At 43.0% G+C, this 129,944-nt stretch overlaps 2 protein-coding genes and 1 long non-coding RNA gene across 7 annotated transcripts; 1 reads left to right on the top strand and 2 right to left on the bottom strand.

Annotated features, from left to right (window-relative positions):
* Window positions 1-13,689: 13,689 nt before the first annotated feature.
* Window positions 13,690-47,462, top strand: Bbs4 (Bardet-Biedl syndrome 4). 4 transcript variants are annotated; one of them, XM_027414895.2, is made up of 16 exons: window positions 13,690-13,799; window positions 23,799-23,841; window positions 25,085-25,164; window positions 26,499-26,562; window positions 27,620-27,731; window positions 29,233-29,305; window positions 34,230-34,283; window positions 36,267-36,394; window positions 38,991-39,045; window positions 40,689-40,757; window positions 42,089-42,241; window positions 42,339-42,510; window positions 44,541-44,610; window positions 45,199-45,340; window positions 45,833-46,034; window positions 46,464-47,462. In XM_027414895.2, the coding sequence occupies exons 1-16, from the start codon at window positions 13,776-13,778 to the stop codon at window positions 46,574-46,576; spliced, it is 1,554 nt and encodes a 517-aa protein (XP_027270696.1). In that variant the 5' UTR covers window positions 13,690-13,775; the 3' UTR covers window positions 46,577-47,462. The 4 variants fall into 4 exon arrangements, with proteins under 4 accessions (XP_027270696.1, XP_027270697.1, XP_027270693.1 ...); XM_027414892.2 differs by lacking the exon at window positions 13,690-13,799 and having other exon boundaries at window positions 23,824-23,840; window positions 25,083-25,164; XM_027414896.2 differs by lacking the exons at window positions 23,799-23,841; window positions 25,085-25,164 and having other exon boundaries at window positions 13,773-13,799.
* A 5,599-nt stretch (window positions 47,463-53,061) lies between these two features.
* Adpgk (ADP dependent glucokinase) lies at window positions 53,062-79,989 on the bottom strand. 2 transcript variants are annotated; one of them, XM_027414897.2, is made up of 7 exons: window positions 79,689-79,989; window positions 73,354-73,579; window positions 67,487-67,549; window positions 59,110-59,230; window positions 56,159-56,355; window positions 55,517-55,615; window positions 53,062-54,544 (listed from the first exon to the last, which is right to left on the bottom strand). In XM_027414897.2, the coding sequence occupies exons 1-7, from the start codon at window positions 79,919-79,921 to the stop codon at window positions 53,993-53,995; spliced, it is 1,491 nt and encodes a 496-aa protein (XP_027270698.1). In that variant the 5' UTR covers window positions 79,922-79,989; the 3' UTR covers window positions 53,062-53,992. The 2 variants fall into 2 exon arrangements, with proteins under 2 accessions (XP_027270698.1, XP_027270699.1); XM_027414898.2 differs by having other exon boundaries at window positions 53,062-54,541.
* Window positions 79,990-103,570: 23,581 nt separating this feature from the next.
* LOC107978238 lies at window positions 103,571-126,774 on the bottom strand. The gene is made up of 4 exons (XR_003485201.2): window positions 126,486-126,774; window positions 121,961-122,059; window positions 111,221-111,458; window positions 103,571-104,584 (listed from the first exon to the last, which is right to left on the bottom strand). It is a non-coding gene; the product is annotated as an uncharacterized LOC107978238 (long non-coding RNA).
* Window positions 126,775-129,944: the final 3,170 nt, after the last annotated feature.

Here is a 129,944-nt window from a genome sequence, read left to right as displayed (position 1 = left end):
ACAGTTAGATGCTCAGTTCCTGAAATGCCATTTTTAAAGGATGTTTCTTAAAATACTTCATCTTACTTTCACTTAGAAGCTGATGGTCCCTGAAAAGCAGTCTCAAAGCTGACGATACTTACAGATATTGTTAGTCCAGACTTGAGGACACTTGAGTCTTATCTATAGTATAGTATGTCACTTTCATCTTCAAAGCACTGACTCTAAAACAAGTGGAGTACAGATTGCTATTTCACAGAAGAGGAAAGTAAGACTTGGTAATTAAATAACTTGCCTAAAATGTCACAATTCAATCTAGGACCAGAGCAATATCTAACTACCTCTGTCTATACAGTTTTCTTGTTCTGGTCTCAAAATGATGTAGTGTCCAGGACCAGAAATGACTTTTCATGCTGTGCTTCTAAACCATACTTAGGCAGCAGTAATGCCTGGCAGTGCTCCTTCTAGAGGGTTACTGTATCATCCACCATTGTGGTACTGATTTTTTTCTAGAAGAGAGTCCTTCCCCACCTGTAGATTTGAAGCTATAGTCTCCAGTTGGAGCCATACTACATATCAGTTGAAAATAAATAGCTTAGTGTAACTTCATAGGATATTTACAGTTGACCTTGAATTTGTATGACCTGCTGGAACTTGTTACAAGATCTCCTTTATATATGATAGCAGAAAATGCAGAGAGCAGTCACAATTTTTTTTGGTTTTTTTTTTGTTGTTGTTGTTGTTTGTTGTTGTTTTTAAGACAAGATCTTACGTGGCCTAAGCGAGTCTTAATCTTACATAGCCAAGGATGACCTTGAGCTGCCAATCATCCTGCCTCTACCTCTCAAAATGCTGGAATGACAGCCATGTGCTACTAAGCCCAGCTTAGCAGGTAACCATTTATCCCTGTAGCAGGAGAGTCTGGTTTTGTTTTTGGGGGGGGTTCAGTGTTTTTGTTTAGTGGGGAGCTGTTTTTATTCCCAGAGTCTCATCACTATAGCTCAAGCTGACCTCCAGTTTAAACTTTATTCCTGCCTCTGCCTCCTAGCTGCTGTGTGTACAGCAGGTAGTACAGGTGTGTACTACCTACACCCATCACCTTGGGATGTTGTTGGGGTTTTTTGTTGTTGTTGTTTTGTTTTTAAGATAATGAGAAAATCTTGGCTCCTTTAGAAATGAAAAATGTGGACTCTTTTTTTTTTTTTTTTTTTTGGTTTTTCGAGACAGGGTTTCTCTGTGACTTTGGAGGCTGTCCTGGAACTAGCTCTTGTAGACCAGGCTGGTCTCAAACTCACAGAAATCCGTCTGCCTCTGCCTCCCGAGTGCTGGCATTAAAGGTATGCGCCACCATCGCCCAGCCAAAAATGTGGACTCTTAAGATTTTTTTCCCCATTTTTTTCTTTGGGGAAGTTAGTATATATTTTAAAGAGCATGTGGCTATTAGTTTTTCAAGGTCAAGTAGCCAGCCTAGAAGCTCTCAATTGGAAGTCACTATTGACTAAGAATAAAAGAAACTTTGGGTTTTGTTTTGGTTTTGTTTTTTGTGGGGTGTGTGTGTGTGTGTGTGTTGGGTGTATGTTCTGTTCATTTTTTCTTGCTCTTGTTTTTAAAGGCACCTGCTAATAATCTTTCTCAAGCATATAATGGGAGAAGTGATTACTGCTTTTTTGGGAAAAAATTGTTTTCAACATATGGATTGGGGGCATTAGGGTGGTTTTTGCTGTAGTAGCCAAGTTATAAACAAATCACTTTGGTATTTAGCATCTAGTTAGGTAAATAGGGATAGATGATTCCCACTAGAGCTGGATTCTAAGAAAATAAAATGTTAAATTTCGAGTTCATAGTGTGTCCATACTTGTCTAGTTCCATATATTGTTTTTTTAATAGGACTAATGTGGGAATCAAACAAAATGAATGGATAAAATGGATAATCATCTCACCCCCCTCTCCCACTAGCAAGGGGTAGAATTAAGTTCCTTCACTATAGTGCTGGGCACTGGAGGTTCAACAGTCAACTAAAGGGGTCTGTCAATTTGTGTGAAACTGTTAACCAAGGCTGTTCATGCAAATGGGTGTTCCTGTAACCCAACCAGTTACCAGCTGGGGCCACATTTGGCCACTTGACACTTCAAACAGCGTTACCAAAGTACCTGTGACTTAAAGACTTTTAACATTATTAGGTTATTGTAGGAACTCAGTGGCAAATAATTTTTACTCTTCTATACAAAACAGGTTGCTTTTGTTGAAAGACTCCAATAAACCAAGCAATTCTCATGTTTAGGAGCCACCCTATTGAGTTAAGAAGTAAAGTAGTAGGGCCTTGTATTTTCAGACCCTTCAAAGTGCCCATTCTAACATGATAGCATTGGCTCTATATGCATAAAGTAATGTTTCCTGAGCACTACTTTGTGCCTTAACTAGCACCTGTAAAGCCCTCCTCACTGACTACATTTGTGTGGAATTTGGATCATTAACTTTGCAAGCTACCTCCTGCTAGCGAAGTCAAGTAGATAAGGTTTCTCTATACAGAATAAAACAGTACTATACAAGTCACTTCATGCGTGGTGGGGGTGGGAGCGGTGGCAGTGGTGAATACCTTTAATCCCAGGCAGAGGCAGGTGGATCTCTGTGAGCTCAAGGCCAGCCTGGTCTACAGAGAGAGTTCCAGGACAGGCTCTAAAGCTACACAGAGAAACCCTGTCTCAAAAAACCAAAAACAAGTCATTTCACACAAATAGCTATTTGAATCTTATGTCATGGGATCCAGCTCCCTGGAAGAGTTGGATCAGACAGGGATTCAGGAACTTAAGTCCTAAAACTTAAAGGGCCCTATCAATAAATGAATATTGTAGCTTGCTCTTAAAGGGAGAATTCTGTTGGTGTCATTTCCTTGGGGTGTAGTATAAAATGATGATCTGCAGTTATAGATGACCTTTTGTGGGCTACTTGGGCAGTAGACATTCTAATGGGATGCTCTGCAGTTGTTCACTACATTCACTCTCAAGTCATTTATCTTAATTGCTGGTGTTCCTGGTATGAATGAAGATGTTTGCTTATTAATAAATTCCTATCACATATCCTGGCTTGTGTTCATTTCTACCTGTATAAAACAAATACTAGAATTTTCTAATAGAATATGACCTAAGTACCTGATTTGGAAAAGATGTACTTGCAAACTTAATGTGAGATAGGATCTTGCTATAATTATATATAGGTCCAGGCTGGCTTCTAAGTTGCAGCCCTTTTGGTGCTGGGATTTTATGTATGGGCCACTTTGCCCTGTCTAGGGAATAGTTTGAAATATTGTAAAGGTTATGACAGTAGACACCGGAGAATATGCCTTGATACCGATGGTGACAGTGTTCTCTATGCCTTCTCCCTCCCAGAATTTGTTTTTATTATTCTGGCTAGCTTGCAGTAAAGTCAACAAAAATGTAGTTGAAAAGAACTCCATGATAAAGTATAAAAATAAAATGAGTAAAGTCAGTGCCTTACAGTGACCAAAAATGTTGGCACATTAACTCTTGGAATCAGACGGCTGGTTCCATGAAATGGCTTCACAAATTGCAAATGCTGTTTCTTTAAAGGACATGTGAGTGTGTGTATCTAAGATAAATTCCATAGTTTAGGGCCTTGCCCTGAACATATGACAGCCCACAAATCACACTGAAGAAAACAGAATTGGAAGTACATCCTCCTGGATTAGGAGTTCCATATTCATCATATTCCAAGTTTAATTGGTTATACCCCACACATCTTACCTTTAGTTGTGTATTTTAAGAAATGTGTACACCTGTGTAATAACCCAAAAATGATGCAGGAGAATGCTGTTAAGCTCTCTTTAAAGTTGTTTTTGAGGCCCCTTTTCAGTGCTCATTTGGTTTTAGTCACTCAAGATCAGTATGCTCACTTTTGAACTTCATATAAATGGGTCATACATACTCTTGAGTGGCTAATTTGTAATGCTTTAAAAATTCTCCATATTATGTGTTAGGTCATTCTGAATGCTGAATACTAGTATATCCTATACATAATACCAGTTTCCTACCAGCAACTCCTGTTTCCTGTTTGGGACAATATGAGCTTTTAATTTTTTTTAAAGTCATGTGTCTGGGTGTCTTTGGAAGGAACTCTTTCCCCTAGAATTGGAGTTACAGATGGTTGTGAGCTGCCATGTGGATACTGGGTCCTCTTTCAAGAACAGCCAGTGCTCTTAACCAAAGAGCCATTTCTCCAGCCTGTCCTATGTTTTTAGATATGTTTTCTTTTCTCCTGGTTAAATACCTAATAATAATAAAAAAAAATTGCTGGGTCAGATGGTTGTCTTATGTTTAAGGTCATAAACTGTCCTATAATAAATGGTGCATCATTTTGTATGCCTATGAATGATATATGCAATCTCTATAGTTTCTCCATATCTAAACATTTCCTGTTGTCAATGGTTGGTTTTTGAGACAGAAGTTGGTATAGCTCAGGCTGGACTTGGATTTAAGATGCTCCTGCCTCAGCCTTCTGAGCACTAGGGTTATAGGTGTGCAGCACCACATATTGCTCTATCAGTGTTTAAATTTGATGCTAGCCATCTTAGCAGGTAGGAAATAACTGATTTTCATTAATGTTATTTTCCCTTGATAAGCTATTTTCCTCCTTTTCATGGTTGGGATGTAGCTCGGTTGAGTGCTTGCCTAGCATGTATGAAATACCTAGGATCTGGCATTTAAGTTGTGACAGTTATTTTGTATTACTGGGAGTTAAACTTTACCTTATGCATGCTAAACCTACTTTTATTTCATTTTATTTACCTCAGTCCCTGATCTTGCTGGGATGGCAGCTTGTAATGTTATATTTTGACTTTCATACATCTTGTTTTTTATGAGTCTATAAGTGAAATTTCATAAGCAGCATGTTTTCTGCTGATAATTTTACTATGATCCATCTCAAGTTAATTGTTTAAACTTTTGTGGCATTTTACATTTAGGTGATTTGATGTCTCAAAGTTGATTTTTGTTAACAGAATTACATTTTATTTCAACATAGATACTCAGTTCCAGCAGCTTATTTTTTTCTATCCCCCATTAGCTCTAAGTTGGCACTTAGGTTGAAATCAGATTGAAAATCTCGACAGGTTACATTGAAGTCAGGTCAGTATAGGAAGAACGAATATTAGGGATGAGTTCATCTCTGTCGATGAATATGGTATATATCTTGCTATTTATGTTTTTTGTTTTTTTTTTTTTTTTTTTTTTTTTTTTTTTTTTTGCTTGTGTCTCAAGTAGCCCATGTTGGCTTTGAATTTCCTATATAAAACTAGGAATGATTTTGAATACATCAAGTGCTAGGATTGCAGGCATGTGCCCCATACTTGGCTATTTAGGGTTTGTTAATTTTTTTCCTAATAGTGTTTTGTAGTTTCCCCTAGTTTTTTCCCTTGGGCATTTGAATGAATATATATATATATATATATATATATATATATATATATATATATATATTTGCTTTTGTTTTGCTTTTTTAGACAGGTCTCATGATTGCAGCACAAAATTGTCCTTGAACTCAGATTTTCCTGAATCAACCAATTAAGTACTGTTGTTATTACAGATATGAGTGACCATTTCAAGCCGATATTTTTTAAAAAAAATATTAATTTTTAAATGCTATTTCTTTCTTTATACATTATCTAACTTTATTTTATATGTATTGGTGTAAAGGTGTCAGATCCCCTGGAACTGGAGTTATAGACAGTTGTTGAGCTGCCATGTGAGTCCTGTGAATTGAACCTGGTCCTCTGTAAAGGTGCTCAACCACTGAGCCATCTCTCCAGCCCTTGAAATGCCATTTCTAGTTTTGCTGTTATAAAGAAATAAAATTGAGCTGGAGGTGGCATATGCCTTTAATTCCCAGCACCTGGGAGGCAGAGGCAGGTGGATCTCTGAATTCGAAGCCAGCCTGGTCTACAGAGCGAGTTCCCGGACAGCCAGAGCTGTTAGACAGAAAAATCCTGTCCCAGTAAATAAACATACAAATAAATAAATAATTGGTCTTGAAGCCATTTACTAAATCTATTCGTTCTAGAAATAGCTCTGTTGGCTCCATATATGTAAAGTCACTTCTGCATATGATGTGTTTACTTGTTTTTTTGGTTTTTAACATTTTTATTTTGTCCGTGTGGTGGGCACACATGCCACAACATGTGTGGAGGTCAAAGGTCAATGTTGTGTTCCGCCTTGCTGAGGTGGCCTCTATTGCTTCCGATGCTGCCTGGCTTACTACATGCTACATAACCCATGCTAACTTTTTCATGGCAACTGAACTCAGGTTGTCAGGTTTGTTCTGCTAGCAGTTATATCTTCTGGACTATCTCCATGTCCCCTTTTTGGATTGTATGCTTGTTTGGTCTTGTCCTTCCATCCTGGTGCCAAAATCTAGTACAGTGACATTCTAGTTCTATTCTCAACATCAGAGGTAATAATTTTATTGTTTTTTTTATTAAGTGTGATATTCAGTGGTAAGCTTTTTTTATATATGTACCTTATAAACCTGTGGGAGATCATTTCTATTTCTACTTAAGTGAGCATTTTTATTAGGAAGCATTGCTAAATTTTATCAGATGCCTTTGCTGATTCTACTAGAAGTGTCATTATTTCTCAGTGTGAAGAGTTAACAGACTATACCATGAGCTAAATTCAGTTCAAGGACTTTGTATATTAGACCCTTGAGCTATTTTTAAAAGGTTAGGCTGCAGGCTTTACTCTAGTTACTGTCCAGCCTGCTGCCTGTCTATCTGCAGCCAAGTATAAATGAATCTATTTAAAGGGGAGGAGCAAAATGGCTCAGCCAGTGAATGTACTTGCTGAATATGATGGCCTGAGTTCCATCCCCAAGACCCACTTAGTAGGAAAGAACCAATTTCTGCAAGTTGCCCCCCCCACACACACACACCATGGTGCAAGCTTTTCCCAACATGTTAAATTCAATTTTTAAAAATGGAAGGGAAGAGGTTTAGGAAGGGGAGAAGTTGAAGAGTCAGATGTATTAGAACACTGTTGCTCCTAAGCCTGACGGTAGTGGGACACACCTTTGATCCCAGCATTCATTTTGAGAGGCAGAGGCAGAGTGAGTTCCAGGATAGTCAAAGCTGCACAGAGAGATCCTGTCTTGAAAAGTAAACAAAAAAAGTCCTCTTGCTCCCTCTCATTCCACAGTAACACTACAATTAACTGTCTATGGTGATAGGAGTATACACTTAATTTAAAAATATGGTAGCTAATTGATGGTTATTGAACACTTAGATGTGACTAGTATAAATGGATCTTTACTTCAGTGAATTTAAATTTAAATAACCTGCTATATTCTATGTGTAGAACTAGAAATCACACATATGTGTGTGCCATATATGGTACTTTTTATAATTTTATGCTTTATTTGCTTTTTACGTATCTGTAAACTTTATAGTACATACTATTATTATTCATATTTTCCAATGAATCTAAGGTTTCATATGATAAAATTTCTCAAGTCTGAATGATAGGGATTAAACCACACCAGACAAGTGCTCTATCACTAAATTATATATGATTTATAGCCTTCCACTGTCATTTCTCTAGAAATGAATTCTCCAACTTTTCATTGGTTGAAGAATGTATTTTGCTCTTTTCTTTGTGAGCGCTGTTTTATTTGAATACAGAATTGCTATGTTTTGTTTGGGACAGGGTCTCCTGTAGTCCAGACTGGCCTCAGATTTGCTGTGTAGCTAACGATAACCTCAAACTTCTGATCCTCCTGTCCTTACCTCCCAAGTGAGTATTGCGTGGGCATAGAATTGTGATTCCATGCTGACCTTTTACTCTTTGAGGGCTTTATAGCAGTCATTTAATTGTACTGTGTTCTTGGGTGTTTTGACATTTCAAGCACTTCCTGCCTCTAATGTCCTTACTCCCATGGTTCAAGCACTCTCTGCCTCTAATGTCCTTCCTCCCATGTTTGCATTTTTGCTGTAGTTGTTTAGCAAATTATCTGTGATACGTCTAGGTAAGTTTTCTTCCTCAAAAAAAAAAAAAGATTTTTACTATTTTAAAATTATGTCTATATGTGTGTGACTGAATATGGGTTTGTGTACATGAGGAAGCCAGAAGCATCAGAAGCTGTAGTTACAGTGGCTGTAAACTGCCTGATATGGGTGGTGAGAACTGACGGTCCTCTGCTAGAACAGTAACCAGTCTTCACTGCTGATCCATATCTCTAGCCCATTTCCTTTTGTACAAACATCATGGAACTTTCCAGATTAGTATTGATGTCTTCATTAAATTCGTTTAATTCACATATTTCTCATGTTCAGTTTGTCTCCTGAGATTACTGCTGTATGTAGACGGCTTTGCTATTACCCTCTAGATTTCAGATGACTCCCTACCTCTTGTTTTCAATGTGCATGCTTTTCATTTAACTGTTTTTTAAGTTCTCTGGTTTTTTATGCTAATCTATTAAAATTATCTGGTGAGCTTTTCTTCATTTCTCTGATTTTGTATCTAGCCTCCTATTATACCTGTATTGTAACCATTTACTGCCAGTATGTCCCACTTCTTTTTTTCCAAGATGGTTTCTCTATGTAGCCCTTTTTGTGCTGGAACTTGCTCTTGTAGACCAGGCTGGCTTCAAACTCAGAGATCCACCCTACGTGTTTCTGCATCCTAAGTGCTAGGATTAAAGACATTTGCCATGTGCCACCACTACCCAGCTTTTCCCCCCTTTCCCCGCTCCTCCCCCCCTCCACAGGATTTCTCTGTGTAGTCCTAGCTGTCCTGGAACTCACTTATAGACTAGGCTGGCCTCCAACTCACAGAGATCCACCTGCCTCTGCCTCCTGAGTGCTGGGATTAAAGGCGTTTGCCACCACCACCCAGCTCCACTTCTTTCTTAAAAGTGTTTTGTTTTGTTTTTGTAATTATTTTGTGTGTCGTGAGTGCTTTGCTTGCCTGTATGTTGGTACACTACATGCATGTCTGGTGCCCAAGGAAGTGGTAAGCCTATATATGGGTTCTGGGAATTGAACCTGTGTCCTTTGCAAGAACAAGTGCTCTTAACTACTGAGCCAACTCTCCAGGCCTAAAATTGTTTTGAGATTTATATATTTTATGTGTTATGAGTATTTTACTTGCACTTATGTGCTTGGTGCTTGTGGTGATCAGAAGAGGATCACCTGGAACAGGAATTATGGGCAGTTTTGAGCCACCATGTGGGTGCTGGGAACCAACCCTGGGTCCTCTGCAAAAATAAATGCATTGGGCCAGGCAGTAGAGGCACATGGCTTTAATCCCAACACTTGGGAGGCAGAACCAGGTGGATTTCTATGATTTCAAGGTGAGCCTGGTCTACAGATGGAGTTCCAGGATAGCCAAGGCTACCAACAAAATCCTGTCTTGACAAATGAAAACTAAAACAAAACAAAAATGAGTGCTCTTCACCACTTCCCAGCATATTCTTTTTATTTTATGTGTTTGTACATGAAGGACTGTTTCTATGTGTACCATAGAAGACAGAAGGTGGGGGAGGGGATCAGATACCATGTAACTGGAGTTACAGGTAGTTGAGTTGCCTGATGGGGGTGCTTGGAACTGAATTCCAATCTTCTGTAAGAACCACAAGTGCTCTTAACTGATGAACCACCTCTCCAGGCCCAGTGATTTTTTTTTTTTTAAATCTACAAATGGAAGCATACCTGTGGTGCCATTTTGTTTATGATCTAACATAAAATTTGCATTTAGATCAAATTGCAAAGGTAGTCACACTAGTTAGCCATAAAGGCCAGGCAATGGTGGTACACACCTTTTAATCCCAGTACTTGGGAGACAAAGGCAAATGGATCTCTGTTAGTTCAAGGCCAACCTGGGCTATATGAAATTGATCCAGTTTAAAAGAAACAGAGCTCACACAAAGATGATCCCAGCAATTGTAGTAACATTCCTTTAATCCCAACACTGAGGAGGGGATTACAGGAAGGGATATGGCTGGGCAGAGAAGAATATAAAGCTAGAGGAGATAGGAGCTTAGTGCAGTTTGAGGAGCTGTGCAATGTAGGCAGACAGTCTGAGGACTCGTGGAGACAGGATTGCCTATTCGATCTGAGGTAGAGGCAAGAGCTAGTGGCTGGCTGCTTTGCTTTTCTGATCTTTCAGCTTCACCCTGATCGCTGACTCCCGAGTTTTTATTATGAAGACTAGAATTCGAGCAACACACGCATATTTTCTTCACCTTTCCCCTGTATAATCTGAACCTGCGTTTTTCTTTAACATCTTCAAGAATTCTTACAAGCATAATACATCTTATAGTAGCATCTTGTCTTGATTCATTTAAACTTTCTTGGTGATGGACATTTGAATGTGTCTATTATTTTTTCTCACAAGCAAAGCACTATTTATGCTTTGCCCACATTCTCCACTGATTACTGTTTGTGCTATCATTAATAAATATTTCATGAAGGATTTTTGAAAAATATGAACACTTTTTTTTTTTTTTTAAGTGGCATTTTCCTACAATGTTGAATGTATTCTTGGGAGTGTGAGTCCTGGGAGGACTGGATACTTTTAAAGAGGCCTGAGATTCTGGAGATTTGCCCAGCAGGTGGCATCAGAACAAAGTTGGCTGGGGATCTTAAATTCCAGAAATTAAAATACTAAAAATGGAGAAATGGAGCTGTAGCTTCTTTAAACTTACACTGAAAAGATGGAAGTTATGCTTTTTAATTTTCTTTTTTTCTTTCTCTTTAAATGCATACAAAATTAAAAACCTGGGTGAGGGTGTTGGGTCCTCTGGAACTAGAGTTACAGAGAGGTTGTAGCTACCATGTGGGTGCTGGGAATTGAACCTGGGTCATCTGGTAGAATAGTCAGTGCTCCTAACTGCTCAGCTATCTCTCCAGCCCCAGAAAGTTATGCTTAATTCCTCTCCTGCCACCATAAAAAAAAAATCAACTACATCATTTGAACAGTCTGATAAGCAGGGCCACATTATTGAGAGTTTGCTAAGGGAAATGAAGATGTGTCTGTGACACACAAAACATGCTCTAAGAAATTTCTAGGATTTTTTTTTTCAGGACATTCTAATTACCTAATTGAAACACACTAAGTTTGATGAATGCAGTTTGAGAAACTAATGCCCTTTTTATGAAAATGGTAGCCCTTGCAATAAAAAAAGTTATACCTTTCTCCTAAGGCCTGGGGTCAAAGGTTTGTGTAACATGGGTCAGTGGGTAACAATGCTTGTTGCCAAGTCCAATGATCTGAATTCCATCCTCAGGACTGATAGTGGAAGGAGAGAACTGACTTCCCTGAATTGTTCTCTAACCTCTACATATGTGACATAGTATATGCACCCCTCCTCATGATAAATAAATGTAAATTTAAAACATATAATAAAGGCTTCTACATGTTAAAAACATTATCATTTATCCTTACAGGGCCCCATCCAAGGAGGGAAATAAGATCATTAACTTTCTACTAATATCATCCTTAAGGCGCTTCTTAGCATCTGGCTGAACAATTCACCTAATTTGTTTTTGCCTTTTATTTTTGTTTTTTGGAGACAAGGTTTCTTTGTATAGCCATGGCTGCACCTAATTTGTTTTTGAGGTTAAAAACCTGGCAATATTTCTTTGACATGAATCTCTTTCCCTCATTCATCAAGATTAATTTCTATGATCATAGGTTTACTCTAGCTACTTCCTACATTTCTTATATAGACTAGACGGCCTTATCTTGGGTAATCCTTTGGGCTCTGCCTCCTAAATGCTGGGATTACTGGCATTTGCTACTGTGACCGGCCTATTTGTTTTGGAGACAAAATCTTACCATATAGCTGAGCCTATCCTGGAACTCACATACAGTCCACAGTAACCTCAAATTCATGAAAATCCTCCTGTTTATCGTCTTCCTGAGTGCTAGGATTGCCAGGCCTCCTTTTTATTTATTTACTTATTTTTTTGAGACAGTGTTTCATGTAGCCAGACAGGCTGACCTGGAACTCGCTATGTTATTAAAGCTGTTCATGAATTTCTGGTCTTTCTGCAGCCTCTCAAGTGCCATGGTTACAGCTGTGTGCCACCATCCACCTGCTTTTTGTGTCGTGTGTGTGTGCCATCTCTTTTGTCCAGGCAAACTAATCTCTCTTATTATCAATTCTTGAAAATTTTTAAAATAGGGTCTCACTATTTAGCCTTGGCTATTCTGGAACTTTGTCTTGTAGACTAGGCTGGCCTCAAACAAAGATCCACTTGCCTCCACCTCCCAAAGTGCTGGGATTAAATGCTTGCTCCTGCACCCTGCTAATTCTTGGCATTCTTATTTCATTCTCCACTGAGAAGTTAACAAGAACTCTTTAACTGTTCATTCTGATCAAGGCCTTCCTTGCTCAAAACTCTGTAGTGCCTTCCCACTACCCTTTCTAACAGATCCCTTCATATGGCCTTGCTGGGTCTACACCATTGGACCGTATAACCTCCTCAACCATAGGAACCAACACTTTCTCAGTGTTTTCTTTTCCAGCAATACTGTCCTCTTTTGTGCTGCAAACTAGCCAAGCTTTTTCCATCCTCAGGGTGTTGACACAATTTCTTCCTCTGCCTTAGAATTCTTCCCTGGGCTGCACATTTCTGAAACCTGTTTCCTCTAGCTAATAATGCTTTATTCTTCATATGTAATTTAAAATCTCTAACCTAGAAAAAGCTTGCCTTGCTAGTTTAGGTTGAAACCCCTGATTATTTTCTCCTACTGTTCTACATTTCTCCTTAGCCGTTATCACAACCTGAATGTGGTACATTTCATTATTTTATCTTTATTACTGGCATGGATATTCTGTCCATATAGTGTAAAATTAAAGTTGTAAAAAGTCTACCTCTGTTCTTTGCATCCCTGCTACCCAGTTCTCCTTTGAGGTAGCCATTTTTAATATCTGAATATCCTTCCAGAAATATTTTCTAATAAAGAACTGTGTATACAAGTCTTTATTTTGCTTTTTCTTTATTAACATAAGTACTATATGCACTTTTGCATGTTGTCATTATCTGTTAGTGTGCCTTGGCAATTCTTATCATGTAAACAATTGCCTCTTTTCATATGCCACATAATATGAACTTTATTTACTTTCTATTGTTGGGAATTTGGGTTGTTTTTCAGGCTTTGGTTTATTCCAAACAATGATGCATTGGATATCTTTGTATGTAAAGCCATGTCTCATGTCTATACATATAGAATAAATTCCTATAATTGAAACAATTGGGTTAAAGGTTATGTGTATTTTTAACTTTGGTAGTTGTTGCTAAGCTGCTCTTATTGAAAGTTTGGCCAATTCATTTCCACTGGTGTGAAGAAAGCATGTTTTCCTCACAAATATGTCAGTGAAAAATTTTGTTGTCAACATTAAGAGGTACATCAAATCTCTTGCATTATTTCTCTTCCTGGCAGTTTTATTTTTGTATGTTTAGGAATAGAGTGAACTGTTTCTTCGTTATCTAATATCTGACTGACATGCTACACTCTAAAGTCGTCCAGACCGGTGCAGCGATCATGTCTGACCTAGGGCTGCGCGTTCCCTCACCTTTTCCTTACGAGTTATGCCATTTGTGGCAGCCTCCACTCTGTGGAGACTGCAGGAGTTTACCAACTCGCCGGACCTACCTTCCACTCAGCACCCTACTTCCTTCCTGGCTCAGGTTCCTCCTCCTCCATTCCTCGGCCTACAACTTCCGGATCTGCTGAGCGTCCGGGAAACGGTTGGCTTCCGGTCGCGCAGCGGTGGGCGGAGCCAAGATGGCTGAGGAGAAGCTTAGGATGGTAAGCTCTGAGATTGTCTGAGGTATCTTGGCCGCCTCGAGGCGGGGCCCGGCAGGGCGGTGAGGCCGGGCGGGGCGCCGAGGCCGGGCAAGTGCGTACGCCGAGCCCCTCGCCATGGTGAAGCGACGCGGCCAGGTCGCGCTCCCTGCCAGGCTGGGCGTCTGGGCGAACGCGAGCCTGTGCAGCGAGCGCTTGGTCTGTACTGGGACTGCTCCTCCGCTTAGGTAGAAGAGCTCCTTTTTCACTGGACTTGGGTGTTTTTCCTACTCTTTAGTATTTTGTGTTTTGGTCGGGGGCGTACTGCACCTTTGCTAGACAGTTTTTGATAACCCATGGGTTAGAAATTTGATAGGACGAAGCCTGGAAGCTCTCATCGCCCCTGCCCTCTCTCCCACTGCTTCCGGCCCATGTTTTCTCTTGTGATTATGCTTTGGAAATGTGCTGTTTCAGAATTCAACTGTTTAATTCTGTGTTAGTCAATTCCACAAAACAGCCGACGTGAATTCAGGCTGACCCGTTAGTAATCGGCTTTTTGCATCACTGTACATCTCTCACGTCCTTGCTTGTTTGTGACGGTCTTGTATATACATAGTATTTGCCATGTAGTCCAGGCTGGCTTCGGATTTGCCTCAATCCTCAACCTTAATCTCCCTAGTGCAGGTATTACAGGAGTGCGTCATCACTCCCAGCTGAATTTTTTTATGAGGTACAGTGTGATGATAATTCAGCACGCCCGTACTGAGTAAAATGGTCAAATCAGTGTAAATTAGCGTTTCTAGTTTAGCATTTATTCTTTGCGGGTTTGGAACCTGTAAATTCCTTTCCCCCCTAGTTCTTTATAGGTTATAACTTGTGAACAGTGGCCGACCTACTGTGCTGCAGGACGTCAACATTTGCTCCTCCTACCTATAGGCATTTGATTACTATTATTGAACCTTTCTCCCACTCCGTCTTCTCTCTTTCCTAACTTCTTGTTCTCCTACTTTCCCAACCTCTTGTTCTACTCTATTTTCCCATAAAACCAACTTTTTTAGCTTCCACATCGGAGCAAGAAGGTGCCTTGGCTTTCTCTGCTTGGTAGATTTTGCTTAGTATAATTTTTCCCACAGTGCTGCAGATTAGACCCCACTCTTTTTCATGACTAAATGATATATGCATACCACAATTTATTTTCCCATTTGTTTTTAATCCATCGTTGGGCTCCTACCTTGATTCTCTACTTTAATACTGTGAACAGTGCTGCAATAGATGCACAGTATCTCTTTGATACAATGGCTATATTTTCTTTGGGTATGTACTCAGTGATAGGATAGCTGGATCATAGGGATATTTTGTTGTTTTGAGATAGGGTCTTCTCACATTTCCCAGGAAAGCATCAAACTGCCATTCTCTTGTCTCAGCACCAAGCTCTTGCCACTGGGCAAGGCCTTATTATTCTATTTTTAGTTTAGTGTGTTTTTGGTGTTGGTTGGTTTTGTTTTTTTTAAGACAGGGTTCCTCTGTGTAACAATCCTAGCTATCCTGGAACTCACTGAGATCTACCTGCCTCCACCTCCGAGTTCGGGGATTAAAGGTGTGCATCACCACTGCCTATCATCTAGTTTTAATGTTTTTTTTTTTTTAAGGAATATGTTCATAATTGGATCAGATTTCTGAGAAATCTCAAATGTGAAACCTTGTCCCTTACTTTATTGCTGCCTTTCAAACCCTGCCTGCACTAATAGAATGATTTTAGGGTTGTTTTTTAATTATATTTGGAAAACACCATGGAAAATAAAGACTAAATTACCTGTCTCTGGTTGACAGTTTTATAATTTAGTGTTTTCTTAGGTAGGGCCCTCTGTTGTTTGCCCTTTTATTTGCAGAGTAATCACAGCAGTCTATAATCAGAAAACTCAATACAGAGAAGGAAGCTCAATGTATAAACTAAAAATTAGAGTATGATTAATGTTACTGGGTTTAAGGTATTGGCACTATTGTTGTGGGTTAGCCACCAGAGAAGACTGCTCAGACATCGATTTAAGCCAATAGAAAGTCTTTATTATATTAACTTGCCATCTGGAGATTACACTAGGTGTTCAGGAACCCAGTGTAGCACCAAGCCTTTCTTAGGGTGAACTTTTAAGCACAAGAACCATACTCTGGGTTGACATTTGGGGGTCTTGTAAAGCAAATACCTCCCCTTAATTTTCTGTTCATTTTTAAGGAGAAAATAAGCCTTAGACTCAGTTTCTTCTATATACACCAATAAGACATATTGCTTCCTATACTAAATGTATATGTGGGGTTTCCCTCGAACACTAAACAAGGAAGCAGTTCTGCAGCAGCAGCAGATACTAGTTGGATGTCCTCTTAAATTTAATTCTGTTCTGACAGTACCACATGTCCAGAGCTCAGCCTCCAGAATTGCCTCCTTCCTGGGCCAGCTGAGCTGCAACTTGTTCATTTGCCTCTGAGAAGGTGGTTGTTTAAATCAAGATGCTTATTTATTGGTTTATTATAAAGGATTCTGATGAAGAGACATATGGGACAAGGTATGGGAGAGAAGGAACTCAGAGTTTCATGCCTCCTTCAGCTTTCTGCCCAGGAACTCCTATGTGTTATCTCTCCAGAAACTAAAATTTGCCCTTTGGAATTTTTATGCCTACTTCACTATATAAGGATGATTGCTGAGTTGGAGAGATGGCTTTGTGGTTAAGAGCGCTTATTCTTGCAGAGGATCCAGGTTCAATTTCCTAGCATCCCTGCGGTGATCAAAGCCATCCATAACTCCGATTTCCAGGGAATCTAACTATTTCTTCTAACTTGAGGGCACCAGGCATGCATGTGGCACACAGACATGCATGCAAGCAAAAACACACATATAAAATTAAAAAATCTTTTTTTAAAAAAAGGATGATTGCTAATAGGCTGAGTGGGGAAACCCAGCAGTGATGGTCTAGTCAGTCTTGGCCTCTGTGCAGCATTCTTAGAATATGATCTGGAATGGGGGGAGGGTATTGATAGTGTATCAGATTGGATAAAGAATCTCTTTACTGGCCAGCAGTACCAAGGCCAAGGGAGATTCAGATTCCTATGACCTGTCTTAGAGAAGAGAAATTCTAGTACCTATGGCATGTCTTGGGAAGAGAACAGATCAAAAGAGGCCTAGGGAAAGGGAGTAGGAGGAAGGGAAGGAGGAATGGGGAGGAAGTAGGAAGAGAGATGCTTTGAAGCCTTTAATAATGTTCCAGTAGTATCCTAACCATTGAGGAAGTAATTGACTACCCTAGTGCATGTGGGTAGTGGAGCTTGCAGGTCCATACAGAGCAGGACTGTTAGCAACAGTCATCTCCCCACCCTCACCTGCCACATATTGCTTTTCCACATGTGAAAAGCCAGCCAGCAAAGCTGGGACTCCCAGGTCAACCCCCACCCTGATATTTCCATGTCCTCCAACTGAAGTGTGTGGTGTTTTAAGCAGTAGAGTCCTCCCTCTATAGTTCATAGTTCTGGCTTGCCTCCGACAGCAGTAGCAGTAGCCTGTATTGTTTTAGAGGTCTTAGGGGCCTCCTTAGCCAGTAACTCATGGGAGGCAGCCAACCCCTTATACTAGGATTTTTACCCAACAACCTTCATGTCTCCTGAGTGCCCTTTCCCGTCCATGCACGCTTTTATTCTGATTCCCTGATTGCTATTGTTATTGCCTTTCCAGATGCTTTTTGAAATCTGTAAGGCTCTCAACACCTAGTATTATATAACAAAAGCTTTTCTTTTGCATATATTTGTGTGCATGCTGTGTGTATGTATGTTTCTATATGTGGTGTGGGCTTACATCTGTGGTGAGTGACTGTGCACATGATGCATGTGGAGGCCCAAAGGTATGATATCTGGTCTTTCCCTGTTGCTCTTTACTTCTGTTAATTGAGGCAGGGTCTCTCATTTGGACTCAGATTGTGCCAGTCAGCTAGTCTAGCTAGCCAGCTTTCTTAGAGGATCTTGTTTCTGCCTGCCACACATACCCAGCTTCTATGTGGGTTCTGGGAATCTATATTCCAATTTTCACACTTGCAGAGCAAGCATTTTCTCCATGAGGCATCTCCCAGCACTAATGAAAATTTTTTATAGAGGGTTGGTAGGATCACTAAAAGCCCATTGTTGTCTGCTGCAAGCAAGTGCCAGATGGTCTTTGGTGGCTAAGGAGATGCTAAAAATGAAATGTTAGTAAGGTTCAATATAGTATGTAAAGATCTCATCACTTGTGTCGATTGTTTGCTCAAAGAGCAATGTTGGATACAACAGTTGCATGGATGGCTAGTCCTCCATAGCCTACAGTCATTTCCATGAGCATCCTGGGTGCTGATGTACACCTTGAGGCTGATTTGTGCTGGTAAGCTTGGCTCATGCCCAACGGGAAGCAGGGCTACAGTTTTGCTTGCTATGCTAATTGTTGGAGCTGCCTCTGAGTCCAGCAGGCTCTGGGCCAGCACTGTGGCACTTACCTTTCCATTACTAGACTGTTGGAAGAATCCTGGCCTGCATGAACTCTACCTGCAGTTTATTTTCTTACAGGGAAGAAATGGACACCACATACTCTGGAGAAATAGCTGTTCACCTCTGGAACAAACTTAATCTTTTTTTTACTTCCACTTTTTTTTTAAGTTATTGATGCATTCTGTAAAATTTTTGCTTGGGCTTTAAAGTTCCCCAGAAGTTTACTGGCACCACATTTTTGTTGTTGTTATTTTTTTCACTGACAACTCTTGTTCAACACAAGTCTTACCACATCTGCTTTGTAATGTCCTGGACAGAATCCATTCTCTGCTTTATTTTTCTGTCATCCCTATTTAGATGCTTTAGCACCTTACAAACTAAACTTATATATATGCCTATTAAATTATATCTTCAAGGACCTCTACTACCTCATAAAGATCACATCCAACAAAACCACTAAAGCCCCATGCCTGTCCTGAGTACCTGCTGAATTAGGTTCCCTTTTTAATGGTTTACAGACTTTGGTCTAAGTAGCTCAGCAATGGCTTGTCTCTGAAAAGAAAGGCCAAGGATCTGGTAGTTGTTCAGTCCATGAGACTGGATGTCTCAGCAGTCCCAATCTGGTTCTGGGGTCCCAGGGAAATCCTAGATTTCCTAAATTCCAGTCTTTAGTTTGCACTGGTATCCCAAAGAAGTAGGTTCTAGCACCAATGAAAGAATGGCTCTAGAACAGGATAGATGAACTTGCCAGTGAGACTGAGAGCAAACAGGCAAAAAGCAAAAGCTTCCTTCTGTAGTCTGTCAACGGAAGGTACGGCCCAGATTTAGTGTGGATCTTCTAACCCCAAATGATCCAGCCCAGAAAAAATCCCTCATAGGTGTGTCCAGCTGCTTAAGTTTGGTCAATTCCAGATGTAATCAATTTGACACCCAATATTAGCCATCAGAGAGAGAGAGAGAGAGAGAGAGAGAGAGAGAGAGAGAGTGTGTGTGTGTGTGTGTGTGTGTGTGTGTGAGTGTAGGTACCCATGTGCTACAGCATGCTTTTGGGATCCAGTTTTCTGTTTCCACTGTGGCTTGCAGTGATTGAACTCAGGTTGTCAGGCTTGTGAGGCCAAAGCTTTCACCTTCTGAGCCATCTCACTGGTCCTTCTTTCTTTAAAACTTTTTGTATTTATTTACATGTGTGTGTGCGTGCGCGTGCGTGTGTGCATGTTGCAGTAACACACATGTGGAGGGCAGAGCACCTCCTACTGTGTGGATCCTGGGGGTTGGACTCAAGTTGTTAGACTTTTTGAGCCATCTTACAGTCCTTTCAGGCCCAGTAGACTGGGCATAAAATCCTGCCTTTCTCATGCCTAATCCCTCAGTAATGTCTGTCCCTCTATTGTCTTCCAGGGGCCTTAGCCTGTAATAACCAAATGTCCCTAATGACTCCTGTGAGCCAGTCAATCAGAGACTTTATTTTCCTTGTATTGCCTTAGGTTATGCAGCCTGTGGCTCAAGGAAGGATGGATAGTTATATTACTGTTTTTCTGCTTGCATGGCATTTGGACTAACACATCCACCTCCATGTCTATAGTCTTAGACTATGAGAAACTCTTTGATTCCCTGTTTAAAAGTCTTCCCCCAGTCTAAGAGTTCTGGTGCAGAATATTTCCTCAGTATCACAGTTTACTATTCAGGGCCATTATTGAGGCCTCTGCACTCTGAATTATGGGCTTTCCCCTTCCTTTGTCTTGAAGGTCAGACTTGAGGGGCATCTTCTCACTTCTGTGTTCTTCTACACTCCAGTTCTACCCATGGGTTCCAAGTTCTTGGGTCCTAAACAGAGTGCTTCAGATCTGACTTGTATTCCTTCCCTTATATCCTGTCAGCTGTAAGACATGGCAAGGTAGCATCTCCATCATACCCTCCTCTTTCCTGCCAGATCAGAGGCTGATGTAGAGGACAGTACCTATGTCTTTTTTTGAATGTAGGCAAGTTCTTTGGGGCAGACAGCTGAGCCTCCGTTATATGTCTTCTTGCCCACAGTAAAGTCTACACAATAGCTACTACAGTCTGTTTAAGGTCTTGTCCCTTAAACATATGCACTATTTCAGAGACTGTAGTGTATTCTTTAGTACATTAGTGGGTTGGAAGCATCCTCATATGTATATGGTGGTCACCCTTTATTAAGGAATTTTGCCACCCCATATTATATACTATACCATACTTTGTAAGGACACTTCAGTCTTAGATGGTGTGGTCTTGATCACCCATTGCAGGATGCATGTAACTGCCACTATAGGAAGGAGGCATAATATGCCATTCTATCTAGGAAAGATAGCCATGTCAGGATTAGCCTTGCTCCACCCTCAGACAAATCAGCCTCAGTTAACATGTCTTCTCACCCATCATCACAGGGACCATGCAACCACTCTTCCCCACGCCTCTTTGGTTCTATTAGTTCCTGTTTGGGTACCAGTTATGTTGTGAAACTTTTCTTGGGGCTATATGAACAAACATTTCCTCACTAAATAGGCGCTAATAACAAACCAAAGAAATGATTCTCCTTGACTAGTTGGTGAACCAGTGAGTTTGTGTAGGGTTACTTTTGGGAACATAGGTGACCTAAAGGCATTTATGTCACAGGAAAGCCCACCTTAGAATTGGTGATGACTCCCCAAACCTGCATTCCTGCATAGCTTCAGTAAGTCTCCCCAGCAATTATTTACTACTTTCATGACCTTGTGTGTGTGAATCTTGAGCTTCATAAGAACAGTAAGTTTCTTGAACTCCTTGAGTCTAGTAAGATTCCCTCCTTCCTCCAAGAGAGAACAGCCACGTAGCAATTTCATTTTGTGAGTATTGAAGACATTTTAGAATGCAGTCTTAATTTCTGCATGCTACAGGAATCATCAGAAACTTTACAGCCCATTGTTACCTGCCCATTTATTCCAGTGTTTTTAGTTTTGTACTTCTGCCTTGTACATACCCACAAGCTACAATTTTCCTTTGTGTAGCAAGGTGCTGAGAATACTCACATGCTTTTACCAATATATTTGCTTATTTCATTCATTCTATGATTGTTCTCTTATTTCCTAATGTAATTTCTTTAAAAGTTTAAGAGTCTATAAACTGAAATTCTGAGTCTTCTATGTTTGCCTAATATTATTATTATTATTATTATTATTATTATTATTATTATTATTATTACTGTTGTTATTTGTGCAACTGAGAAATAAGCCTGGATCTCATACATGCTAGGCCTGTACTTTACCACTGTGTGACATCTCAGCCCTTTAGAGTTTGTTGAGTTAGGGCTGAATTTCAGTGGGAATTACTTAGTATACAGTTTTTATTACCCTTGCTGTACTTCTTTTTTGTTGCTATTATTATTCCATTTTTAGTTTTTTACAAAAGATTACATGTATGGGGGTTTTATCTGAATATGTGTGGGTGCACCTCCTGTGTGCCTGATGCCCACATAGTCACCCCATGAATGCTGGGAATTGAACCTGGGTCCTCTGTAAAAATAGTCAGTGCTCTTAAACGGCTGAGACATCATCTCCAGTTCTATTTTTTTTTAAAAAAAAAAAAAACAGGGTTTGCTTATGTATCTGTGGTTAGCCTCAAACTGGCTAACTGGCTTTCTCAACCTTCCAAGTGATGGGATTATAGGCCTGCATTGCCATGCTTGGCTTGGTACCTTTTTTCATGATATATCAGAGTGTGGAATTTCTTTTGCCAGTTATGGAAATACAACTGGTAGTATATGTTGAAGAGGCAGAGGTAGGAGGATCATGAGTTTTAGGCCAGCCTACGCTATACCTTTTAAAATTTTTTTGTTTTGGGACTGGAGAGATGGCTCAGTGGTTAAGATCTTTTGCTGTTGTTCTTGCATAGGACCCAGATTACATTCTCAGCACCCACATGGTGACTCACAACCATCTGTAACTATTTCCAGGGGATCTAGTGCCTCTTCTGACCTTTGTGGGTAACACATACACACATACACACAGTACACATACATACAGGCAAACATTCATATATATAAAATAAACAATTATTTATTTATTTTTGGTTTTTTTTTGAGACAGGGTGTCTTTTCTCTGTATTCTTTTGGAGGCTGTCCTGGAACTCCCTCTGTAGACCAGGCTAGCCTCTAAGAGATCCACCTGCCTCTGCTTCCCGAGTGCTGGGATTAAAGGCATGTGTCACCGATGCCCAGCAGAATAAACAAATATTTTAAAGTGTCTTTTTATTCTGAAAAAATTACAGCCAATATTCCCCTCCCCCTTATATTAAGGCATCCAAATCTTTTTGCTGTTCTTGTTTTTGTTTTGAGACAGGGTCTCACTATATGGCACTGGCTGTCCTAGATAGATTGCTAGTCTCTAATTCTGAGATCCTACTGGCTCTGCCTTCCTGAAGATTAAAGGTGTATACCACCACAACTGGCCCATATCATGTGTATAATGTATAAAATTAGGGAAGTGATAAAAAAATCCATTTAAAGATTTTTCTAATAAGTTAACAGTGTAGTACATTATCTTCATGTCCAGTGTCTTCCTCTCTTGCTCTCCACCTTATTTTTAAACCTCTCACTGCACCTGGAGTTTTTGATTTGGCTAGGCTGGTTGGCCAGTGAGCTCCAGGGGTCTGCTTGATTCTTTTTTCCCAGTACACACATGCTCCTGCACCAGCTTTTACTTGGGTACTGACCATTGGAACTTGGGTCTTCATGCTTGTGCTAAAGGTACTTTACTGACTGAACTGTCTACCTTCTTTCTGTCAAACAGAGATCATGGGCTGGTGAGATGACTTAGTGGATAAAAGGGCTTGCTACCAAGCCTGACAAGAGTTAGGTCCTTGGAACCTATATGGGTGAAGGGAATTGAAGGATGTCCCCTCTGCACATGCACATGTGTAGACACACACACACACACACACACACACACACACACACACACACACACACACACACACACACACACACACACACACACACACACACCCTGTAAAAAAAATTCAAACATTTTCTGGTTTGGCTGCTGACGAGTAGACGAGTAGAGCACCAAATATACTTTATGAGTTATCTAACAACAATTTAGTATATTAATATGAGTATATGTTGTACATTATAATTTTGGTACAGCTGGGCAGTGGTGGCACACACCTTTAATCCTAGCACTCGGGAGGCAGAGACAGGTGGATCTCTGTGAGTTCGAGGCCAGCCTGATCTCCAGAGTGAGTGCCAGGATAGGCTCCAAACCTACAGAGAAACCCTGTCTCAAAAAACAAAACAAAACAAAAAGACACATTATAAATGCACATATAATATGCATTATACATTATGAGCAAGTTGGATAGCCAAAGACTAATGTGGTAGTTTAAGGCATAATCAGAATGCCCCTTTATACATCTCTTCATTTAATGGATTGAGTACATTTCTGGTGAGTTACTGATCATTCTTGTTATGAATGTGCTTTCAATTAGCAATACATGGGGCTGCTTTAACACAGATAACTTCTTTCATTTCAGAAAACTCAGGTTCCTGAATCTCAAAAACCCAGACCAAAAAAAGGTCTGTATGCAATTTCATTGTATATATATATATATATATACATATATGTACCCGTTTCTTTGATTGTTATATACACTAGAGCTTTGTAAAGTGTTAGGAAAAGCAGTAATGGTTCAACTCTTAACACAATATCTAGCTTTTTATTTTATCCCATTAGATTTATTATTGACCTGTAATGCACTTAAATGTTGTTTGGTTAATATATCAATGTACACTAATTTTTATTTGTGTAATACGCATTCAATTCTTGTACAAATCAGACCTCCACTAATTTTATGTATGCTAAGTAAGTATGACATTTAATTTTACTTTAAAACTTTTTTTTTTTGAGACAGGGCTCTGCTATGTCTATTTCCTGAGGGAAGAATCCATACCCTATTTATCTTTGTTTAAGACTGGCCTGAGCCAGGTGGTGGTGGCACCCACCTTTAATCCCATCACTCTGGAGGCAGAGGCAGGCAGATCTCTGTGAGTTCAAGACCATCCTGGTCTACATAGCTAGTTCTAAAATGGCTAGTGCTACATAGAGAAATGCTGTCTCAAAAACAGGGTAGTGGGGGAGAAAAACCTCTGTCTCAGAAAAACAAACAAGCAAAAGACTGGCACAAACTCACTGCATAGCTCAAGCTAGTCTAGAACTTAAAATACTTGTTTGTCAGCCTTCTGAGTAGCTGAGATTTATGAAATTCAGTTGTAATCATGCAAGTATCTGACATAATTACTAGTATTTTTATACCATTTCTAGATATGAGAATCATCCTGCCATTACCTCATTTAATAACCAAATGACTGAGCTAGGATATGTTGTGATTGTCAATCCAGTATGTATTTTACCCTTTCCTTAGAGTCAGACCCATGGGTCAGTTGGCCACAGGCCTAGAAGAGGACTGTATATCAACCAAGAATTATTCCAAGGGTCAGCAAGATGGCTTAGTGGATTAAAGGACCTGCTGCCAACCTGATGATCCAAATTCAATTTCTAGGACCCACATGGTGGAAGGAGAGAACCACTTTGTCCAATATTGTCCTCTGACTTCTGCATGTTATGTGTACCCACACGTAGAGAGCCACAAAATAAACAAATATAATTCAGAAAACAAGATCTTTACATAAATTTCCAAATTCCATGGAGAATTTAATGTGCTGTTGTAATTACTTACAGTTAGTTTAGACATGAGTACATGCTAAACGAGAAAATCTAACACTGGTTATATTGTTTGTTATGCCAAAATATGATTTCTAGCTTTAGAGTTTCCTATTGTGGAGAGACTGAACTGGCTGATCCATCTCCACTATATCCGGAAGGATTATGAAGCATGCAAGGTGAGAGACTGCAACAGTGGAGGGAATGAGAGGCTGGCTGGGCAGACACTAACAGGATCTGAAGCACACTGTGGCAGTTAATATCTTGAATTTGCAACCCCTACATTCCTGCTTTAAACTTTATGTATAACTTTGACTTTAATCTTGTCTTTCTCAGTGTGTTTCTGTATAGCAAATAGGACCAAGTTCTTTCCTGCTTAAAACTATCACAATTAGTTTTAAAACTAACTTAAAACTAACACCCTTTAGTATGACATTTTTAGTCATCCTCTTTCCAACCCTCTCCTTTGCCTTAGCTTTTCTTCCACCCCTTGCCAACACAGTTTGAAACTTTTTGCTTTGGGAAGACTTCCTTAATTCTCTGAGTTAGAATCAGAGATGCTGTTTTTTTTAGCTCCTAAAGTACCTGAGCTGAGCCCATCACCATATAGAACCCATGGGGTTTGCTCATCAGAGGATCCTAGTGTCTGTAATGGTACTTAGAAGGCTTCTCCTGTTTTTCTAGCTTCATTCATTAGATTTTAAATCGGGGTTGAGAAAATTTTTCTGTCATGAGCCAGATAGTAACTTAATTTGATTTTTTGAGATATGGCCTCACTTTGTATCCCTGGCTAACCTGGAACTTGCTAAGTAGACCAGGCTAGCCTTAAAGTGCTAGAATTAAAGGTGTGTTGGCCTCCATGTTTGGCCAAGACAGTGATTTATAGACTTTAGGGTTACTGTAGTCATCATCTCCTATTTGTCATCATCATTTTATTGTTTTTTGTTTTTGTTTGAAACTGGATTTCATGTAGCCCAGGTTAACCTCAAACTCAATAGGTAGCAGAGGATGACCTTGATTTCTTGATCTTGTTTCCACCTCCTGACTGCTGGGATTGTAGGCATGCACCACAATGCATGGCTCCTTTTTTAGATAACACAAAACAGAAAACTTAAAAACAATTTATGTGTTTGGATATTTGCATACATGTATGTCTGTGCACAACATGCAAGCAGTTCCCAAGGAGGGCAGAGACGGTGTCAAGGGCTGGAGTTATAGTTGTGATGCTGGAAATCCAACCCCAGTTCTTTGGAACAGCAGCAAGTGCTCTAAACTGCTGTGCTGTCTTTCCAGCCTAAAAGTATTCTAAATGAGGGATATACAGAAATATCCCAAGAGCCCTTAGAGTGCTAACCTCTGTCTAAAATAAGTAATCATAAAAAAAAAAAAATCCTGAAGGAAATACCTAATTAGTCATTATTAGTGTCCTCGGTATCTCATACATGCCCCTTGTCTATTTCTACTGTTTTCTTGGTAACGCTTAATCACTAATTCAGGTGTTCTTATTTTTTAGGCTGTGATCAAAGAACAGCTTCAGGAGACTCAGGGGTTATGTGAATATGCTATCTATGTCCAAGGTAAGACATATTGTTTCTTTTCTTACTGGAAAATTATATTTAGCCTAGGTCCTTGAGAAACAAACAACTTGGGGAATACTTAAATTCAAATAATGTCTCACAAAAGTCTTATTCACTATCTTTTGAAATTTGAATACAATTCTCTGTGTGTTGCCCATACACCTGGAAGCCAGTATATGACATTAGGTGAATATCTTTTTTTTTTGTTTTTGTTTTTCAAGACAGGGTTTCTCTGTGTAGTTTTGGAGCCTATCCTGGCACTCGCTCTGGAGACCAGGCTGGCCTCGAACTCACAGAGATCTGCCTGCCTCTGCCTCCTGAGTGCTGGGATTAAAGGTGTGCGCCACCAAAGTCCGGCCAGGTGGTCCGGCCAGGTGAATATCTTTTAAAATATATTTTGAAATTATTGTTTTACATGTTTGAGTGTTTTGTCTGAATATATGTCTGTGTATCATGTTCATGCCTGGTGCTTGTGGAGGCCAGTAGAGAGAGCATTGGAGCCCTTGGAACTGGAGTTAGATGGTTGTGAGCCACCATGTGGATACTGGGAGAGTAGTATACTCTTAACAAATTGAATCACCTTCAACCTTCCAAAATAGTATTCCTATGAAGAATTTCTGTGATCTGCAAAAAGACCAGTTACCTAGTTATAGATGCTGGGGGCAGAGTGGGTAGGTGGAAGTTAGCTTATTACAGATTTTATCTTACTAACCCTTTACTTGCTTTTACCCATTTGGTAATGACTGGTTGGATTAAAAGGCTGGGCAGTGGTGGCACATGCCTTTAATCCCAGCACTCAGGAGGCAGAGGCAGGCGGATCTCTGTGAGTTCGAGGACAGCCTGGTCTCCAGAGCGAGTGCCAAGATAGGCTCCAAAGCTACACAGAGAAACCCTGTCTCGAAAAACCAAAAAAACAAAAACAAAAAAAATAAAAATAAAAGTTATCCAAAGGCTTTCTCTAATGTGTTATCTTATCTCCTCCTCCTCCAGTTTTTCTGATGCCAGCCTTTTCTTCCAAGAATATGGTTTATTTTCTGTATTTTCTTTTGCTTGGCAGCACTGATTTTCCGCCTGGAAGGAAATATCCAAGAATCCCTGGAACTCTTTCAGACATGTGCTGTTCTCAGCCCTCAGTGTGCTGATAATCTCAAGCAGGTGGCCAGATCTTTGTGAGTATTGGAGCAGTCACAGAAGACCACATAAAATCCTTACTCCTAGCTGGGTGGTAGTGGTGCTTACCTTTTATCCCAGCACTAACGAGACAGAGACAGGTGGATCTCTGTGAGTTTCAGGCCAGCCTCTTCTACAGAAATAGTTTTGGGGGGCAGGGAGCGGCACGGGTTTCTCCTGAGCCAGGCAATGGTAGCATACGCTTTAATTCTAGCACTCAGGAGACAGAGGCAGATGGATCTTTGAATTTGAAGCCAGCCTGGTCTACAGAGCAAGTTCCAGGACAGCAGGGCTACACAGAAAAACCCTGTCTTGGGGGAAAAAAAAAAAAAAGGCTGGGTGGTGATATCACAAGCTTTTAATCCTAGCACTTGGGAGGCAGAGGCAGGTGTATCTCTGTTAGTTCAAGGCCAGCCTGGTCTACTAAACTAGTTCCATGGCTACACAAAGAAACCCTGTCTTGAAAACAAAAAAGAAAGAAAGAGAAAAAATAAATGAATAAAAAGGCTTTCTCCTGAAATGCATTCTAGGGAGGGCCTGTTGCTGGCATCCAGATCCCTGATAAGTAGAAGGCTGGTGAATAGTAACTAGAGCAGACTTCAAAAAGAGCATGGATTAATCTGGAAGTCAGATAATATTAAGGAACTCAGATCTTTCTAGTTAGATGAGAACACTGTTTGTCATAGTGTGTTATACCATAATGCCTCTATAATCATATGGGCAACTCATAGCCTATTGTTCTGATATTTAGTAGAATATTTGACATATAATAAGCTTATGGTATTTTGAGTCTATGGCCTGCAAATTTCTAAGTGGAAACACTTCTGAAGTCTTCATCAACTTCTTCTGAGTGGCCTAGTGTCCATGCGGTGCTGTCTCCATGCTCTTCCCTCCATTGCCATTCATACTTGTATCATTTTTACATAAAAACTAGTTCTCTCTCTTTTTTCCTCCAAATTCATGATCAAGGAAAGAAACTTGAATTCAGGAGGAAAAGACATGCCGTTACTGGATGAGGTTGATAAATGATGGCAGTTCATGCTTAATGGCATGTCATTTGACTTTTTTTGTTTATTTTTATAGAATGTTATAGGAAGTAGTTACAGAAGAGTACCACCAACATTGGTATGTATGAGACTAAGGTCTTAGAACAACTGAGGATGCAAACCCTGTCTCCGGAGCTTCTGTTCTTGGGACATAGCACTGTCCCTTGCCTTTCCCATAAAACCAGCTCAAGTTCTTTAAAAAAAATTCAGCATTTTTTAAGACTGTGGAATATGAACTTGTAGAGTTAATCTTAAAGGAGTTTAGGTTTAGCTGGGTATGGCAGTACAAACCTGTAATCCTTGTACTTGAAGATGCTGCCATGAGGATCAGAAGTTCAAAGTCATCCTTGGTTACACAGTGAATTGGAGGCTTGCCTGAGTTACATGAGAACCTGCCTCAAAACAAACCAAAAATAATGAAATATGAATAATTGTAGGCAATATATTTTCACAGATTTCTTCTGGGAAAACATAAAGCCGCCACTGAAGTTTATAATGAAGCAGCCAAACTTAACCAGAAAGATTGGGTAAGAAATGCCATTTCTTTCTTAGCATGTTAATGGTTCCATTTATCAAGTGGCTTTTTCTTTGGAGCCAGGGTTTCATTATGTGTATAACCCTGGCTGGTCTCAGATTCATTATGTAGAGCAGGCTGGCCTCAAACTCAGACAGATCTGCCTGCCTTCTGCCTCCATAGTGACCAGCGCTTGGATAGATTCTTAGATGATCAAACTGTCTTCTTGATTTTTTTTTTCAGCATGGCATTTCTACATAACTTTGCAGGCATTGTTGTATAGCTTCCAGCTGTTAGTGTTGCTGATACTTCCTCACTGGTCTGGTTCTTGCTGTTATCCCATCTCATTTCCAAGAGCTTTAGGAGCTGAGTTGTTTTACCTTTGGAATTTGAAAGCATCAGCAGTAGATGTCTTCACTGCATTTTTTTGTATTTTCCCCCTATCTACCTGGCAATCAGTCAGCTGTTTCTTTTGCCTTTCTTTGGGTCATGATAATTTTAAGTGACTCTTTATTTTCCTTCCATCATCTTCCCTTTCTTATTAGTGTATATTAATTGTAAAAAAACAATGGTTTTCACTGTGACATTTTCATAGTTTGATCATAGTCACCTCCTGTATTTCCTTATTTCCATCATGTATTTATATAAGTTGGGGATTATGTACAATACAAAATCAGACTAAACATTCTCTTTACAAATTAATGGATCCCCCCCCCCACCCATGAAAATCCACATCACTGATTTTGGCATTCATTTGGTAGTCCTAGAATTTCAGGGCTGAGACTTACTCAAGGCTAGTTAAATGGTGACTGCTGTAGCTCAGAAGTATTAATTCTTAGATAAGGAGCTCCAAGAAGCAAGCAAGAGCAATCCCTGATAGAGCCTGTGTTTCAGCCGCAGCCTTTAAAAGGAAAGTACCATTTAAATCTTCAATTCAGCTGGCATAGGACTCCCTAGTAAAGTGTCTGTTGTACACTGATTGTCACTTCCTATCAGACACAGCAGCTCTGTGGCTTTTAACTTGCCTCTCGTTTTCTATTATTTTACTCTTTACACCCATTTTTACATCTTTGCATTTCTCAGTCTTATCTCCCAGATCACTGTTTTTGCTATTAGCTGTATATTTCTAGTAGCCTATCCTTTCTCTTAATTTCAGTAGTTGTATTCTGATTTCTAAGTAGTTTGTCTTCTCTCTCTTCCTCCCTCCCTCTCGTCTCTCCCCGTCCCTCAGTCTGTCCTTCCCTTCCTCCCTCCCTCCCTCTTATTTGTTTGTCTGTTTGAGACAGGGTCTCACTGTATAGTCCTGGCTGTCCTTGCACTTGCTCTGTAGGCCAGGCTGGCCTCAAACTCAAGAGTTCTGCCTGCTTCTGCTTCCTGAGTGCTGGGATTAAAGTTGTGCACCACCATGCCTGGCTTTTCTTTTCTGTCCCCACCCCCCTTCTCTTATAGCACCCTCTCCAAATCTTAGTCTTGAAGTTCTGTATGTTTCCCCAATTATCTTTCCCTTTCTGCTTTCCTTTTAGTTCTTTTTATACTGTTGACTGATTCTTGCAGAGACCTTCCTATCAGAGAAGTAGATTGATTATACTAGAGAGATAGCATGGTTCCCCTTAGAGTCCTTAGGACACTATTTATTAGAAGTTTAATAGTATTTTATTTATTGTGTTCACAGGGTATTTGGGGTGGGGGTGGGGACAATCCATGGGAATTCGTTCTCTTCCTTCACCGTGGGTGGAGGGTTTGAACTCAGCTCTGTGGACTTGGCCACAAGTACCTTTACTTAATGGACCATCTTGGCAGCATTATTATTTTCTAAGTATATTTCAATCTGTTATTTTTTTTCCTCTGGGTGTGATTATTAATTTTTTATCACATCAATGTTTATTTTGTATATGTACTGTATGTATATGTGTATATGTGAGGATACATCTGCTCTGGTAGTGTAGAGGTTAAAGAACAGCTTGCAGGAGTTGGTGCTTTCCTTCAGTAGATTGTCAGGGTTGGTGGCAAGTGCTTTTGCCCACTGAGTCATCTTAGTGTCATCTCCCTTGTCTTTGTAGACAGGGTCCCATTTAGCCCAGGCTGGCCTTGAATTAGCTGTATAGCAGAAGATAGCCTTGAATTCCTGATCCCCCTGTCTTCACCTCCCAACAGCTGAGCTGAGTTGAGTCATTAGTGGCCAATGTGAACCTATATATACAGTTAGATTAGAGCTGGAAGCAGCTCAGGAAGCTCTGGGCCCTGCAGGTGAGCATGAGTAAATACACACTCATTTATTTTCTGATTTTTGTCTTTCAGAAATATTTGCACAAAGTAAGTTGTAGGTTCTGGTACAATATCTAAACTGAGATATGTCCAGTGCATAGTTGGATGTAGAGTCTTAATGTTCTAGATTATATATGAACATTTTGAAGTCAGGAACATAAAGTTAGTAACTGAAACCATGAAACTGGTTGAGATAGTCAGTTGGCAGTGAGTTGAGGATAGAGCTCAGGAAGAACAGAACAGAAAAAAAAAAAAAAAGATGGAAGTGAGTCAGGAGGGCTGGGCAAAAGGGAGGTGAAGCATGTCTGCTGCTCCATGTAGCTGAAAGAGCTCACTTGGTATTATGACTCACTTGGGACAGCAAACAGTCAGGTGTTATCTATATGATACCCAATAAATGTTTGTGGGAAAGCTTTTAGTTCTACTTTCTTGTAGTCATCATGATATTCCATAGTCTGATTCTATCAAGGAGATAATAATCCTGAATACCATTGTCTTGACTTCAGAATCAACTGCTAAGAATTTCCCCTAATGTCAAGAGAGAAATCTGAGGCTTTGGGGGATGCAGTGAATGGCAAAGTGCACACAGTGAGGGGGTGGAAGAACAGAAGGAAGTTGCAGCCTGCAGTCTAGGATTGCTAAATATAGCCTGAGATTTTTCTGCAGTGTCTGCTGCCTTAGCAGAATGTCCCTGGATACTCATAAGAGTTCTGTTTTCCTCTCCACATTTCCTGTGCTGTTCATTGTTTAAGGCATATTGATGCTATCTTCTCAAATATCACCTACAGCAGTGAGTCACAAGGTTAGGGCTCAGTTAGTATGCAGAGCATTAAATGACAAGAAAGGTGTTTCTCTTGTCTGTCCATGTACTTATAATATGATGAAGTGGAATGCATGTAAGTTTTAGAGACAGGCTTGAGTTGAGTTCTTGGTAGTGTAAACATTATTTCAATTTTAGTTTAAGAGAAATTAGAGCACTTGCCTAGCAAGCGCAAGGTCCTGGGTTTGGTCCTCAGCTCCAGAAAAAAAAAAAAAAAATTCTGTGGGGGTGGGGGCATTTGGCTGTTTGCAAGGCCAGAAGAGGATATTGAATCTCCTGAAAGTTAGGTTATATATGGGTGTGAGCCACCATGTGGGTGCCGGGAATGAACCTAGGTCCTATGCAAGAACAGCTAGTGCTTAAGCTATCTTTTCAGCCCTGATTTTTTTTTTTGTTTTTTAAAGACGATGTCATTTGAGAAATGTACTGAAATACTTGTGAGTGGAATGTTACACTGTTTGGTGATTGGTTATAAAATAATAGATAGGGTAAGGATTGGATGGTTGTCAGGCTCATGAGCCTGAGGTTTTGCTATTTACATTTGTACATGGTTAGAATACAAAACTAAAGAAAAGCCGGGCGTTGGTGTGCACGCCTTTAATCTCAGCACTTGGGAGGCAGAGGCAGGCGGATCTCTGTGAGTTGGAGACCAGCCTGGTCTACAAGAGCTAGTTCCAGGGCAGCTTCCAAAGCCACAGAGAAACCCTGTCTCAAAAACAAAAAAACAAAACTAAAGAAAGAAGAAGAAAATCCCAGCACTGTCACTTTCTGTGTTAGGAAAACTATCTAACCTCACTGAGCTTTGGTTTCCTATAAAACTAAAAAAAATATACTGATGTGACAGATTTCTTGGAAAATTAAATATATGAAAACATCTGGCATTGAGCCTACTGTATAATAGGTGATCTACCATTGATTGTTTTGTTGTTCTAGAAAATGTGGAACAAAACACATTAAACTAGTTGTCTGTGTTCCTGAGACAGGGGTGCATCCTTACCACTTGTAGGGTGCTGGGCCATTGCTGCCTTCTATGAACACTTTTCTTAATCCCGGTTTCTTTTCTAAAGCTGCTAATATCAGATTTGTTACAAAGGAATTCCAGAGATTTCACAACATTTATGGTCAGAAGACAGATTAGTCTTACAGTGAACTAGTATCTAAAATTTCATCTTTCTTTTCTGCAGGTCCGAGGCTGGCAAACTCCTTTTTTTGTAAGGAACTATTTAGTATACAGTCATTACATGTATTTATGTAGTATTGCAGCTTTTACACTTACACAGCTACTTAACTCTGTAGCTCTGGTTCTAGTGTAGAAGAGCCATAGGAAGTAAATATTCTGATAAAGTGTAATTTACAAAGGAGAAGAATGGATTTGCCCCCCTGACTTCTGCTATAGATTTCAACAGATTAGCCATAGTTCTGGGAAGACTCTGTCAGCTCTTTTGCATCTTAAAATCTTTCTTTTTAAATTTTATGTGTTTGGGTGTTTTTGTCTGCATGTATGTCTGTGCACCACATATATGCCTGGTGCTTGGAGGCCAGAAGAGGGCATGTAACTTCCTGGAACTGGAGTTACAGATAGGTTGTGAGCTGCCATGTGGGTGTTGGTACTCAGAACTCAGTTCCTCTACAAGAACATTCAATGCTCCTAACTTCTGAGCCATCACTCCAACCATACATTTTATAATTGTAATTATATATATATACACACACACACACACACACACAGACACACACTTAGGATTTTTTTTGTAGAATCACGTGTATTTTCGAACACAAAAAACTCCAACTACAGTGTTTAACTGCTTACTGTAGACTAACTCCTCACCACTCTCCTTTCTTTTGTGTGTAGGAGATCTGCCATAACCTGGGAGTGTGCTATACTTATCTAAAGCAGTTCAGCAAGGTAATTCATAAAAATGGTGATGGTCGTTGACTGGAATTCACTGTGGTTCATTTGTCACAGAAGAGCCACTGTCCACTGTTGGTTCTGTCTGCTTGGGTAGTAAAAATTGCCTTTTATAGTTATTGCCGTGTTAATACTTGTCATTACTCATTTCCCCTACTTTCTGATGATTTATTTATTTTTATTTTATGTGTATTGGTGTTTTGTCTGCTTGTATGCATGTTGTGAGGGTGTCGGATACCTTGGAACTGGAGTTATAGACAGTTGTGAGCTGCCATGTTGGTGCTGAGAATTGAACCTGGATCCTTGGAAGAGCAGTCAGTGCTTTTAACCACTGAGCCATCTCTCCAACCTATTTTTTCCTACTTTTGATTTAAAGGGGGGAGGGAATTCTAGACTATCAGTGGCAGTCCAGTTGCCTTCTCTCTCCTTTCTCTCCACCTCCCATTAAATGTTCTAGTATAGAAACACATGTACAGTTAGACACGTATCAAAAAGTGGACCTTCTCAGGGCTGGAAAGTGAATTTAAATGGGTTGAATTTTGTTTTATGATAAGAATTTTTTCTGATGTGAATTTATATTTCACTCTGACAAACTCTGTGTTCTAAGACTTTGAACAGTTCTCAAATTAAGAAATAGATACCTGGTTTTTTGTTTTGTTTTGAACTAAAACTTGGAAATTTTTTTATTTTACTATGTGTTTGGTCTGAATGTATGACTGTGTACCATGTGTGTACCTTTGGAGGCCAGAACTTCAGATCCTCTGGAACTATAGTTATAGGTGGTTGTGAGCTATCAACTGCATGTTGGGAATTGAACTCTGGGTCATCTGTAAGAGCAGCCAGTGTTCCTAACTACTGATCCATCTCTCTAGCCTTAAATACAAGTCTTAATTGAGGAACAGATGAGTTTTTTAGTGTTCCCGAAGGGTACTGATGGTGATTATAGTTTCCTTCATAACCTGAGGCTTTGTCCTTTTTTTTTTTTTTTTTTTCTTCCACCAAGACTGACTCTCAAATACTAAGGCTTTGCAAGATCACAATATAACCTAGTCTATCTTTCAGGGTTATGACAAATATCTGCATATAGCAATTGGAGTGTAAGAATTATTTTTGTAAGTCATATATAATAAAATATGTATTCAGTGGAACACATAAGTTTTCTTGAGGAATCTATAGTTTTGTATAGCTGATTAAATTTTTCTCTTTGGAGACTTTTTGATCAAGTACATTCCTGTTCATAGTATAGCTAAGTCTTGAGAGGGAGGATTAGTCTTTGTACCTGTACTTCGGTAGAGAGTTATATTTAGATTTATTATAATGCCTAACTGGCTAAACAAACACAACACCTGGCATTTATAGAAGCCTTCATTGAATCAGTGAATGAACAAAAGTCTTTTTTAGCCTACTAAGATGTAGGCTCCTCCAGAGCAAAAAGTTATTTTATATTTGCTCTTTGTTGTATGGTGTTGGAGACTGAATCCAGAGCCTCTACAAGGCAGACACAGCCATAGCATTATTTTCTTGTTAACTCTAGTGTACCAGGCGTCTGGACCAGCAGGCCCACAATGAGTACTTGTTGAATGAATAAATAAGAACAACTTTGGTGTTTATTTGCTTTCACACTATAAAGGCAAACAGTCCAGCTGGAAAGGTTGTGCAGGTAGTCAGGAGTGTAGGTGGGATTGAGTTTGCAGTGGTATTCTATACTGTACTATGATGTCCCTTTGGGGTTTTGAAGTTTAAGTCATTAGGTGTAAATACCAAACAGAAAACATCAGAAACGATCAGAAACTTGATCGTTGCATATGAGCTCAGCGAAGCCAGCTAGGCTATGCTTGTTTTTTAGGTGGTAAAAGCTATTTTCTGAGACATGATGTTCCCACATAAGAATTAAAGCTGTGCTTTCACATTCACCATAGAAGACCATTGTCCTTCAACAGTATTGATTTGGTTCTCTTTACTCCATTAAAATTTAATTAGGCACAAGACCAATTGCACAGTGCCCTCCAGCTTAACAAGCATGACCTGACTTACATAATGCTGGGGAAGATCCACTTACTGGAGGGAGACTTGGACAAAGCCATTGAGATCTACAAGAAAGCAGTAGAGTAAGTGTCTCTTTTTCTCAGACTCTTAACGAGCGCGTCCACCCTTTTAACATTGCAACATGAAATTATCACCTACAAAGTTCACCCTCAAGAACTGCACAATTGAATAACAAAAAAATTATACACACATGCGCAAACACACACCCCTCAGTTTTCTGTAAGTCTGCCATTTTTGTTGGGACACATTCAGAACTGTCATGGAACCCTTGCAGCCCATGGACACACATTGGACACACCTACTGGAAACAATGAGAAAAGCAATGGAACAGATATGTAAACTCTTAGGAGAAGAGATTGTTTCTTTTTTCTGTAAGTGTCTGTTCTAGGCTAGCTGCTTCACAGGCCAACTAGTGATTTAGGTTCCTTAGGTGGTTATTTTCACCTGCATGACTAAAGGTGGGTAACTTAACTGTAACATGTATTCTAGGCCATATTGAAGCTAAATATGGAGTAAGCATCTCTACTCTTAAATAACCCTAAAATTGTGCACTTTTTGAAATTAGGTAGGAGCACACAGCTGCAAAGGTGGGCATGCACTAGGCAAGAATTTGGGGTCAGTTGGTACTGTGATCATCTAGTTTAATACTTTATAGCAGATCCTGTGTTCCTAGAGATGACATTAGGGACAGAAGTCTCCTAGCTCAGTAACAGACATGTGCTTTTATTAGTCTAAGACCATTATGTCTTATATTTTATCTTTTTATGCTGAGGATAGAATCTTGCCCATGCTTAACCAAACACAAGTGCTACAACTCAGCCTCACTCCAGTCACAATATCATGGGTTTTGTTGCTGTTTAAAAAATACCAAGGTAACCTGTTAACCTGTTGATAATGGATGACTGAATTTCTCATGCTACTGTCCCAAGTTTCCTTTCTAGGGACACATGGAATCTTTTCTGTGTAGTATTACCTTGTTTAATTTATTTATTTTGAGATAGGATCTCAGTAGGTAGCCCAGGCTGCCTTGAACTTACTATGTAGACCAGGTTGGCCTGGAACTTACAGAGATCCTCCTGCCTCTGCACCTGGCTTGATTCTTTTAAATAGAACAGCTGTAGTAAAATGCTCAGGTGTTTTGTTTGATCGCAGAATAGAATATGTGTGACTCATGAACTAAAACTGTGAACTGGTGTAGAGTACTGGTCACTTCTTAGCTGCATCTACCACAGGTTGAATTTCCTGGCTATATCAATCATAGCACTGCTTTATGCATTTTATTTAACCACATTTTTTGACAAAATAATCTCTTGTGGGGGCTGGACAGATGGCTCAGAGGTTAAGAGCACTGGCTGTTCTTCCAGAGGTCCTGAGTTCAATTCCCAGCAACCACATGGTGGTTCACAACCATCTGTTATAAGATCTGGTGCCCTCTTTTGGTGTGCAGATATACATGGAAGCAGAATGTTGTATACATAATACATAAATAAAATCTTAAAAAAAAATCTCTTGTGTTTGGTAAGCTACAGCAATTTCTATCATCAAAAAAGGTCAGGCTTATGTAGACAAGTAGGAAGGATCCATTGAATAAGTCAAAGGCTTCTGTAATGCTGGAGAGTAGGCCTGTTCCTGACCCTTGTCCTATACATTTTGACTTAATACACATGAACCCCAGTAAGGGTACTGACAGTAACAACTCAAGAGACTTGAGTCACTTTCCAAGGAGAAAACCAGACAGTTGAGCATTTGAGATGGTAGGTTCAAGACCCAAAGCTCTGCAGAGAACTGTTCTTGGCAGGGGAATACATACTGATTGAATCAGAAGAATGGGAAGCACAAGTTACATATGTGATTTGGGAAGGGACATGATCAAAATGGATCCTTACTACAGAAAGATTAGAGGCAAATTCTCTATTGCACTGAAAAAGCTGTTTGCCAGCTCAGGCATGGGTTGGGCTTTGGAGGTTCTGGACTTCCTACAAGGAATAAGCATCCTCCTTTCTTTCTTACAAGCAGGAGACAGCTCCTTGCTCTTTGATGCTTTAACCATTGAAATTGATGATCCTATATTTAGATGGTCTCACCTCTGTTGCTTTGGCTTTTTGACAAAGACAAGTATCAGTGAGAGACTGAGAAGGCAGATAATACTTAGGTGAGTGTCCAGGGCTGGAATGTGCCCCGCTGATGTGCCTCTGAAGTAGCTGGAATGTGCCTTTCTTCTTTTGCTTAGTTTGGCAGGTTAGTTTCGAGAGCACAGTGTCAGGGGCCTTGAGTCTTAAATAACACAGGAAGTAGGCTGCCTGCCATTATTAAGCACAGGGAAAGTGGCAAAAAGACTTCCCAAGAGAGGGACTAGCATAACTGTGCCCTGACTGACTTGGCTTAAGTTTGGTTATTTTCAGTGTAATGAGTTATTCCACACAGTTCTTCTTTAAGGTTGCTGGGTTCTAAGCCCCATTACATTCTGCTAAGCAGGTCTTCTCTGTTGCTGGGATTGAGATGTTTTGCTTTTGAAGGAGATTGCCAAACTGCCCTCAGAAGTTTACATGGGAACAGAAGAGGTTTAATAAAGGGTTCTGAGTGTTGGCAATGGGACAAATGGCTGTCCAAGTCTGTATCTCATAACCATGGTTTCCTGTGAGCATCTCTATGTTACAGGTTCTCGCCAGAAAATACAGACCTTCTTACAACTTTAGGATTACTCTACTTACAGGTAATGAAAACTGTTTATTCACACACTGGCATTAGAAATGCTTTAGGGTTTGTATCTATGGTGGTTTCCTTCATTTTTCTATTTGGCACATTTTGCTAACAGTCACAGTACACACATGAGCCTTGGTTTGTTTTTATGTACTAAAGAATTAACATTGGCTCAAGTCATAATTCTATTTCAGCCTAGTGTAATTAGGATATATATATATATATATATATATATATATATATATATATATATGAATGAAACAACTGTGTGGTATGGGGGCCGTTATCTTATTTTGGGGGGAAAGGAAGAAAAAACTGATACATTTTTACCACTTTGTGGGGCTTTGAGGCCAAGACTGTTCCTGTTTGTTCATCTTACTATCTAAGGTCCTGCAGGAGACATGAGTAAGGGATAGAATTTTAGAGAGGAAACCTCCCCTTCCCTTCACATTCCTAAGTGTAGATGGGACTCTTTAAGTCTGCCACTTCTGTCCACCTGAGTCCCTGAAGCCCCACATCTCTGACTGTCTTACCCTGCCCACCTACAGGTTCCTGCTCAGCTGATGTGCCTCTGAAGTAGCTTTTATAACTACTGCTTTAAGAAGAACCAAGGGTTTAACTCTGGGTCCTCTGGGCTTTGTTGTGAACATGCCCAAAGGACATGATGCTAACTACCACAGTCCCAGCCAGGAGGCATTAATATTGATCAAAAGGAGTGTTTCTGAAATGGTTTTTGGGCAGAAGATATTTTAACCTTATTAGGAGAAAAATAAGAAAACCACAAACATGGAGATGTATGTTTTATTTGGCATACTGCTTTTTTTTAAATATTTTTTACATTCTCATCCCAGTTCCCCCTCCCTCCTCTCTTCCCACCACTACCACCTCCCATCTGCTTCTTGGAGAGGGTAAGGCCTCCCCTAGGAAGTCTACTAAGTCTGTCCCATCATCTCATTGAGGCAGGACCAAGGTATCTCTCTACCCCCCACACCCCTGTGTCTAGGCTGAGCAAGGTATTTCTCCATATAGAATGGGCTCAGTTTGTGCATTAGAGTTAGATCTTGGAACCACTGCCAGTGGCCTCTCATATATTGTCCCAGCAGCACCATTGTCACCTATATTAAGGGAGTTTAGTTCGGTATTACGCAGGTTCCCCATTTGTCAGACCTGAGTCAGTGATCTCTCACTAGCTCAGGTCAGCTGATTCTGTGGGTTTCCCCCTCATGGTCTTGACTCCTTTGTTCCTATTATTGCTTCTCTCTCACTTCAATTGTACTCCAGGAGCTTGGCCCATTGGTTAGTTGTAGATTTCTGCATCTGCTTCCATCTGTTCCTGGAAGAGGGTTTAGCTTCTCCAGGCTTGTAGGTTGTAGGCTGGGTATCTTGCTATATGACTGGTATCCACTTATAAGTGAGTACATACTATATTTGTCTTTCTGGGTCTGCATTACCTCACTCAGGATGGCTTTTTCTAGTTCTGCCCATTTGTCTGCAAATTTTAGGATGTCATTATTTATTATTATTATTACTATTGGGGGTGGTAGGGTCAAGAGAACTCACAAATGACTACCTGTTTCCATTCAGGGTACAGTTGGCCAGACTCCAGAACTGACATCTGCCCCCTGAGGTAAATCCTGTGGTTTGCTTTCTTTCAAGCTCGGTGTTTACCAGAAGGCATTTGAACATCTTGGGAATGCACTGACTTACGACCCTGCCAACTACAAGGTATTGCAGGCTATGGAACTACAGAGCCTTCCTATAGATGGTCCCATGACTCTATAGATGATCAGACCCTAGGAAATAGGGGATAGGTTTCTCATTTTAAATACCCAAGAAGTTTACTTTGTGTGTATCTGTATGTTGGTGCTGGGGAACAAAGCCAGAGTTTTGTGTGTTCTAGGCACACTAAGGTACATCCCTGTCCCAGAAATCACCTTTTATTTATAATTCGCATTTTTAAAAGTTAGTTTTGGGGCTAGAGAGATGGCTCAATGCTAAAGAACACTGGCTTCTCTTCCTGAGGTCCTGAGTTCAATTCCCAGCAACTACATGTTGGCTCACAGCCATCTATAATGAGATCTGGTACCCTCTTTCAGTGCACAGGCAGAACACTGTACAATAAATAAATAAATAAATAAATCTTTTTTTTTTTTAAGATTAGTTCTTACTGAAACAATAGTAAAGTGTTGATGCTCTCAGTTTCTTTAGAAGGAGCACATTTGTGGGAACAGACTACCACAAAGTTCGAGTGCCATTTGAGTTCATGTGTTGCTTGAGAATTTAGCCAAGCTTCCGCAACAATTGTCTTGATCCTAGTGAATTTCAAATTATAACTTCCAGATGTGACTTGGGGATGAGAATGTCAAGTGAATGAACATTACTGAGGGAGACAGTACTGTTCAACACAAACTTGGTCATCATTTAGGAAGTCAGTAGCCTGGCTCTGTTGGCTCCCCACCTTGATACCTTTCCTTAAAGAAATGATAGGGCTGGACTGATAAAAACTAAAGCTAAACTGGGCATGGTGGCTCATGTCTTTTATCCCAGCACTCAGGACACAGAGGCAAGACAGGTAGATATCTGTGAGTTCCAGGCCAGCTTGGTCCACAAAGGTAGTCCCAGGACAGCCAGAGCTGTTACAGAGAAACCCTTTCTTGAAAAACCAAAACCAAACAAAAACTAAAGCCACTGCATGCTGACCCAGAAAGAGCTGGGTACTAAGTATCCATATACAGGTGTATGTGAGGTATCTGGAGCATTTAGTATACAAAGTAAGGCAGATGAAAGGCAGTCATTAACCATAATACTGGTTTCCCCAGCTAGAAATAGGAGACAAATGGAGCTAGTTAGAGCCAGTGACATTATATGGTTTTTATGCTGTGGGATTCCAAAGACATTTCTTAGGAGTATCTGCCCTAGTAGGTTGGATATACTCATGTACCTAGAAGAAGTTTCTTGGTCATGTCTGTGCTGATGCACTTACTATGTACATCAAGAGACTGTCTCAGGGCCTTCTTGAATGACTGAATGACTAACTGAATGCACTATGTTTTCAGGCCATCTTGGCAGCAGGCAGCATGATGCAGACCCATGGGGACTTTGATGTTGCCCTCACCAAATACAGAGTTGTAGCTTGTGCTATTCCAGAAAGTCCTCCACTTTGGAATAACATTGGAATGTGTTTCTTTGGCAAGAAGAAATACGTGGCAGTGAGTGTTCCTTATAATCCTTGTTGGTACTCATCCATGTGGGTATTGGATCTGCTGAGCTTGTTTTATGCTGTGTTGAGTGCCCCTATTTCTACAGGCTATCAGCTGCCTAAAACGAGCCAATTACTTGGCACCCTTCGATTGGAAGATTCTGTACAATCTGGGCCTTGTCCATTTGACTATGCAGCAGTATGCATCAGCATTCCATTTTCTCAGTGCAGCCATCAACTTCCAGCCAAAGATGGGGGAACTCTACATGCTCTTGGCTGGTAAGGGACATTTATATAAAAACCCCTTCTTGTGAGTTATAATGATGGAAAAGTTAATTAGAATCATAGGTTAGAATTAAATGTCCTAAAACAGACATTCCTTTGGAGGTCCTATAGGAATCAGAATTACTGCCTCAGAGTTTGAAGAAGTTTAAAAGAAAAGGTGTTCCGGTGGTGGCACAGGCCTTTAATCCTAGCACTCAGGAGGCCAGTCTGGTCTACTGAGTGAGGTCCAGGACAGCCTCCAAACTTATAGAGATACTGTCTCGAAAAAAAGACAAAACAAACAAAAAGAAAAGGTGACCAGGTATCTGGTTGCTTGTAACCTTAAGGTTTTGAACTCAGAGTATTAACAGGTTAAATTAAAATCATCCTTTAAAAAAAAAAAAAAAAAAACAGGTTCTTACTATGTGGTCCTTGCTAGTCTGAAACTTACTGTGGTCTTGGTCTTCAACTCAGAGATCCGAATGCCTCTGCTTCTAGAGTGCTGGGATTAAAGGCGTGTACTACACCCTAGCTTTTTAAAAGAAGAATTTAAAATTTATTTTTAAACGTCTGTGTGTGAGTGTATGCACACGTGAGTCCAGAAAAAGGCATTGAGTTCTTTGGAACTAGAGTTACAGATAGTAACTGATGGCTCATAACTTGGGGGTCCTCTTAACCATTGAGTCATCTCTCCAGAACCTCAGAGTTCTCCTCTTAATCTTTTAGCAGTTTTTTCTTTTTCTTTCTTTCTTTTTTTTTTTTTTGTGCTGGAGATTGAATCCTGCATGTAGCTTAGATAAACATTCTACCACTGAGGTGAACTAACAGCCCTCATATATATATTGAACCTAATTGATTTGAGCTCACTTAGGGTTTATCATGGTTACTAAATCATTTGTCCCTTTTCAAAAACAAAACAACAAAAATTTATACCACTGTGCACATATGGAGGTCAGAGGACAACTTGAGGAAAAAGTTTCTTCCTTTCTGTCATGTGGGTTCCAGGGATCCAACTCAAGTCATCAGGCAGCAAGCACCCTCACTCACGAGCCATCCCACTGATCCCATTATTTTTGTTAATACAACTGGTAGTTAAGTGAAATTAGACTATCATTCTAGCCCAAACTTCCATTTATGCCATACAAAATAAATAAAAATTAAGGTGGGCAGAGGTAGATCATGTGTATAATCCTGGCTTTTGAGATAGAGGTAGGAAGATAATGAATTTGAAGCCAGACTGAGCTACATTAGTGAGACCCCTGACACAGCAAAACACAGCAAAAACCATTTTAAAGAAGTAACTAAATAGTCCTTTTAGGGAGTTTTTCCTAGTGTGTATTTTGATCATTACTACGGCATTTTCAATTGATGAGAGAAAATCAAATGCAACTATATGGAGGTTGTTTGGAGAACACCAGAATACAAAGCTAGCTCAAGTTTCAGGAGAGGCGCAGAGCTGTACTGTAAGAGAAGAGTGTCTCATGCTTACATTAGGGCAGAAGCACCAGTTCTAACTTGACAAAGAAAGGCCAGCCTCACACGGCCCTAAGGATAAACTAGACTTGAATGGCCACATAGTTTATGGCTATGGAATGGCTTATGGTCCTTCTGTATTCCTAGGTCTCATAGTTGCCTGATTGACTTCGGGGAAGGTGGAGTTGCTATTTTTAAGTTTATATATTAGGCTTTCAAGAAATCCTGGGTTTGAAAAAAGAGGGGAATTGTCTATGGCTCACTAAGTATTAAAGATCTTGGTTATAGGTGATGGGGAACAAGTGAGGACCCTTAGGTAGACAGTGATGTGGTCAGTTTGTTTCTAAGTCAGCAAGAGGATGGAGGCAGGTATGGACAAATGGAGAACTTGGTTTGGGCTTGAACAAGGACAATATCGGAAGAGCAGTGGCAAAAGTAGGACCCATGACACTGCAGCTGATTGCTGTGGTGAGACGTCTCAGCTGAAGGATGAAAGCGACTTTCTTTTGAGAGTGGTCTAGAGTATAATTTTTGCTGTCTAAGATGAGCTCTCCTGATTTTCTCTGTGGCAGTGGCTCTGACCAATCTGGAAGATACAGAAAATGCCAAGAGAGCTTACGCAGAAGCTGTCCGCCTGGATAAGTGAGCATTCTGTTTTGTGGGGAAGGGCCAGGGAGTGTTATTCTACAAAGTGTGCCATAGGACTAATGCTGCTGGGGTCAGCTTAGCTACTGTGCAGCATAAATTCAGAAGGTTGTGGTTCTTAAGCCAAGCAGAGCATGGCAAGAATTAAAAGTCTGAGAAAACAATTTCTGAGCTTTATAATCAGGAATCCAAAGCAAGTAAAGAGTTGGCAGCACTCTGGTTTGGGTTGCTGATAAGCCGTGAGCTAACCAAATTAGCAGGTGGGACTCTGGGCTCAGCTTAATCAAAGACAAACGAGATTCCTGGGGGAATTTATTCCACCTGCATTTGCTACACAGCAGGTCTGGGACCTCTTGTTCAGCCCTTCCCTGGGTGGCTTTGTTGGTGCCAGACTCGGTTCTTATCCTGCTTGGCTACTTGGGCAGTTAGTTCCTTGACTCTGCTCTATGGGTCACATAGCACTTTGCTGTATAATGGGGACAACCCTAGTTAGCTTTGTTTGGATTTCATATAATGAGAAGGATCTTTAAATGACTAATTTTTGCAGAGCCCTAGTCCCACAGAGTCCCTGTCTCTCTGCCACAGATGTAACCCTTTAGTAAACCTGAACTATGCTGTGCTGCTGTATAACCAGGGTGACAAAAAGGGTGCCCTGGCCCAGTACCAGGAGATGGAGAAGAAGGTCAACTTTCTCAAGGACAATAGTACTCTGGAATTTGACTCTGAGGTATGTCTCTTATTAGCAGTTATCATTATCCTGTCTCTTATTAGCATCAACATTACTACCATGTCTCTTACTAAGCAAGCTGTTAGTAAATGAAAGGCATCAAAAGCATCTTTGGGCTTCATGTTCTTTGCAGCATGAATTTACCAGTTAGTTAGTCTGAGACAAACTTTGCTAGAAGAAAATAACAAAATAATTCAGGTTTACTGAGTTATGTTCTCACTAATACAGCTTATCAGAACAGGCAGTTTGGCCAGTGAAGCATCAAACTTGAATTACTGCATTTTGAGATCCTATAAGGAGTCACCTTGGTATCCAGTAAGCAACCTGTATTCTCCATTAGAGAATGATTTCCTTAGGCCAAGTGCTGTAATCCCCTCACTTGAAAGTGATTTCCTTATTTTAAGTATTTACTCCTTCAACTACTAGTACCAGCAGGCAGCTTGGCTCTGCTGGTCTTGTCAATGACTTATTTTCTTCCTGTGTGGCCACAAGATGGTGGAGATGGCTCAGAAGTTGGGAGCTGCCCTCCAGGTTGGAGAGGCACTGGTCTGGACCAAACCAGTCAAAGATCCAAAGTCAAAGCACCGCACCAATTCAGCCAGCAAATCTGCTGCTCTCCAGCAGCCTTTGGGCTCCAATCAAGCTCTAGGACAGGCGATGTCTTCAGCAGCTGCATACAGGAAGCTCCCTTCAGGTAGGAGGCTACATAGAGCTCTTCGAAGTCTTAGTGGGGATAAACTACTTCTATCAGCAGAGATCCCAGCTTTGAGCGAGGCTTGCACTCTGGGCAAACTAATGGCCAGTTTAGTACTAGCCAGAGGGGAAAAGCCCAGAGTGACCAAACTGGCATTTGTTTCTAAAGGGCAAGCTGTTAGATAACAACATAGGCAGGCTTAGCTGGATTGCCGGTTTTTAGGTTTAGAAATGCATTACTATGTGCATGATGTTGTACATTTTTGCTTTAATTTTCACAAGTTTAATGTTTTATTTCTTCAGTTATGGGCATCCTTCCTAGCTGCAGGATGCACTACAGTCTTGATAGTTTCAGACAATACAGGGTTCTCTCTTAAATGACTTCTTCTGAAATGAGTAACTAAGAATGCAACTTTTGTTTTTTTACAAGGTGCTGTAGGAGCCCAGCTCACAAAGCCACCATCGCTTCCATTGGAGCCAGAGCCAGAGTCCACTGTGGAGGCAAGTCCAACAGAAGCATCAGAACAAAAGAAAGAAAAATAGCAACAAACACAAGAAAAACAGGATGACCCTGGAGTGGGGAGGGTCTCTTAGGTGAGACCATATAGAAAGAAAGTGGTCATATGACCAGGCAGATAGAGGCCAGCCCTGTTCCCTGGGTGGGCACTGTAGAATTAAAACAGAACCCAGGGTGCGCTGTGATGATCAAGAGAAGCCTAAAGCCCATGCAGCTCTTACCTGGCCCCATCATCCAGGAACGAGGGAGAAGAAAGACATGCTAGGATAGGCTTGAAGCCCTGCATGTATAGCTCCAAGAGTCAGCAAGGCAGATGATCAGAGACCATTACTCGATGAAGAACTTTTATCTTGATAAAGGGAAAGGGACTTCTGGTTAGTAGCCTGTGGTGATGAAGCCCCATTCTAACTGGACTGGGGGAACACACCAGTCCCCACTGTAAACACAAACCTTGGATTAAGAACCTAGTTAAATAGCCCCACCCCCCTTTAGATTAAGTTGAGACCCAATCTGGAATGTATCCTAGCTCTGTTTGCTCAAAGAGAATCTAAAACAAGTCCCTATTGTCATTCTTAAAAGAGGTCAGAGTCTGGAGCCAGATCGTGTCAGTATGATTAGTAGGAGTCAAGGCTGGTCTGGATTTGGCACCAAGGATTTAAAGAAAGGGTGTGGGTCGGGTGACTGAAGGCATAGTTCAGTTGTTAGAGCCCTGGGTTCAATCCCCGGTACTTTGAAAACTGACAAACAAACAAACAAAAAACCAGCTCTTAGCCAAAGAGTTTTAACCAAGACAATCAATGATGAATGCTGACAGATGCTCTCATGGCCTTTGTAAAGATTATGGACTACCAAGAGGTCACATTAAAAGCTTTTTTGAAAAAAAAAAAAAAAAAAACAAAAAACAAACAAAAAGCAAAACAAAACCAAACAACTTATGATCACTGTCTATCTTTATCCATTTCCAAGCCTGGTTTGAAGCTGAAACCACCTCAGAGCCAAGTTGGTCTTGGCTATAGTGCAGCCTCACAGCAGCCTAGAAGGTTGGCCTTCTCTGAGGCAGTCCTAGTTTTCACCATAACTGGCAGCTAGAAAACTGACATATTATCAAGCCAGAAGAGTGTGGAGTTTTTTGATATTATGGTTGGGTCTGATTTGACAAACCAACAGAGAACTCTTCAGTTCTCTTACCTCAGAAGGCAAGCACGATACCAGAGGTGATTCCTTTGCCCAGGTAGCAGGTTTGTCAAGAAGCAATCAAGAAAACTCACCTCTACACCATGATGAAGGGTGGGATAGACCAAGTTGATTGACCAAAACTAAAAGGTCTTGATGAGAAATAATAAGGGCACAGGCTTAGAAGGAGGGGAGAAAGAAAAATGTGAAAGAAACTTGGGAGCTAAATCAGCAGGAAGGAGGGTCTGGCTGTTGGTAGCAAATGACAAGAAACTATAAAGGGTAGGTAGGTAGATACTCATTCTGGACTTAAGACTAGGAATATGGGTGACTAGGATCAAGGACTTTTCAAGTCTGATTTTAGACAGGTTTGCCTTTGACATAACCCAATGATACCTTACTAAACATCCAAATAACCTGACTTGAGAAACAAAATCTGTAAAGATTTTGCTAGAGAAGAGGTTCTCAACCTGTGGGTTGCAGCCCCTTTTGGTGTCATACAACCCTTTCACATATAAGATATCCTGCATATCAGATAGTGCATACTATGATTTGTAACACTAGCAAACTTAGTTACCAAGTAGCAACAAAATAATTTTATGGTGGGGGTCACCACAACATGAGGAACTGTATTAAAAGGTCGAATCAATAGGACAGTTGAGAGCTACTGTGCTAGAGAAATCTGGATTTTTGTACTAGCTGAAGAGCTTGGGCTTAGAAAGTCTCTTAAGATGAAGGCAGAGACTGAAAAAGGAAAGCAGCTATTTAAGGAGAAAGGCAGAAATTAAAAGGAGAAAAAGTTAAGAAGGGAGGAGAGTCTCAGCAGTTTGTCTACCACAAAAATCACGTCACGAAGAGCAAGTCTATTGGGGAGGAACCTATAGTTGGGAAAGAAAACCCATTTCAGAAGGTACATGCCAGGCTGCACAGATTAGAACCTGCGACTGGACATAGCCCCTAACTGTTCATCACCAAGCAGTGATGCACTCTTAGGGGAGCAGTGGTGGCAACAGAAGTCCATGCAGAGATTAAGCTACTCATTTTATAAAGCTTCAAAGTAGAGGAGAAAGATCTCTAAGGGTGGAACTGAGTTCCTTACTCTGAGAGAACTTTATTTTTTAAGACAGGGTCTCATGTAACCCAGGCTAGCCTCAAACTTACTATGTAGCTCAGAGAAGAGCCTTTATTCCTGATCTTCCTGCCTCTACCTCCAAATGCTATGTCAAACAGGTGTGCATCACCACCCCTAGCTAAAATCTTAGTATCTGAGGATAGACAAATATATAATGCTGTTCTCTCCAGGTGTAGTTTGGCAGAAACTAAGAGGCCTACTTAGTTTTTCCATCCCTCAGGGGCAGTATGGTACCTGTCTTTCAGGAATAGTCACAAAGCAATGCTTGGATGTGGTTTTCTTAGAAAACAGGCTACACATGTCCAGTCTGCTGGGTGTCTGGATTTAGTTTCTCTTTCATTCTGAAAAGAATAAAAAGTTATTCTATGAAGACAGCTCACAACACAGTTTTAATAGACTTAGAAAAATAAGACCAAAATGATAATCACAGATACAGGTATGGTTTTGACCCTTCTGAAAGACTGAAACCCAAAACATTGACAATACCAAGTGCTAGCAAGGCTTCAGCATAGGTAGTTATCTTGGAACTAAATTTAGCAGATTCTTTAAAAAATTGAAACAAACTAAACATATAATACAAGAGTCACACTTAAAAGTATTTGTCAAAATGAATTGGAAACAATCTCAATCCCCTACATAGATGCCTAAACCTATAAGCAATCAAGATATCCACAAGTAAGTGGGTGAATAAACTTCAAAAGGTAAAGTGCAAAAAGGAGCTTTTATATCAAGCTGAGAAAATATATGGTCAGTGCCCAATACTAAGTGAAAATGCCAGTTTGAAATCATGTACCCACAAAGTACATGATCCCAATGATATGTTCTAGAAATTTAGCCATTCCACAATGTGAGCATATTTCAAAACTACATTATCTACTATATATGTATGTATGTACGTACACACACACACACACACACACACACACACACACACACACACACTATACACCTCCAGTAAAAAATACTAATAAATCTGTCCTCAGGTTAACACTATGCATAGGAATTAAGTTAAACTACATTACAAGACCTAAAACTGTTAACACTGAGGTTATAAAGTGCCAAGAGCCAGCTGGTGGTGGGTGCACACCTTTAATCCCAGCACTTGGGAGGCAGGGGTAGGTGGATCTCTGTGAGCTCAAGGCTAGCCTGGTCACTACACAGAGAAACCCTGTCTCTAAAAACCAAAAAATAAAATAAAATAAAATAAAGAATAAAGTGCCAGGAAACCCCGAGACCATATGGAGTATGTCATTATGTTTCTCAGAGAAGACAACTGTTAGGACAGTAACATGAGCATCAGGCTACAGCTTGGAGAAAATAGACCTGACAAAGACCTTATCATACCTGAAAACATGAAGAAATCTTATAGCTCAATAATAAGGAAAGCAAACATCATACCAACTCAAATACCCAATTAGGACAAAGTATACAACTTTACAAAGGAAAGTCTAGAGTGACTGAAAAGGCCTGGTGTTTGACATGTGGGAAACAAAAACCAGTCAGTACCCACCAAAATGGCTCCAACTGAACACTGGAGATTCCCACTGTTGGCAAGAACAGAACAGATTCAGAACAGTAAGAAGTTGTCAACAGGAGTGTAGAATGGTCTAGCCACTTCCATAAATGTCTTTGTTTGGCCATTCTCATCCTACAGATTCTCACCTGAGAAGTATCTATTCAAGCTATTATTGGGGAAAGCTTATATACACCTGAAAGTGTAAACCTGCATTTAATTAGGGCCATCACATAATACTGAGCTGTAGGAAACATGCATGACTCGCCAAAGTATACTCAATGAGCAGCTTTATACAGGATCAGGCAGTGAATATTTCACTGATAAACCCAGAACAGGCAAGCTACTTGATTTTTTTTTTTTAACTTTTTTTTTACATTCCAATCCCAGTTCCCCCTCCCTCCTCTCCTTGAGTGTCCCCACCACGACCACGTCTCATCTGTTCCTTGGAGAGGGTAAGGCTTCCCTTAGGAACAAGCTACTTGTTTATGGAGGTATAAAATAGTTGACTGGGGGTCAGGGTTAGGGATGGGATGACTTGGAGCAGGCATGCTGGTGATGGACACACATTTGCTGAGACTTACCAAGTGATAAATGTGTGCAGCATCATCACAAATTTTTAACCTAAAACACAACAAAACAAGAAAAATCTGGATTACAACAGCTTTCCAATGACTTAAAGTGCTCTTAGATCCAGAGGATGCCTGTTCAGCTTAGTGAGAATTGGTGATTTACTAAACTTAAAAGTATGTGCTGCACACTGTGCTAAATACGTGCAGGGCATCTGTCTCCCTTATCAACAGCCTGAGGGGAAGGTACCAGGATAGCTCCATTTTACAGCTGAGCTAAATGAAGTTAAGCCAAGGGAACCTGTTAGCATTATCAAGTAACAACCCCAACTCAAATAACCTTCATGAATATGGATTATGCCTACTGATGTTTACCCCTGCCTCAGGCCCCACAGTAAGGGGATGAAATGCATATTGAATGGATAAGGGTTACCTACTTCTAGCTGCCACTTTTGCCTAGTGGTGTTGCTGCAGCTTTTCCCAGGTTAAATCAATTTCAAGCGAGTGCAACAGGGTGTGTACAGTTTCTAGGTAGCCTCTGTTACTGGCCAGGGAATGTTCATACCCTTTGTCTCCTTATAAATACTGTGTGAGAGCCAGGTGCATGCCTTTAATCCCAGCAGAGGCAGAGGCAGAGGCAGGTGGATCTCTACGAGTTTGAGACCAGCCTGGTCTACAGAGTTCCAGGACACACTCTAAAGCTACACAAAGAAACCCTGTCTTGAAAAACCAAAAAAGAAAAAACAACAAAAATAACCCTGTGTGGAAACCTCAGTCAAATGCCAACCACAGCCTATGGGGGAGCACAGACCCATGTTCTGTCTCACCCACCTCCACACCCTCATCCCCCAGTAACAGATTCCAGTCTTATTTTATGGTTTAGCCTCCTTCACAGGAAGGCACTCTGCAGACAGATATATGCACTGTCAAGTCTGTGTGCATTTATTCTATACAATACAGTTAATATCTTCTCACATACATTTTGGTACATTTTACTCTCCCCACAAAATTGACCTATCAACTTTAGACAAACTTATTTTGTGGGTTTGACAGTGTACGTGCTGGATCTGAACTGGGTGGGTCCTCATGACTGCAGTTTGCACTTTCCAGCCTCCTGAATCTAGCATCTGTTAATGCCCAAGGCCCATCTGTTGACAAATACTTGGAGGGGCTGGGGCTGGAGCTTGGTGCCAAAGCTGGCCCCGCTAATTCTCAAGGGGAAGCCAACCTGAAGGCTACTGGCCTAGGTAGGTACTCACTACACTTCTCTCTATAGTCTTTACTGCCATTACCAGCAACACCTATGTTTGAGACTATACTCAGGGCAGAAGATGAACAAATAATTTGAAGACTATGGAAAAGAACACACGAGAGTTTACAAAGTCATGGCTTTAAGAAAGTTATCTCTTCTCACCTCAGCTTGCTTCCTTCCTTCCTTCCTTCCTTCCTTCCTTCCTTCCTTCCTTCGAGACAGGGTCTAACTGTGTAGCCCAGGCTGGCCTCAAATGCAAAGATCTGCTTGTTTCTCCCTCCTTTCTTTCTTTTTTTTTTTTTTTTTTTTTTTGGTTTTACGAGACAGGATTTCTCTGTAGCCTTGACTGTCCTGGAACTCACTCTGTAAACTATGCTGGCCTTGAGTTCACAGAGGGAAAATCATTTTAACTGAGCTTCCTTGGAGGCAGAAGATTAAGCAGCAGCCACCAATGTCCTTAGTGAAACGTTTGCTTCCAATTTCAAGGTTTCAAAATTATGTAGGCTTCACTTTTCTCTAAAAAATAATAAGACTTTCCCTCTTACCCAAATCAGGGAGGAAAGGTTTGTGGTTCCAGGAGCAGCTGCAGGGACTGGTATGAAAGGCCCCTGTCCTGGGCAGACCTACTTCCAACTGCCACACACATCTTGCATTTTGAACTAGAAAGCTTTTGGCTCTTAGGCATGGCTATGCTTCCACTTATTTTCAGGGTAGCTCCACAGCAGTAGCTTCTGAGACCTTAAGCGTGAGAGGCCTACTGCTAGGACTCAGCTTGGGGACTGCCAAAGGCAGGAACAAAGAACAAATGCCTCAGCAGCTAAGTGACATGCAAGTCACTAGATCCTTCCAGAGTGAGGTAAGAACAAAATCGATTAGATTTTTAAAAGCACACAGAAATCTTGATTTATTAAAAAAATATACAACATGACACATTTATTCATGATCTTGGGGCTCTTATGAGGTCAAACTCTTTAATGGTTGTGTCAAAGCAAACACAAAACACATGTGTTCTACACAGAAGCACATTCCAGTTGTAAAGCAGATCTCTTCAAGGCTCAGGAGGAACAAGTACCAGGGTTCTGCAGAGAGTTCTTCCAGGGCTGAGCAATGAGGCTGAGCCTAGCCAGCCCCAGTCTACAGAGCTGGGTGGGGCAGGAGGGCATGGTCCTTCTGAGCAAGTTTAGAGTGATCAGGAGGCTCAGGGCTCGCCAAGCATCTCCAGTCTGTAACCATTAAAACACAGGACTGTTTTGTCCGTTCTTGTAGCTCTGATCTATGTCTGAGAGCAGGAGGCTGAGAAGGTATGCACATCAAATACTGTCACTATTGAACATTGAACAAGACAGCTTGATTCTGCCCAGGAGCGTAAGCTGTCATGACTGCCTTCGCCAGGCTTCATGAGCAGTCGGGCTTGTGGGAAGGGACTGCCCTTCTCTAGAGGGCAAAGAGAGAAGTGCTCTGTGTAGCTGGACAAGCTCTCCAAAGTGTGTCATGTAACACATGGTGGTACATCAACTGGGGACCCAGGAATGGAGGTTTTATCCTTTGTAACACATTAAAAAAAAAAAAATCCAGTCTCATTAGTACATAAATAAATTTCAATTAAACCTGAAGTATTTTTATGTAATTGCCAACAGGCTGGAATGTATCTGTACAGTTTAATCTGCTGTGATTTCTTTGGCTGTCTTCCAATTATATCTAGGAACTGTTCTGACACCAACAGCCTATTTTCCAAGCTATGTTCTTCCTGGAATTCTTAAGATGGGTGATTTTCATTCCTCATAGGAACTGCTTACAGCCTTCCTAATCAGGGTGTGCTTCTGAATAGAAGAGGCCTTCAGCTGAAATGGCATCACCAAGGCCCACAGTTCGAATAGGGTCTTTACACACCAACACGGGTGTGAAGTAGAAGGTTATTCCCTCCCTGTGCCATTCCACCACTGGCTTATTTGGGTTTAGTACAATTTTGGAGCCGGACTCCGAATGGGATGTCATGAACTCTTGAGGTGCCCTTAGAGATACTCGGCTGGCATCTATGGTTTCAGTGGCGCAGGCTTGTGTCCCAGCCACACGAGCTCCTGCAGCTACAGCTGCAAGCTGGTTGGCCCAGTGTCCATCCACGGTTGCCAGGATGTGGTAGACCAGTGTGTGGAAATGGATTCTGGTGAGATCTGAGGATCTGCTTTTACTCCTCCCATGTTCTTTCAAGATCCAGAAGAGAATGTCACTGACCATGCCCACATCAGGAATACCATCCCAGGAGGAGAGAGAAGCATGGGGTCCAGATGCTGACTGGCTGAGAAACAGCAACTCCTGTTCATTCAGCCCCAGAGAAGTCACTGCGGGAAAGACCTGCTAACAAAAATAACGACAGGTCTCTTTTTGGTGGACACAAAAAGCTCCTGGAGTATTAGGATACAGCCAATGACTAAATGTCAGGCAGGCATCATTTTCTTCTTACCATGTCCCCTGTCTCTGAAATCAGTTTCACGTATTAAATCTTTAACTGTTTCCACCTTTATGACCACTTGGGAAACTGTAGAGTTGCCTCAACACCCTCCAGACCTACTCTTGTTATGTGTTACTGTAAAAAGGGCAGAAGACATGCTGTGGAGGCTCTTCCCTGTGCCTTTTGCCTCTGCACACAGATCAGATCTCTTACCACTGAAGGCTCATGGGTGCCAGCAGGCATCCTGCCTGATATACTTCCATGTTTTCTTACCCATGCATAAAATAACACTGTAGCTACAAATGAAACTCATGAGATTCCTGAGGGCAGGTATCTGGGAGGAAGCAGAAGAGTTGGATGAGGGAGCTCTCATCCCATATATTTTCACTTTCTGAGTGTAGGTTCAAATATTTCTTAGTTCATAAAGCTAATGAGCAGCCAAGCTGACATGCCAGCCAAGGTGTGAAAAGCCTGTGTTTAGGCCTATTGTCTAATAGGAAGTAACCTAGCACTAGGGAGTCATGTGTACCTCAAGTTTGTGTTTAATTGAAAACAGCTGAGTTGGGCTTTCAGTTTGCCTCTGGAATTTGAAAAAAACAAAACCCCCAACACTCTTCACTTCAATATCCTTACTCCAAAGGAAGAAACATGTCTCAAGCCCTTCAGTTATTCTGGCACAGTCCTAACCCAGTAGGAGACATTATCCCCAACAGTCCTGGCTCCATTCTGGCTCCCCTGTACTCAGATCCGAGTGATACAGCATTCACATATCAGATAGTAATCCTCACAGAGCCCAGATGTCTGGTCTCATGGGAGAAAGGAACTTGTTTTTTAGCCCGCAGGGCCAGGGGCAGCCTGTGAATGGCCCGTGTGGTTACCTGATGCACAATGCTGCTCATGAGCTCCCTGTTAGTCATGCTGGCCAGCTCTAGGTGAATTGGAATACCAGTGGGGATGTCAGATATGGAGGTCACAACCTGCAGAGAGGACAGCAGTGCCGTTAAGGATAGAAGTCAGGCAGGAGGGAAGGCAAGATTAGGCCCTGAGCAGTCTGGATGTACTCAAAACACCCTTTGCATCCTTAAGTAGCGTGGTTCCCCACCTTCTCTGTGGACAATAGCTACTTTTCCCAATAGAAAAACTCTACTCTGCAGGGAGCAACCAGAGATTTAGAATCAGGACACAGAACTGTGCCCATATGTTAACTGTCTTCTATTCCTGGGACCTAAACTGAGCAGTTGGTCCCAATGTATACAAACCTGCATGAAGGACAGCATAGCTAGTGTGAAGTGAGATGGTACAGAAAACACAGGACATAGCTACAAACCCTGCAGCTTGCAGCCACACTCAGTTAAGCACAGGATGTAGCAGCTTAGGTAAGATGTCTTCAATTGCCTTACTCCTGCTACTGCTTTGACAGAGCAGAGCCTGAGACAAGGCAGCATCATCTAGAGGCTCAGTGGCAGGAGCCTGAAAGAAAATACCAGCTGAGACCTGTAGGTCTGTAATAGAACTATTACCTCCAAGAGTCTCTTCCTCTGGAGCTCCTTGCTTTGTCCCTCCATCATGTGCAATCCAGAGAGGACCACCAGGTCAGGCTGGAACTCCTCCAGGCTAGACACAAACACCTCCAGCATATTCATGGCCCCGTTGGAGAGGTCGTGAGAGAAGATGAACCGGTTGGCATGGGGAGCTTTAAACGGGCCCCACTCCTCCCCTAGAAAATCCCAGTCAACACAGGCTTTCAGTCTCCCAGCTGCAGGACACTTGCAGGTGCCTCACACAGGAGCCTTGGCTCTGAGCAGACCCCTATAGCAGTGTAAGGTCAGCATGGTACTGCATCCAGGACAGGACTGCAGTAGATAAATCAAAACCTAAACCCAAATCTAATAAAGAAACAGAAACAAGATGAGCCCTGTGCCTTTTAAGGTGCACTCTGCAGCTCTCCTTAAGTTCCAAGAAAGCTCTGCTGAACTAAAGCACGGGTCACAACTACAGAGCACATGACTGCCCCGTACAAGCACACAGAACATAATAGCATACATAGCACATCAGCACACCCAACAGGCAGGCAAGGCTGCCCTCCCGAGGGCCACACCCTGAGCACTTTTCACTGAGTTGGAAGCTAAATAGGCTGAAAGCTGGATCCTAGCTGACTAATACCTCTTCCTGCTGCCCCCTGGAGGTTTCTGAGTTGTGGTCTAAGACTATCTAGCTGTTCTAGCCATTTCTATGCAGAATTGCTTTGGAGTAGTGACTGTTCAGTGACAAGAAGTGCTACTTCTTTGCTAAATGTGTCCTCCTGCCCCATCCCCATAAAGATATGGTTACTTCCTTGGCAGGGCCACTAATGTGTCCTATTGTAGGACCTGGCACAGTACTGCACTGACCTGTTCAGATATCCATCTCCTACAGCCCCTGAGCTGAGGGCAGGCCTGTGCTTCCCTCATCACATCCCAACTGCTTCACAATGCCACACAGCCACAAGAATGAATTAGCAAAGAACAAAGGAATTGGAAAGCAGACAGATGAGCTAAATGACCATGAGGACAAAAAACAAAAAACAAAACAAAACAAAAAAAAACCAAAAAACAAAAACTACTTCTGCAATCAAGACTGCACAATGGTAAAAATAACATACTCTCCATAGGACACTGCTACCATCCATCCAGCTTAGCCTAAGGGAAAAGAGCCACACAGGTTTCAAAAACAACTGAGTTCTTCAGGGAATGGCTAGGCAAAAGTAAACAGGCTTCATCAAGAAGACAGGAGAGAATATAGAGAGCTGCTGTTTCCACAAGACACAGGACTGAATGAATGGCCAGAGACTGATGGAGCTTAGCCTGTAATAGCAGCTAATGCTCCTTTCCATACAAAACTCTGTATTAATTTCTACGAGCAATTTCTTCTCTCAATTTATCAACTCAGTGAAACTTCTGGAGTGACTCAATTGATTCCCAGACCAAGCCTGAAAGTGAGATTTTTCTGGGGTGCCTTGGTGAGAGAGAGAAGAAAAAGAAGAAAAGAAATAATAAAATAAAGGTGACAGGTGTTCTTGGAATTTACTAATCTAGGTTACAGAAAAGCCAGGAACTGCTTCTGTTAAGGTTGCCAAGGGCTGCTGCCATCAGGTTCTACCTGCCTATGGCAGTGAAGCTTCACATGAGGTTAAAAGAAGGCCACTGCTTGGTCCAAGAAAATAAACCTAGGCATCTAAAGAACAAAAATGGGAGGCTTATTGGGCCAAGGACAGAGATTCTTCTCAAGGCAGCAGTACTGTGTCTACTCCTGAGTCACTATGAGAAATTGACTGCAAAATATTCGGACAGGCATGGGTGTCTACAGAGTGGCAGGGACAGGGCTCTGACACACACCTCAGCTATCCAGAACCTGAAAGGCAGTGGTCCTGAAGCTCACGAGACTTTAAACCCACTCCCAGATTCATCCTTGCTACCACGTTTAGTGATTAAAAAGTCACACCCATGTTCAATCTGGGGAAACTGAACTTAGCAAGTCAAAGCTTGGGTATGATTAAATGTCATTTCCTACTAAAACATTCTGCTTCTAAGTTTAGAACTGCCCTCCATAAGTCCCTGACTGTTTCTAGTATGTACCAGAGAGAACTGGAAACAACCAATCCCTTCTGTGTATTTGGAGAAAGGGGTACTTCTCAAGAAGCACATTATTTGTATCCCGAGTGACAGTTAATTACTCTAGATGAGGGTCCCTGCTTGACTTGGAACTGAAGAACATTAAGTACTGTTGTAAGACACCCATTAGTCTGTGTGGATGCCCAGTCAGAAACTAAAGAATTCTTGAGCACAGTAAAAGATATAACAGAAAACACACAAAATCAGTTGTGTCCAGGAATTAAAGATTTATCCAGGAATCAGACCTCCATTCTTGTAACATAAAATCCACTGAGATGGGTTACTTTGGGTTCTTAAACATTGGAATATTATGTAACAGAAAGAAACATAATTATCACTACATTTCACCTCCAGGAAAAAAATGAAGTGCTCCAATGAAAGCTTGCCAGAGGCCTGGCACCAATTTCAGGAGCCTGGAAGGGCTGCGCCTGAAAAGTCCTAGGTAAATACAGGAGAGCTGAGCAAATGTTTGTTGCCCGTCTTGGCTCTTGGTAATAAGGGAAAACTTTATTATAAGCATGTGCTGAACACATTCTTAGTTTTAATCAAGACAGATCTTTCCTGCAGCCCTTTTCCCTAGGTTCATACAGTGCACTCTGCAGATGGGAACACTGTCTTCAATACTGTTATACTCTTATCATCCTCTATGGAGACAATAGCTAATGTCAGCTCCTTAGACAACGGGCTGGGAAATCTTTGGTACAGGAGCTTGCTAACTGACAAGGACTTCTGGCACAGTCACACCCTGCACTCCATAGCCCTCTTCCCATCCCTCTGTCAGCACTCATGTACTCTGCCACCCACATCCCTGCATTCCTTACCTGCCAGGTACTCTAAAATGAGGTGGAACTCATCCACTTCCTGCAGTGACTCTGGTGGAACAAACACATTGTCATCAAGAAGTTCATGCAGCTTTGGACCAATTGGACCACAAAGAAGAACCTAGAGATAATAAGGAACATCAAGTTAGTCTCCCAGGAGATCAGTTCCTATCCTGTGGAATCCAAACAGTAACCCAGAAGGAGTGTTTGAGCCAATTCTATTTAATCAGCAAGCTATCAGAATCCAGTTGAATTTCAAAAGCTCCTGCTTTGGAGGTTGTAGCACAGGGACTCTTCATTGTTAAGGCTTAGGCCTCTAAGAGTATGACCACAGTGTACCTACAAAATGGAGAATGACAAAGTCCTAGTTATTCAATATCTATACAACTTCTGTGGCCCATACTCAGTTACAGAATGCATGTGTCTTCTTCAAGTCCAGACATTGAAGGCCTAACCCCAGTGTGATGCTGTTGGAGTTTGAGCCTTTATGAGAATGAAGATTAAGGTAAAATGGAGCTAGGAGAAAAAGATCTGTACACCCTCCCCCAACCCAAGGCTAAACTGGAGTACAGTTGGCCATTCACAAGTCAGTAAAAGGGCCCTTAACACCTCCATGAGACCTTCATTTTGGACTTAGAGCTTCCAAAACTGAGAGAGTAAATTTTTGTTTTAACACAGTTTATACACACACCCTATATTTTCAGGGGTGGGAGAGGTGTGTTACTTTCTTTTCCAGAGATGGTATAGGCTAGCTATGTAGCCCAGACTGGCCTCAAACTCACCCTGTGCCTGCCTTAGCCTCCTGGGTGGCTGGAATGGCATGCATTACTGTGTGATGCTCCTAGTCGTTTAAAACTCCTTTGTATTCTGTGCAGACAGACAGACATGGAATGTTTGCTCAAAGCTGTCAGATAATAAATAAATACTTGTTTGAATTTTTACACAGTATAGGAAGAGGGCTACTTCTTTTCACCAGATTGCAATGACCAGTGACTTAACCTGTGAGATCGTACACTCTCACACAGCCTTTCAAGCTTAGGGAGTATGCTCTGCAACTTTTCCAAACCCTTTTTCTTCACCCTGAACCTGGGCTTCTCCCCTCTTCTGGCTGTTACCTCTAGAAGCCCTTTCCATCTCAGCTAAACCACAAACCACAGTCCGGTGCACAGTTTCTGTCACAGCCCTCAAGGCCAGGCCAACAGACTCAAAACATGAAGGAGGATTTTAGGGGGAAATCCCTAACTTTGGTTCAGATAGATGCACCCTACTCACATACTTCAAAGCCATCCTCACTGGCATGAGCTCCATATCTGTATACTGCTTTGTACACAGACTCTTCAGCTTCTGGGTAAAAACACACCACCCTCCCTGCTCTCTACTTTGACATGAGCCTCTTGTCAGTTCTGAAAATTCTTGGTCCTGCCACTTTATTTCCTTCCCCTAATTCTAGCCTAGAGTTTGACTTTTGAGATAGTAAGAGCCACATACTAAAATAACAACAACAACAAAAATAGGTTAAAAATAGGAAATGATGGTTTCAAAGCACTTGGACATTAGGCAAAGTACAGTGATCCATGTGAAGCACGAATGGACCTATTGAGCCCTACAAATACATCTTACTATGAAAGGGTTTCCAGATGTTCAAAATCTGAAAGAATTTATGATTCCCTAGCAGACCCCCATCAAAGGAAGTCCTTCGGGCAGAAGAGCAGTAAGAGGAGGTAGAAATACGGATAAGAACAGGAACAAAGAACAAAGGAAAATGCTAATTCTAGAGTCATAGCCAATTAAAAGATAAAGATTAAAGACACAAGCAACATAGTGGAAAATTTATAACACATGTAAAACAGGTACAGCAGTAACAATAAATCCTGAGATGGCTCAGTGGGTAAAAGCACTTGCCAGCAAGCCTGATCCCTGGGGCCTATATGGTAGAAGGAGAGGACTGACTTTCAGTTTGTCCCCTGACCTCCATAAGCATACATATGCATGCTGTGGCACATGTACCTCTACACACAAACAGAAGTGAATATATAAAAAAAAAATGGCATGGTGGTCCCTGCCTTTAATTTCAGCATTCCAGAGGTAGAGGCGGAGGCAGGTGAATCTCTTGAGTTCAAGGCTAGCCTGGTCTACATAATGAGTTCCAGGACAGCCAGGGGTATACAGTGAGACCCCATCTCCAAATAAACAGAATATATGTACATATATAAATAAAATAAATAAAATTAAAAAACTATTTTTAAAAAGAGGTAATTACTTTCCTTGAGCCTTACTCCTGTCAGAATGGCTAAAATCAAAAACATCAATGACAGTTTATGCTGGAGAGGATGTGGAGAAAGAGGAACACTCCTCCACTGCTGGTGGGAGTGCCAACTTGTACAGCCACTTTGGAAATCAGTATGGCGACTCCTCAAGAAAATGGGAATGAGTCTACCACAAAATCCAGCAATTCCACTCCTAGGCATATACCTAGGAGTTGAACAAAGACATCTGTTCAACGATGTTCACAGTAGCACTATCTGTAATAGCTAGAAACTGGAAGCAGCCTAGATGCCCCTCAACTGAAGAATGGATGGAGAAAATGTGGTACATTTACACAATGGAGTACTACTCAGCAGAAAAAAACAATGGAATCTTGAAATTTGCAGGAAAATGGATGGAACTCAAACCATTCTGAGCGAGGTAACCCAATCACAAAAAGACAAACATGGTATGTACTCACTCATATATGGATTTTAGACATAGAGTAACGGATTACCATCCTACAATCCACACTGTCAGAGAAACTAGTAAACAAGGAAGACCCTAAAAGAGTCAAACTTTGTCCCCTGGAGAAGGGGAAAAGGTCACCATCCCCTGAGCAAATTGAGAACATGGGAAGAGGGAAGAGGGGGGAGGAAGAGAGTGAGAAGGGAAGAAAAGGAAGGATGCAGAGGTCATGAGGAAGCAGAAATTTTGAGTCAGGTGTAGATTAGAAGAAAGGACATATGATAGGTAGGATTTTAGTTGGGAGGGGTGGTAGAGGAGGAAGGGAGGGAGAAGGGAACTGGGATCATGTAATTCAATCTTGTTTGTAATTCAAATATATAAAAAATAAAAAACTAAAAAAAAGAGGTAATTACTAAAATCTAGTGTATTTAAAATCCTTTGGCAGTCTACAAAACTTAGCACTAAGAGGAGGAAGAAAAGTTGGGCATTTCAAAGTTCTTATGGGACACGTGTGTTAGAGCATGGATGTGCACTTTAAAATGTAGTTACTCTGAGAGAAGAGAGAACTCCCAGTTTGCTCCTGAAACTGATGGAGCACTCAAGTCTCAGTGGAAAGGCATACCCAGCCCTGCAACTGCTCCTGTAACTATAAGAAAGGTTGTGGTCTTACCAAGTACCTGGCTTCTCGGCCAGACTAAGTCACACAGTCTGGAACTCTAGCCACTCCCCAGAAGCTGTGGGGTCAGAGATTCCCCATTGTGGAGAGATCTGAAGGCTCTTCCAGCCCCCTCACCCTCCGCTTCTATCATGCTATGCATGTCAGCTATCTCCTCTATTGTAGCTGACCTCTGCTTCCGGCCCATCTCCTATAAAGGTCTTCTGTAGGTGACCTCATGTCACATTCTTTCCACTTGTCATTCTGTTCTTCTCATTTCTAACAACACATGGCTATAATAAACTGTGAAATGCTATTTTCCAGGCATGACACTGTCATTGTCTTCTTGAACTTTCAGCAACCGTGGTCATCTACACAAACATTCAGCCTATTAAAGACCTTTATTGGGGAAGAGAGATTCATTAAGCTGCAAACCTACAAGGTTCTGTTTTCCCTCTCTCTAAGAAGCAGTTTACTAGGAGATTGTGTGTGTGTATGTGTGTGTGAGCACGTTTCCTCAGTGATGTTCCTCTAATGCCTCATCCATACTCTTAAAAGCAACACTAATTAAACTCACTGGTTCTGCAAGCTAGACTTGAGTAGATGTCTTACTTTGGTCTACTGACGGTGCCCTATTTGGGGTAATCAGACATTTGTTTGTCTCTCTGGGAAAGGTTCACAGAACTGTGATAAAGACATTCAATGTAGGGCTGGAGAAATGGCATGGTAAGTTAAGAGCACTAGCTGCTCCAGAGGACCTAGGTCCAATTCCCAGCACCCACATGGCAGCTATCAACCAACTGCAACTCCAATTTCAGGAGATACGATGCCCCCTTCTGGCTTCCACAGGTACTACACATACTGATGTGCAAGCAAAGCACCCATACATATTTTTAAAAAATGTTCAATATAAACTTTAAAGCAACCACTAAAATGGCAAAACTAAAAATCATAACCAACAAGTCAAAGAAGGTAAAATTAAATGGAACAGAATACTAAATAATTCAGGGAAAAAAGCAAAAGAGGAAGATTAAAAGGTAGGACAAACAGAAACAAATGGCAAGATGTCAGAGTTAACTCTAACCCAATACGCCAAAAAACAGCATTAAATGCAGAAGAAACCATCCTGAGTGAGGTAACCCAGTCACAAAAAGACAAACATGGTATGTACTCACTCATATATGGATTTTAGACATAGAGCAAAGGATCACCAGCCTACAATCCATACCGCCAGAAAAGCTAGGAAACAAGGAGGACCCTAAGAGAGACATAGATGGTCCCCTTGAGAATGGGAAAGGGAAAAGATCTCCTGAGCTAATTGAGAGCATCGGGGAAGGGAGTTAGGAGAAAGAGAAGGAGAGAAGAGGAGGGAAGAGGAGGACATGAGGGAGCAGGAAGAGCGAGTAGGGGAAAAATAGGGGAGAGCAAGAAAAGAGATATCATAATAGAGAGAGCCAATTATAGGTTTAAAGAGAAATCTGGCACTAGGGAAATGTCAAGAGATCTACAAGGATGACCCCAACTAAAAATCTAAACAATAGTCGAGAGGCTACCTTAAATGCCCTTCTCTGATAATGAGATTGATGACTACCTTATAGTCTTCATCCAGTAGCTGATGGAAGCAGAAGCAGACACCCACAGCTAAACACTGGGCTGAACTCCTGGAATCCAGTTGCAGAGAGAGGTCAAGACCAGGCAGGAGAAACCCACAGAAACAGCTGACCTGAACAAGGGGGAGCTCATGGAACCCAGTCTGATAGCTGGGAAACCAGAGCAGGACTGTTTCAGACCCCTGAATGTGGATGTCAGTTTGGAAGTCTGGTTAATCTATGGGACCTCTGGTAGTGGATCAGTATTTATCCCACTCCACACAGAGGGATACTCTCTTAGCCTAGACACACACACACACACACACACACACACACACACACACACACACGGGGGGGGGGGGTCTCTAGGCTCTGCTCCAAATGATATGACAGATTTTGAAGATCTCCCAAGGAAGGCCTCACCCTCCCTGGGGAGCAGAAAGGGGATGGGGTAGGGGGTTAGTAGGGGGCAGAGGAGGGAGAGGGAACTGGGATTGACATGTAAAAGAAGTTTGTTTCTAATTTAAATTTTAAAAAAGGAAAAAAAATTATATATAAGAAAAAAAACAAAGATACTTGTTGCCAAGCCTGATGTCTAATTTGATCCCCAGAACCCATATGGTGGGAGGAAAGACCCAACTCTGAAAACTCATCTTCTAACCTCCAGAAGTGAATCGTGGCAGGGGGAGTATGTGCACCCCCCCAGCAGCCCACTCCCCAAGGGGGAAAAAAAAACTCGCCTGGCAGTAATGGTGCATGCCTTTGATACCAGCACTCAGGAGACAGAGGCAGGCGGATGTCTGTGAGTTTGAGGCCAGTCTGGTTTACAGAGCAAGTTCCAGGACATCCAGAGCTACACACAAAGAAACCTTGTGTCTTGAAGGGAAAAGAAAACCCAAACCAAAAAACCTCAAGGTGGAGGAAATAATCTCAACTCATTCTACTACAGAATGCCATTATTATCCTCATAGCAAAATCAGACATTATGCTTCTCTAGCATGCACAAGGCCCAGCAAGATATATATATATATATTTTTAAAAAGGATGCCAGGCATGGTGGCACACACCTTTAATCTAGCACTTGGGAGGCAGAGGGTATCAGATCTGAGTTCAAGGCCAGCCTAGTCTACCCAAGTTCCAGAACAGGCAGAGCTACAGAGAAACTATGTCTCAAAAATAAACAAACAAATAAATAGAATATCAGTATTTAAGAAAGGACAGTCAATATTTAAAAGGGGGGAGGGTGCCTGGAGCAACGGCTCAGGGGTTAAGAGCTTGGTTGCACACGTGCATATGCATGCACACATGTCTTTTAAAGTCACTGCTCCTCTTCTGTTGTCTGACTTCACTTTCACTGCTGCACTAAACTGGCCTTTACTAGGCCCCCCAGGTCTATGTCTAAGAAACAGTCCTAAAGCTAGACTTAATTGGGTTCAAACTGGGTCTGCTTAACGCTAAGCAATGACCTGTTTTGACTTCTGTGCACCTCACTTTCCTATCTCCAAGGGGGATAATAAAAGGAAGACTTCCCTTAGGCACTGTGAGGATTACATGAGTGAGTATGTCTGTATGTGAGTAGCACTTTGAACAGTGCCTGGGTTATATAGTAAGAACTATGTATGTGTTAGCTCTTATCCCCACCTCTGTAAGACCTAGTTCTTAATTTCTGCTAGTTCTCAGGTAATACCTAGTCCATATTGAAATGCATTTGGACAAGTTAAATTGAATTCCTGAAAGAGCAGTATAGGAAGGTAGACACTCCAAAGTGTAGCATTTGAATTGTAGCTCTGCCATTTTCTGGCTTAGGTAGTAACCTTGGATACCCTACTTAGCCTCTCGGAACTTCTTAATTATGAAAATCATAAAACCACTAGACTGTTGTAAGGACAGAGCAAGTGCCATGTCTTTTCTCCTCTCAATGCCAGGTTTGTTTATTATAATGTCTTCCAATCAGACTGGTCCTAAGCCACCTACTTCAAAGACAGAACAGACATTGGCTTTAGGAGAGTCCATATGAAAGCAGTTTTCTTTGGCAATGAGTGGAATGGGGAGGCCAGTAGGAGCTTATTGCTATTATACTGAAATTATCTTTGTTACTTTGTTTACCATTTTGGTTTTGGATAGATACATTTCTTTTCTCTTTTGGAAGCTCTAATCCAAATTTTGTTTTATAGTATAATAACAAGCACCTCCGTGCCAGTTTCTCCCTTTACATCTTTCCCAATACTTACTCAGATTTTACTTTACACATATCATATGCAAATAATTTATTTCAGAAATTTTTTGAAGCAAGAGTTTAATTATGTACTCCAACCTGGCCCAGAATTTGTGATTTTTCTGCGATTACAGGTGTATATTACCAAACCTGGCTATAGGGGGTCATCTCAAAGTCTACTTACATCAAAAGGTTTAAGACTGGAAGACACATCTCCACTTACTTGCCTCTGTCTCTGGAGTTACCACACCTGACAGCTCCTGTTGTGCCCAAATTCTGAACCTCAAAATCACCAAGAGGCCATTTCAATGCAAAAGCAAAGAGTCTTTTATTGCAGTTGTTTAACGAGCTAACCCCATTAGCTAGGGCCCTTCATCCATCTACAGGTGGATGGTTGGAGAAAAGACCCCGAGATACCACGAGAAAGAGATCTTATAGGGCAACGTAAAGGGAGTGTCTAGGGATATCACAGTCTCAGGATTGGTGCCCCTCCAGGTTTGGATGACCTGCCCTGTGTTGATTGATTAACTGGTTGTTATGGCCCCTAGGCCCTCCCAGGGAGGTTGCTATGCTCTGTACCTCACTGTTGTGCACTTGTCATAAAGCACACCCAGAGCCGTAAAGCACAGCCCCGCCAGCTAACTTCTGATTGGTTCCTTGCCACAAGGAGAGCATCTGACCTCCAAGTGACCAGGACAGGCCCAGCAAAGTCAGATGAGCACATGTTATTCTGTCAAGACTGTCAAAACAAGGGGATTGGTCCCTTTACTCCCATATTTTAGAACTTTGGATCCAGGCTCACTAACACAGCCAATTTTATTTTCTCTTATCACTGTATTAACCCTCAGCCTGTCTCCAGAGTTCACATGTTTTTAGCCTTTACATGTTCATTGGAACATGAGCTTTTAGGTCAGGCTGTCTAGACAGAATCTGAGTCCCCATCTGTATTAGTGTGAATGTTTCTAGGCCACCCACTTTCCATCAACAGCAGAATTAACTAGCCAGGACTGCTGAAGAATCAATCTACACATGGTTAAGTACCCAAACATCATTAGTTACTACTATCATCCCCTAACACAATACTGCTTTCTAACCAAATGCCCAGGTAGACCCACAGACTAAATTAGGAATTAAGACCCATTCTTGCTCTTAATATTGAGGAAACACTAGTTGAAAGACATGTTTTAATTTGGAAATGTGACCTACCTTTAAGTCTGTGTTGGCGGCAAACCTCTGTCCAATTAAAGCTGCATTTCCTCCTACATAGTGCTGTAAGACAGTTCAACATTATCAGCATTCAAATAAGTACAGAAACCAAGCTTAATCATTTCTAAGGTTAAGAATATAGCTCATAGCTGGGACACACACACACACACACACACACACACACACACACACACACACCCTTAATCCTAGCATTTAGGAGGCAGAGGCAGGAGGATCTCTGTGAGTTCGAGGCCAGCCTGGTCTACAAAGCTACACAGATAAACCTATCTCAAAAAACAAACTACAAAAAAGCCCAACACTTTTAACCTTTTTTTGAGATTTGTTTTTATGCTTATGGGTGTCTTGCCTTCGTCTGTGTCTGTGTACCTCATGTTTGCAGTACTTGAGGAAGCCAGAAGAGGACACTGGATCCCCTGGAACTGTGAGCCTCCATGTGATGGTGGGAATTGTACCCTGGTCCTCTGGAAGAGGAGTCAATGGTCATAACCACTGAACTATCTCCCCAGCTCTCACTAACATACTTTGATTTTTCTTTTTTCCTGGCTTTTTGAGACAGAGTTTCATGGAGGCTAGCCTCAAGTTCACTATGTAGCTGAGGCTGGCCCTGAACTTCCGATTCTTCTTTCTTCCCATGGTCTAGGATCACAGGTGTCTACCACCAGGATAGCTGCACCAAGCTTGGAGGTGACTTAACAACCAAGGGTACAAATGAGACTAATAAAACAGAGCTAGATGGTGGTGGTGCACACCTTTGATCCCAGCACTTGGGAAGCAGAGGCAGGCAGATCTCTGTGAGTTCGAGGCCATCCTGGTCTACAAAGCAAGCTCCAAGACAACCAGAGCTACATAGAAAGACCCTGTTTCAAAGAAAAAAAAAAAAAAAACCAAAAACAACAACAACAACAAAAAAACAACCAAACAAAAAACAAACAGGTAAGTAATAATAAGGAAAGGTGTAGAGAATAAATATGAAAATTAGTATGGTTGTTTGAACTAGATCAAATTTGGCCCTGGGCTTCCAGGCAGCTAAAACAGACAATAGAAAATACAAAATGCATGACTTATCCCACACAGGATGATTTCTCAAAGGAACATATGACTATGTCATTCTCCTAAACATTGCTCAATACATATTCTTTTCTCAGTGTTGGACCTAGGGCCTGTAAATGCTAGGCAAGTGCTTTCAGCTGCATTCTCAGTCCTAAAATGCAGCTGGGCATTTTTTTTTTTTTTTTTTTGTCTGTCATTTGTTTGTTTGTTCTTTCCTCTGCCTCTTGAGTGCTGGGATCAGGAGTATGTATCATCACATTGGGCTCTAAAATGTAACTTCTTTTGTGTGGGGTTTGGGAGTGGAGAAGCGGGTGACACAGTGTCTTTCTATGTAGTGTAGGGTAACTCATAGCAATCCTCCTATATCAGCCTCCCAAAGTGCTGAGATTACAAGCATGAACCAACACACCTAGTTTAAAATGTAACTTTAAAAAATATCTTGTATTTTATGTAATTCAATATCCATAATACAAGTAAGCATAAATTCCAGTTATGAGCATTTAATTAACAGTAGTTGCTCCAAACAACACAGCTTAAATTTCAGCTTCTCTGGTAAGCTAACTGCATAGAGTACAAACTTTGCTCCTAAACTTTTCAGTTTATTGTCTACGGCCATACCACCCTGAATGCACCCGATCTTATCTGATCTCAGAAGCTAAGCAGGATCGGGCCTGGTTAGTACTTGGATGGGAGACTTTTCAGTTTACAAATTACCCCATCAAGGAGAGATGTGCATTATGAATAATTAATAATTAATCACACCATCTCCTTGTATTCTATACATCTGTTACTTGCTTTAGGAATAGACAGCAAAGTATGTAGCTGCGCAGCCTCTGTTTCCCAGTGTCAAACCATGTGAGATTGCTACAAGGAAGATCTGAAGATGGAAACGCCGGCAAAGAGGTAAGTGTAATAAAGGACGCAAGTGTGACAAGGACACGGGTGTGACCAGAAGCAGCATCACTGAGGAATGTTGGCATTGACACTGTGTACAGTGGGGTGTACACAGCCTTTCTTGCTTTCAGTTCATGATTTCTCTTCCACCCCTATCTTGCAAGGGTGAAAGGGAGCTCTCCAAGCCAGCCTTCCTCTGGGTCCCTGCCTTTCTATATTATGTATGGCCCTCAGTCCTTTCCAACAATATATGAGACTGTCTCCTTCCCCTTTCCCCACTGAAATCTCAGTCTCCAAAACAGTCCTCCCTAGATGAGGTTAGGGATTTCTCTTTTTCTTTTTCTTTTTTTTTTTTTTTTTTTTGAGACAAGATTTCTCTGTGTGACAGCTCTAGTTGTCTTGGAACTAGCTCTGTAGATCAGGCTGGCCTCGAACTCACAGAGATCTGTCTGCCTCTGCCTCCCAAGTACTGAGATTAAAGGTGTATGCCACCACCACCCAGCTGGGATTATACCTGAATAGCCTCTAATACAGTTCTATGTCTTAGGTGATAAACATCTGGAACACAACTAGGTCCTTCAGGGCAGGGATCACCTTTTTAGAATACTGGCTAAGTAAGTGTCTGTTGTTAAGTTTTGAGAGAGGATGAAAACTGATGTGCTGGGAAATACAATGGCCACCCTGGTAGTAAACGCTCACAGGTAAAGTCTCTCAGATAGCACAACCCCTGTTCCTGCCACACTGCAGCTTTCATCTAGAAAGGAGAAAATTCTAGCTGGTACTCCTTGTTGCGGAGCATGGATCCGGGTGCCTTGGAAACCCAAATAACAGTCAATACACTTGCTGCTCTATTCTGAAGGCTAAGAAGCCTGAAAAGTTCTCCCTGACCAACACTCCACCTTCCTTGTCCCTAAGCCATACAGAGGCAGAGATTAAACTGTGACTGTAGATGCTGGGTGCCATTCTTATCCCATGCTTTGGGTCAATCTGTGTTTGGGCAGGACAGGGATACCTTTCTACATAAAAATTTAGAACTGTCTGTGACATGTAGCTCAAATTTGGTCTACATGTCAGATTTAATGTTTTACTTAACTACAATGGATAAAAGAATTGATTAAGAAATGTTTGGGAAATGTTAAGATATCTACAAAACAGACACAGAGTTTCCATTGGATGGTTTATCTGTTGGTTATCAGGCCACCAGCCTTACAGATGATAGTAATTTGAAAAGGTACCAAATGGAGGTATCAGTAGAAGGTAAAGAAGTCATTTTTATAATGTTTAGGAATAATTTGGACCATCAAAAAGAAAAATCTAGTTCCTATAGGATCCCCCCCACCCCACCCCAAAGCAGAAGAGGACATAAAGCAAACTGGTTTAAATACCGGGATCACAAACACTAGTGAACAGGAGACTTACCATACCACAATTAAGATGCTCTTCTCAGCAACTTCTGCTGCTGAGCTTAGCTGTCAAGATGGATACTGTGGTGATATTTTATTTGTGATCTAACAAATAAAGCTTGCCTGAAGATCAGAGTGCAGAGATAAGCCACTAGTTAGCCATAGAGGCCAGGCAGTGGTTTCATACACCTTTAATCCCAGCACTTGGGAGGCAGAGGCAGCCACATCTGTTAGTTGAAGGCTACCCTAGGCTATACATGAGATTGATCCAATCTAAAGGAGAAACAGAGCTCACACCTTTGATCCCAACACTTGAGATCACATGCCTTTAATCCCAGGACTAAGGAGGCAGAGATAGGAGTGATACCGCTTGGTGCAGAAAGGGATATAAGATGGGAAGAAACAAGAGAGAGACGCAGTCTGAGGAACAGTGCAGTGCAGTCTAAGCAGTCTGAGGATGCAGTCTGAGGATCACCCCTTTGGTCTGAGCATGGGTAGAGGTAAGAACTCTCTAGTGACTGGCCACTTTGCTTCTCTGATCTTCAGCATTAACCCCAAAATCTGACTCTGAGTTTTTATTATTAAGAACAAGTAGAATTTGTGATAGAGGATATGCCAACCTACTGTCTCCTTTAGAAATTTGGCTGGCTTTCAGGAAGTCCCTAAAACTGACCAGCTATGCCAGGTCCTGCCCCCCACCTAAGCATAGTTATAAAGACTTCGAGACACACTTAAACAAGCTAAGCTTTAGATGAGCCAAGCTGCCTGTAAGAAGTGAGACATCTGAACTACCTTGAAGAGGCTCAGACCATCTGAGTTCCCAAAAAGAGATGGACATCAACTCATAAATTGTGTGATGTGGTTGTCTAGTGTCCATAATCTGTCACCTGTGCTGGAGTGAGCTTTTGGTGGGGGAAAAAATTTGGCTGGCTAATACCTGACTCATTTCTAATGTTCAAGATGGCCACTTCGAAAGACAAAAGAGATTTCAGTCTCAAAGGCATCAGAATCAAAGTGGTCCCCAAGGTTTGCCTGTGTTTGGTACCAATTAAAAATGTACTAACAACTTCCCTAGCTAGAATTCAGGCGCATACTTATGTAAGACCTTTCTTTTGCAAAAAAGGAAGGTCCTACAGAAGAAGGAGGAATTACCTGGGGCCTAGGGGTGCTGGGATGAGAAAAATCAGAACCAAAACTCATCCCCAGGGTGCACTGAGGGCAGGCATGCTGGTGAGATGGGAAGAGCCAAGGTCATCTCTTCAACTCTAGTACTGTCTCTTTTACCACACGTGTGTTTCTACCATGCAGAATTAATTACAAGTCAGCTGGGAGACACTAAAGTTCCCCTGCTTCTAGTATGTTCTGCTCTATAAATAAGTTGCTCTCAAGACCAGGTCCCTAACCCTATAGTGTCAACCAAGAAACTTTCTAGAAAAGTAAAGTCCAGGTTTCTGCAGACTGAACAGGAACTCAGAACAACAGTGGCAATTTCTTTTAGCAGCCCTCCACCCCCTACCTCCCCACAGGGATTCAGACATATGCTCCAGCCCAAGAACTACCAATCTAGGCCAGCAGATTTCAAATTGTGACTTTGCCACTCTCCTCTTCCCCATAAGAAACACAGGAGAGTGTCTGAAATATTTTGGCCATCACAAGTGGGGAAGAGAGTTTTGCACTCAGCAGTACGAAGTGGGAGGCTGCTAACAACTCTATAATACATAGGACAGCCCTTCTCACAGAGCATTAGCTTCTCTAAAGTGTCAGCAGCCTCCATCCTCTTGAAACACTCTGATCTGGACAAACAAAACAAAGGTGAAGACACTCCCAGCCCCCTGCCTCATGGGGATTTAGATAGAGATCTCTGTGGGTTTAGCTTTTTTTTTTTTTTTTTCTCTTTCTTGTTGAGGACTCAACCATTTTAAAATTACTACAAACTAAATATAAAAAATTATAACCTGGGGGGACAGAAAGGACAGGGGGGGAAACTGGCCAGGATATAAAATAATTAAGTTTATTTAAGAAAAATAAAATGTGCCATGAACACCTTTAATCCCAGCACTTGGGAGGCAAAGGCAGGATCACTGTGAGTTCAAGGCCAGCCTGTTCTACAAAGTAAGGTCCAGGACAGGCTCCAAAGCTACACAGAGAAACCCTGTTTCAAAAAACCAAAAATAAATAAATACATAAATAAAAAAGTAAAAACACACACTCAAAGAAATGGGAAAAATAAATTATAACCTAAACTAGGAATAGAATTGCTTCCAACTTTTAGCCTGGTAACAAAAAAAGATGGGGAGGGTGTTCTGTATGACCCAGAACAGAAATCTGAGTAAAAATCGTAGAATTAATGGCATACCTAACACAAAATTTTACAAAAAGGGCAAAACCCACAGAATTAGACCGCCTTCTTGGGGTACACTGAAGAGAAAGCTGCTTCTACAACCATGTAAAAAGGCTCTCCCCCACCCACAACACAGTTTGTAGCACTGTGGGGCAGACCTGGGCTCCAGGGAACTCAGATGCAGTCTGGGCGATGTCATGGAAGGTTTCCTTATCACTGAAGAAACGTTCAGCAGCGGCTCCCTTTCCCATGAAGTAGACAAAGGCTTCTTCCAGATCACTTTTTGAGTGCAGAACAGCATGATCTCTTCCATTCCCAGGACTGAGACCAAGTGCCTGCAAAAGCTTCACGCCAGAGATCACTACATCCACACAGGCATTGACTCTGGAGGGAGAGAAGAGGAAAGAAGCTGAAGCATGGGGGCAGCAACTCTGCAGTTAGCTATAGAGATCAGCTTTGGAGAACTGCATTCACAGAGCAAACAGCTGGTGTGGGCTTGACACCAGGGCAATAAAGCAAATATCATATATCTAAGGAATGATTTTATCTGCACATACATATTGGAACTCTTTTTAAGTCTGGCAAACTTTTATTGCCAGTTACAAACTGAGACAGGTATTCAGCACTCAGAACAACAATATCATGGTAATAAAAATGTATTTATGAAAAGTGAGCTATGCTGTCTGGATGCAAGTCACTTTAATTTTTGAATCTGTTTCCTTGCCTATAAAATGGCAACTTAACTTAAAGATTTAATAAATTAATATCAGTTTTAAGGTAAAACAAAACAAACTCTTGTCAAAAAACAGCTACCAGACACTTTTCTCCAAAGACAAGAGAGGACACTGGACAGAATGCACTAACCGCCAAATACTCTGAGTTGAAGCTGCATCTAAGAACTGAGTGAGTCTTGGAAGACTTGGACAGGCCTGAGCCCTTGTAGCAGGTCAGTTCACAGAAGTGGTCGATGCACTTCAAAGGGCTGGTGAGAAACCAGTACAGCATCACCTGGTTGGTTGTACAAAATTACAAAGCCCCATCAACTTAGTAAAACCTTGTTTCAGAATTAAAAAAAAAAAAATCACCAGGTGTTGGTTCATACCTGTAATTCCAGGACTTAGGAGGCTGAGACAGGATTGCTATGAGTTCCAGGCCAGCCTAGATAAGTCTACAGTGTAAAATTCTCATAAAAAAACAAACAAAAAATCAATAAAAATAACAAAAAATGTTACTGACCATCTACTTCTGCTAAGATACCAAACTAATTACTCCATGTGTACTTGTCACATCCTTTCACCAATTAAACTCTTCCTCTGAGTTTAACAGCATCCCTCAATGTCAACACACATATTGCCTGACCTTCATTGTCAGGAGGAAATGAAGGCAAAGAAACTAACAAATTATGCTCATTTGACAGGAGGGCAGAATTTCAAAATGTATAAATGGTTGTCTGATACGGAGAAAACAAAATCAAACATTTAGGGAACAAACAGAACAAAGATACCAAGTGCCTATCTAAGGAGGGGGTCAGAGAAGGAACTCAAGCCTAGCTTCTGGGTCTATGAACAGAGATTAATGGGTGGGAGCAGAGTTTTTCCGCCTAAGCTGAAGTGCCTCTAAGGACAGTAAGGTAAGGACAGTGTTTCTTATTTCCCCCATTGTATCCTCAGTAAAATATGTTCTCAAGTTCCTTCTAGCTTTAACATCTGCTGCCTCAAATATTAAAAGAATGAAACATAATCACAAGATGTCTAGCTGAAGAGAGTATGGGCTGGGGGAGCTATGCCCTGGATGGTGGCACCGAAGTCAGGACAGGCATCTTCAGATAAGGAACACCAAATCAGAAAGGGCTGTGAGATTGGTAATTAGTTATCATGGCTCCAGCTGAGAAAAGCTACAGTAGCGATTAAGTAACACACCAAAAGCCAGGAGCAGCTTAATTCAAATCTAGATTCCTCTGATACTGAATTCTTAGCAGCTGGGAAAGCGAAGGGGAGCTATGAGCAAAAGGTCTATCCTTGCTTAGGATACAGCATGAATGTTGATCTGGAGTGGAGAATTTAGAGGAAGAGAGCAAAGCTCAGGGCAAAGAAAAACTCAGGGGTTAATGTGAGGTTGAGGGTTTCATCCAATTCAGAAGCAGGGAGGGGAGAAGTCACATTTCTAGAAAGTCAAGGTCCATTTAAGCACCGACATCCCAAAAGCAAGCCACACAGGCTCTCAACAAACCCCTAATTGCAGCCTCGTTCTCAGAAGCCCCTTCACCTGAAATCCCACAAGAATATGCATTCCTGCCTCTGAAGACCAGTTTAACTTTCGTCACCACCTGTTCCTTTCTCTTACCTATGGTAACACTGGGGCCTGAATATGAAAACAAAAGTGGGAAAGACCAATCTTACCCTGTACTTCCAACACCCAATGGCTGTGTGTGCATGACTGTGGAGAACCAGCATTTCTAAGACGGCTTATCATTTGTGATGATGTAATACTTAGAACCACCTACTTTATAAAGTTGCTACACCTGGTATGGAGGCTTTGCTTTCTTTAACTGCCTATCCACCCTGCTATCCAGCATCTCCAAGCTCATTCTCCAGTATCATTGCCAAGCAATGGTTTTGGTTCTTTCCTCCCTTCACCATTGCCAGGGTCTTATGAATCACATTAAACTCTGTGTTTTAAGTGAAAAATGAATCAACCTACCAAACTACAATCCACCCCCACACCAAAATGAAATTTTAGTACATTTGCTGCCCCCACCCCATCCCCTACGTTTACACTTAAAAACATCTCTGGGTAAGAAATAATGTTGCTAGTGGGTTTGTGCTGGCTACAGAAAGGTGCTGAGCAGTTGGAACAGCTGCTCAAATATCTATCTTTTCCATTCCCATCAGATATTTTCAACAAGGAACTTTAGTGGCACTTGCCTGTTCATAAAATCTTACAGCTCTTCTCTGTTACTGTGAATTACAAAACTTCCAAAATTTCCTTCTCAGAATTCTCATTCTCAACAGTCTTCCTATTGTAGTCCAGGATGGCCCCAAGCACATCATCTTTCCACCTCAGCTCCCAGGGCTGGAAGTACAGGAGTGTACCACCACAACTGATGCAGCCTTGTTTCTTTCCTGTGGACTCTAGTTAACTTTCTCACACTTGGTTCTTGTTTAGATGTATCTAGTCCCTTGCCTTGACCTGAAGAAATCTTTTTGTTCCCTCTAGATCTATCACACAAATTACTATGGAATATATTTTCTATGATGATCTTAACATGTCCCATCCACATGGTTTTGTTACCATAAAATTTTGATGATCACTAAGGAGTGATCCATGTCCCCTTCCCTTAAAACGAGGTAGACCAGACTCTGGGAAATCCGATCCTATGGCTAAGTCATCTGCCTGATCCTCTTTGGGCATTCTCCTAGCCTAGTCTCCCTGCTGTGAGAATCTGAACAGTTAGAAGATGCCTCCTATAGGTGCAAAACCCCAGTGGAAGTTCCAGTCTTGATCAATCTTAATGATAAATCTAGTCCCAGCCACTGTCCTACAATAACTGTAGAAGACTCTCCAATGCTAGAACTGTAAGTTGAACCCAATTGTATCTTAGAATAATAAAAGATCATGAAATATGGCTGTTTTAAGTTACTAAGTTTTGAGGTGCTCCATTACTACGTACTAATAGAAAACAGAATGTCATCTTCTTGGAGCGTTTTCTATTACCCCATCCTGGGAGGGATTATTAGTTCTCTGGAACAGCTGGACTACCTTACTCTTATGAGTAAATGAACACAGCACCTTTCGCAACTGTTATGGACAATGGTATCCCCAATCTCACCTCAAATTCCTATGTGGAAATCCTATAGTGGCTTGAATAAGAGTGGCCCCCATTGGCTCATGTATTTGAACACTTGATCCCCAGTTGGTGAAACTGTTTGGGAAAGATTAGGTGGTGTGGCCTTGTTGAAGAGGTACATCACTAGGGGTGGGGTGTCAAAAGTCATGTCCTTCTCAGTGCTTTCTCTCTGCCTCCTACTTTCAAATAAGGATATAAACTCTCAGCTACTACTCCAGTATCATGGCTGCCTGTCTGCTGCCATGTTCCCTGTTATGGTAGTTATGACTCATCCTCTGAAACTGTAAGCCCCCAATAAACTCTTCTGTAAGTTGCTTTCATTGTGGTGTCTTGTTTTGGCAATAGAGAAGTGACTAAGACAAACCCCAATCCCCAGTGTAACTGTATTTGGACTTAGGGGAAGCAATTAAGGTTAAATGGGTAGCAGAGGTGGCCCCTAATCCAACATGAATGACTTCCATAAGAAGATACATCACTCTGGACTAGGAAGTAAAAGTCATGTGAGAACACAAGAAGTTGGCCAGCTACAAGGTAACTGGCGCCACCAGAAATCAGCTGCCTTAGAAACCACTCTGGAACCTTGACTTAGGACTATCAGAGCCACAAGAAAATTCTGTTGTTTTAAGAATTAGTCTGAGTTATTCTGTTCCATCAGCCCAAGCAGAACAGTAATGAATCTATCTGTTTCCAACAAATGCAGCAGAAACTTGGCTTCCTCCACATGTACACAGTCAGAACTCAACACACACAACTTTAGTCCCAGCACTTGGGAGGCAGAAGTAGGTGAATCTCTGTGAGTTGAGGCCAGTTTGGTTTACAAAGAGAGTTTCAGGACAGCCTGGGGCTATACAGAAAAACCTTGTCTTGAAGAAAAATAAATAAAAATAATTTTAAAAATAAAAGTTAAAAAAAGAAAGAAGAAACAAAATCATATGAGGAGGACTGGAGAAGGCTCAGCAGTTAAGAACACAGGTTGCTCTCCCAGAGAACAGGGTTCAATTCCTAGTACCAGTTTGGGTAACTCACAAGTGCATGTAATTCAGCTCCAGGTGATCCAACTCTCTTTCCTGGTCTCCGAGGGGACCTGAACTCACATGTACCTATACTCATACCCACTCCCACACATACACATTTTAAAAATTTTAAGTCTTAAAGTAAGACTTTGATAAAGAAGGCTAGAAAGGGGTTGGAGAGATGGCTCAGAGGTTAAGAACATTAGCTGCTGCTCTTCCAGAGATCCTGAGTTCAATTCCCAGTAACCACATGATGGCTTACGACCATCTATAATGGGATCTGGTGCCCTCTTCTGGAATGCAGGCAGAACACTGTATACATAATAAATCTTAAAAGAAAAAGAAGGCTGGAGAAATGGTTCAATGGTTAAGAGCATGATCCTCTTGCAGAAGATGGATGTTCGAGTCCCAGCTCACAACGTCCTAATTCCAGTCCCAGGGGATAAGAGGTTCTTGGCAGGCACTGCACAGACAAACTCGATGAAAAAAATGCCCATACACATAGAAAAAAAAGAATCTGAGAAAGGGGTGGGTGAAGAGACTATGAACTTGGAAAGAGGGAGGAAATACACAGTAAAACAAACAAACAAACAAACAAAAACTCCAAAAAAACAGTGTTTGGATACAAAACTAACTAGTTAACATGTGAGTACTTTCAAAAGTTAGCATAATATTGGATAAATAAAATGATTATTTCATTGATTCAGGTCAACTTTGCTTTACTTCACTTAGCCGCAACAGTCTCACAAGCTAGAGGGCACCTGACAGGCTTGTTTTTGTAGGGCCTCTTGTGCATGTAACACCAGCACAAGAGTCAGGAGAAGGCAGATCTAAGTTTGAGGCCCACTACTGATTTACATAAGTTCCAAACCAGCCAAAGATGCCCTAGTTCAAAAAGAAACAAAAACCCAACAAATCCAACCTAAAGAAAAACATACAAAACAAAAACAAAAACAAAGGCGATAATAAACTTGCTGTTGTATGGCATCCTTGACACGACAAGAAAACCAAGCCGAACTGGAAGACGGGCTAAGGTTAGTGTAAAAAAATACATTTCTGTGAGTTTTAAAAAGAAAGAGGGTACTGTGATATGGTAGAACCTTAAAAGTATGGATTGTCACTCAGTATGAGGAAGAAAGTAGTTGCAAGGAGGGCGTGCTAACCGGGAAAGGCGCAGAGAGCTGAGAATGAAACCGTAACAAAAAACGCTGAATTTGAAAATGAGCAGTTTTGGTACAGTGATCTTCGGACGAGATGACGTAAAGAAATAAAGTCAACAGCTAGAGACAGAAGACCTTCAGCTTCAAGTTCAGAACAGGGAGAGTGCTGGATTAGGAATCTGTAACCGCCAGGGAACAGCTGGCCGAGGAGAAGGGCTGGAAGTCAGGACAATGGAGTAACCTCAAAAAATATAGGTGACAGGCAGAGTTAGATTTCTAAGAGGCTAGGTTTTACACGGAGAAGAAAAGGGCAGGGCCAGCCGAGCGGGAAGATTGTGCTGAGAGTCCCTGCAGCGATGACGAAAGGCTCGTCTCACACGTCCCACACTTTTGCCAGGAGGGCAACGCGGACACCAGCGCGTCCAGCGCACTTCCCGGGGAGGCCCAGAGCCGCAGGCCCCGCAGGCACTCACCCCACAGCCACGCGGCGCCAGCGCCGGGCGGGCTGCACGATGAGGGCATCCCAGGCGGCCGCCAGCCGGCCCTCGGGGGACAGAGGTCCCGGGGACACGGGCGCGGGCCCCAGCCGCAGCGAGCTCCAGAGAGAGTGCAGCGCCGAGCCCGGCAGCTCCGGCTCCAGAAGAAATACGCAGCCCACGGCTAGCGCCAGGAAGCCAGCGCACGCAGAGCCGCGCCACAGCGCCATGCGAACACACCGCCGCACTGAGGGTGACAGGATCCTCTCTCGGCTCGCGCCTCCTCCCGGCTGGGCGCGTGATGACGCGCACGAGTTGGCGTCACACCCGCGCGCCACATGCTCCTCCTCCTCTGGGCGGAGCTACTGGTGAGCTAGCTGTGGGTGGAACTAAGGCTGGACTGGGGAAGGTGTTCTGGGCGGAGCTATGGCTGGGCTCTGGGCGGGGCTCTGGGAGGAGCGACAACGGCCTGTGTATTGGGGAGTCTGTATATTCTCGTCCTGACGCTGGGTGACGCTGTTGTGCGCTCCCGACCCTGGATGAACAAAGACAGGAGTGTGGCCCTAATCCCGAAACTCACCTGTAGTCCAAGATAGAGTAGGGGGAAATAACGTTTGCTTCTCTAGTAAAATGAGACAGGTAGATAACGAAGCAGGCAAATCTCGCGATTATGTAAGAGTCAGTCGATTTCCCGGTGACACAAGTTGAGACTGAAGTGAGCCCCTAGAAATCTTTTTCGATCTAAAGATCAGATTCAACACTCAGACCCCTAAAATAGCCCCTTTAGGGATGCTTTTCCTTTTAACAACCTCAGAATAATCCACAAAGTTATGCGATCTTATGTGCAATATAGAGGGACTATAGACCCGAGTTAAGACATCCTTAACTTTTTAATTCTTCTCGGTGATACTGAGGGAATCCAGCCTTGTCTTCCTTGGTGTGACACTTCAGTCACATCAAACTAGGCTGGATGTCCAGCTCACTCGTCTTCTACCCTGGTTTGTTTCTATTCTATTTTCCAGTTCTTCTAGCTCCTGACCAATTTTCTGCTCTGTCATGACTTTTGGACTTGTTAATGGAAATGTATTTCCCAAGCTTTGATCTTTGACTTTAGTCTTCGTTCTCCTTTGCCCCAGCTGACCTCACCATTCAGGCCTTTTCAAAGGAGAACTTCTCATAAGAAAAGATTTGGGATGCTTTGGGAAAGAGAAGCCGAGAGGCTTATGAGATTTGTGTAATTCCAAGAATACTATTTTTCCCAGAATTACCTATGCCAACCTGTTCCAGAGAAACTGTTTCTGTAGTGGGCCTCAGTTGTCAAGTTTCCCTGTCACCAGAGGTGACTGAACATTATCTATTTCCAAAACAGTAGATCCATTAACTGGCCAGAAACCGTTTACTGGTTTGTTTTTTGTTTGTTTGTTTATTCACTGTATGTTTATTAAATAGGGTCTCATGTAGCCCAGACTAGCCTCAAACTCACTATGTTGCCAAGGATGACTTTGGACTTCTGGTCCTCTGCCTCCACCTTAGTGGGCTGTGCTAGGATTATAGGTGTGCATCATCATGCCTAATTCTTGGGAAGAACCCAAGGTCTTGTGCATTGTAGACAAGCACTCTACCAACTAAATAACATTTTTAGTCCCCTGTTTGCAGAGAACCACTACCAGGTGTTTATGATTAATTGGTTTGGGTGGTGGACTGGGAAAGTCATGTGGTTGAAGGTTGGTTAGAGCCCATTAACTAAGTTCCCAAGATCAGCTTTGGGAGGACCAGAGGGAGCTGAACTGTGAACTAAGCACACAGGCTGGGAGGATTTGGGGAAGACTCTCCAACAATGTGAAGTTCCCTTGGAATGCTGCTGAGTTTCCAGCACTTCACACCTGATTCTTCTTTTTTCCAGGGTAGCAAAAACTTGTTGTTTAGTCTCAGAGGCTAAATAGCAAGAGCTGGAACAAAATCAATGTTTATTTCTCACGTGAAAGTCCAGATGTGGTGTGGGTGCCACTGTGAGCTGTGCCAGCAAGCTAGGTCCCATCTGGTAGTTTTTTGGGGCGATCTGGTCCTCTTCCGGATTGGGTCAATGTGAGTTTCTATTGGGGAAGACAGAGAGATGAGAGTTGATCTCAATTCCAACTGCAAATTAAGAGGTCCAGAGCTCTGGGAGGTGAAGGACAGACACCAGCAACAATTCATGCAGACTCTTGTGACTTCTGGCCACACACAATCACAGCAGCCTTGATTCCCTCTCCCACTTTTTCGGGACTCAGGGACAGGCACTCAGTTCTCTGGGAACTACAGGCTCTTTTGAAATGCTTCCTTAATGAATGAAAGTCATTGGCATCTGGAATATCTGGAATGCTTTGCCAGTCAGTTGTTTTTCCAGAAGTTAGATTTCTGGGGACAATTATACAAAACAGTGGGCAGACAAGGCTCCATTGCCTGATCCGAGAGAGAGAGAGAGAGAGAGAGAGAGAGAGAGAGAGAGAGAGAGAGTGCAAGAAAAGGCTGAGAGAAAGTCATGACTACTCCTCCCCCAACCCAAATTCAAATTACTTCCAGACATGGCCTTTGCTATTGGTTTTCTCTCCTAGGACCTTAAAATGAGAAGGAGAAAAACAATTTCATTCCAGAAAATTAGGAGAACAGCACAGGCTCCAGGTGTTCTGTTCAAGACTCTGACCCAGAATATCATAAAGCACATCTAGGATTTAAACAGGAAATAGCATAGCCTATCAGAACATGAGTCCATATCACCCCCATGATCTGGAAGGTTTTGAGGAGCAAGATTGCTCCCACCTTGGAGCAGAAACTAAAGTAGGACCAAAAGGTCCCCATGTTGCTGCGTTAAACACCTTTTCCACTGCTTAGGACCTCTGAGGATTCATCCAAGCTGCTTTCTGGAAACATTATATGTTTCCAGAGAGAGAAGAGAGGGAAGAAAGGATATCAAGACCCCAAAGAAAAAGGTCTGTGTCCTGGTCAGTGGGTGCCTTCCTCCCTGTCATGCACTAATAGAGCTCTAGAAAAGCTCAGGAGATGGACTGAGGCAGAGGCATGACCAGAGAATGTCAGCAATGGGCTGTGAGAAGGGCACAATGTTCCTGGATGGTAACAGGATTCCTTGCACAAACTGGGAGCAGCATCTTCTCATCTTGAAAGGTAGGTGATGAGGCACTGGCCCAAGACTTCCACTTTGGGATGAACTACATTGGATGGAGAAGTGCTGAGCTTGGGAAAGCAGAACGAGTGGAAGCCGGTGTTGGTGGCGCATGCCTTTAATCCCAGCACTTGGGAGGCAGAGGCAGGTGGATCTCTGTGAGTTCCAGGCCAACCTGGTCTACAGAGTGAGTGCCAGGAGAGGGTCCAAAGCAATACACAGAAACCTTGTCTCCAAAAACAAAAACAAAAATAAACAGGCAGGAGGCTGGAGCTGTTGGGGTTTTTGTCTACTGAGTGCCCAGGGGCTTCATAGGACCAATGAAGGACAGTGAAACATGGACATCTGCATGGTGTTCTCTTGATATCTCAAGCGACTACTAGCCAAAGTCCTTCAAGCTCACAAGCTCTGTTGCTTGGGTTGTCTTCTGAAAGTGTGGAAGCCAGCCCTGCTGGCACTAGGATAGCAGATATTACAGGGATGTGGTTTGTATTTCTGTAATACAACGGTTTGGAAAAAAATGGAAAATTAGCCTAACTCTATAGGGGTTTCTTCCTCTTCAGCATGCAATCTGAGTTTGGTTCTCAGCCCCCAAGTTCAGTGGCCCACAACTGCCGGTAAATCCACCTTCAGGGGGATCCTACACCTTTGGCCTCCCAGAGTACCTGCAGTCACATGCACATACTGAAAGGTTCAGGCATTATGCTGGCCTGCCCCTGTTACCTGGTGGAATCCACTCAGGCAATACCCTGGTCAGCCCAAGGTTCCATGGGAAAGAAGTCTGCACGCAGGTGCGGAGGACCCCTTTAAAAGATAGGCCCCTGCACCTTTATGCTCTCTCTGCCCCTTTACTCTCTCTCTTTCTCCCTCCCTCTCTCTCTCTCTCTCTCTCTCTCTCTCTCTCTCTCTCTCTCTCTCTGTGCTCTCCCGTCTCTCTGTTCCCTGCTCTGTCTCTCTATGGCGACCGGCCATGGCGGTCAGCCATTACCCTGTTCCTCCTCTTAGTCTCCCCATTCTGCCGCACCTTATAATAAACTTATAGTCAATATGTCTGGCTCATCAATTTCTCTTTTCTTCTTTTTAAACAAAACAATAACACATACTCCTCCACTCCCATAAACATACACATAATTATATATAAAATCTTTTTTTTTTTTAAGAAGTAAGCCAGGCATGGTGGCACACGCCAGTACTTGGAAGGCAAAGGCAGGCAGACCTTGATGAATTAATTTAAAAAAAAGTAAAAAAAAAAAAAAAGAGAAAGAAAGAAAGAAGGAAGAAGAGGAGAAATAATAAAAAGAGGAAGGGGTAAAGATTACAGAAAGAGGAAAAGGCAGAGGTACGGTAGGAATGGTAAGCTGGGTTGAGAAACATTCACAGAAGCCCTGAAACCTAACTGAGCACTATACAAACGCAAAAGCATCACAAAGCTTACATGCAAGAGTGGAAACAAGATAATAGAAAATAAGAAAGAAAAAGAAGACTTACAGGGTGAACTGCTGATGCAGCTGTGCTGAGTTGGACTGTGAAATTCCCAGATCCCTTCAGCTCTGGCAGTTTCCATGTAGTAGTTATTGCTGGATGGGTGGAGGGGCCAGTGAGAACCACTGGTCTGTGAGGGCTCCAAGTTCCCTGGGGTTCTGTCATGTGGGGGAAGGGAGGTTCTAGGACCTTTCCTGGTGGTTCTCAGGGACCGTGACAATCTATGGCAGCGTCCTCTGGCCCTGTAGGTCTCATTGTGGGGAACAGTACTTACCTTGTAGCTGAAGTACTTACTGCTCTAGCTGGTTTTGCTAATTGAAAAAAGGTTTCCAGCTGGGCTGTGATCCTTCCTTTTCTTGCCTGCTTCATGGCAGAGATCTCTCTTGGTTTATTGGTTTCGCTTACCAACCTTGTCTCTTGCAAAGAGCTCACTGTATATTGTCTTTGCTGTTTACTTTCCTTGAGTTTCAGGGTTCTTCTCCACTATCTTACCTGGAAGTCTGTCTTTGCATTTTTTTGTCAGCCATACTGATGACAGTCATACCCAATGACCTCATTTAACCTTAATGATTTTTTAAAAGCCTTTATATCAAAAGTGAGTCATATTATGAGATGCTGAGAGTTAGGATTTTGACTTGTGTGTGTGTGTGTGTGTGTGTGTGTGTGTGTGTACGTGTGTACGTGTATGTGTTACATGTACACCTGTGTGTAGATGTGCACAGCAATATGCATGTGCATGAAAGCCAGACTAGGTTATTAAATGTCTTGCTGTCTGTCACTTTATTCTCTTAAGACAAGGTCTTTCACTGAACCTGGAGCTAGACTTGTGGCCAGCAAGCCTCAGCAATCCTCTGGTCTCTGCCCCCAACAGCTCTGAGATGGCATGGGTTTACAACCAAGTCCTGCCTTTTATGAGGGTGCTGAGATCCAAGCACCAGTTTCTCAAGCTTGCACAGCAAGCATGCTTAGTTACGGAACCATTTCTCTAGCCTCAAGATTTCAACTTCTCAATTTTCCATTTTAGGAATGGAGAAAATACAGTTTGCGCCATTTTCTCCTTAGTAACTGCTGTGGCTACATTGGAATTTTATTCTATTTTTTGTTAATTCTTGCCTACAATATATTACAAAAATCAGGAGTCTTTCTCCCATGTCCATGTCTCTTACAGTCTTCTCATGGAGCAGTATGGTCTTCCCTGTCCTCCAGTCTAGGCCACAGCAGATGTGAAGTTCCAGTTCTGAGCCAAAACCTTCAGCAACATCCTTCTACTCTTTTGAAACTATGCATTAACACATGATCAAGCCCACTAGTTGTGAAAGATGCATGGCCTAGCTACTCCCATCTCCCCAGCTCCGAGCCAGCCAATCCTAAGAAGAGCAAAGCTACCAGTAGCAAGAATACGACCATCTGATTCTAGAAGAACAAACCAGCTGAACCCAGTCAAATTACTGGCTTATATACTATAAATTAAATAAATGGTTACTATTTTTATGCTACTAACTTTTGAAGTTTTGCTTTCCTTTTTCTTTTTTCGAAATAGGCTTCTTTGTGTAATAGCCCTGGTTGTCCTAGAACTTGCTCTGTAGACCAGGCTGGCCTTGAACTCACAGAAATCCACCTGCTTCTGCCTCCTGAGTACTGGGATTAAAGGCATGTGCCACCACTGCCCAGCTCCATACTTTGTTTTTAAACTCTGAGGCAAAAAATCAGAGAATACCAAAGATGGCTGTGGTCACCTTCTATGGGAATGGTTCTTATCTGTAACACAGACAGGCCATGGTGCTTAAACTGGGATTAGCTAATCTCTCAGTGGCCAGTTGTTGGGGTAGAAATCCACAGGGCTCCTTCAGCAGTGGCTGGGCCTGCAAGTTCTCATGTCCTTTCTTCCCAACCTCCCAGAAGGAGGAATCAAGCAATTCGCAAAATCTCCATTTATATTCACACCCCTCCCCCACTTCCAGCCAATTAATGCAGCACCTAATCTACTATATCTTCTTTTGAAGGAACATTATAGTTCCTTGAAGTCTATTGCAAGCAAGATTAATGAAGTGATTAAGTCCCAATGTTGAAACTGTAATACTTTTTGGTTTCTTTTAGTTTGGGCCACTATTTACTGTTTTGAACATTCAAGATTAACTTCAATTATAAAAAGTGGATGATAGTTCACTTTTTGTTTTTGTTAGTCCTAACAAAAACATAGTATTTTCACAACAAATACTACATATATTTAGTTAAAGTTATGCTAACAAGTGACAAACCGAACATGGTGGCACAGGCCTTTAATCCCAGCACTTTGGAGGCAGAGACAGGAATTTCTGTGTGCCTGGTCTACATAGTGAGTTCCAGGCTAGCCTAGGCTACATAGTGAAACCATGTTTCAGAGGCGGGGTGGGAGGGGAGGGGGAGAAAGAGGGAGAGGGGGAGGGAGAGAGAGAAGAGTAAAACTCACAATGTGGGCTAGGGTTTTCTGAGAAATTCTAAAAACAGATTCTGTTGCTTGCTTTTCACCGAATTCTACTTTGCTGAGTCTCAGAAGGCAGAAGACTAAGAGACAATTTCAGTACTGTCTTTGTGCCTGGGAGAATCTGAGGGACCTGCTCCATTGTGACAGTTTGATTTGTCAACACAGACTCCATTAATATGATGACTTTACGTCTTTAAATAGCTCAGAGATGCCAACCTGGAGGGAAGTGGAGAGATTCTGCTGCTTCCTCACTAGAATCCTGTCCATGAGTCCCGATTTGCATGGAGCTAGAACAAGAGAGAAACCACATCTTACTGCAGATAGGCAACCTTTTTGCAACAAAGACTTGGCACATGTGTCCATTACTCAACCCATTACAACAAGAGTAGATACATATTGCACTTTAACCCTCAGAATTTCTCTCTGTCTCTGTCTCTCTGTCTCTCTGTCTCTCTGTCTCTCTGTCTCTCTGTCTTTCTCTCTCTCTCTCTCTCTCTCTCTCTCTCTCTCTCTCTCTCTCTCTCTCCCCCTACAGACTTGCCCATGCTAGTTAATCACCCTATTATTATTTCTTTTTAAAAGGAATTTTAATTTATATTTTTAATTTTACTTGCATTGGTATTTTGCCATTGGTGTTAGGTCCCCTGGAACTGGAGTTACAGACAGTTGTGAGCTGCCATGTGGATGCTGGGAATTGAACTCTGGCCCTCTGGAAAAGCAGCCAGTGTTCTTCACTGCTGAGCCATCTTTCCAGCCTCTATTATTATTTCTTATTTTGAGACAGGGTCTCAACTTAGGGTCTCCTAAGTTGCCCAGTCAGTTCTTGGACTTTCATTAATGTTTAAGCCTCTGGAGTAGCTGAGATTCCAAGCCTGCGTACAGCACCAGGCTTTGTTTTTTGAAGTGTGTTTTAATCTATGATACAGTCTGGTCATGCTATAAACCCTGTTAGCATCAACACTGAAAACTTTGTTGTCACAGTGGCATTCTTCCTAAGGAACTTCTCTTGGTGGCTCTTTCTTTCTTGCTTGCTTGATTTTTAATATTTACTGTGTATAGTGTTCTACTTGCATGCATGCATGCCTGCAGGCCAGAAGAGGGCACCAGATCTTATTACAGTGGTTGTGAGCCACTATGCCGTTGCTGGGAACTGAACTCAGGACCTTTAGAAGAGCAGGCAGTGTTCTTAACCACTGAGCCATCTCTCCAGCCCGGTGGCTGTTTCTGAGGCTACCCTGGGAGCTGGAAAAAGGAACCGCCTCATTAATGCCCATTCTTTCTAACCCACCTTGTTAGGCCTCTTGGGGTGGGAAGAAAGCAGTGGGGTTCTTCTGCTTAAAAGCAAACCCACAACATCACGCATGCACACACAGTATTGCTTAGAAATATAGAAGAATGAAAATAAATTATTTTTATTTTATTTCTGAGACAGAGTCTCACTGTGTCATAATGGCTGGTCTAGGATTCATAGAGTTCTGCCTGCCTCTGCCTCCCCTATGCTTGGATTAAAGGCGCTTGCCACTATGTCCAGTTTACAAAGAAAGTTTTAAGTCATTCCTTAATGCTAGTAGTATTCAGTCTTTTTAGTTTATATTTTGAAGGGTTTAACAATTATTTAACCAGTGAATAAAATCATTTTAATGTGTACATACACATGGATATTCACAGGAATGGACCTTTATTTCCTACTTTTTTTTGGTGCTTCAGATCAACCCAGGGCCTGACACATGTTAGGCAAATGCTCTACCACCAAGTTACATTCCCAGCGAAATTTTATTATCTATGTTGTATTGTGACCATTTTACCTAATCAAAGTGAGCATTTTGATATATCACAAATGCATTTTATTCAATGAGATTGTTTTTGTTGGTGTAGGCTGTTATTTAAAGTACAAATAGAGGGTTAGACTGTGCACAGGTGTGGGGCTGTTTGTAACAAGAAAAATAAAAGGACCCAGAGACAGATATTGGGGTTCAAGCTGAAGATCAGGGAAGCAAAACAGTTGGCCACTAGCTCTCACCTCGAGCTCAGGTTGAATGGGCTGATCCTGTCTTCATGAGCTCTCACCAATTGTAACCTCTCCTCAGCGTGGCTGAAGAATGACTGCCTCATACTGAATACTGAAGACCCTGCTTCTGTCTTTTATACCTCTCTAGTGCTGGGATTAAAGGCATGTGATCTGTTACTCTTTTAGACTGATTCCGTCCCATGTATCCTTGGGTGGCCCTGAATTCACAGAGATCCCTCTACCTCTTAATCCTGAGTCCTAGGATTAAAGGTGTGTACCACCACCTCCTAGCTCCTGGTTGCTGAGATTAGAGGTGTGTGCCTGGCTTCTATGGTTTGTGGCTGACTTCGTTTTCTGAATCCTCAGGCAAGCTTTAATAAATCATAAACAATATATCACCACAGCTGTTGTGGGCAATGTCTAAACATTCATAGAGTAAAATCCTTGTTGAGTTGCTTTTTTTGAAACAGGGTCTCCCTACATAGTCCTGGCTATTCTGGAACTCATTGTGAATACCAGGCAGGCCTAGAACTCACAAAGCTCTGCCTGCCTTATTTAGTTTATTGTCTCCTTAGTGTCACACAGAAGGATTTGCTAATCCCAAGGCTGCACCTTATGCTGCGGTCAAATTTTTCTAAATAATGTAGTCACACCTCCTTTGGAAGTAAGTAAAGGCATCCCTACCTCACACCTCTCCCAGAACAGGGAAAGGGGGCGCTCGGGATGCAACACAGTCAAACCAGAACTCTCTAGGACAGGGGTGGGGGGTGGGGGGCGGGAAATGATAGTCTGGGTGAGGGAAGTGCTGTTTAAGGTCCCATAGTAATGCACTGGACTGACTCTTTGGGCGGCTGTTTCTCCAGTGGGTATGGGATCCCGCGGTGATGAAGTTGCTTGGACCCGGCGTCTCCGGGTGCAAAGAACCTAGTCGGCCTGCAGGAACGATCCCGGCAGCTGCAGTTTATCCGCTCAACCATGCTGCTCCAAGGCCCGTGCTTCACACAAGCGGGCGGTTCCCCCGGGTGACCAGCCTTTCGCCAGCAGGGGGCGCTGCGAGCACATCGCCAGAGCCGCAACGCTGGGCGAGCCACTCGGTGGTCCGACCCACAGCTCTGGACCTTTCACAGAAGAACACACACACACACACACACACACACACACACACACACACACACACACACACACACACACACACACACACACACACACACACACACACACACACACACACCACACACACACACACACACACACACACCACACACACACACACACACACACACACACACACACACACACACACACAGACACACACACACACACACACACACACACACACACACACACACACACACACACACACCACACGCATCGGTCCAGGCATCCCTGTGCAGCTCTAGGTGGTCAAACCTCAAGGCCAAGGTCGTCACCTGGGGCAGCCTTCCTGAAGTCCTACCAGACCCTACCAGACCTCTCCAGCCACACTGCTCGGGTCCCTGGCCATGAGTATAAATGAAGGAGCCACTTCTATCTCAGAGAGCACAGGGGAAAGCCCAGGAAGAATATTGCTCCATCCCAAACCTTCAGGGAGATGAGAGAGAATGAGCCTAGGGCAGGCAAGGAACTGGCAAGGTGACTGTGTCTTCCACGAGGAGGAGGGGAGCCAGCATTGGTGGGAGACTCCCATTGGTAGGGGCCCCTGTTTGTGTGTGTGTGTGTGTGTGTGTGTGTGTGTGTGTGTGTGTGTGTGTGTGTGTGCATGTGGAGACAGGAGGACAACCTTGGGTGTCGTCCTTAGGAATCCAGTCTCCCTCACTGGCCTAAAGCTCACCATTCAGACTAGACAGCCAGCTGAGCCTTAGGGATCTTCCTGTCTCTGCCTCCTAGTGTAGGATTTTAGGCGTGCCACCATGACTAGCATTTTTATGTGGTTTCTGGGGATGGATTCCAAGTCCTATTTAGAAGGCAAGCACTTAGGAGGTAACACTTAGCTAACTCCTCCTTAGCCCTCCCACCCCGGAAGTATATGCATGTGTGTTTTTCTTAGTGTATGGAGACCAAATGTCGATGCTGGCATCTTCCTTGATAGAGCTCCACTTTATTTATTTTATTTTTAGATAGTGTCTTACTGTGTGGCCCTAGCTTACCTGAAACTCAATGGATAGTCTGGTTACAAAGATCCACCTGCCTGCTCCTCCCCAGGGCTGAGATTAAAGGCTTGACTTTTATTTTTTGCCACAAGGTTTCTCACTGAACCTGGGGCTCATCCATTCAGACTGGCTGGCTAGACAATGAGCTCCAAGGGCTCACCAATGTCTGTCCTCCCACTGATGTAGTCACAGACACTGCCTGGCTTCTACGTGGGCACTGGGATTCGAACTCGTGCTTGTTCAGCAGCCACTTTAGCAACTGAATTAGTACCCCCCAAAAGTTTTTTTTTTAAGAGAAGAAAACATGAATCTTACACAAATATGAATTAAGAACCTATGTCTGCTGGGCAGTGGTGGCTTATGTCTGTGATCCCAGCATTTGGGAGTCAGAAGCAGGCAGATCTCTGTGAGTTCAAGGCCGGTCTGGTCTACACAGCAAGTTCCAGACAGCTAGGGTTGCTACACAGAGAAACCCTGTCTCAACAAACAAACAAACAAACAAAGAACCTATGTCTAAGATGTTATTTAATTCATAAGTGGGACTGGTAACACAGGCAGAAGACAGTAGGAAAACTAAGTTCACAAATACTAGATTATGAAATGAATTTCATACTGGATACAAAACTGGCTTCTTCCACAGTTGGGCAGGAACAGGAGTGGGATCGTTTCCCTCTTCACTGCACGGCATTTGTTGGTGGTGGGAGAGGTGGTCCTGTAGGCTCTGAGGTCATAAGTATGAGAGAGCCATCCCTGGTCCCCACCAGCTACAACACTCAGGAGAGCAGGTTCTGTACCACCAGGGCAGCACAATAGAGCCAACCCTCTTAGTGCAGATGCGGGTGAGACAGCCCTGAAACTGTGACCATGAGACAGTTGTTCCCATTTCCTCTCTGGCAGACCAACCCTACAGCTGCCCAGGCCCAGACCCCAGGGCTATGACTTGGCCTGCCCCAACATGAACCCCCTCTATGATCTGCTGGAGCATGTGAAGGGACCTGACTCGCAGACCCAAACACAGGGTCTCCATAACACAGGGTGGCAGCGGGATGTCCAGGAAGAGTCCTAGTGGGGGCCCAGCATTGAATGTGTAGTGGAGACCAGTGATCTTGAACCAGAACAATGACTCTGTCTGTCTGTCTGTCTGTCTGTCTGTCTGTCTGTCTGTCTATCTATCTATTGTTTTTTTGAGACAGGGTTTCTTTGTGTAGCTTTGGAGGCTGTCCTGGAACTCACTCTGTATACCAGGCTGGCCTTGAACTCACAGTTATCTGTTTGCCTCTGCCTCCAAGTGCTGCACCACCACCACCTGGCCCAATGACTCTTTGCAATGAGTACTTGCTAGTAGAAATGTATGGACAAAGGGGTATACAGTAGGACTTGTGTCACACTGCAGCCTCCAGGATGAGATTTTTAATTCCTTCCTTCCCTCCCCTCCCCCCTGAGACAGGATTTCTCTGTGGCTTTGGAGGCTGTCCTGGAACTAGCTCTTGTGGACCAGGCTCGAACTCACAGAGATCCACCTGCCTTTGCCTCCCGAGTGCTGGGATTAATTAAAGGCATGGGCCACCAACACCTAGCTCATTAATCCCTATTTCAAAAGTCTGTCCAAACTTTTCCTGGCTGCTTAGATAACAGGTTTGTCATGCGTAAAAGTTTCCAAAACAGCTTAATAGCAGTGGGATTCATTTTCTAAGTGAACTCCCACAGGAAACCCTTAAATATTAAAAAAAACTCAACATTGAAATGATTTGTTACTGTAAATTACCTATCACTGTAGAAAGTCAAACAGTGCAAAAGACTTTTAAGTAAACAGTAGCCTGTCTTCATGTCCTCCTTGTTCTCATGTTTTATATCTTTCAGCTTGTTATGTAACTTTATGATTGCTTTACATGCCTGTGCCAACATACACATGGAAGACGTTGGGTGTGTGCATGTGAGCCAATGCCTGTATGTGTGCTTGCCTGAATGAAGGCCAGAGGAGGATGCTGGGTAGTCTGCTGTACTGATCTCCACCTTATTCCCCTGAGACTGGGTCTTCCCTGAACCTGGAGCTAGGCTGGAGGCTAGCAAGCCCAGCAGTCCTCCTGCCCCATCCCCCACAGTGCCTGGGTTACAGAGCCCTGTGCAACCATACCTGCATGGGTGCCAGGGATTCAATTCAGGTTCTCACATGAGCCACAAGCACTTTTACCCACTGAGCCATTTCCCCAATCCAAAAACACACATTTAAAAAACACAATTACAATAAAAACAATCTCTTTTTCTTACCTTTTTTTTCAACTAAAGACTATATTGTGAGCCGGGCAGTGGTGGCGCACGCCTTTAATCCCAGCACTCGGAAGGCAGAGGCAGGTGGATCTCTGTGAGTTCGAGACCAGCCTGGTATACAAGAGCTAGTTCCAGGACAGCCTCCAAAGCCACAGAGAAACCCTGTCTCGAAAAACCAAAAAAAAAAAAAAAAAAAAAAAAAAAAGACTATACTGTGGATGTTTTTTCCTTATTATTATTTTTATTATTTCCTTTTGTTTGCAGTACTAAGGAGTGAATGGAGGGCCTTACACTTACACTCTATCACTGAACTATATACCTCCAACATTACTTCAGTATTTTATTTTTTTTTCTTTCTGATCTTGGTGGCGATTCATGCAAGATGACAACTTGGAGGTTAGGGCTATAGGACAATTTACTACCACTTCTGCCTCCTTTTAGAATAGCAACACATGGGGATGAATCTGACTTTTTCTCTAAATTATCAGCCATCTAAGATAGCTGCTGGATCACACACCCATTTCTCAGCCACTGACCTCCACGTATCTGAACACCTCAGTACTCATGACCTGAAGCCAAGTGGTAGCCACTCAGCCTTGTCATGCTCTCACCTCATCTTTTCTTTCCTACACTACCCTGTGACTTCTACCTGCTAGTCTTGCACACAATACCATATCTTATATCTTAGTTACTTTTCTACTATCTTAATAAGACACCATGATCAAGGAAACATCTAAAAGAAAGTGATTCATTTGGGCTTATGGTTTTAGAGGATTAGAGTCCATGGTGCCTCAGCAACATCAGAGTGACAGGAACAGCTCTATCCATTCTTCAGTTGAGGGGCATCTAGGTTGCTTCCAGGTTCTGGCTATTACAAATAATGCTGCCATGAACATAGTTGAACATATGTCCTTATTGTATGAATGTGCATTCTTTGGGTATATGCCCAAGAGAGGAATTGCTGGATCTTGAGGTAGACTGATTCCCATTTTCCTGAAAAATCAGCATACTGTTTCCCAAAGTGGTTGTACAAGTTTGCACTCCCATCAGCAATGGAGGAGAGTTCCTCTTTCTCCACATCCTCTCCAGCGTAGATTGTCATTGGTGTTATTAATTTTAGCTATTCTGACAGGAGTAAGACGCTATCTCAGAGTGGTTTTGTGTGGAGGCTAGAAGATGCTGTTGGGTATCTTTCTCAATTGCTCTCCATTTTTTTGTGACTGAACACTGAGCTCAGCATTTCATCTCGGTTGGCAGGCCAATGAACTCCAGGCATCTGTCCATCTCTGCTGGAATTACAGACAGTTGCCACCACACCCAGTTTTTATTACCTGGGTGCTGAGGATATGAACTCACATAGAAAGCTTTTTACTGACTGAGCCATCTCTGCAACCCCATGGGCTTCATACAATCTAAATCTTGGAAGATTTTCTCAAACCAAGTTTAGAAACCTAGATCTAAAAGACAGATATTTTTTACTTTAAGTATGCATTTTTAATGCACTTTGTGGCAAGATGCTGTAAGCAAAGTCAAAAGACAAACAGATTTGGAAAATGTATTTGCAATGCAGATGATAGACAAAGGTTAATCACTACAATATGCAAAGAGCTCTTATAAATTGATAAAAAAGAAAAAGACAAAAATTCAAAGGAGAAAACAGGCAATGAATAGGTTGTTCAGAGGGAAAAAATCAAACTGTATGGAAAGATGCTCACATTCATTAGAATGCAGGAGAATGCAAATTAAAGTAATAAAAGATACTCATTTACACCCTTCAGGCTGACAAAATTAAAAAAGAGCTTCTATGAAGACGATTGCATGTTGGGGGGGGAACCCCACTCTCAATCATTGCTGGTGGAGATGTAAATTATTATAGCATTTTTGTAAATCAATCTGGAAAAATCCATCAAAATTAAAAACACGTATGTCCTTTGACCTAGCAATTCCACTCCTGGGAAATGAAAGCACCTAAGGGCCCATGTGTGGAGGTGGTGTAACCCTGGTTGCTGATGTGCTTCTTATGTACACCTGTGCCCCTGCATGTGCACACACAGTGGAGACAATGCAGATGCCAGGAGAGAAGCAGTTAAAAACAGTGTGCTCTCCTTTAGAATTCAAGGCAAAGGCTTGGGGATTCCCATATTCCTAGCCCACAAGAGTCCTTTCCCTGGGCAGAAGTGGACAGTAGGTAGCAGCCTTCCCTCCTTGATTCAGCCACAACATTGACACCAGAGCAGGGCATGGAGGAGTGGTTTCCTAGTATGGAACCCCTCTCAGTGGGACTCAGATTCTGTCACTCCATGATCAAAGAAAGAAGAACAATAAAAGAGGTTACAAAGGTGGCTCTTGGGATCATCTTTTGTCCTACTAGACTGGCTTTTCCAGGAAAAGATAGGCGAGCATCCTTATGATGAGATGTAGAATCAACGAGAGCATCCTTATGATGAGATGTAGAATCAACGAGAGCATCCTTATGATGAGATGTAGAATCAATGAGAGCATCTTTATGATGAGTTGTAGAATCAACAAGAGCATCCTTATGATGAGATGTAGAATCAATGAGAGCATCTTTATGATGAGTTGTAGAATCAACGAGAGCATCCTTATGATGAGATGTAGAATCAACAACAAACAACGGTTTTTAAAAAACTTCATCTCCCCAACAGGGGCTGGAAAGGACAATATGGCACATGTAGAAATGTTTGAAATTGTAAACCAGGCTAATAAACTACATTAAAAAATGCTCTACCCTTCTACACTGAAAAATACATAGGATAAAAAAATAGATCTTTTATGTATTTTTTATTTTTATGGCTATAGGGACTGAGCCATGTCCTTCTGTGTTCTAAGCATATACTCTTCCACTGAGATATACTGTTCCTTGCAGCCAAAGAATGGGCTGAGGATGGCATTGGGTTTGCAGTCGCCTGGCCTCAGCCTCCTAAGTGCTAAAATTGTAGGCATTTGGCTATGGCTGGGATATAACTCACTGGTAGAGTGCTTGCCTAGTATGTCCTAGGCTGAATTAACAGCAACAACACTACCACACACACAGTTTATAACATATCTTTTCATTGAATTTAGCGTTCCTACTTGTCTTGTTGTAAAATTACTAATTATGATGTTACAATCAAGATTTTCACACAGTTTATATTCTCTTGACAGTGATGTGAAATTTGTCTATCTCTTTTGAGTCACTGTAATTCTGAGATAATTTTAAAAATTATTTTTGATCTAGAGAATGCTTTAGTAATACAAAGAATTGCCATCAAAATTGTAAGACAATTTTTAAATTTTGGAATTGAATTGTAAGTTTTACTTATTCAAATATTTTAGTGACATGGCTTAGGAAAAAAATCAATGAGAGTCTAGAAACATGGCTCAGGAGTTAAGAGTTTTCCTGTTTTCCCAGAGGATCTGAGCTCAGTTCCCAGCATCCATTTTGGGACACTTACAAGCTGCTTGTAACTCTAACCCCAAGGGATCTGGCACCCTCTTCTGGCCTCCATTGGCACCTGCACATGTGGCATGTACACACATACAAATAAAATTAAAGAAATCATCTATACTACAGAAAACACTACACATTATTTTAATTCCAGTGTAGAAATGTCTATCTTTTAAATTACAATAGTTTGGGGAGTCATATAGTAATAAGAAAGAGCTGGCCTCATATAAAACAAATCTGACGGTAAACTGAAGTGATACTGTGGCTGAAATGTTCCTTTGCCACCATGAACAGCTGCCAATACCACGCTAATGTGTGAGTCCCTTCTGCACCAAGAACCAGAACACAAAGAGCAATGTGAGATGGATGTGTGGCCCTACTGGGAAATGGGATTGCACTGTGTAAGAAACCACGGCAGTCTCACTGTCTGAGCAACAGGATTTGACAAGTTAATTAATTTGTCTTTTTCTTACCTAAGTGCTTCTGCCACTCAAACTCTCCCTGAAATCTGAAGTGGTTTCTGTCTCTGGTGTTGGCAGAGGTGTAACTCAGGAACCTCTGTGACATCCACGTGCAGCTGTCTTCTGCACTGGGGGACACAGAGCAAAAGGTTGGGGATCTGTGTTTCCCTGGGGCCTGAACAATATTGTCACCAGAATTGATGTTGGGTGTTGTCTGTTAAAATGCTGGTGTTGAGCACAGATCCTGCTTATTTGTGACATGAGAGCCCTTCTCAAGTGAGGCTGCTTGAACTGGACATTCTGAAAGATCTGGTTTTAATTTCCAAATCTAATAAAACCATTCTTCTGCTAAAAAAAAATCCAAAAAGAAATAAGGCAACAGAAAGGCAAAAAAAAAAAAAACTATACAAATAATGGTACTTTAAAAAAATTTCTCTTTTGTATCACTTCAAATTTCCTTCCTTCCTGATCTAACAGTCATGTGACAAGGACTTAGAGGCTGCCTTTGCTTAAAATACAAAACAAACAACAAATAAACAAAAACAAACAAACAAAAGTACCAACTCTTCACTTGGGCCTGAAGATGCCTCATGCAGGTATCTCCTTTGTCATCTTAAACTTTTGTCCAGATTCCTGCTCAATTCTGAAACATAGATGGTTAATTATTTAAAGTGTTGATGTGGCTAACTTCTGTGTGTCAGCCCTTTAAAAAAAAAAGTGTTGATGTGGGGGACTGGAAAGATGGCTCAGTGGTTAAGAATTTGCACTGTTCTTGCAGAGGACTTGAGTTTGATACTTACAACTCATATTGAGTGTGGCTTATAGCTGCCCGTAACTCCAGCTCTAATATGATGCCCCCTTCTGGCCTCTAAGAGTATCTGCAGGCACAGACACATACACACAACTAAAAGTAATTCTTTTATAATTTATTTAAATCTATTTTATGTGCATTGATATAAAGGTGTCAGAGTCCCTGGAACTAGAGTTACAGACAGTTGTAAGCTGCCATGTAGGTGCTGGGAATTGAACTTATGTATTCTGGAAGAGCAGCCAATGCTCTTAACCGATGAGCCCTCTCTCCAGGCCCTAAAGGTAATCTTTTTATAAAAGAATGTTCATGTGAATCTACTAATCCTAGCTCTTCATGCTGAAGGCAGCAAGCTTTCAGGAGCAGGGTTCTGAAGACAGATCATCCCCTGAAGTGGCTGCACCTAAGCAGGGAAACTGGATTGCTCTTCAAACTGTAAAACATCTTGGGCTGGGTAATAGCTCTGTCAGTAAAGTCTTGCAAGCATGAGGATCTGAGTGTGGTCCTGCTTGTAATCCCAGAGCAAGGAAGCTGGAGGCAAGCTGATCCCTGGGGTCCACTGGCCAGTCAGCTTAACTCAGCGAGTTCCAGGTAATGAGAAACTATATCTCAAAAGTCAAGGTGGACAGTGCCTGAGGAACGACAGCTAACATTTTCTTCTTGTCTCCAAATGTGCACTCCCCACACTTTCCACATACACCGAACACACACACACACACACACACACACACACACACTCACACACACGTGCACACACACTCAAACATGCACACACTCACACAACACACTCACTCATGCACACATATACACACACCCCTTAGTAAATATCTTTTCCAGAGCTCACAGAGACTCACAGACTTAGACTGAAATGATAGCACACATCTCAGTCTGACTGAGATTTCTTTTTAAAAGAACATCCACATTTATTACACTCCCCCTTTTTTCTTTTTCCCTCACCCCCCCTTTTTGAGACAGAGTTGTTCTCTGTGTAGTCCTGGGTGTCCTATATCTAGCTCTGTAGACCAGGCTGGCCGCAAACTCACAGATCTGCCTGCCTCTGCCTCCCGAGTGCTGGGAGTAAAGGTGTGTGTCACCGCCACCCAACCTGAGATTTCCTGACTGTACACACATCTCACTTGCTCTTTGCTCCAGTTCTTTTCCTACACAATTCTGGGGATCAAGCCAGGGCTGAGGACGTTTAGTCCCCTTGTCTTTCCGGCATGGCTCTACTGAATAGATCTCTTTTCTGTTTCATTACTATCTTTCCATTTCTTTCTGGGGAAAATGGTTGGACCTGGTTTTGGGGGACTCCCTGAAGTCAGACCTTAGAACTCCAGGAACAATCACAGGAGTGGGTATTTCAGCTTCACATGCTGAAAGCAAGGATAATTCCCAAGGAGGAAACTATAGCTTTGATTTAGGAATTTCCAGGGCCCTGACAGGTGAGGTGTTCCTCTTCTCCATCTGGCAAACCTGAGGTAACAGTTACACTGCTTTGTAGTGAAACCAGGCCACTGTTGTGTTCCTGCTACCTTGCCCTGTCCAAGTAGGAAGAGGTACTGTGTACTGCAGCCCAGCACAGTGGCTGGACTGAACGCTGACCTCAGAGCTTCCAGACGGCTGCTCTAAACAAATCAGCCACACCCCCTGCAGCACTCTACCCTTCTACCTGCTGGGAGGTGGTCCTGATGAGCAAGCTGCTGTGATCCTGCAGTCTTTGCGCTACTTATTAACCATGCTTGCTGTCTCATGGTGTGGGATCTTCCCCTCCCTCAGAAACCAAAGGAGTAGAACACATTATCTGGTGGAACTGAAGGTTCTCTCTCTCTCTCTCTCTCTCTCTCTCTCTCTCTCTCTCTCTCTCTCTCTCTACCTAACACTGGCTGTCACTTCCAAAGGTGTGGTGCAACTGAAGAGAAGGAAGCACGGTAGCTCAATGTAAAGGAGTAAATAAGTGGGTTATGAATAGAAAGTCAATACCACATTAATCTAAAAGGAGGCCCAGAGCCAGCAAGGACATTGTCGTTTAGCTAAATTTTACCAGGTGTCTGAAAGAGGGAGGCTGTGTGTCTGTGGAGACCACTCCTGTCTTTGGAGGCTGACAAGATCAAAGAGAATACTATGACCCTGAGTGGCCTTGCTTGGGTGATATATTTATACGTGATGGACTGAACTGATTATTAATACCGAACAGGATCCTAGCCATGTTCTTGTATCTTTTGGATTACACAGCCTTCTAATGTCAGGGTGCTGAAATACTGTGAAATATTTATTTGATTTTGTGGTATTCTGGCAAAGGATTCCTCAGATTCTTCAAACTGGTAGTAGTTTTTTTTTTTTTTTCCTTTTCTATTCTAATACGTTGGTCATTGTTGGTTGCTTCAGGGTAGGGACTGGTGATATGCTATTGTGTTGGTCATTGCTGGTCACTTCAGGGTTTCAGTGTGTACTTAGGACTGCCAATGGAGTGGATGGGGTGGCACACACCTGTAATCCCAGAATTAAGGAATTGAGGCAGGCAGGAGGATCTCCAGTTCTAGGGCAGCCTGGGCTACACAGCAAGACTCTGTCTCACCTCCTCCACTCCCAAAGAACTGGGGACAGTGTGAGGACAGACAGGCACAGACCATACACATGGCAACACTGCTCTGGTCCCTGGATGAGGTTTTTCTTGCCTCTGCCAACAATCCCCAGAGGTGTGGCAGGGCAGTTTAAGAGGCTCCTCAAGCTTCTGGAGGATACCACGTTTCTGGTAGAGCCATCTGTAGAGGGTGGGCAGATGCTCCCCTGAAGTTCAGGGTGAGGTTGCCAGCCTGTCCCCACTCTTAATGGCTGACATTGGAGTCTAGATCTGAGCTGTCCCAGTTGCCATCTGTATGAAGGGACTGGAAAAATGGCTCTGTGTGTGCCTTAGGGAGCAGCAGATGGTTGAGTTTGGCCGTTTATGAAGATCTGGCCAGAAAGCCCATAGCCAGCCCCAAACAGGGAGCTCCCTGTAGAAAGCCACACAGAGCTAAGAAGCAGCCACCTCCCCTAGGTCAGTGGACAAGCAAGAGGGGATTGGGTTCCCAGAATGGCTTTCTCGACTTGCTTACCTTGCCAAGGCTCTATCCACATAGTTGTCCCTAAAAACTCTTTCTCTCTCTCTCTCTCTCTCTCTCTCTCTCTCTCTCTCTCTCTCTCTCTGCACACTCGAGCACACACACACACACACACACACACACACACACACACACACACACACACACTTTGGTCATCCATGGCATTTTGTGTGTGTGTACGTGTGTGCCCCATTTTAAATTCTCTGCTTTTATCATTTCTCTTCATGAGTATATTTTGCAATGGACATGGCTACTGTAGATTTATTTAAGATTCCACCTTTAAAAGTGTGTGTGTGTATACATGAGCACATACACATGTCTTACATATGTGTACATCAGGTGTCTTCCTTTCTAACTTTCCATCTTATTCTCTTGAGACAGTCTCCCAGTGAACCTGGACCTTAAGTCTTCCCATCTGCGCTGGCCAGCATGCCTGTTTTTTTCTCCCTTAATGCTCACATTACAGGTGTGCATGGCTTCAAGAAATTTTTAAAAATTACTCTTATTTATTTGTTGCGTGTGTGTGCCATATCACACAAAGGAAAACTTGCAGGAATTGGTTCCCTCTCTCCACCATGTGGGTCCCAGGGATTAAATTTAGGTCATCTGGCTTAGCTGCAAGTGTCTTTACTCATTGAGATGCCTCAGCCAATCAGTGCCCTGTGTGTGTGACTGAACTGAGAGTCTCATGCTTGCCCTCCAAAGCCATCTCCCAGCTCCTATGCGTCCATCTTAAATGTCTGCAATTAAAAAGGAATAGTGAACTGTATGATACAGAAGTCGGCCTTTATCAGCTTCATAGCTGTGACCCTCCCATCCCACTCCCAAGAGTTAAAGGTTTTCACAGCTTCTGACAGTGTGTCCTGACCAGTTCCTGTCTGTGTGCTCATAAACACCTGTCTCGCTCATCATCCGCCTGGGGGTGGCTATGTCCTGAGCAGTGCCCCCTACCCCAGGGGGGTGGCTAAGTGGAGAGGAACTGACACCTCTGGCTAAAAGCTATGAGTAGGTTTGGAGGCAGCAGCTGCCCAGGCTTCCGGTGACTGACATTCTGACTACAGCCCCTGAGCCAGGACCACCCTGAGGAATTCCTGTCATTGCATAATAAACCACACAAATTTAAGATGCTAAATTTGGGGATACTGTGCTATGTAAACAATACAAGTTTCATTTCTCTTCAATGTCTGATCATTTTGTTATTTTTTTTAAGTGCCCCTCTATAGCAAAGCTCTATGAAAGAGCCATCTATTTCCATTTCCCCCTCCACCCAGTCCCATCTACTCTAATCCATTCATCAACCGTGGACGAGCCTGTGTTGGCAGCACTAAATTCTAACTAGTTGAAATTTTTTTTTTATTTCCCTTAGATGCACGCTGCACGTCTCAAGAGGATTCCTGTGTAGGTGACTTGTGAAGAAAGTGCTCCCAGGAGACACAGGAAGGAACTGAGGAGCAGGATAGAGAAGGAGAGAAATCAAGAGGAGGAATTCAGAGGGAGTCTCAGGCCCTGATGCTCTCGAGGAATTCACATCTTAGGGCTTGTTCCATCTCCACACAAATGAACAGGCTTGCCCCTCCTGCTCTAGCTAGACATTGGGCTGGTCATGGCAGGGGATGCAAGTTGATTCCCAGATGTATCTCCATAGCACACAGCAGCTCAGGAAAAAGGTGTGTGCATAGAGGCTGGGTGATGAACTCATCAACCAGGACAGAAGCCAAGGGCACCTGGGCAGATGTAGCCACGTTGCCATGTCAACGCTTCTTATTCTTTTGTGTGCTACTGTTCTTTAGGGGCTCTCATTAAAATGAAGACTCTCACCTAGTATGATGAGGTTTGGGACCTGTGTGTGTGTGTGTGTGTGTGTGTGTGTTCATGTATTTACAGGTTCATGTATGTATGTTTATAGTTGTACATACACATGTTTATGCATGCATGTAAAGGCCAGTGGTCAGTTCAAGTGTTATGTTTCTCAGAAGCCATTTTCCTTGGTTGCGTTTATTTATTTATTATTGTGTGTGTAAGAGACACATGTGTATGTGAATATGCATGTCGTAGTGTGTGGAGGGGCAGAGGACAACTTTTTGGAGTCATTTCTCTCTTTCCATTTTTACATGGGTTCCAGGATCAATCTCAAAAGCAAGCAATTCACACTCAGAGCCATCAGGTCAGACCCCATCTTATGTCCTTTTAATTTAAAATGTTTTTTTGGCTAATTTATTTTTTATTTTATGGGTATTATACTGGCTGGTTTTGTGTGTCATCAGAGAGGAAGGAGCCTCAGCTGAGGAAATGCCTCCATGAGATCCAGTCCTAAGGTATTCCCTCAATTAGTGATCAATGGGGGAGGACCCAGACAATGGTAGGTGGTGCCATATCTGGGCTGGTGGTCCTGGGTTCTATAAGAAAGCAGGCCGAGCAAGTCAGTAAGCAGCATCCTCCATGGCTTCTGCATCAGCTCCTGCCTCCAGGTTCTTGCCCTGCTTGAATTCCTGTCCTGACTTCCTTCAATGATGGACTATGATCTGGAAGTGTAAGCCAAATAAACGTGGTCTTCCCCAACTTGTTTTTTGGTCATGGTGTTTAGTCGCAGTAATAGAAACTAAGACAGGTATTTTGCCGGCATGTATGTCTATGTACTATATGTGTGCCTGGTGTCCATGGTTGCCAGAAGAGGGTGTTAGATCCCTTGGAACTTGAGTTACAGATGTTCATGAGCCACCTTGTGGGTGCTGGGACACAAACACAGGTCCCTTGGCAGAGTAACAAGTGGTCTTAACCGCTGGGCCATCTCTTCAGCTCCCCATCATGTATTTTGAGACAGGGTCTGCCACTAGGGCTTGGGGGCTCACTGATTAGGCTGTTTGGACTGTGAGCTCTAGAGATCCACCTGTCTCTACCTCCCCAGTGTGGGGATTACAACTGTGGCTGTTGGGGATTGACCTCAGGCTCTCCTGCTTGCATTGCAAGCATGTTACTGACTGACTATCCCCTAGCTGCTGAATTCTGTATTTCTAACACAGTCCCTGATGCTGCCCATGCCTTACACTTTGCACTGCAGTTGGGTGCTACAGGACCACTCATGGTGATCTTTTCTTATAGGAACACATCCTACAATGAAATGTCATTGTGCAGTGACACCATCGTGCTCACTTTGGTCATCTGTAGCGTGTGTGCTCCCAGGCCATAAAGGTTTAGACAGAAATTCATGCTTCTGTGATTGACTGGGCTCAGTTTAGCACTCCTTAGTATAATTTAGCACTCTCTAGTATAACTGCAGTGAGGTGTTGTTATCGGCCCTGAATGTTTGTAAGGATGTCCGAGAGTCCCACTCATTGTTGGCACCTGACATAAGCTGTCCGAGTGGCTGCCGACTGCCCTGCTTTCATGTGTCCTCTTCCTGTGGTTGGGGCTTCTTATTTAGTTTGGTAATTCTGAAGTGTCCTCAGGATTTATTTTAATCAGATGTGGTAGGATGCACCGATGTGGAAATAGTTGTCATAGAAGCAGGATACATTGTAGAGGCCACGGTGGGAAGAATCAAGGCTGGTGGAGACAGGAAAACTTTGTGAGGCAGGGTAGATACACTGACTAAGTTTACAACTGGATTATTTGAATAATTTGGAGGGATTTCAGGTTGTATATAGGATGATATCTAGGTCTCCAGAGCCTGACTTGTTTTAATTTAGGGTGGGGAGAATGTTAGCTGTGTGTGTGTGTGTGTGTGTGTGTGTGTGTGTGTGTGTGTGTGTGTGTGTGAGCTTGCTAATGGAAGTGACTGGGGTGTGTGTGGGGCCCTGGATAGCTTGGTTGGTTAATCAAAGGCATGTTCACAGGGGCATCAGTTTCTACCTCTAGGTGTCCCCAAGGCAGTCGATGGCTATTAGGAGATGAAGAGTCATCTTCCTTCTTTCCTTCCTTCCTTCCTTCCTTCCTTCCTTCCTTCCTTCCTTCCTTCCTTCCTTCCTTCCTTCCTTCCCTCTTTCCTCCCTCCTTATCTCTTTCCCCCCTTGATCCTAGAGAGACTAGTCTTTCTATGGGAGGTAGCCATGGAGAGACTAGTCTCTCTAGGGTCAAGGTCCTCAGCGCTAAAGCATCAAGGATACTGTATATAGTTAGTCCATTGGCAGGGTTTGGAGAGAGAGAACCCCAAGAGTGAACAGTGCAAGTGCAGGGAGAAGAGGGTTTTTGCACAGTTGGGGCCTCTTCCTGAAACTGACATGGTGACTCCTGTTGTGCTGTGGACAGACGTGGGCTCCTTGGAAATCAGAGGGATGGATGCAAATTCCACTTCTGGTGAGAGGATGTCAAAGTCAAGTTGCCAAAAGGCCTGGTGCTATTGCCTTTGCCATCTTGCAAAAGTACAATGGGTTACTCGTTGTTTCAAGCAAGTATGTGAGTGCCCAAGTGGGTGGATTCTGCTGGTCAAAATCTTCCCGTGTAAAAAGTTCTTCCTGGTGCTGGACAGTCACCAATTTAAACAGAACGAAGGTTTTCCTCTGCAATATTCCATGGATAAGCAAGTAGATTTGAAAGTCTTGGTTCTTGCTCATTGCTGCCCTCTACTGGAAGAGTACAAACTGTCCCGACCCCTTGCCTTCTGACCCTCACTCCTGGCTACAGTGCTCCGAATCTAGTCCTGGTGTGATTTCAAGTGAGGAGATTAGCTGAAGACTGGTAAGGGAGGTGGTCGAGGGTTTGGGCCCTGGGTTGATTGGTTGGTTGATTAAAGATGTGTTTGTAGGGGAGTCACCCATAGGCTTAGTAAGATTGCAGCTCCAGGAAGGGAAGCTTTTTCGTAAGGATTTGGCTGTCCATTGCTGAAATGGGGTTTCTGTGACGGCCGGATCACATCAGATTTGACTTTCTATCTTCCTCCATGGAGGTGCAAGTGGTAACTTTCTCTGTGGCAAGAACAGTGCTAAGGACTTAGCTCGGTTCTCCTGCCGGCAGCCTCCAGGCCGGTCCTGTGGAAACAGACATGCTGCGGGAAGGCGGGGGGGGGGGGGGGGGGGAGGGGGGTTGCCACTTCTTCGAAAGCCCAAAGCATCCTCAGCTCACAGATGCAGGGATGGCAGGGTTCATTCTGCCTTTCTTTCTACATCAGAGGCTTTGCCAGATACAGGATGCCTAAAAGCACCCTCAGAGTAACTCAAACTTCCGTGCTCCGAGTGGGCAGGCTTGATAGTGAAGTGTTCAACGCACCACAGCACACCTTCATCGTGCGACTCTTACCAGCTGCTAGAATCCTTGAGGCTGCCTTCAAAGGACTGCCCATTGGATAGCTGAGGAGCTAGCTCCCCACTCCCCCTGGGCTTCAGAAATTGCCAGGATACTGGGAAACTCTAGGATGCTAGGGGTAGGTTACAGGGTACACTCGCTCCAGTGGTTGATGAACCAGTGCCCGAGAAAATGGTGTCCCATTGTGACAGGGTAGGACTTCGGATACCTCACAGCCTCTCTTTGTATGTTCTTGCAAAGGTCCCCATGGATCTTTCTGGCAAAGACATTTCACACATTTTTAACTGCTTGGCAAGTGGTTTACAAATCCTTCTAAATACTGCAGATTAGTCAATGGAAATCCAAAATTTTAGAAAAAATTAATTGAAAGAGCTATTGAATCGAGGAGGGTTTGCTTGAGTAAATATTTTCTGTATGGAATTCTGATCTATTCATTTAATAATCCTAATTATTATTTTGTTAGTATGGGGGTTGTCATACAGAGTGCCTTATTCTCTCAGGACCATCACTGGGTTAAGAGGCTTTTGTTTTTCATTTGTGATGTTCAAAGTTAACAAGAAAATGTGTTGTGCCCCCCCCATGACTGGTTCCTTGCATAGCTTTCTGGGGATTCATAACAGACACATGCAGGAGTGGGGTCCTCCCTCTCTCTCTCTCTCTCTCTCTCTCTCTCTCTCTCTCTCTCTCTCTCTCTCCCTGGCTTCAAAAAAGTAGCCAGAATGTTAGAGCCAGGACCAGGCCTTCTAGGCCTTGATGTCTTTGTGTGCCTAATATCCTTCTAAAGCACTCTCCCTTTTTTCTTTGGTGGCCTCCTCCCTCACATCATTCTTGGTTCTCGACTCAGCTGTCACTTCCCTTAGGCAGTCTTGTCTGATTCTGTGTCCTCATCAATAGTCTTGGGCCCATCTAAGGACTCCAGGTAAGTCTGTTGATGTTGGATGTTTCATGGCAGACCTTGTGGACACCTCACATTAAGCATGCCCCAAACTGGATGCATCACTGCCCTCTCCTTCCCTCCTCCTTCCCCTCTCTGAGTCTGCTTCCCCCCTGTCCCTGCACTGTATGTCTCCCAGCAGGGCATTGTGGGCCACCAAGGAAATTTACTGGTTTGTGTAAGTGGATATTCAGATCTGTTGTGGTTTCAGGAATGCATAAGTCCAAGGGCTTTGGAAAGTTGTCTCTCAGCTTTGCTTTTTCTCTATTGGTTCTCTTTGTGTAATGTCAGGAGAGCTACTTACAGGTCTAGAATGATCCATTCTCATAGGATCACATTCAGCATCCATGCCTGTCCTAGTTAGCTTTATTTATCAACCTGACATCATCTAGAGTCTTCTGAGAGAAAAGCCTTGACTGAGAAATTACCTAGACCAGACTGGCCCATGAGCATGTCTGTGGGAGATTGTTTTAATTATTCATTGACATGGGAGGGCCCAGTCCACTGTGGGTAGCTCCATTCCCTGGGCAGGGGGTCCTGGGAAGGAAGCTAGTTTAGCATGAGTCTAGGAGTGAGTCAACAAACCACACTCTCCCACGGTTTCTTCTCTGAGTTCCTGCCCAGATCTCCCAGGTTCACCTCCTTCTACTTCCCATGTTCCAGGTGGCTTTCAGCAACAGGGTAGCTATATCACACCCTTGGGTTGCTGTGTCTCTTTCTTTCAGACTGTGAGCTCCTTGACAACAGGAGACCCCTTTGCAGTTTGATCTTCTCTGTATTTTGTGCAAGTTTTGGCTTAGAGTGGGGACCTATTACATGTAGGATGAGGGATGAGAGAAGCCGTTAAGAGGATATAGATGTCACAGGGGCCTTAATCTTGCATGTCATCAAGATGGGAAGAGTAGTTTGGATCATGGATAACAGAATTAAACCCACAAGGAGCTCAACAGCTTGGAAAGTTGGACCAAATATGCAAAGATAGAATGAAAAGAATCATGTGGAGGGATTAGGTATGAAAAAAGAAGATTTGGGTGGAGACTGAAAGTGGTAGAAATATATGGAAAGGAGCCTGGAGGTCTTCACGAGGCTACTTTAAAAGTATTTTTGTTACTCAGACACATATGCTGTTGCAGAAGCCATAGGAAGCTTCATTACAGAGTCCCCACAAAAAGGGCCCTGCGATCCTGACTGCAGTGGCCTTCAGGAGAGTGGCTTTATGTCAGACTTTACACTGTCAAAGACCTGGAAAAGGTGTTTCTAACGTAAAGGTGATTACAGGTTGAGAATTTTAATTTTTGTCAGTCAAGGACACAAGAGAACAAAGCCCTTTCATAAAAGAAGGGCACAGGGCTGGAGAGATGTGTTTCTGCAGATGACCCAAGTCTGGTTTCCAGCATACACAACAGGTGGCTCACAACCACCTTCAGCTCTGGGTCCAGGGGATCTGAAGCTTCTGGCCTCTGAGGGCAACATGTGTACACAGCCCCAAACAAAAATAATACGCTCACGTGCGCGTGCACACCAACACACACACACACACACACACACACACACACACACACACTAAAGAAGGACACAATCTAAGATAAAGAACACACTTAGTTTTAGGTGGAGCCCAGAGGTGACTGTTACTTCTTGCATGTGCACTGGAGCAAGTCTTGGCATTTGGTCACATCCCCCATAGACAGCCAGGACCCTCCAAGTTATTAGCAAGTGAGGTAGATTTTACTGATGACTTGGGTGACAAGCTGGAAGAGGAAGCAAGCTTGCAAACAAGGCAGAGTGAACTCCTTGGTCCTGAATCCCCCCCTCCCATGGCCATTTGCCACATCTGCATCCTATCATTACCTGTGCTACCTCCCAGAGTGGGGAGGAGCCCCCAGAGTGCTTGTTGACCGAGGCCGTGATCTGGTTGGAAGTTGTCATACATATAACTCATCATCCTAGCCCCCTAGGGGGAACACTGGGGAAAGTGACTCCCATGTGCTGTGGGAAAACCCAAGTTGTCCCCCAGTAGAAGGCACTGGGAGGGGGAAGGAAGCCTGCTCTCCTCGTTAGCAATCATTTTCCTTGGGTCTCTGGCTTTTTGTCTTGGTAGAGCCCTCTTTCCAAGGTTACCTCCTGGGATAGCTCCAAAATTTCCTGGTGTATTAAGCAGTGCAATTTAGCTTCCTGATTTCTTATCCTCTAGCCTGGAGCAGCCCTGGGGCTTCTCTTTGCATAATTAAAAGATCCATTAAGGTGTTTTCCCCAAACAAAAGAGCAGTTTCTCTGCCTCAGAGGACTCTGTTATCCTCTGAGGACAACCAGCTCAGCTGCAGTCAGACTTTAAAATAATTCGGATTTGAATACATATTTGTGAGCACTCGCGAGCACTCTCTCTCTCTCTCTCTCTCTCTCTCTCTCTCTCTCTCTCTCTCTCTCGTCTCCAATCTCTTTTCTCTAGTTATATGGAAAGAGGTGTCAGAAGTCTTTCTCTGTGGTAGACACATAGGGGAAACATGTTAGCTGAAGCTGCTGGAGTGATTAGCCAGCATTCATGACTTCAGGGCCACATGCATACAGACACACTCAGAGAAGCAGGTACCTACTCCATGTCTGCAGGCATAAAGGGAGTGTGGAGAACCCTGGGCACTTTCACCTCTGAATTAGAGATGTCTGCAGTTCAGGTCTCAAGACATCCTGACCTGCTGCTACCATCCAGTGTCTGTCTTGACACACAAATACTTCAAGCCCACAGCCCAGTGATTTTCTTCCTGCTGTGTTTGTGTGGGTCCTGCCAGTCACTGCTCTCTATGGTTCCCCTCTTTTGGACTTTCCTGCAGTAGGATGCCACCAGTCCAGACTAACTCAAAATGGAGTCACTTATGTTAAGCGCCACAAAAGCAAGCTGAATTGTGAAGAAAGATTCCCCAACAGACTGACTTTTCCTGAAAACAGGAAATTCCATACAGGAAAGTCCCCTCTGCTCTTACCTTATAGAAAAAGCAACAGGACACCAGAACTGTGGTTGAATATACCTCTTTTTTTTTTTTTTCATAAAGAATTTAGCCTTAGGTGTTTTGTTACAGCAACAATCAGTGAACTAATACAGATGGTCACTATCATAAACACCATTTCCCTTGTGAGTGAAAACTGGAAAAAAGCTTTCTGCAGACTGTGAAGTGAGTGGAGTATTGCTGGTCCAGAAGCAAATTACCTCAACTTGGACTAGTTCTAGTCCTCAGAACAGCCACTCCTTGTCCACCTTTGTGTTGGAACTAACATTTTGTGACTGAAAGACAAAACCTTTTGGAATTTGTTAAGTTAGCAGACCACTAGCTTCCATCAGTCCAAAGAGCTACAAATGTCATTAGCTAGCATCTTAAGCCTATAGAAAAGCTTCCCCCATCTCGCTGTAACTGCCTCTCTGATGTACCCACCAATGTATTTAAAACTTGCCTTGCTTTATGACTTTCTTTGTTCTGTAAAACTATAAAACTTCATGAAATTGCTTCCACATTGGCTTGTGTCACCAGGCCATGGTCACTCAAAGTGTCTCCAGAATAAACTCTCTCTTATTCCCCTTGAGAACTTTGCTTTTATGTCATGAGGCAGAGAATAGATAGACCCCAAGCAGCCTTTGGCACTGTGGCAAGGTTGGAGGGAGGTCTCCTTTACTTTGCAACCTTGTGGGAGAGGCTTTGTATTTGGAAGGGTAGATCTTCAGAGATGGGCCTGGGGGCTTGTCATAAGTAGCAGTGGCAGGAAAACTCAGGCTCTAGCAGAAGGGGAATAAATCTGCAACTGTCATAGGTAACTGACCAGCCTCACTCATGACCACACGTGGGATCCCTCGGGGACGTGCAGAAACACATGAACAGATATGCAGGCAGTGGGTCCTTCCTGAGCCAAAGAACCAGTACCCATTTTGTTCTCTACCTTTAGAGCTTTCCAGCAGGCTTTGGGGTGGGGGTGGGGGTAGCAAAAAGAAACCAGGTTTTCTGTAGAAGAAAATAAAACTTTACCTTTGCTGGTAGCCAGTTCAAAGAGCTGCATGTTGGAAAGGTCTGAGCCTCTAGATCTCTGCCTCATGTGTGCCTTGGAGATGAGAGGTTGCCTGGCAGAGCTGTTGGTGGCTGTGGTTTAGGCTGTGGGGGCTGTAGACTTTAGACTACACAGACAGTGTCTTCCTCCAGCACCTGCCATTCTTCAAGGTGAATGCTCTCTCCAGTGGGTCATTCTGGCCACGTCTGAGTGGTTTTTCTGCTGGCAGAATCATTTATTTCTGGTGTCAGAGAGGCCCAGACGGCTTTTCCCACTGGCTGTAAATGCTCTGAGTGTCATCGATTCCTCCCATCCCTGGAAATCTGCTGGAGCAGCAAGTCTGGGATTCCTAGCCAAGGAAGGGTCGGGAGGGCAGGGCCTAGTGTCTTTGTTCCCTCCCTCTCAGTGGGGGTGGGTAGGATGTTAAGGCCTCCTTGGTTCCCCTGGGAGCTGCTCTACTGTTCAGACATTGTGTTGCAGTTTCCCCAGACTGCAGCTGGGAGAGTGTGTCTGCTTGTCTGTCTGTACACTCCTGGGCTTGCAATGCTATCAGACACTTGCCTAAGAATAGCCTTGTCATAGGCCAGCAGTATGTCCCAGAGCTCAAGAACCATTAGTCCTGTCACAGGACATAGTCCACCAGATATTGGCTACTGCCAACTACCTGGCTGTAGGGAGGGGTGCTCCCAGCTTCAGTGCGACCCAGCATGATACCTGCATCTCCGATTGTAAACCTCATGTAAACATGCCTGCAGGAGTGCCTATGTGTTGGTGGCAGCATGTGTGTGCCTCTTTGTGTTTGCATTTGTTTCTGTGTGATGGTGTGAGCGCCTGTGGGATTCTGATAGGAAGGTGTACTCATGTATGTACGCTTACATGGGTGCAATGCTGTAGGCATTTGTGTTCCTGTGTCTGCAGGTGTGCTACCACTAATGTCTGTGGTGGTATGCCTATTGTGTGCATCTGTGTGCATGCTCATGGTATGTCTGTCTGCATGTGGATGTGGAGCATGAGCACACATGCTCGTGTGTGTGTGTGTGTGTGTGTGTGTGTGTGTGTGTGTGTGTTTGTGTGTGCATGCTCATAGAGTATGTGTGTTTGCATTGAGTGTGAAAAATGGGGTAGATGCTGTGATGTTTCGAATGAGAATGGCCTCATAGGCTCATACATTTGAATGCTTGTTCCCTACTTGGTAGAGCTGTTTAGAAAGATTAGAAAGTTTGGGCTTGTTGGAGGAGGGTGGGCTTCCAGGGTTCAGAAGATTTGTGCCATTTCCAGTGTGTTCTCTGCCTCCTCCTTGTGGTTCAAGATGTGCACTCTTGGCTGTTGCTTCAGAGATGATGCCTGGTGTTTCCACTCTGCCTCCATCATAAGCTCTACCTCTCTGAAATTCTAAGTCCCAAATAAACTTCTTTTATAAGTTGCCTTGGCTGTGGTCTCTTGTCACAGCAATAGAAAAGGTGGTACCAGGGGTGGGGCATTGTGGCAGACCATGATTTTTTTTTTTTTTTTTGGATAAATATGGGAGACTTTGGGACTTGGGACTAGAAAAGCAGCTGAACAAGTATATTCAGAGTAATGGGCCATCCTAATAGAAGCTCGGGAGACAGTAATGCTGAGTGCTGTGTGGACTGTGGAGGCCCAGCTAGAGAGGCTTCAGAAGGAAGCAAATGAAAGGTTCAGGCTTTGATGCTGATCGGCCCTTATAATAAACTAGTCAATATGTTTCATCTTAAAGCTTTCTCTTTTCCTTTTTTTAAATAAAAACATAACATTGGCACCCGACTTCATTTAGGCTTTCTCTGTAAGCTCTCCCGAAGCTTGCTGGTGGGATAGGCTTTCTCTCTAACTTCTCCTGCCATGGGCACGGGAAATTTCGGGGATCCTAAAATCTGAACTCATAATCCACTTCTATCTCGGCTTTTCCTGGCACTTCCTCCTACCTGCAGCAGCCTGAGATGCCGGAACTCTGTACACTTCAACTCAACGCTTTTCTAACTAAGGATCTCTGGAACTCACTCATCTGCCTGTTCGCTGCAATCCGGTAAGATACCCATAACTTTTCCCATGGGGCAGACCTAGCACTCCATTTTGGAGTTCACTCTGGGTCCATTTTTCGGTTTCGGACTGCTGAGCCTCTTTCAGGCTTTCTACCGGGTGCTCTCAGACAGAGCAATCTGTGCCATTTTTGGCCTCGCCCATGGGAAATACATTTTACGGTACCTTCTGGTTACTGCCAGCGAGTAGGTAAATGAGCAGAGTTCTGCCTCCCAGTGGGAACTTACTTTCACTTGGGAATGTCCCTCATCTTCTATCTCTGACCGTGTTTCTTGTTTGGCAGTGTCTGCTTGAGAGTTTTTTTGTTTTCATTTTTCCACAACAAATGAAGTTTGCTGTTTGGACTCCGGTGTCCTATTGGTTTCACACATCTTACTGCCTCACTCATGGAGACAAACTTCTTCCAGCAATTGAGAATGTGCTTACGGTGGGGGGGGGGACGCCATCTCGGCCATGTGGGCTAACCTGGGGGCCGCCATCTTGGTCATGTGCCATCCTAACCATGTGACCTAGCTTAGGCCTGCTCACTCAGTTCAGTGACTTGCACAGGCAAGCACTGCCACCAGACATCTTGCTTTTTATTTCTTCTTTTACTTGTTGGGTGCATTTCCTGAGGGTCAGGCATGGGAACCCACTCCAGGAGTGGTGCTTTTTTTGCTTTTTCAGTTCGGACCACTGGGTCCTTTTTTTGGTTTCGGGGACAGCTGTGTCCCCTTCGGGGCCAGGTCCCTGGCAACTCCCACGGTCAGACGTGCATCCAGAGAGGAGCTTTTGCCGGTTTTCCACTTGCCTCACCGATGGGAAATGCATAGAGGAACCTTTCTGGTTTCATCCAACAAGCAGGTAAACAGACAAAAGCAGCTTATGGTCACCACCATCTTGGCTATATGGACTGACCTGGGGGCTGCCATCTTGGTCATGTGACCTACCTGTAGACACGCCCAGCTCCAGCGGCCTGTGCCAGCAAACCTGTCTACTGGATTTTTGATTTCTGCCAGATCTTTTTGCTTTTTATTTTATTTTATTTTATTGTCTGTGATTTCTTCTTTCACTGGCTCTGTTGTTCATGACTTGTTTACTAAATACTGTGCCTTTCCAGGGTCCTCTGTTTAAGTCTACTCTGTCCCTTTAAATCTCCTGTCTGTTTGCTATCAGAGATTGCATTCTAGTTCCCCCCTTTTACTGTTATGCAGTCCTGCTTGTCTCTGTACCTGTAATTTAACTTTATACTTATCTAACTCTATATAAAACTTAAATTAAACTGTGCCAAGTCTCATATTTCTAAATTGCTATGTATCTTTATACAACTTAAATTTAACTCATGTATCTTTATGAAAGTTTAAAATCATAAAGGTCTATTTCAAATTAACAAAATATTATATCACTCAGTTCATCCTATAAGCCGTTTACAAAGGTACAGCTTTTATTTCGAAAAGGGATTTTTCTCTAACTAAAGGCAAACTTAACTGCTGGGATACTAAACAGACAGCCCTCAAATGCTCAGATATCTAGAGAATATGGCATTTAAAATGTTTTGTTAAAAAGCTTTTTATAACAGAGAGATAGGCCAGCTGCTGGCTCCACCCCATTTCCTCCAAGAAGACTGATGGGCACTGAAGAAACTTCATCTCGAGTCAGTGACAACGCTAGTCACTGAGCAACCCCGCCCTTCACCTCAATTGCTACAAGGTACTCCAGACCATGGACAAGATGACAGTGGAATCGACTTTCCCCATGTTGCTTGGGCCAACAGTAGGCGAGTCTTCCTATAGTCTGTAATCCACAGGTCACATGCTATCAGCAAGAAGGCAGGTATCCTGCAGCCCTCTACTATAAATGGAGGGCCTTGGGGGTGGCTGTCCATGCAGCCTGCTGGCAAGTCTCTGTTATTCTTTAATCATTGATTCAGGTAAAATCTTATCCTTCTCAAGAACTCTGATGCTTTTGACGACTGGTAGTCTTGCCAGCTTAAAGCAAAACAGATTCCAGGAACAGGTATTTTAGGGTTTATCTATGTGAAGATAGGAAAGTGTAAGATGTATGAAGATCTGAGAATGTAGTTACAAAGGTTTGAGGATGGAAAGGTCTAACACGGTAGATAAATCAAGTTATGAAGGTCTGAGAATGGAAGGTCTAAGATGGTAATGTAAAATGTATGAATTAAAGTTATAAAGGTCTGAGGATAAAAAGGCTTAAGTGATGATAAAGTGAGTTGAGACATTAAAAAGAATGAAATATGTTCCTGATTTCTCTATTTCTCATGCTACTGTTCATAGTAAAGTCCTATAATACCACTATACGATCATAACTACAAGGTCAAGATTAAGATGCTTTTCATTGTCCTAAAAAAAAAAATCTGTCAATTTTAAAATGGTAATGCTTTCAGCCAAGTTGCTTCTAACATGAATATGCTGCTAATGTGTCTAATACTTATGTTTCCACAAACTCTAAGGATTCTTGTAAGTTCCAGGGAGCTGAATTGGATCCAAACAAACAGGTCTAAGAGGCATCAGGGAGTTCTGTACAGCCTGGACTTCAGTGAAACAACCAGATACCCCATGACGTGGCAGCACCCCAACCTTCTCGGGTCCTCCAAAGATGGTCAACACCCCCACATCAGCAGGAAGCAGTCTTGAGAATTCGACGCCCTTATTCCTTAACCTGCCATGTCTAACACCCCACCTTTTAAAATAATAAGTAGAGGTGGGAATGAAAGGTTCAGGCTTTGACGCTGATCGGCTCTACCTCTTTAAGAGACAGACCCTGCCCCCTGACAACAGTCAGAGAACGCACAAGAAAACGTGCTACGTCATCACCACATCACCCATCACCCATGATGACTCTGGACATGCGTGGAACCTCAGTGCACATGCGCAGTCTTCCCTTTAAAAGTCCCAACTTTCCTGCTTCTCTCTCTCTCTGCTTTCTTTCTCTACTCTCCTTCTCTGTTTCTTCTTAGCTCTCTCTCACCTATGCACTCTATCTGCCTCTATGGCGACCGGCCATGGCGGTCAGCCATTACCCCTGTTCCTCTTCTCTTAGTCTCCCTACTCTGCCGGGCCCTTATAATAAACTAGTCAACATGTCTCATCTTGAAGCTTTCTCTTTTCCTTTTTTTAAATAAAAACATAACAGCAAGGACTTCAGCAGCAACCAGAATAGGGGCTATTCCTGTATTATTTTGGCAAAGAATTTGGCTGCTCTTGCCTTTGTCCTAAGAATTTGTGTAAGGCTGAACTGAAAAGTAAATTCGTTGGTGGAGAAGATTTTAAGACAGCCTAATATTGACTCTGTCACATGGTTGTTAGTGATTACTCCCCCCCCCCCCCCCCCCCGAGACAGGGTTTCTCTGTGTAGCTTTGGGGCCTGTCCTGGAACTCTCTCTGGAAAGACCAGGCTTTCCTTGAACTCACAGAGATCCACCTGCCTCTGCCTCTGAGTGCTGGGATTAAAGGTTTGTGCCACCAACACCCAGCTTAGTGATTACTCTTACACAGGTCTACATCGAAAAAGAACAAGTAGGACCAAAAAGAAGCACAAAATGAATAGTTTGAAGAAAAAAAAGAATGCCAGGAAATTTAATGTTAGAGCCAAGGTTTGTGCTGAAAGAGGTAAGGAGATCAAGGTAAGGCCTGACCAGAAGTGGAATAAAGGGGGGGGGATGCCCTCAGGGCAAGACCCCACTCAGCTAACCTTACAATTTGTAAAAGGAATTTTTCTGCTCCCAAAAGGCAACAACAAAGGAGAGCTGCTGCAAATGTGAGTCAAAGGGGCCAGGCTCATCCCAGGCAAGGCATGTCCTCCATGTCTGCCTGTAGACAAACGAAAGACATATAAGAAATTGGATTGCGGAATTTTCCTCCTTGGTTAAGGAGAATTGCTGAGGCCTTGCAATGTATGTCTGGGCAGTCCCTGAACGAAGGCCCTCTGAGGGCAAGAGGCCTTGAGAGGCCATTGTGTGAAGTTGTAAAAGTGAAGCCTGGATTGTGTTAGAGACCCCAGGATGTTGGAGATGCCAGAGCTGTGAGACATCTGCCAAGGAGAGCTGCAGAGAGTGAATGGAACCAGCCCGAGAGAGAGAGAGAGAGAGAGAGAGAGAGAGAGAGAGAGAGAGAGAGGAGAAAGGAGTATTAGAGTCAGCAAAGCTGAAAGGGTGGAGCCACTTAAGCCCTCTGACATCAGACATGGCACAGGCTTGGAGTTTCCCTGCTGGGGTTCAGTCTTCTTTTGATCTAGTATTTCCTCATCATGCCCTTCTCTCCCCCCTTTGGAATGGTAATGTATATTCTGTGCCATCGTGTGTCGGAAGCATTTGATTTGCTTGTGATTTTACAGGGATTTGTAGAGATTGTGTTAAGTCTCAGAAGAGATTCTGAACTTCAGACTTTTAAACAGTGTTGAAACTGAAAGACTATGAAGACTTGTAAAGTTGGACTAAATGCATTTTGCATTATGGTATGGTCATGAGCCTATGCGGACCAAAGAGTGGAATGCAGAGATTTGAATGAGAATGTTCTCCACAGACTCATATGTTTGAATGCCTGGTCCCCAGTTGGTGGGGATTAGAAGGTGTGGCCTCATTGAAAGAGCCGTGCCACTGGGGGTGGGCTTTGAAGCTTCAAAAGACTTGTGTCATCCCCAGTGTGAGCTCTCAGCTGTTGCTCCAGAGACCTGCTGCTGCTACCTTCATTCTGCCCTGAGCTCTACCCCTCTGAAACTGTATGCTCCAAATAAACACTTTCTTTTATAGGTTGCCTTGATCATGCTTAATAGGTTTTCTGTGTAACATGATAATAGGTTTCTCCACCAATGCAGTAAGCCTGATCAAGCTGGATTGAAAAAGCAAAAAGAGCGGCTTTATTTGAGCAAAGCAACTCCCAGGTGAGTCCTCCAGCCCCAGCGATCGGAGTAGAGAAGTCACTCGGCCAAACTACAGCAAGAAGCTTATGTACCCTGTAGGTGAGGGGGTGATAATGTTCTCCACAAGCAAGGTTTGTGCCCAAGTATGGTAAAAAAAAACTGACTGCTTTAGGCGGGGTCTTGGGCTACTGGAAACTTCAGGGGAGGAGCTGCCACAACAGCCAAGAATGTAGGGCTGGGCTTTTTGGTGCCTTTTCTTTCTTGGAGATTCTCTGAGAGGGTGGGGTTTGGAGAGAGAGGAATGGAGCTTTCCAGATCAAGCAGGAGTGAGCTGGAGGTTCCAGCCAAACAATGGTGTCTTGTAGCGGCATCTTGCCTGTGAACTTGTAACAGTGGCCACATCCCTTTGGGTGTGGCTTTAGGTGTGGACGGAATTGTGAGTCATGATCTCCCTCTTGAGCTCTCTCTTTTGGGTTGCAGATTGGATTGGAGGGGCAGAGACAGGCAGCAAGTGGTTCTTTATTGTTCTGTGTAAGTTGTTCCACAATAAAACACCCATTTATCATTTGTCTTGGGTCTAGTGAAATCATTACACCCTTCAGTGTCTTATCATAGCAACAGAAAAGTAACTAATACACATGCTGGTGTGTGTGTGTGTGTGTGTGTGTGTGTGTGTGTGTGTGTGTGCATGCTCACATGCTTATAGCATGTGTGTACTAGTGTTAATCACTCATGGCATGTCTGCCATGTAGGAGTGGGATGTGTGGGAGCTTGTATAGGGCACAGGGATGCTCCTGTATGTGCACTTCTATCTGCTCATCCCCCTCTCTGTTCTTTCCTTTCTGTCACCCAAAGATTTATGGAAAATTCCAGGGAAGAGGTGGTGGCTAGAGAGGGAGACCTCAGATACAGTGTCCCTGCCCTCAGAGATGCTCTGGATCTGGAGGGGACAATATTTCTCAGGCTTTAAAGAGCCTCTCCTGAGAGGAAAAACATCCATCTGCTTGTCAAGAGGAAATGACCTTTTGTCCAGGTCTGCAAGGACCCAAGGGCAGGGCTGGGCACAAGCTGCTCTCCTGCATGGACTTAACTCAGGGCACATGACTGAATGGCTATGTACTTTGGGACTGGTGCTGTGCAGGGCTGGGGTGGGTGAGAGTGAGGAGCTGAGGGAAGGTAGCTTGGATGAGGCTGTGCCTGGGCAGTCCCAGTTTCCAGCTGGGGCAGGAGCTGGGGACGGTGTGCACACCCTGAGGATTGGGAAGGGGATAGGATTCCTTTCTAATGGGCTGGGGAAACATGGCAGGTGTGGGACTCAGAGACACTCCCAACCCTGACCACCAACGCTGACAGCAGGTCAGGAAGGGAAGGCTCTGTTAAGAATTTCCCTGGGGAAAGGTCAACTTCCCTATTTCTCCACCCTCTGCCCTGTACCCTTTCCTCGGTGCCTGGGACAGCCAGACTCTAAAGCTGGATGCCAGGCCCCAGGCCCCCTCTCCAGGCCTACCTTCCCACCTGGGTGGGGACAGGGCCCTCCTACTCTGCCCACCTTTGACTGTGGGGTTGGGAAGACATTTCTGGGAGCAGGAGACCATATGGTAGTGGGAAAGTCTGGCCCACCGTCTTGTCCCCTTTCTGTCCCTTGCCCAGCCATCTGTCTTGGCCCCATGGGGAAAGTATTGTGTTTCTGGACTTCAGAAGAGAGTCCTTTCCAGCCAGGGTAACCCAGTCATATTGACACTCGAGATGCCCACTGTGGCTGCTCTGATGGCCTTTTCTGGCTCTTCCATGTCCATGTGAATGGGCAAAGGAAGGCTGTATATGCTGGGGCCTAGGGTAAGGGTATGGTGATGATACCAGGAAAGAGCTGTGAGCTCTCTCTCTCTCTCTCTCTCTCTCTCTCTCTCTCTCTCTCTCCCTCTCTCCCTCCCTCCCTCTCTCTCTCTCTCTCTCCTTATGAGTGACTCTTCATTTGGTGTGGAAAGTACATGTTTATTTGCTCATTTGCCATAGCCACTGAGCCCTTACTCTGAGTCACACCCCCCTTTGCCTGGAGCATCCCATATCCCCTGAACTTCAATTCCCACTCCTGTATAGTTTGCTGCTGTGCTGTAATCCACTCACTCAAGCAAGTAAGATGCAGCTAAAGGGATAAGGGGAACGTGCAAGCTTTGAGTCTCGTCTTTAGGGAATTTTGCAGCCTCTGCTTTCCTTCCCAAAGGAGCTGTGCAGGTCCCTAGGAAGAGAACAAACCCTGCACAGAGGGAGTGGGGCCCAGCCCACCCCAGCCCTGTCAGTTGTCCCAGGGCTAAGCATGTCAGTGAGGCCCTCTCAGTCCCTCCACTCCCAGCTGAGGCAGCAGCTGGCTGTGGGTCCATGAGTGACTCAGCAGTCCATGAGTGACTCAGCAGAAGCCATGTGTTACGGAGACAAATCTCCCAACAGAGCAGGCACACCTAGACTGCTGAGTTCAGGGCCCTAAGTTTGGAGGTTGATTTTTTTTTTTAATGTGTCAAGGCTGAAATAGAAATGTGTACACAGGCCTAGAGGTGCTACTATCATAACATGTGGACAGACTTTGGGACTGGGTGATGGCTGGAGGCTGGAAGGATGGTGCAGGGACTGCTAGTGGTTGACTGAAGGACAGCAGGGGAAAATGGCTGCTGGTGGATGCAGGGAGGGCAGTGTGTTATCTTGTGGAGAGACAACTAGTGCTAAGGAGAGGAGAGAATGTAGGCAGGGAACTCTTTGCAAACCTGGCTGAGGTGATTCCCATGGCCAATGTTGAATGTGCCCGTTGGCTTCTTTTTGTTGCACAAGATAAGCATTGTAAAAGAGAGGAGGTCCAGGAGTTATTCAGTTTGCAGACAGAAGGTGGAGGCCATAGACCGAGTCCAGGACAGTCTTCCAGCCAAAGATTCTCAAAATAAGAAGCAGTCTCTGAGCAAAGGATGGAAGGGTATTGAAGCAGTGACATTCTTTTTGCCCTGTGGAAAGACTTAAGGTGGGACCTTGTAGGTCCTTTCAGATGGAGGAATAGACTTCTAACACAGCCCACACATCTTCTCAAAGTAGAAAAGGCCAGTTTGGAAAGTGTGATGAATGTGGCCTTTGTAGCTGTGGAATGGCTCAAAATCAGATTTATGGGAAACTTACAGAATTTTAAAGAGAAATTTTCCAGCAACAACAACAACCCCCAATAGTTTGGATTCAAAAGGGCTATAAATAGTAAAATAAAAAGAGAACCCCAGGCTTCCAAGTTAGGTAGGAATTATTCAGAGATTGAGCTACCCGATGAAAATCTGACCCACTAATCTTTAGAAAGAAAGATGTCCCAGGGGGTGGATCCCAGAGTGCAGTGTATGGGACCAAGAATCAAGAACAACACAGGTCATACTTGGTGGCCCTCAGGAGTCCCTCAGCAGCACTCAGGAGGCAAAGGCAGAAGAATCATGATTTCAAGAACAACCTGGGCAACATACTGGGTTCCATGTCCACTCAAAGTGAGCCTGCCTCAAAAACAAAACAAAACAATAAACAAGAGAAAGAGAGGACCAATGTATCAGGAAAGCATTCCTAGCATGGAGAGAATGGGTGCAGTCAAGTAATGCTTTTTGCTCCTGGAGTTGAAGAGACTGAAGATATCTACCCAGCTAAATTTCAATCACTGTCTCACAATTTTTTGTGGCCATCTTGATACAACCTAGAATCATCTCCTGTCATAATCACTGTTACATGGTGGAGAGACTCCATGACCAAGGCAACCCTTAAAAAAGAAAGAATTTAATTGGGGGTTTGCTTACAGTTTCAGAGGTGTGGTCCATTATCATCATGGCAGGGAGCATGGTGGCATGCATGATGCTGGAGCAATAGCTGAGAGAGCTACATCCTTATCCACAGGCCTGGAGAAAGAAAGAAACACTGGACCTAATATGGGCTTTTAGAAACCTCAAAGCTCACCCCTAGTGACATACTTCCTCAAACAAGGTCACACCTCCCAATCCTTCTACTCCTATCAAAGAGCTCTACTCTCTGGTGAGTAAGCATTCACATATACGAGCCTGTTGGGGCCATTCTTATTCAAACCACCACATCTGGGAAGAGGGGATCTAAACGGAGGAATTTCTCATATCAGTGGCCTCATCCATAAGAGACTATCTTATGGATGGTTGGTGTGGGAGGACTCAGCCCATTTTGGGCAGCACCATGCTCTAGGTCAGCTACCTCAGGTTCTGTAGAAAAGTCAGCTGGGCACAAGCCAGCGTGCTAGCAAGAGGGCAAGCAGAGTTCATTCATGTTTTCTGCTTCAGTTCTTACTTGAATCCCTGACTTTATTTGGATGGATCCTGACCTGGAAGTATAATCCAAATAAGCCCCCGCACCCCCCCAACTTGCTTTTGGTCAGAGTGTTTTGTCACAGCAGCAGAATAAAGCTAGGATGAGATTCCTCCCACTTGCCTTCTTTTAAAACAGGGGTGGGGGAGTTGGTTCCTTGGCATATCCCATTTCTGTCTCACCATTATAGTTTAAGTGTATTGAGGTCAAGTAATTTTTTTTTTCAATACATCAGTTTCTGGATCAATAGGAACTCAGCCCAAGAAGTTCCATCAACCTCTGTTTCTGGGTTATGTGGGGCAACAAGAATTGTTCCACAGGGACCCTGGCCTTTTTGGATATCACTTTCTTTATGTGAAGCACAGGCAGTCTCATTAGTCTCTCTGATACTTCCAGAGTCATCTTCCTCTTTTTCCTTTTTAAAGATTTATTTAAAAGATTTTAGTGTGTGTGTGTGTGTGTGTGTGTGTGTGTGTGTGTGTGTGTGTGTGTGTGTGTGTGCCTACAAACGCCAGAAGAGGATATCAGATCCTCTGGACACCCCTGAAACTGTGGTTACAGATAGTTGTGAGCTGCTATGTGGGTGCTGGAGATCTATTTCTGGTCCTCTAGAAGAACAGTCAGTTCACTTAACTACTGAGCCATCGCCACAGTCCCGTATGAATTAAATTTAATTTCTACAGTCCTCTGAAGAATAGTTTCACAATTTTTTAAACAGAGGCCAAGAGGAGTGAATTTAATTCAAAAGAGACAATGGCAAACATCTGCCCATGTTTTTTCCCTGTTACTTCTTCACCATTCATTGTGACCTTCTGTTCCTCCAAGGGTTCTTTCGGGGTACCGCTCTCAGGTTACCACAACTCAGTCTCGTATTGACATTTTCAATCCTTGAAAATTGCCCTTGATAAATATGTCCATGATTTCTGGTATTCCTTATCACATATATTTTGGGGCTAGAGAGATGGCTTAGCCTTTAAAGTGCTTGCCTTGTAAATGTGAGGGGATCTGAGAGCTATCCCCAGAGTACACATTAAAAAGCAGTTACACACTTGTAATCCCAGCCATATGGAAATCGAGGCAGAGATCGGAGGATATCTGGGGGCTTTGTAGTTAAGTTCCTGCAATGACACCCTCGATTGTCTTTTGACCTACACACACACACACACACACACACACACACACACACACACACACACACACACAGGATGTATGCATATCTGTACATGCATCCATGAAAATACATACGCACATACAAAATTCTTATTTTACTTTTCCTCCTTGTTTATTGTTTACATTTTTCACTAGAATAGTCTCTGGAATGGTAAAGGATTTATTTCTCATTCTATTTACTTCCATATCTCTCCTACCCATAACAATATCTGGAGCACACTAGTTCCAATAACTGGATATGTTTTTGAGTGAGCTGTGGTGGGTGGGTGTCTAGCTGCTGCAGGCAAGGAACCACTCTTCTTTGAGCAAACATTTGCTCTTCTAAGCTACTTAGTGAACCTCTAGATGAGGCAGGGTCAGGCCTCCTGAGCCCTTGCTTTAAGCCCCATTGGTCTGAAGATTTCAGAGTTTTGGAAAATAATTGGCATGGTCGGTAGACTGGAGGTAAAAACTAAAATCGGAATCAGGATGCTCTGGGGCTGTCACTGGCCTGCTGTTTCACACTGGTCCCTTTGATCCCTCTTTCCTGGCCTCTGGCTCCACAATCGAAGTCTCTCTCACTTGTCTGTTTAGAAGGTAGCTGCATTCTCTCCCAGGCTCTGTTTCCCTAGGATATGGGAATTAAAAACCAAAAGTCTCAAAACCACTTTGAACTGCTTGGAGGAGGGTGCCAACTAAGCGGAAGATGTTATTAATCAAAGACGACTCCTTTGAAAACAGAAATCACAGCATCACACAATCTCTCCCAATCACGGGGTGGAATTAATGAGGAGTGTGCTCAGGATTCACAGCTTCAAAATGATCTTCCAGGTGGCCAGAGGAAATTCACATTTACACTTCCATTGGAAACCCCTCTGTAGACACTGTGAAGGGGAGGGCTTAATTTTCTGAGATCACAAATGGCCACCCCCTTCTCGAGAAGAAGAGAACCCCTGATAAAGACCACCTGGTATCTGGGGACCCTCCTGCTAATTAGAAACGTGCATCTAATTTCACGGAGTTCAGCTCGTATTAATTTATTCTGGGCTTGTTGGTAATGAAGCCGTGTGTTTGTTTCTGAAGAGAGAAACATCAGAGAGGAAAAGAATGGGCGTGAGCTTGTGCTACCTAGCCCCTCTCCTTTCTGCTAACTGCGGGAGTAACATACAACTATATCCACACTACCCTGTCACAGAGGCAGCACTTGTGACTCCAGTGTGGTTAGTCCAAAGTAGGAAGTCTATTTTAATATGAGTAAAACACTAGTCGAGCAGGGTCACCAAGCCATGAATCATGAGCATACCTTCAGGGTTGACTAGAATTTGTGTAACTGTTTTCTACAAACACAGTCCTATTGTGGTCACCCCAACTTCTCATCTGTACTTGCATTTCTCTACTATGAATGACCAGTACCCCTTGGTATTCAAATTCTAACCATGACCAATATTGAACAAATCTACTTAATTCTTCAGAAACAGGTGGCAACTGTTGGGCGCACACTGGGACCTAACACTCTGTTCAATACTTCTATGTCTTTACTGAATCCGGTTTCCAAGACCCTGATTGTCATTTCCGTCAGCCATGTGCCTGTGTTTTCTTGGGTACCACTCAGGTGCTTATTATTCTCTTTGAGTTCATTGAGCTGTTTGTTCATGTTTTCTTTAAACTCCTTGACATTTTTGATGAAGCTTATGATTTTTTAAAAGTTATATGTCCTTGGGATTCGTCTAGGTAGCTCATATTGCAGAACACTTCAATAGGACTGGTGGGTTTTTTCTTTGGGGGGGCACATACTTGGCCTTTCATATTATTTGTGTATTTATGATGGGGTGGAGGCATGTAGACTTCTTTCATTGGTGTGTACCAGGTGTGAGATTCTAGGCTGCCTCAGACTGGACCAGAGCCCAGGATGTATGACCCAGACTAGGCCTGGAGGCTGGATGTAGCTTGGGTGGGTTAGTGCACAGGTGTGCCATTGGGGCCAAGCCTGCAGCTTGGGGATATGCAGATAACATAGCACTTCTGTCTTGAGTTCACTTGATTGCTTACTCCCATGAGGCTTTGGGTTGTATCCAGGAAGATTTTCTGGCCCCTTCTTGGATGCTGGAGCTTCGAGTTTTCCATAGTTCATAGACTGCTAAGACTAGCCTGCTCTTTATTTAGACACATATTGACCTCTATTAATCTCCAGAGCAGGGGTCATACTCTGACACGTATGTCAGTCTCATTCCATGAAGACTACAGGCTAATGGATAAGTCTCTACAGATAGAATTTCCTCCCTAGGTGGAAACATACACACCTAGGAGGAAGAGTAAAGGGGCCTACTCTTTTGATGCTGTAACAAAACACAATCTGAAAGCAACTTAAGGAGGTTTTAACTGAACTCGGCATTCTGGATGGTGAAGGGCCCGAATTTCCACGAGGCAGCAGAGGCTGCTCCCTACCCCCCAACCTCCCTGTACCAAGTAGGGCAATGTTTACTGCAGTTTGCTGTGGTTCCTTAGCACCCACTGTTGGGTCACGTTTGCTGAGGGCAGAACTGTATGACCTTTATTCCTCCAATGCTCCTTTTTCTCTCTTCCTCCCCTACCTACAACCTCCCTTTGTGTCTTTTTTAATTGAGTGTTTATACTGAACTCTGGGTCACACACACACACACACACACACACACACACACACACACACACACCCCACACACAGACAGAAACAGAGAAAGAAAGGGAGGGAGTGGGGAGTAGGAGAGGGAGGGATATAGAATAGCCACTTGGTACAAGTGGGAAAACTCCTACTTGCTGGATGAACTGGTCCCTCGGATCCAATAGCTTGCACACCCGCTCCCATACCTCAGGAAAGAGAAGCTGCTCTCCTCACTTTCAGGACCTAGGGAGGGCCATCCTCACCCGATGAGGGTGCTGGAGCCTAGAATTTCAGCAGGCCAGTTGGAGAGTGTCCACGTGTGGGGGACAGCTGGGCACAGTTTCCATGTCCTGGCTGCACACCTGTTGGAAGTTATATTTAGAACAGTAAATCTTGGGGAATGGAGAGAGAAGCCAAAGGAGAAAAGGGGAGGAGGAAAAAAGAAAGTTGAAGCCCAGAACAGGATGTTAATCCTGGAGCAGCAAAGCCACAGACTCCTGGGGCTTCTCCTTAAGGGCAGAGAGCAGAAGATGGTGCTATGGGCATGCGGCGGGGGAGGGGCAGCGGAACCGTACTGGAATATAAAAAAACTGGCTGCTGATGTGACTGGAGAGGTGTCAACTCTGTGCTGGTACAAAGGCTTCTCCTGAGGAACACACACACACACACACACACACACACACACACACACACACACACACACACACACGTATATACGGCACATACATACATTCCATAATACATATATTTCCTGTCTGTGTGGTTTGTTTGCAGGTGCACATGCACACATGTGTGGAGCCAGAGGTTGGTGCCAAGTATCTTTCTCTAACTTTTTTCACTTTATTTCCTGTGACAGGGTCTCTTACCCAACCTGGAACTTCCCTATTAGGCTAAGCTGCAGGCCAGCAAGCTCCAGGACTCTCCCACCTTCCCAGCATTGGGATTGCAGACACACACCTTCATGCATGTTTTTTTTTTTTATGTGGGTGCTGGGGATCTGGACATGAAACTCGTGACCTTGAGGTCTAATATGGGAGAATTTGAAGGTAAACATTATGCAAATCTGGGTCACTGAAGTACTTCCACTTTAATCTAGCAACCTACAACATGCTACAGGATAATGGTAAAGCTAATTTAAAGAGACTGTTGCAGTGCAAATAGGAAGAACAGCGGCCAGCCAGGTCAGGGGACCAGGGTGAAGGACTGACCACAAGACCTTCTTCCCAGCGGAAGCCTCAGCAGTGGTTTACAATGTTGCTAAGTGCTGTGCTGTATGGCAGATAGATTCCTTGCAGAGGGCACAGCTGGAGTCCTGGCAATTTTAGTTTATGAGCAGCACATTTTAGTAACCCTCCATGACTCACTCATTAGCTTAGCAGCGAGCAACCCTCCGCAGACCCAACGCATGAGTCACTTGCCTGCAAGAATTAAAGGAAAGGCCTTGGCCCTGTGGGTCATGTTCCTGTGGCCTGGCAGGAAGCCGCAGGCCACCGTGTGCACACTGTTCTGACTAGTGGGTCTCGCCTACACGAGGGCTTGTCTCTTTCATTAACTGTTCTCCAGATAGTACAGTATCATCAGAAACCTCTGTACCGATCAGACCCCCGACCCGTCAGCGTATAAACAGGCCTTATTGATCCCTATCTCTAAAGCCTGTTTCCTTGACTTCACACTCCCTCCAGCTAAGATCACAATTCCCTCCTTGCCCCTGCAACAAAACTTCTCAAAAGAGCTGTTTATGCAGTTTATCCACTGGTTTAACCAACCGAAGATGAATACATATTATATATGAAGGCTGCAGAGATTTCCCAGTGTTTAAAGAGTTTGCCATGCAAGCATGAGGACCTGAGGTCAGATCCTCAGATCCTGGTAAACGTCAGGTGGGCTTGGTGGCCTGCCTCTAATTCTAGCCTCTGAAGATGGAAACAGGAAGTCCCATAGAGCAAGCTGGCTAAAAACACTACCTTGATTGGCAAGCTCTGGTTTTGACTGAGAGACCCTGGTTCGGTGAATGATGTAGAAGAGTGATCATCCACTCTGACATCAACCTTGGGCCTCCACAGGATGTGGGAACACATTGTACACATGTGTGTACAATGCCTGTGTGCACACCCATGCAAACATGCACACAAGTGTATGACACATACAAAAGTGGAAAAAGAAAGAAACATTGACAAAATTTGGCTGTATCTAACATACATAGAATTTTTCTGTTGTCAGGTTCCTTAGGAAATACAATATGAGACTGTATGCATAGCCAGTAATTGTCTATCTAGAGACTATATGTAAGGGGCTGGAGGATGGGCACAGGGCATATGTAAGTCTGGCATTATTTTGTATTGATTTTGGTACCCAAGGAAGGTCCTGAAACCAATTCCTATGGATAAGAGGACCAAATGTAGGGTCCCCGATTCTTTCATTTTGTTTTGACCTATTCATTCATCTATTCTTTTTCTCCCCCTCCCCCTCTTCTGGTCTATTCTAAAAGGTTTTGGCTCCCAGTGTTTCATCAAAGCAGCATTTTCAGGGCTGCGTTCTCCCATGAATTCCCCTATCATTCTTGTTAGTGTTAAAATTCTACTAGCCCATCCCTGTTTCTCCATACTCACACAGGTTTTGAAGTCTCAGACTGATAGTTACCATCAGCCAATGCCCTTGATACTGCTGAGTCCACTGGTAAATACTGTTAATCTGATCTCTGATTTTCTAGCATTCTTTCATAGGCCATCTTTACTAAGGAGTAATTTTGAGCAATAGACCGCATACATGTGAAGCATACACATGCCTATGCTTTAACTTTACAGACACCTGTGAAGCCACCACATCATACAAGGTCATGAACACCTCCATTATGCCCCTAAATTTCCCCATGCCCATGTGTGATTTCCCTGCATTTCATATCACCTCCTACCATACATGTATTAATTTTTTTTGTTGTTGAATAAAAAGTAACCTCATTTATTATTGTCTTAAAAAATAGACATTTATTACTTCCTATTTCTTCTGGGGCCAGAGTGTGAGGGTAAGTGGCCTGAAGGATTTGCATCAACGTTTCTTCAAAGGCTGTGATCAGGGCATTGACCCAGCTGGAGGAGTCTGCACCCATGAGTGGTGGGAAAAATTTAAGTTTCTCACAGCTGTTGAACTGAGGGTTTCATTTTCTCACTAGCTATTAGCTGGAGGCCTCACTCAGTTTCTCGACATATGGGCCTATTTTTGGAACATGGTAGTTAATTTCACCAGGTGTGTGTGTGTGTGTGTGCGTGCGTGCGTGCGTGCGTGCGTGCGTGCGTGAGAGAGAGAGAGAGAGAGAGAGAGAGAGAGAGAGAGAGAGAGAGAGAGTGCATGCATATCAGCCAGCAATATGGAGCCTACCATCTGTTTATAAATTTAATCTCAAAACTGGAATAATTTTACATCATTCTGTTATTAGACATGAGTCACTCTTTGGGGCTGGAGAGATGGTTCAGCAGTTAAGAGCATTCATTGCACTTCCCAACACACACACACACACACACACACACACACACACACACACACACACACACACACGTTACTCCAATGTCCAGTCAATGTTCTAGATGTGACTTCCAGGACATGGTAGCAAGAGGGCTGCTGAAGAGCTAGCCTCTGTCACTATAGAGTAGCTGTGTTTTCTAGAGCTG

This window comes from Cricetulus griseus, chromosome 4 (genome assembly GCF_003668045.3).
Source record: "Cricetulus griseus strain 17A/GY chromosome 4, alternate assembly CriGri-PICRH-1.0, whole genome shotgun sequence".
Taxonomy (NCBI): domain Eukaryota; kingdom Metazoa; phylum Chordata; class Mammalia; order Rodentia; family Cricetidae; genus Cricetulus; species Cricetulus griseus.
The sequence above is the reverse complement of the archived record's forward strand: the minus strand, read 5'-3'. Positions and strand labels throughout refer to the sequence as shown.

Bases quoted from the DNA above. Each gene is read 5' to 3' on its own strand.
- Adpgk (XM_027414897.2), bottom strand. From the start codon at position 79,921: ATGGCGCTGTGGCGCGGCTCTGCGTGCGCTGGCTTCCTGGCGCTAGCC. The intron at 73,580-79,688 runs GTGAGTGCCTGC...CTCTCCCTCCAG, and splicing joins TGGCGCCGCGTGGCTGTGGG to AGTCAATGCCTGTGTGGATG. The intron at 67,550-73,353 runs GTCTGCCCCACA...ACTGTCTTACAG, and splicing joins CTGAGTTCCCTGGAGCCCAG to CACTATGTAGGAGGAAATGC.
- Bbs4 (XM_027414895.2), top strand. From the start codon at position 13,776: ATGGCTGAGGAGAAGCTTAGGATG. The intron at 26,563-27,619 runs GTAAGACATATT...TTTGCTTGGCAG, and splicing joins ATATGCTATCTATGTCCAAG to CACTGATTTTCCGCCTGGAA. The intron at 39,046-40,688 runs GTAATGAAAACT...CTTTCTTTCAAG, and splicing joins TAGGATTACTCTACTTACAG to CTCGGTGTTTACCAGAAGGC.